The 141,552-nt window shown below is 43.6% G+C and overlaps 14 protein-coding genes, 2 long non-coding RNA genes and 1 pseudogene across 19 annotated transcripts; 3 read left to right on the forward strand and 14 right to left on the reverse strand.

Annotated features, from left to right (window-relative positions):
* The first annotated feature begins 7,673 nt into the window (after positions 1-7,673).
* On the forward strand, positions 7,674-9,971 carry LOC134188077 (uncharacterized). 2 transcript variants are annotated; one of them, XR_009971256.1, is made up of 4 exons: positions 7,674-8,474; positions 8,550-8,590; positions 9,240-9,340; positions 9,411-9,971. It is a non-coding gene; the product is annotated as an uncharacterized LOC134188077 (long non-coding RNA). The 2 variants fall into 2 exon arrangements; XR_009971255.1 differs by having other exon boundaries at positions 7,674-8,590.
* A 20,843-nt stretch (positions 9,972-30,814) lies between these two features.
* Positions 30,815-35,716, reverse strand: LOC134187667 (zinc finger MYM-type protein 1-like). Its single transcript, XM_062655820.1, has 3 exons — positions 33,354-35,716; positions 31,164-31,230; positions 30,815-31,117 (listed from the first exon to the last, which is right to left on the reverse strand). Exons 1-3 carry the CDS (start codon positions 34,856-34,858, stop codon positions 30,815-30,817), a joined length of 1,875 nt encoding a protein of 624 aa, XP_062511804.1. The 5' UTR covers positions 34,859-35,716.
* Positions 35,717-45,047: 9,331 nt separating this feature from the next.
* Positions 45,048-46,929, reverse strand: LOC134187952 (jerky protein homolog-like). 2 transcript variants are annotated; one of them, XM_062656134.1, is made up of 2 exons: positions 46,747-46,843; positions 45,048-46,604 (listed from the first exon to the last, which is right to left on the reverse strand). In XM_062656134.1, the coding sequence occupies exon 2, from the start codon at positions 46,571-46,573 to the stop codon at positions 45,221-45,223; it is 1,353 nt and encodes a 450-aa protein (XP_062512118.1). In that variant the 5' UTR covers positions 46,574-46,604; positions 46,747-46,843; the 3' UTR covers positions 45,048-45,220. The 2 variants fall into 2 exon arrangements, with proteins under 2 accessions (XP_062512118.1, XP_062512117.1); XM_062656133.1 differs by having other exon boundaries at positions 45,048-46,929.
* Positions 46,930-47,125: 196 nt separating this feature from the next.
* On the reverse strand, positions 47,126-51,332 carry LOC134187668 (uncharacterized protein K02A2.6-like). The gene has a single exon (XM_062655821.1). It carries the CDS (start codon positions 51,173-51,175, stop codon positions 47,258-47,260), a length of 3,918 nt encoding a protein of 1,305 aa, XP_062511805.1. The 5' UTR covers positions 51,176-51,332; the 3' UTR covers positions 47,126-47,257.
* Positions 51,333-53,548: 2,216 nt separating this feature from the next.
* On the reverse strand, positions 53,549-54,439 carry LOC134187670 (THAP domain-containing protein 10-like). Its single transcript, XM_062655822.1, has 2 exons — positions 54,032-54,439; positions 53,549-53,844 (listed from the first exon to the last, which is right to left on the reverse strand). Exons 1-2 carry the CDS (start codon positions 54,437-54,439, stop codon positions 53,677-53,679), a joined length of 576 nt encoding a protein of 191 aa, XP_062511806.1. The 3' UTR covers positions 53,549-53,676.
* Positions 54,440-56,812: 2,373 nt separating this feature from the next.
* LOC134187671 (uncharacterized) lies at positions 56,813-57,945 on the forward strand. The gene has a single exon (XM_062655823.1). The coding sequence runs from the start codon at positions 56,821-56,823 to the stop codon at positions 57,943-57,945; it is 1,125 nt and encodes a 374-aa protein (XP_062511807.1). The 5' UTR covers positions 56,813-56,820.
* Positions 57,946-58,271: 326 nt separating this feature from the next.
* LOC134188110 (transcription factor Adf-1-like) lies at positions 58,272-59,952 on the reverse strand. Of its 2 annotated transcripts, XM_062656302.1 has the most exons (4): positions 59,550-59,952; positions 59,155-59,208; positions 59,050-59,124; positions 58,272-58,985 (listed from the first exon to the last, which is right to left on the reverse strand). In XM_062656302.1, exons 1-4 carry the CDS (start codon positions 59,861-59,863, stop codon positions 58,649-58,651), a joined length of 780 nt encoding a protein of 259 aa, XP_062512286.1. In that variant the 5' UTR covers positions 59,864-59,952; the 3' UTR covers positions 58,272-58,648. The 2 variants fall into 2 exon arrangements, with proteins under 2 accessions (XP_062512286.1, XP_062512285.1); XM_062656301.1 differs by having other exon boundaries at positions 59,050-59,208.
* A 4,716-nt stretch (positions 59,953-64,668) lies between these two features.
* Positions 64,669-66,597, reverse strand: LOC134187672 (E3 SUMO-protein ligase ZBED1-like). Its single transcript, XM_062655824.1, has 2 exons — positions 65,053-66,597; positions 64,669-65,008 (listed from the first exon to the last, which is right to left on the reverse strand). Exons 1-2 carry the CDS (start codon positions 66,595-66,597, stop codon positions 64,715-64,717), a joined length of 1,839 nt encoding a protein of 612 aa, XP_062511808.1. The 3' UTR covers positions 64,669-64,714.
* A 5,870-nt stretch (positions 66,598-72,467) lies between these two features.
* Positions 72,468-74,496, reverse strand: LOC134188038 (jerky protein homolog-like). The gene is made up of 3 exons (XM_062656222.1): positions 74,191-74,496; positions 73,972-74,104; positions 72,468-73,928 (listed from the first exon to the last, which is right to left on the reverse strand). The coding sequence occupies exons 1-3, from the start codon at positions 74,387-74,389 to the stop codon at positions 73,343-73,345; spliced, it is 918 nt and encodes a 305-aa protein (XP_062512206.1). The 5' UTR covers positions 74,390-74,496; the 3' UTR covers positions 72,468-73,342.
* An 11,822-nt stretch (positions 74,497-86,318) lies between these two features.
* Positions 86,319-87,428, forward strand: LOC134188197 (transcription factor Adf-1-like). The gene is made up of 3 exons (XM_062656398.1): positions 86,319-86,815; positions 86,892-86,975; positions 87,032-87,428. Exons 1-3 carry the CDS (start codon positions 86,523-86,525, stop codon positions 87,411-87,413), a joined length of 759 nt encoding a protein of 252 aa, XP_062512382.1. The 5' UTR covers positions 86,319-86,522; the 3' UTR covers positions 87,414-87,428.
* A 418-nt stretch (positions 87,429-87,846) lies between these two features.
* LOC134188199 (uncharacterized) lies at positions 87,847-88,396 on the reverse strand. The gene has a single exon (XM_062656400.1). It carries the CDS (start codon positions 88,297-88,299, stop codon positions 87,847-87,849), a length of 453 nt encoding a protein of 150 aa, XP_062512384.1. The 5' UTR covers positions 88,300-88,396.
* On the reverse strand, positions 88,396-89,584 carry LOC134188198 (putative nuclease HARBI1). The gene is made up of 2 exons (XM_062656399.1): positions 89,148-89,584; positions 88,396-88,827 (listed from the first exon to the last, which is right to left on the reverse strand). The coding sequence occupies exons 1-2, from the start codon at positions 89,444-89,446 to the stop codon at positions 88,404-88,406; spliced, it is 723 nt and encodes a 240-aa protein (XP_062512383.1). The 5' UTR covers positions 89,447-89,584; the 3' UTR covers positions 88,396-88,403.
* A 473-nt stretch (positions 89,585-90,057) lies between these two features.
* On the reverse strand, positions 90,058-91,889 carry LOC134187673 (tigger transposable element-derived protein 4-like). The gene is made up of 5 exons (XM_062655826.1): positions 91,639-91,889; positions 91,398-91,511; positions 91,131-91,295; positions 90,523-91,033; positions 90,058-90,207 (listed from the first exon to the last, which is right to left on the reverse strand). The coding sequence occupies exons 1-5, from the start codon at positions 91,887-91,889 to the stop codon at positions 90,058-90,060; spliced, it is 1,191 nt and encodes a 396-aa protein (XP_062511810.1).
* Positions 91,890-94,228: 2,339 nt separating this feature from the next.
* On the reverse strand, positions 94,229-95,198 carry LOC134187674 (uncharacterized; annotated as a pseudogene).
* Positions 95,199-97,249: 2,051 nt separating this feature from the next.
* Positions 97,250-100,204, reverse strand: LOC134188160 (zinc finger MYM-type protein 1-like). The gene is made up of 3 exons (XM_062656357.1): positions 99,910-100,204; positions 99,654-99,841; positions 97,250-99,593 (listed from the first exon to the last, which is right to left on the reverse strand). The coding sequence occupies exons 1-3, from the start codon at positions 100,002-100,004 to the stop codon at positions 97,315-97,317; spliced, it is 2,562 nt and encodes an 853-aa protein (XP_062512341.1). The 5' UTR covers positions 100,005-100,204; the 3' UTR covers positions 97,250-97,314.
* A 4,191-nt stretch (positions 100,205-104,395) lies between these two features.
* On the reverse strand, positions 104,396-109,056 carry LOC134188122 (uncharacterized). Its single transcript, XR_009971268.1, has 3 exons — positions 108,951-109,056; positions 108,745-108,895; positions 104,396-105,034 (listed from the first exon to the last, which is right to left on the reverse strand). It is a non-coding gene; the product is annotated as an uncharacterized LOC134188122 (long non-coding RNA).
* Positions 109,057-112,044: 2,988 nt separating this feature from the next.
* Positions 112,045-112,942, reverse strand: LOC134188224 (uncharacterized). The gene has a single exon (XM_062656421.1). The coding sequence runs from the start codon at positions 112,864-112,866 to the stop codon at positions 112,054-112,056; it is 813 nt and encodes a 270-aa protein (XP_062512405.1). The 5' UTR covers positions 112,867-112,942; the 3' UTR covers positions 112,045-112,053.
* Positions 112,943-141,552: the final 28,610 nt, after the last annotated feature.

The following is a 141,552-nucleotide window of genomic DNA, read 5'->3' on the forward strand; positions in this document are numbered from 1 at the left end:
TGATTTGTAGATAGTGCGACCTGGTTGCTCGAAATGTGTTAGTATTTGATGGAGAAATATTGAAAGTTTGTGCCTTGGGAATGGCAAAGGAAGTAAATTATTCTGGATATTATCGCCGTTGTGGAGTTGACTCCACAGACGACGAAAACCGCGATCAGACTTCTACAGTGATCAATAAAAGGACAATAGACATTTTTGCGTCAGTATGCACTGTCACTGTCTCTGTCCAGCCCATCAGTACCGGAATTAGCTCGATACTAGCTTACCGATTTGGTTTTAGGTTTAGTCATCATATCATCAATTTCCTTGTCCAAATGCTGCGTTTTCACCCATAGGTCGTTGAAATTTCTGGCATTCGTCTTTCGACTAATGATTACTGGCAATCCTTTACGTTTTTCCTTGCCTTGAGAAAATTACAGCTTTTTTCCTGTAATATCAAGGATAGCGGTTGTGAAAACTCAATATGTATTGAGCAACAAACAGACACTACAAAGCTTAGGATTGCATAAGTCTCATGAAAGACATTGCATAGTTTCTTGCGTTCACGCCTGAGCTTTGTTTGGCAATTTTATTCAAAGCTACATAAATTTGGCAATGACACTTTACAAAGCAGTAACACGAGCAGACCATCTTGTTTGACACAATTTGGGCACTTGCTTCTGAACTATATAGTTTACAGTTGACATCCGTGACGTCGTGCAACTGACTAAATCCATCGATATAAGCACGTATAACGTTTGTCTGCAACGTAATTCATTGTGAAGTTCGAGTATGCAAAGGAATAGTAATAGGTTGAAAGGCTAAAGAAGATAACGACAGCGAAGGTGCGGAAAATTCTGCTGTAGAAGAAGAATCGCGAGAAGAACGCACGTCTCCGTTAATTTCGAATTGTTTGTCGTTTGCAAATTCTGACAGTAGAAATTTGCCATCTATTGGTCCGATGCATTCTTGTGTAGACACGACTGTGAGGTACATTGATTGCTGACTGATCTGCAGTGTAATTGACATATATATATATATATATATATATATATATATATATATATATATATATATATATATATATATATATATATACAATAAATCAGTTTGATTTTGAGCTACTCGACTATCTGCATCGCTTCATATTCTTATACGCACCTTGAAAATCTTTTCCAGCATCGCTGTTGTGCAGTTGGCATACGGCAAACGTGCTGCGTTGTCCCTTAATCGAAAGATGTACATCGTATACGGTATGCTATATAGCTTTACTAAAACCAGCTCTAGACTACCTTTGAAAGCGCAGTGTGTGCAGCCATTTTATAGTGATATGAACGTGCTTGCCGGTGGTCTGAGCAATCTGTTAGTCAATTGTCACCCATTGTGTACCTTTGTATTCAGAAATTTGTGCTAAAAATTATATTCCTTTGTAGTACAGGTACTAAGAAGCACCTGCAGTTGTGCTAAAAGAAAATCGATTTAGCGTAAGTGGAGGTGCACCCCTAACTAGTAAACGTGCAGGTGCAAAATGCTAAAAGCGAAATTGCTTTAGCACAATTACTTGATGATTCAGAAAGAGTAAACGCTTAATTATGCATTCCAAAATACCTTCCTCTGCTTTTTTACTATGATTGTTAGCGTGCTAAATTTGAGCTGTCTGTTAATCGTTTATATTTTCTTGTACTCATTATATTCATTAATGAATAAGTAACCTGTACTACAGTATCACAAACGTATTGGCTTATCGCTTAGTGCAGGTAGTCTTGTGATAAACATGTACGATTTGAACCTGTGCCAATCCAAATCGTTTTTGGCGCAAGTACGCGTGCACTTGTTTCTCACCTAAACAGTGTTAGTAATAGCAAATGTGCGCGATCTACGAAGACAAGGCAATGGATCAATTGAACAGAACTTTTTCCTTGCTCTTTCGGTCGGGTAGATATATTAATTAATGCATCATTTAACGTTTAGTTATAATAATAATAATAATATCTGAGCGGTCTGTGTAATTACCACTTCTGTGTACACTTTGTGTTGAGTAAGTTGTGTTCAGCTAGATGCGGCAGTCGAATTAATGGCTAGTGGTATGTGCATGCATGGTAGCCATCCTGCTTTAGTAGACCATGGGTGTGTGCAAAGTACTGGGTGGTGCAAAACTCTGGACCAATACATACTTGGAGTGATGTTACATCATGGCAAAACAGACGTGCTCTTTCCTGGCTGCAACATATTTGCTGATTTGCTGAGTCTGCCAAGAGACGAAAAACTTCCTCGTCAGTCCTGCAGTGTCTACTCCGGCTTCAGCTACAAACTCAACCTCCATACATTTCATATTTTACTGATTGTCGAAAGCAGTATTAAAGCAATATTTAATGTATGTTCTTACCGTATAGCTGACAAGCCCCTTAGCCAAATGTTGAATGTGAAGCGGTATGTAGATAATTATGGATTGTTATTTGGCTAGTCATGGCAGGTAAACTAAACAGATGCGGTGCAGTTTATGACCAGTTAATTCTTCACATTACTATACTTGAAGTGAGAATTTTTGTAGACAGTGATGAGTAGATTGCTGTGATGCATTACAGCATACAGAGCCCCACCTTGCATGGTAAAAGAAACATATTCATTTGATTCGCTACCAGCTTTAATTACCATTGTTTCCTTTATCTCGAGATTACGAGTTGCTTTTAGCGACTTCTCAGTTTGCAATGAGCGTGGACTAGGGTTGTACCTCTCACTCCTAAGAGCTTCATCTCTTACTGCAGCACTTATCACTTACTACAGCAGCAGCATCTTGGAACAAGAGTTTAGAGAGATTTCTTGTTTTCTCTTCCACTAGTTTACCGCTGCATTTTTGCAGTATTTATACACTTAGATCTTGATAACGCTTTCTTTATGAGCACAGTGCACGCACGCGCGCGCGCGCACACACACACACACGCACGCACGCACGCACGCACACACACACACATCCTGGCAATAACACGCCTACAAATATTCTGTTCCGACAGAGATAGGCCTTTTTGGTACAATCTTTAGAGGAGAAGCAAACGATATTGCGTCTTCGCAAACCGGACTACAGTCGCAATTAGAATGGCCAAGCGAGATGAAGGTAAAGGTGGTTGAGGAAGCAGACGGCTATTATACGTTGTCATCTAACAACTGTATTATAAACGATGTAGATAATGATGCATTTAATGAAGCAATTCTTCGAGGAAAAGCTCACGTTTCAGTTGCTATGGACGACAAAACACACGAGAACGTTATTCGTCTATTTACATTTACTTTTCAGCATTGGCTGTTGCTGTTAACAGAATATTGACTATTTCATAATAACCACGTAGTGCTGCGTCCATTAGTGCGATTCCACCCTTTAACGACAATAATCCGTTATTCCCAATTATCAAATGGGTGAGCATGCTGGCAGTTAGCTTAACGAGGGTGGGATGGAATAATGGAGAGACTATAGTGGAAAGGTGGAAGGGAAGGTGGGCCGGAGGAAGAAAGAAAGAGACGGGAGAAAACGCAGGAGGGATATCCGTGCATGTATTTATGCATGCATGCATGTGTTATTCGATCATAACACTTTAAGCCTTTTAACATTGAATTATTTGTAGGACATATTTGGCTTGTATTTGAGTATGCCAGTCACGGCAACTTGAACAAGTCTTAGCGATCCTTCAGAGAATCGGTATGAAGCGAAGCGAACGCGCCCCCCGGACCAAAGTAGAGCAACATCATCAAAACTGCGAGCCTAGTAACTGATAAGAAAATGCGTTTCACTTTGCCTTGCACATTATATCTGGAATGAAATATCTTAGTTGCAACAAAGTTTATCCAATTTCTTACGTTTTTATTGAACGTAGTTTTATATTTTTGGATTTGTAGATAGTGCGACCTGGCTGCTCGAAATTTGTTGTTTCACGCTATCGTCCAGAGCAAGACCAACGTGAGTAGCCAAATCGGTAACTGAAAACTTAGCTGCTTGTGTCATAGCCTTGTCAGAGGCAGGCTGAGAGATGTGATCTACACACAATACAACGTGGTTCGTGATCAAGGACTATATATACGGCTAGCATTTTACTTAGTTAGCTTTAATTTTTTTACCAAACTGCAAAGGATCATGAAGAAAATGCGCAGATTCGCTTGAATTATTGGTATCAACCGTGTCAACATTTCTGCGAAACGAAAACAAGACAATGTCTCAAACAGACGCCACCGGGCTGCTTCAAACATTAGGGTCTGCTTACCTTTTAACAGACTGCAGAATCGATGCCTGCACTAAATATCGTTTCGTCGATTGTGGATTGGCCATGTTTCGACATTTTGTATCGAGAAGCGATAGGTTTAGCACGGTAGAAAAGACCACGCCTATTTTTAGTCTACTTCATATGCCTATATTGTGTAGCTACGCCTCTGTATTCGTTTGACTCTGTTCAAGGAAATTCCAGGACATTTCATGTACCGATCCGGACGCCGGGACGGAGGACCTAATCTCGTTACAATTCAGGGAACCCCCGGACGGTTGGCAGCTTTTTACTGTACAGATTGCAGTCTCACTAATCTTTTGCGCTACAGATAACGAACAAACTCAGGTATTCTTGTTCCTACTTTTATTGGCTTTATACTGATACGTAATACAATCTCTTCCCGCTCAGAAAATTTCAGACAACCTGCATTCACATGTCATTGTTACGCAATTGCAACTGGAGAACCTTGCAGGTTCTGTTGCTTGTCTTAGCTTCTGTGTCTTGCAGCTTTTAGCTGTTTAATTTGGCGCATTCTCTGCTTCATTCTGTCTTCCATTTCCGACGTCTCTAAATTCTCAACAAACTTTTGCCTGGACTCCGTTTTTTTTTTATCGTAACTCTGCGTCGGTGTTTTCGTGCAGCAGCAGCGGCCGGGTGCCACAGATCGATTATCTTTGCCTTCTGCTTCGGCGTAAACAAACTGTTGTCATAACAGCAATCTGAATTACCTGCTTCGAAGTTTCATTTCAATAGAGCAATAAAGAACTATTCCGCTGAACTATTGAGAAGTGTTTGTATCTCTGCTTCAGTACCATGGCAGCCACCAAGCAGACTATTGGCTTGTTGTCTGTTGGGTCTAACACCAAAACTGAACGTCCGTCAGAGTGGGAGCATACCGATGCAACTCTAACCAGACATTGACCCAGCAAAAGTTGGTGAGAGATTCTTTGCCGCCTAGGAACAGAGTCGATTTGTTCAGCTTTCGTAGCCCTTTCACTTCTCGTTGTATCTTATTCTTAAGGGTGCTCATTGCAGCACCAACTCCCTTTCCAGACTGTAGCATAAAACTAGACATTGCAGATAATGATTTGCGAACGCACACTGACAGCACGCCTTTTCCTGGGAGTCCTAAGTTTGAGTATCTTTGAACCTCGTCTGTACTGGACAGTTACCTACTCATTCACCACACATTAGGAACCCATTTGTCAATAATTATTGATCCATTACTGTGACTGCAGGTGACTTGGTGGTATGATGTAAACATGGGGATCTAGGAATAGGGGTCTGAACAATTGGAGACCCTGCTGCACCTGTCACTGCACTCTCCTGCAGGACTCGCTGCTCAGGTGTGCATCTGCCTGTCTCAGTTGTGTCCAGATGGGGTCTTTTGGCTAGACTTCCAGTTGTAACTGTTGTTGCTACACTAGTCAACAGTTGTTCAATATAAAATTACAATAATCTGTTTGTGGCAACAGATATTTGACGTATGCTAGCCTCTGAATAATTGTTAGTACAGTTGCCTCGTGTGGGAAAGTTCTTTCGGAAACACGCAGCCCATTCTTTCCTCCGTTGCCAGTAATCACCTAGTCTCTTTTGGAATGTCTGAAAAGAGCTTTTGTCTACTTCACGTTGGATTTCACTCAATGCTTGCTCACTTGGGGCAGAAACAAGTCGTTTTGTTAGTGCCATACAGGTAATATTGTCTGTGCCACAGATACCAGGGTTTGAGGTCCTAAACCATCTCCATGTACTTTGTAAAAATGAAAGTAACGTAGGTGTAATTCCGCTTGTGGCCATGTACTCTTTAGAGCAATCTGTTCGCTTGCACAGTCATCTTTCAATAGCGTTAGTGGTCCAAGATTTGAGCCTCTTCCAAAAATGCACACTTGGGCAGTATGTGGCACAATGCTGTAAACCCTGTTGACAAGGTAACAGCATCTATGAAAGACCATGCAACGATGTAAACCTAAAACTCACAGCACTGCATGCCAACTAGTGATTGCATGTCCCTCCAAGTCACTTTAGAAATTAATCTTAAAAGTAAACGATTGAGTAGATCGAGCTAGACTGCATGACATCAACCGAAACATATCAGTATACATGTATAATATGTACCATACATTTATCAGATAGCAGATGGAGAGTGAACCACCTCTTGCATATGTATCTTCCGCTTTTGAGTTCTGACCCAAGAGAGCAGTGATGATGGCTACAGTGTATGCAAGCCATCACGCTTCATCCTCATAAATGATTGTAAGAATGTCCAGGACAGTACACACCCATCTTTTGGTGTAGGACCTCCCAAACATCCTTCTATTTGTCCATACTGGCATAATTGCTAGATTGTTTGCCAGCTTCAAGTGAAACATCTACAAATTCTGCCAACTTTTAGTGAAACATCTAGATTGTCCAGCACAGCTTCTGTGCCTAGTCTAACGGAACTTTGTTATCAACACCACCTCGGAGGTTGAAGCCTCTGTTCCACACCTGGCGTGGAGCTTCGTGTGGGCTAAGCAGTGAAGGCTTAGTCTGCTACAAAATAGAATGCTTCTAAGCCATACTTTGTTCTGCTGGCCTCCTTAAAACGAAGCATTTTAAACTTCCATAAGCGATGCAGTCTTTCACCATCCAGTTCTCCAACAGCATCTTGAAAAACTTGCATACTACGGACTAGAGCTGTGTATCTGTTTTCATTTGTGAAGTTATAGTGTACTGCAACATATTTTTGCGATCAAAGTGCAGGATATGGCTGTGTCTCTACATGTATATGCAATGGACAGACAATAACCTAGATATGAGTGTCAAAAAGTTAAGTATTTAACCCTGCTGAATGTCTTGTCACGACCAAAGTGACATCCGTCCACACCATCATGACAGTCTGGTATCGCTCTCACTTGTTGTTCTCTGGACACGACTACTCTCCGAAGACTTACCTCACCTGCCTTGACATCATCCTTCTTTTTGTAGAGTACACCGTCCTCGTTGTGGAAAGACGTTGCTTGCTGACGAAGGCCTCTTCTGTCGTTGATGCTAAAACCTTGTGGATATTTTGGTTGTCCGCGTTTACAACCTTGCAGGTAATTCAGCAGAACCTGGCAACGAGCCTCTGAAAGGTCAGTAGCTTTGCTCATGATGACAGCCTGCTGTATGGAACACCCTTGAAACGGCGGGAAATTGACGACCATACACGCGCGCAACCACGATTCTAAGCCCCGGATTTGTTACGGATAGTCTACATAGCTATTTGAGCCGGATTTTTGGGACACTCGAGTAAGGTTTAGACAATTGGGGGATAGTCTAAAGTATCTGGGATAGTATATACTATCCGGAGGATGCTTTGCCAGGAGGATAGTCTGCGCTGTGACATGATTAGTACAAAGTATTCGGGGAATAGTCTATACTATCCGGGGGATGATCTATCCGGGGGGGGGGGTAGTTTATCCTGTGACACCGGACTACAGTCGCAGTTAAAATGGCCAAGCGTGAAGATTTCATCGAAACCTTCACATTCGTCAAGGAACTGGCAAAAATGCATGAATTTTGCTTGTTCCTTTGCCAGGTCTGTTGTCCCTTTGCCAGTTCTGTTGCCCCCCTCTCCGCTATATGTGGTTTCACCAAAAATGTTTAATTTGATGTGGTTTGATTAGATAAAGATAATTATGATATGATAGACTAGAAGAAATCTGATGTTAGTTTTTGAATTTTGTCGGCAACAAAGAATCTCGTGAACTTCCCCAGGTAGTCTCTAATGCAAGTAAGGACGCTTAAGGTTTGCAGCCCTTCAGAAAACTGATCGAGTTCACCTTTTGTGGCTAGCACAGTGTGGTGCATGTTCAGGGCAGAGAGTGAAGCCTTTCTTTTTTTATTGACAAGGTTGGTGGCAATCATTGACAAGGCAGTCAGTAACTCTGCCATCGCACTTTAACTACTCAAGATGGCTTGAGTCTGCCGGTGAGATCCAGCAACAGATACTTTATGCATTTTAGGCATTAATTGTGGCTATTTTGAATCACTCTTCCAGCAATGTTTAAAGTGCTGGCATCCGGAATATTTTCTATTGAAAATTCGATGTTTGCAATATTGCATCCACAGATATATGAATATATATATCTTAGATGGAAAGACTGGCAACCCTCCACCATCTTGTACAATTGACAAGGCAACTAATTTCCCAAGACTTTAACATTTAGCTTTCTATAAGACACAGGAAATTACTAGAAAGATGTCTCCAAATGGGAACTATAGGTATGCATGGCTGTATGTTAATTTTTCATCTACTTATTATTTTGTCCTTTGCACTTATATGCATTTGCATTGTAGTTGTGTGCAGCTAAATGCGGCAGGCGAATTAATGGCTAGTGGTAAGTCATGCATGGTAGCCATTCTTCATGGTAGCTATGTTCTTACAGTATAGCTGACAAGCCCCTTAGCCAAATGTTGAATGTGCAGCGGTATGTAGAAAATTATGGATGGTTATTTGGCTAGTCATGGCAGGTAAACTAAAGAGGTGCGGTGCAGTTTATGACCAGTTATCTCTTCACATGTCTATACCTGAAGTGAATTCTTGTAGACTGTGATAAGTAGATTGCTGTGATGCATTGCAGCATACAGAGCCCCACCTTGCATGGTAAAAGAAACATATTCATTTGATTCGCTACCAGCTTTAATTACCATTGTTTCCTTTATCTCGAGATTACGAGTTGCTTTTAGCGACTTCTCAGTTTGCAATGAGCGTGGACTAGGGTTGTACCTCTCACTCCTAAGAGCTTCATCTCTTACTGCAGCACTTATCACTTACTACAGCAGCAGCATCTTGGAACAAGAGTTTACTTACAAGCAGTTTGGAGAGATTTCTTGTTCTCTTTTCCATTAGTTTACACTACATTTTTACAGTATTTGTACACTTAGATCTGGACAACGCTTTCTCCATGGGCAAAATGCACGCACGCACCCACGCACACACACACATCCTGGCAATAACACGCCTACAAATATTCTGTTTTCACACAGGTTAGGGCTTTTTTGGTACTATCTTTAGAGGAGAAGCAAACGATATTACGTCTTCGCAAACCGGACGGAAGTCGCAGTTAAAATGGCCAAGCTAGATGAAGGTAAAGTTGGTTGAAGAAGCAGGCCGCTATTATACGTTGTTATCTAACAATTATATTACAAACAATGTAGATGATGATGCATCTAATGAAGCCGTTCTTCAAGAAGAAGCTCACGTCTCAATTGCTATGGGCGACAAGACACTTGAGAACGTTATTCGCTTATTTACATTTGCTGTTCAGCATTGGCTTTTGATGTTAAGAGAATATTGATTATTTTATAATACCCGCTTAGTGCTGCGTCCATTCGAGCGGTTCCACCCTTCAATGACAATAATTCAATATTCCCAATTATCAAATGAGTGAGCATGCTGGCAGGTAGCGTAACGAGGGTGGGATGGAATAAGGGAGAGACTATAGTGGAAGGATGGACGTGAAGGTGGGCCGGAGGAAGAAAGAAAGAGACAGGAGGAAACGAAGGAGGGATATCCGTGCATATATTTATGCATGCAGGCATGTGTTATTCGATCATAACGATTTAAGCCTTTGAACATTGAATTATTTGTAGTACATATTTGGCTTGTATTTGAATATGCCAATCACGGCAACTTCAAGAAGATTACCGATCTCTCAGAGAATCGGTATGAAGCGAAGCGAACGCGCCGCCAGACCAAACTAGAGCAACAACATCAAAACTGCGAGCCTAGTAACTGATAAGAAAACTCATTTCAGTTTGCCTTGTACATTATATCTGGAATGGAATATTCTTAGTTGCAGCAAAGTTTATCCAATTTGTTACGTTTATATCGAAGGTAGTTTTATATTTTGGGATTTGTAGATAGTGCGACCTGGCCGCTCGAAAGTTGCTGTTTCACGTTATCTTCCAGAACAAGACCAACGTGAGTTGCCAAATCGGTAACTGAAAACTTAGCTGCGGGTGTCATAACCTTGTCAGAGGCAGGCTGAGAGATGTGATCTACACACAATCCAACATAGTTCGTGATCAAGGACTATATATACGGACGGCTAGCATTTTCCTTAGTTAGCTTTAAATTTTTTACCAAACTGCAAAGGATCATGAAGAAAATGCGCAGATTCACTTGAATTATTGGTATCAACCGTGTCAACATGTCTGCAAAATGAAAGCAAGACAATGTCTCAAACAGACTCCACTGGGCTGCATCAAACATTAGGGTCTGCTTACCTTTTAACAGACTGCAGAATCGATGTCTTCACTAAATATCGTCTCTAAGATTGTGGATTTGCCATGTTACAGCATCTGGTATCAAGAAGCGATAGGCCTAGCACGGTAGAAAAGACCACGCCTATTTTTGTCGAGGCACCTTCTTCGTATACTTGTATTGTGTAGGAGGACCTAATCTCTTTACAATTCAGGGAACCCTCGGACTGTTGGCAGCTGTTTACTGTACAGATTGCAGTCTCACTAATCTCGTACGCGACAGATAACGAACCCACTCAGGTATTCTTTTGCATACCTTTTATTGGCTTTATACTGATACGTAATACAATCTCTTTCCGCTCAGAAAATTTCAGACTACCTGCATTCACATGTCATTGTTAGGCAATTGCAACTGGAGAACCTTGCAGGTTCTGTTGCTTGTCTTTGCTTCTGTCTCTTGCAGCTTTTAGCTGTTTAATTTGGCGCATTCTCTTGCTCCATTCTATCTCCCATTTCCGACGTCTCTAAATTCTCAACAAACTTTTGCCTGGACTCCTGGTGTTTTTCTATCGTAACTCTGCGTCGGTGTCTTCGTGCGGCAGCAGCGGCTGGGTGCCACAGATCGATTATCTTGCCTCTTGCTTCGGTTGGTTGCTCTCGATCGATTATCCGCTAGAGATCTTCGAAGATCGCTCGCATAACTCCCGACTGTCTGCGTTTTGTGTATCCCGCGTTGTTGTCGAATTTCGTTTCTATTGTGCGATCTCCATTTCGTGTTCGCGTTTTACGCATTTATAGGGCATAATTATAGTTTATTTATAGTTTACAGTTGACATTGGTTGACAACAGTGGTTGCAAGCAATTGTAAACAAAAATCGTCTAGGTATTGTATAACATTCACGACACCGCATCTTTAATCAGAATCCAATGCAGTGAGTCGGCTAGCCGACTGAATAAGAACGGCGCTGAACGTAGGGCGAAAGCCGTTCGTCCACGTAAAACTTTCCGTTCCATTTAAGGCTAAGTAAGTGCCAGTTCTCTCGCCTGGCTGGACACAGTCTGAAAGGCGTGCTTTTGTGTTGACTTTTGCCATGGCGGCTGACGGACCCAAGCGCTCAAGGATGGCGATAGGATTGTCGACAGTACTGCATTTTAGACCAGAATCTTCCTTGGAAATGTAGTCGTTAACACTAGACTCAAATTTCGCCTACAGTTGCATAATTACGCGCCATTCGCCTCCTTTTTCGGGACTACGCCTAGACCTGAGCACTAAAAGTTTTCCAAATGTGGTACAAGTCCCTGCCATGTGTCCGTAATCGCGTTCACTCTGATTGTTTCTGAACAACGTCTGGATGATCATGGGCAGAAGGAAGGTTTGGGTTACTACGGGAAATCCTCGGGCCAGAGAAACCAATAGAACAACCGTGTGTGAGGTCGTGCACTAGAGAGTGAACAAAAGCTGCATCGGGATGGTTTCGTAGAAAAGACGCCAAACGGTGAGTATTAGTTGGAGTTGACGGAGTGTTTGTTAATTGGAGCGTTGGAGGGGACAAGCGGTGCAAGGATGTGGTCCCTCGCAGTTGTTGTTTGAGCAGCAATGCTTGTACTTGCATGGCTCTGCCGAATTGTCGCACAGACCTTTGTTGAACCAGTGGCAGAGTTCCCTAGAATTACCCGCTTTAATGAACGTGTTTCTTCTCGCAGCCAAGGTCGTGGGTAGCGATGGGTTTGCTGCAGCATCTGCAAAGCGCCGAAAATTACTCTGCGTAGCTATTTGTCCCGATAATCCACAACGGAAGTAGGTGACGGTGCGGGCAAGGTTTAAGATCCGGGCCAGTGAAACAGAGTGACCAAAGTGAGGGTCAGCAAGGTCCTATCGCAGATAATGGTTCTCAGCAGCACGGCGGCGGAAAGCGAGATCATACTTCAGCCATGCCGATAGTTTGAAATCCTTGTTCGCGCTCCCTATCAGGCCCAAGTACTGATTCAGCTCAGCACCTCTTGACGGGTGAGCTGACACCAACTAAGCACATGCAGCGAATGCGATCGACCATGACCCATAATTACTGATTGGCAGTTTGGGGCGTTTTGATTTACTACCCTTGGATGCCTGCTCGTCGTGCGCCCATGGTTGCAGTTCTGCTAGCAATTCCTCAATATGAACATACTCACTTGCAGTGATTTGCTTCGTTGCTTGGGAGGCTACGCCTGCCAGCGAGCCAACGGAATCGGATACTTCTCTACGTTTTCCGCCTATGTAGTCAATGTCAGGCTCGTCATCGTCCGAAGGGCTGCTGATCGGCGGATCAGTGGTCCATGTGGTTGAGCGCTGCGAGTCTCTAGCACCGCGTTTTTTATGTCTTTCGACTGCGGCTGTGGTGGGCGTTCCTTGGAAAGTTGTTCGTATCCGGATAATGCGGTTATATCAGCGTGGGAATCTCGAGACAAAAAGTCGAGGCGACACTCCATCTCGGCCAAGGATCGTTGCAGCGGTGAGATTGCTTTCCGCACAATATCTTGAATGATCGGAAACGAGTCAGCATTCGTGATAGCATGGTCTGTAGGTGATGATTGCTGCGGCTGGGTGTCGTACCGCCTGCTTGCAGCCAAGCGATAGATTTTTCAGCTTTACGGCCGTCTAGCTTCAGGCGATGTTGTTGCAGGAGCAGGTTGATTGTCTGCATGCGTAGCTTGTGTAGTTCTGCGGGAGTGGCTGTTCTGCTTGATTGTGACGAGGGCGAGACATAGAGGTGTAGAAACGGAGCGCAAAAACATAACCCAGATGAAACTTGCTGTGCGGCCGTAGTTACGAGACTATCGAATTATCGGGCGGCGTTAACATCAGTTGCCGAAGGTCCGCCCAAAAACTGCACACCTCCGTAGGATCCATTTCCTACAGTCTGGTCACTCAACCGAACGTCACTCGGTAGGATAGAACGAGCTCCCTTCCTTGTTAATTTTGAATGTTTTGAACCGTCAACTGTTCTTCAACGGCTTTTCTCTTTTCTCTCATCGATCCGCTGATATTTTATATTCTCGATTTGATAATTGAGTTTGTCACGTCTACACACACACACACACACACACACACACACACACACACACACACACACACACACACACACACACACACACACACACACACACACACACACACACACACATGGAGTTTAGAAGGAACTAGGGATTCAGGGGAGAAGCTAAAGATATGTTTAGAAGCAGTCAATTAGAGTTGCAGTTGCCGGTGAGCGAGAGTGTGAGCGAGAGCGGGAGAGGAGAGGAGAGAAAGAGGAGAGAAGAGAAGAAGAATCAGACGGAGAAAGTCTGTACGAAGGACATAAGCACAACGGACAGAAGGGACAGAGAGAACTGGTGCTTACCGTCATAATTATTAAACTTTCGTGGTGTTGAAGAGCTTGTGCGCGTATATGCACGATTGTACTCATATATAGTCCGTAACATTAATTTAAGCATTCACTGCGAGTCGAACTACGTCGTCTTCCACGTACGCCGGAAGGCTGTTGGATTCTTGCGCGCGGCAACTGGGGGCTCAGGCGGGAAAGCAGCTATTCGGGATTACAGAAGACGCAACACAGTCGAAAGGTGAAAGCGTAGATTAATGTTATGGAGCGACTAGTCACGAGAGGGAAAACTTTCATCTCGCTGCTCTATTTGTGACAAGCCCGGCCACAGAGCAGTAGACTGCCGACTTCGAGGGAAGAGACGGTGCTTCAGCTGTCATTAACTTGGACACGAAGCCAAATACTGTTGGAACTCCGTCGGTACTTCGAGGCAGGAAAGCGGCCGGAAGGCTCCTTATCGAGCGGGGTCGACAAAAGATCATAGAGATGGACGCGAATCGGAGAACAGAAACTCAACCAGTCGTTAATCGAGTGACGCCGGCATCGAAACAAGCTGATGTCTATTGGAGAGGCCAGCGCGTGCCAAAACGGATTTCTAATCCTCGCTGACGGCACCGAGGTACCGTACGTGTCGTATATAGGTTCTAGAACGCCTGCAGCAACCGAGCATTTCCGATGGATGGAGAGATGCCAGTGAGAGAAGGAAAAGTAGATGACAGAGTCGTACAAACATTGAGAGACACGAGATGCAGTAGCATATTGGTGAAGCAAGAGCTGGTCAAACCAGATCAATACACGGGAAAGTTTGGATTCGTCAAGTTAGCGGACTGTACGGTCAGAGAAGTTCCATTAGCGAAGATAAAATCGACACTCCATACCTCACAGGTGACGTGGAGGCTCTGTGCCCGCGCAACGCAATTTATGATCTCATTATCGGGAACGTCCCGAAGCCAAAAATCCTAACGATCCGAGAGTGAATCAGTGGAAGGCTGGTGCGTCAACCAGGCGGCTTTGAAAAGGACCGACCGGAGCAACCCGTTAGTGACTAGCATTCGGAGGAAATAGTTGCATATTGACAGAGCACAAACGTCGCGTTTACAATTGGAAGATACGTCGCTACACAGGTACCGGGACGAAACCAGAACACAGAGGAAAGGATACCAAGAAGTGACGTTTGAACCCAAAAACTGCGTTTGGTATCGACTGTATAAGCACCCCAAAGTAAATATAGGAGAGCAGATACGTCAAGTGATCGTTCCGAAGACACTGCGCAAGCAGATTATGGAGATCGCACACGAGTCGGTGATGAGTGGACACCTCGGTATAAGAAAGACGAGAGACAGGATCCTCAACGACTTCTGGTGGCCTGGGATCCAAAGCGACGTGACCAGGTTTTGCAGTTCATGCGATGTATGCCAAAAGACCAGAGGAGTTACTCACTGACATGGGACCTCAGTTCACTTCAGAGTGTATGAAGTATCACGTCTACTCTGTATCCGACATCTAACTACTAGTCCTTATCACCCTATGTGTAACGGGTTAGTGGAACGATTCAATGTCACGTTGAAAGCTATGCTTAAAGTGACTATGTAACGAGAAGCCACGTCAGTGGGACTGCTATATCAATGCCCTCTTGTTCGCCTACCGTGAAGTTCCCCAACAGTCTACTGGATTCGCCCCTTTAGGTCTACTCTACGGAGGACTGTGAGAGGGCCTATGAGGATTCTGAGATCGATATGGACAGGGGAAAAGGGCGAGACAGAGGCAAGAACTAGCTACCAATATGTGTTCGAGCTTAGAGATAGATTGGAGGAAATTATGAAAGTGGCGCGTGAGGAATTAGAAATGTCCCACGGACGCTACAAACGATACTTCGACAGATGATCAAAGGAGAGACGGTTTGCTGTAGCGAACGATGTGCTAGTGCTATTACCAACAGACAAAAACAAGCTGTTAATTCCTGTTAATACTGACCATTCCGAGGAACCAAGATCATCGGGATCAATGATAATGAAGTCGAAGTACTGGGCAAGGGAAAGATGTACCACGCCAATTTACTGAAAAGGTACCACTCGAGGAATGACACCGACGGCAAACTCTGCGAAAGAGCTACGGGAGGGTTGCTTTTACAGGTAGCAAGTGCAGCGATATTGGAAGCAGATGAATGGGATCAAGACGACACAGTAAATGGAAACAGCCTGCTCGAACTAGGAATCCGTCAACCCAAAGAGACCGCGGGGGACGTAAAGATAAGTGAAGTGTTGACGTACGGAGAAAGAAAGGAAGCTCAAGAGGTGATCGCAGAGTTTAGAAACGCTTTCACCGATCTTCCAGGCTCGACCGACTTGGCCGTGCATCGGATTCGACTAACGTCTGATCATCCGGTGAAGTCTAGGCCGTACGCGATACCATTTCATATGAAGTCTGAACTAGAAAACGATATCAGAGACATGCTGAAAATGAATATCATTCGAGCATCGGAGTCGCCATACGCATCTCCAGTAGTTCTAGTTCGGAAACCTGACGGAACAAACAGGGTTTGCGTGGATTATAGAAAGCTCAATCGCCTGAGCATATGCGATCCGGAGCCCATGACGCCTTTGGTGGACTTAGTTCAAGACCCCTCCCGAGACCGATACTTTACGAAGATAGACTTGTCCAAAGGCTATTGGCTGTTCCCCGTGGAGACGGAAGATGTACACAAAACTGCGTTTGTGGTACATAATGGCACCTATGAGTTCCTCAGAATGCCGTTTGGATTAGTCAACTCTGCAGCTACTTTGGCGAGAGGATTGAGAAAGTTACTGGAGGGACTGGAGCATCCGGACCACTACATGGACGACATCGTCATTCACACACCTAAGTGGAGAAAACACGTTGCCGCTCTCAGGGGAGTACTGAAGGGGATTAACCAAGCCCGCCTGACGATTAGACCTTCTAAATGTGTCATTGGAGCGCGCACACTGTCATTTATCGGCCACAAGATCGGGCACGGCCTCATTCACCCGAGCGAAGAAAAACCTCTTGAAAATTGGGAAGGCCAAGAGACCCGGCACAAAGAAAGAACTACGCGCATTTCTAGGACTAACGGGATTTTATAGAGAATATCTACCCAACTACGCGGCCATAGCAGTTCCTCTGACCAACTTGACAAAGAAAGGACTCCCAAACAAACTGGAATGGAAAGAAGCGCATGAGAGGGCATATTTGGCATTGAAGAAGGCACTATCCGCTCGACCCATACTCAAGTTGCCCGAACATGATAGGCGTTTCTTCCTTCGAGTGGACGCGTCAGATGTAGGAGTGGGAGCGATGTTGATGCAGGGTATGGAGAAAAACCATTCCCAGTAGCATATGCAAGTAAGAAACTCAGCGACCTAGAGAGATGATTCTCCATCATCGAAAAAGAGTGTTTAGCCGTTATCTGGGGAATCAGAAAGTTCATGAGATTTATTTACGGAGTAGAATTCACTCTCCAGACGGACCACCAACCGCTGGCATACTTGCATAGAGCAAAATTCGAGAACGACAGGTTTATGAGATGGGCCATGTATCTACAAAGTTATCGCTTTACGGTGCAGGCCATCAAAGGTTCGGAGAATGTCGGGGCCGACTTCCTCAGTAGGGTGTGCTAACGACGACCGACTGAGACGTGCTTGAGTTGCAAGAAACTACTGAGGAGTTTCTTTTTAAATTGGGGAGATATGTCACGTCTCCACACACACGCACACACACACACACACACACACACACACACACACACACACCACACACACCACACACACACCACACACACACACCACACACACACCACACACACACCACACACACACCACACACACACCACACACACACCACACACACACACCACACACACACCACACACACACCACACACACACCACACACACCACACACACACACACACACACACACACACACACACACACACACACACACACACACACGGAGTTTAGAAGGAACGAGATATTCGGGTGAGGAGCTAAAGATATTTTTAGAAGCAGTCAATTAGAGTTGCAGTTGTCGGTGAGCGAGAGTGTGAGCGAGAGCGGGAGAGGAGAGGAGAGAAGAGAGAGGAGAGGATAGAAAGAGGAGAGGAGAGAAGAAGAATGAGACGAAGAACGTCTGCACGAAGGACATAAGCACAACAGACAGAAGGGACAGAGAGAACTGGTGCTTACCGTCATAATTATTAAACTGTCAGTTACGTGGTGTTGAAGAGCTTGTGCGCGTATATGCACGATTGTACTCATATATAGTCCGTAACATTAATTTAAACATTCACTGCTAGTCGAACTACGTCGTCTTTTACGTACGCCGGAAGGCTCTTGGATTCTCGCGCGCGACAGAGTTGATCTTACTTTTTTTCCTGTTTATTGATATTAGCCCTCGCAGCAGACGCTAAATAGACATAAAATAAGCGTTCCATTACAAGACGATACACTAGGAAGGTCCAGTAAATTCAATAGCGCCCCGTTCGGTGCGTCAACTTTCGTTCTTTATATTTAATTTTTTGCGCAGGTTTGTTCACAAATGTTGGCATGCATTCTAGTCTACACATCCACCAGCAGCAGTGTACGTACTAAATTTAGCGTACACAAAATTTAAGTGTTTATAATGTCCAGCAAAGTAAATCCAAGTATAGATCAGAAGGGGAGATATACTTTATAACGGTTTAATATGATTCGGCAAGAGTTCTAAAGTACAAATTCAGACTTAATTAATGCTTCCTGTATATGTGAGCATAGCGCTAGAGAAATGAGGTCGCAACACCAATATTAGACGAGAACTTGTATAAGTGAAGAGAGAGAATGAATTCTATATAATTGACGAGGTGTAGTTCAGAAATACAAATGTGTGCATTCGAAGCAACTGATAATATCCTTTTAAACAATTTAAGTTAGCAAATTGTAGGTACATAGGTTTTCGCCAACATAGAGAGCTGAAGATTCAGTTCTTGGAACTCTTACATATATCAGTACCTAGTAAAATGTTAGATATCTTCAACATGACTCAAAACACCAGCACCTAATGTCATGATGACGTCAGAAAGTAAAGCATTTTGGGGTTGTTTTCCCCATCCAGTTTGCAAAGCAGTTGTCAATGATGATTTATAGCATATGTAATTGAAATCATACAAGGTGTTTAAGATTATCAGGATTCTGCACAAGAATGCTTCGTTGGAGAGAAGAAGAAGCCGTCATTCAACGTCATAACGTCGAGCGCATATATAGGAATGTGCTGGTTAGTCTAACTGCAATGTTTGATACTGATAGTCCCTATTTTCCTATTCTATATAGGGTTGCGTCAATGAATATGATGTCGCCACAGATACAAGGAGCGAGTCGAAGAATCATGACGTCTATATCTTGAATCACATGACTTGTAAGTGAAGTCACATTATCCAAGCGCGCAACAAATAATGAGCACTGACGGGTTAGGCTCGTATGGTGCTTTTTCATTCTTGTTTTGTCTGAGTTTATCTGTCGGCTCGTCTGTTTGTCTGTCTGTCTTAGCTCTCCATTGAATACATCATCAAAACCAGCACAACATCACTAACACTAAAACATACCTAAACATATAACTACGAGTTTATGGCGCTGAGCTAGTGGCCCCTTCGTACAACTAGTCTCGCGTATCCAGACTCTTTTCACGGCGTCATACGTCCGGGCGAAACAGTGTTTTGTAAACAGCCTTTTCAAGTCGCTATGTTGCTCCCTAACAAAAATCTGCCTGCTAAGTTATCTTTCTCTTGTTTCGTAGAGAACAGAACATCTCGAAACCACAGCTGGATGATGATGCAAACATACTGGATGGATGCGAACGTACACGGTGCTGTTTGCAATGCACAAAACGCGAGATCATTACCCAAACAAAGAGGACGACTCATCTTCTTTCGATTACGTCCGCTCCATTGAGCCCTTCCAGATATCGCTCACTATCGACTGCTTGTGGTCGCTTTGGACAAACAGCATCGAGTACATTCCTATCCAGTCTCCGTTGGGACATCATTGGGGCACACCATTTTGTCACGATCATGATGTGTACTGCAAACCATTTAAATTTAGAACTACGTCATAACTATAGGTTAAACGTCCACCATGACTGCATGCATATGAGATCCAAGCCGATGGACGTCAACGTTTTCACAGTCGCGTTTGTTGCTGTAGACATGCAGCTTTCACAAACAGCAACGGATCTAGCTGTAGTTTTCGAGTTTGTTGTCTTCGAAACAGGAGAAGATAATTGTTATAGGACTGCGCAGCATGCATACGAATCTGGTCTTTAGTGAATGAAGCATTCAAGAAACCAAATCCGGTATTTAGTTAGCTGATTTGAGCTTAGTTTGAAACACAGCGACTTCAAAGGCTGTTGACCAGACCCTTGTCCGCCATGACGCAGCGTAAACAGTCTGGCTACAAGACACCAACAACAACAACTCAAAGTTCTACTAAATAAAGTTCCAAACTAGTCTGTCTGTCTATCCGTCTGATTGCTTGTGTATCTGTCTATTTTTCTATTTTTGTCTATCTGTCTGACTGTCTATTTGTCATCTGCAGTGCACTTGCCCGTCCACATCCATGCATGTTGTCCGCACCGTACCTTCTCGTAGAGTATGTACTAAATTTGATCAGTCAACGTTACTTTTCAAGACTTAATCCTTATAATGTCATCTTCTGAATTCAATGATGCATTGACTGATACCTCAGCACTCAACAGCACATCAAGATCACTCTACTGTTTACTCAAGTGTCTCACTTCTCTGTCCTTCTCAGACAATTCGCTTGGACACGTTCCTTTTTCCTCATCAGTCTCCTTCGATTGCCGTTCAGTATCAACTCTACTGTAGATTATCTATCTCATTGTTCCTCTTCAATTTCCTCGACCTAATTTCTTGTTCTAGTTCGCCAGCTCTCCTGGTTGCAGCATCTCGTTCATCTCTCAACATTTTTGTTGCTCCCCACTTGCCTCTTTCTCGAGTGTCAACTGCTCAACTTAGCTAATCAGTTGCCCCACTAAATCATCGTTCTGATCTCTTCTGAGAGTCTGTGATGATCGACTGTCAGGTGAGACAGATACAGTCAATTGACGTTGCTCATTCTGCACAACTAGAAAGAGATACGAAAATAAAGTGAGAAATGGTGACAATTGTATTCGTTAATACGTACTGTATGTACATGCACTCGAAATACAAAAAATTAGTAATGTGGCCAAGAGAGCACAGGGAGGAAATAATTGGCTTAAGTACGACTATACAGAGAAGGCTATCGACCACGACGCTGTTAAGGGTGAAACCAATAAGGCATGTTTGGTTTACTGACAGTGGTATATAGAGTGCAGTTTCTGGACCACCTGCCTACTTCTGAGGCCGTCTGCGCGAGGTGGTCCAGAAAAGCTACTCGATTCGCGCGAGGTGCTCCAGCCCCGTCCAACCGCGCAAGTCGTTTCACGGTTTCTATTCTATCCTTTTTCTAATGGGATAGCCAAGAGTCGAGGGCTCGCACCCCCACTCGGCGCTCGAGACTTGGAGGCTCGCATTGAACGCTATATTAGACAAATGTGATCTATAGGATATACACGATGGTGATACCGTTACCACTCCCTTCCGGTGCGTATGCGGTTTGTCATCACGGTTCGACTCTTGCCGAAATTTCTGTGCATACGCAGAAAGTTTTTGGAGTCTACTGGTTGGGTGTTCGAATGCATCTCAATGGAAGACATCTCATTGTAGATGGGCGTATCCTTTCTATTAATCGAATCGTAACCATGGCTGCCACCTGCGTTCACTATGATACATTTATCTCGACAAGTCGGCTCAACTCACATCCAAGAGGCTATGAACATGGCTACTTATGGAGGTCACACCCACATCGTGCGATGTGTCACAACTATGACAAAGGTCGATCTCGACGAAGTCATGGTATGGGCTGCAGAAGGTGGTCACGAGAATGTCGTCCACTTATGTCGAGAATTGGGAGCGACCGATTTCGAATTGGCTATTATGGGTTACAATTGGTGGTCAAGAAAACGTTATGCGTCTGACTCGTGATTGGGGTGTCACCTGTTTTGATCAATCCATGGCCTGCCCAGCAGAAGGTTAGCATGAAAATATAATACGACTATGTCACTAATGGGGAGCCACCGACGTCGACCAGGTTATTGTGCGTGCTGCATGTAAGAGTTACGAATCATAGTTCGCCCACGAGATCGACTAGGCTATAGCGTATGACCTTTGAAGAAGAGAAAGATGTTAGATGGAGACGCTTGAGTTGAGTCGCGAAAATATAGAGAGAATGAAATTTTACTCTGCGGATGTGTCCATGCTTGAGTATTATAACATTTCGGAGCCAGCTTACCTGTGCAACAAATTTCAAAAGAATTTGTCAACTGTGTACACCTTGTACGCAACGGTTTGACAGCTTTGACTCTAGGCATTTTTTGGTCACCTAATTGTTTCATTGATTAATTGAATAGATGTTGAGGCAATTGGCAGCTTTACCTGAGTTTGGAGCTGCGAAACGCCTGTGTCTAGATGTTCCAAACATCGAGTCATCTTTCTCGAAGATTACGACTGATCATTCACCTGGCACAGCCATATCACGAGTGCCCACCGACGGCTGAGAGGACACCACTATCTCAGCAGGAAAAAATGTGAAGTTGAGTTGACAATTGCACCACACTATTTATAGGCTATATACAGGCAGTACATTGCTCGATGATCACTGCACCCTAGCTAGCTTAATCATGTCTTTAGCAAGGGTGGTTCTGCATGGTTTTTCAATCCATTAATTGAGTAACCGTTACAGTATTTTGTAGAAATGGTTCTGATCGAAGTTGCTGCTGACTTTCTCCAAAAAACCCTCTGCATATATGGATATATATTCAGTCTACCAAACAACCGGGGAAATTAAGTTCGTGATATGTCCCGAATAATGTGACCGTCTGTAGGGCGTATCACTAGCTTGTATGACGACATCGAATCATCGGCTCACAGTCTAGTAAGTCTTAGAGCTCAGCACATCTTACAACGCATCGTTGACAACTGATCTATTCTCTGTTTTTTGCGTGCCTTCCAATCTTAGATAGACCTTGATACGCCTGCAAGAAGACGAGCAAAACGGCCAATTATGACGTTCGTCGGCCGGTAGCTTCGACTATTTGTATTTCGCCCAACCTAGAGAGCGAAGCAAATCCAACCTACTTGGTTCTTAGATGTGCCTGCACTATTGCTTTCTTCATAACTTCTTGTCAAGGTGGAATCTTCTCTTGTTTGGAGGTGCAAGACCAGGTCAAAGTGACGATGATTATGGCGGTTTTCGGTCGTTTTGACTCGCGGTGTAATCGTACAAGGTGAGTGTTATTGGCATTTGTTGTAAAGCATGTGGAAGACTGTCGTTAGCACGTGCACTTCGATGAGGAATCGGTTGCGTTGGAGCTTGCTGGGTATGAGATTTCTTGGGCTAATGTTACGTAGTTTGTTGTGAGCGGTCTAAGTAAACGACATTCCTTTGTTCTCTACATTTTGCCCAACTGATTTTCTTCCCTTTATGTGCATGAACGTAGAGCAGAAGAGTTGCTTCATTCGCGCATGTGCTTTCCTAAGCCGTCAGGTCTCGCTGGCACTATGCAAACTACCGCCGTATCAACGCTATCAGCTGAACTAACGACAGATGGCACTCAGATTTGGGCGTGACTTGTTGTGTCGGGGCGGTGCTACTTTGCGCCATTTAGATATCTGCAGTTGCTTTCACAAATTAGCGAGCAATCGTTCCCTCAAGCCGGCGAGTATCCCACGGCAGCTGTTCAGTGTTGTTGCATCAAGAATCAGACTGGGTCCGGCTTTTGACATTGGTAAGCTTCAGGTCTTTCTACGTGTAGCTTACTGGTAACATTTGCTTGCTTCACAGTGTCTCTGCATTCTGGCAGTCCTTTGTAGGCAGTGAGGTAGAAAGCCTTGTATCTATTCGTGGTTGTCGAGCCCTCGTCCTTGATTTGTATTCTTCTTAGTTAATTAACCGCGTACATACAGCCATTGACCTTGAGTGTGCGGTTGATGTTCCATCATGAGTGGGTAAAGTGGGAGCGGACTTACGCCTCCTGCAAAAAAAGGTAGACACGCACGTATGCCGTTCATGCGAGGTGTGGGTGCAGCTAGGTAGCTCTGCTACGTACAGAGAACGTCACGGTGGGACTGAAATGCGACACCCTGGCAATGAGCGTAATGCATCCTCTTTTTCTTCCTACTTGTCTCGTGGAAGCAGTAGAGCATTCAATTTGCGACCAGACAGTTGCCTCTGTAAAGCCTGCTTTGCTGATTGTTTAAGAAGACATCCTAGAGAAATTCCAAGATGGCAGAAACAATGTGAGTTTCATTGTGCTGTGTGTCACCAACAGAGTAGTGAAACTTGTACTTGCGGAGAAGTGAAGAATTGGTCTGGCATCTCAGATGTTCCACAGTGCCCTCAACTGGTTTGGAAGAGGTTTTTTGGCTTAGAGCAGGACATGCACTTAGACAGTTCCATTTGTGAAGAACACTTCCAAATGATGAAAACTTATCTAGGATGTCAGCAGTGCAAAATATGTGATCGAGGTGATCGGGATAAAAATTGGGAGATGTTGGGGAGAACGAGCAGAAGTAGTGTCACTTCTTTTTACTCAGTTTGAAGGATTTCCACAGCTATCTGGCAGAGACTGTGTATGTGGAAACTGTGCTGCCCTATGCCTGTCTGATCGTCAAATAGATATTGCCGGGGACCTTCTTTCAAATTTTGATAATAGCAAAACTATGGCCAAAGTCACCTTGTCAGCTCTCCATACCCTTGAAATCGATGGTTATTTAATGTACAAAGATATCATATCCTTCTTTGAAGATGCCATGAGAGAGGCCAATACCTGCTTAGATAGTCACTCTTTGAAAAAGAAAGTCTTGTGCTTTCGAAGATACTTTGAAAAACACGTGGACAGCATAGATAAGTATCGAATTCATGTTGGTCCTACAAAACATGGCTACATGGTATATGACGAAACATTTTTTTCATCCAAAGGGTGCTGCAGTCATGTACAGAAAGATCATTGAGACTAGGTCAACGTCATTTACAGCCCAGAACTTTCGTAATTTGATTAAGGAACAGTGCAGCATACTACCTGTTTCAAGAAGGTTCGATTATCGCTCGTTGTTTCCAGCTGAAGGCAAATCTCTTTGTCATTCTTTAAACCAGTTTATTCATCCTGAGTTAAAACGATTTTTGGAAAGTTGTGCCAGAATTTCAAACACCACTGAGGTTAAAAAGCAATTGAAGTTGCATATGGTCGTTGCATTACTTTGCAACTTGCTAGATAGAAGGTCTTGTTTTCTTCAAACTCTGCTAGGATTGTTTGCATTTGCTAATGGCCTTAGAGACAGAGGTTTTCAGATTTTGGGTATGTTTGGGATTTTGCCATCCATCCAGCACATCAGAAATCATGGCAAACATTGGGCTGTTGAACGAAAGTTGATTAATGAGTTAGATGTGATGCAGTTTTCGAGAGTGCCTGTTGACAACTTGGAATTCAAGATGGCTTTTGAAGAAGATTTTTAGTGGTGGATACCAAAAGCGAATGTTGCATCTCCTGACAGGCCAAGTTTCACATCATTCCCCACCTACAGAACCCTGTCCAACTGCTTGCCCATTAGCTAGCTGTGAGGTATCTCGACTGCCTGAAAGCTTGCAAGAATTAGATTTCTTAGACTTGACCATGTCTGAACGAGCACATTATTGTAAGTTTGCATCAACCGTGCTTTCTGTCATTGGTTCCGCAGATCGTTTGTTTTGCAAACCATCAGATTGCTCCCAGTCACTTCTCCAAGTCTTATGGACTAGGTTAGAGTCATTCACACCTGCTGAGTCTGATGTGATCAAATATGCAACAGTTAGAGAGGCATACTCAGGTAGACCAGAAGATGTTGCATCATACCTTATTGAACTGAAGAAAGATCTTTGCATTGGTCAGGAAGGCTTTCCATGTTATGTTGTCGTTGTGGGGGGGGGGACCAGCAGCTCTATGCTATCATGAAGAATCTAAAACGTAAAGATCTTGACACTTTTGAATGGCTTTTTCCTGTATCTGGTGATTGGCATTTTATCAAAACGGTGTCAGAAGTTCTGAAAAGTGTGTTATGGGATGGAGGGTTTCACGATATAGCAGCAAATTGTGGCATGAAGAAGGAGGTCTCAAAGTGGAAGGATATACATCGAATTCTCATAGCATTACTAGAAGCCCTAATGAGAGCAATTTTAAAACATTGTCACGATATGGGCCTTTTTGACATTTCTGAAGATCTTCAGGACTGGGGAAAATTTGAGATCTGTGTGCAGGAATTGTGCAAAGGGAAAAATTAAGTTAGCCAGTTCTGGTGTAATTTGCTTCACTTCCTAATGGTCTACTTTGCCTACTATATGGCAATTAGATCAGGGAACTGGGTTCTTCGCAATGTCTGCATAAAACAGTCCTGTGACCTGCTCTTTAAATATGCCCGTGATAAATACGAGGTCTTGGCTGTTCAAACACTCAGTGATGTACTGACATACCCTACTGCCATCATCCAGCAATTCGAGCAAGGACACTGGACAGCGTCAAAATTAGGTGTACCATTTCATAATCAAGCGCTGGATGAACTGCATGAGACTGAAATCAATTGTGGCTTAAGGCAAGTTGTGTCTAGACCTTCCCACTTTCAGGTAGTTGAACTTAGCAATTTCTTAGCCTATCTGTAAAATGTGGTGTCTTGTTTTTGCTCTGATGTTGGCAGAACTCGGAAGTCAAAAATAGTGCACGACACTCACTTACCAACTATTGTGACAGATTTGGTTGAAGAATCACTTGATTTGAAATGTCTTGATGCTGTTGAGTTGCATAATGTGTTTGCCCATTGTCTCAATTCACTTGACAAGCCAACTAGGAGTGACCTGCTAGACATAAGAAATGCTGGTAGGAGACGGTTGGTTTCTTATGTAAGGCAATATGCTTTATGTCCTCCTACAGAAGTTCCAGGAAAACGCAGTAGACAAAGACTCCGGACGTTTATCACCCGTACATCGATTTCAAGAGAAAAAGCTAAAGTGCAGAAAGCTACTCGTTTGCTGGAAAATGCATATGCACATGTAATTTGTAGTGGAGTTGCCCTTGCCCAGACCTGTCCATTACCACTCGCAATAGCAACGGGCAAGGGTGAAATTCGCCAACGACCCAAAAGTTCAATCAGACTAGCGTTTGTCAGGGATCCTGTTTTGGCACCAATCTTTGCTACTACATGCTCTCTTTTGACAGCCAATCAAACTGCATTTGACTTTGTTATTGACTTCCTTCGGGTTCTTCGTCAGCCCCCTCCATCTCAAGGGGTATCTCTGCTTGAATTTTGTCAATACACGTGGCGTCAAATTGTTGTGAAAATGGGATTTTTGCGAGGGGCTGGTAGGGTTACTATTGTCATCGACAAACCAGAATTTCTGCCTCCCCCTAGGCAATTACTTCATTCAGTGAGACAAAAGAAAGTTAGTGTCGAAAGCAAGTCATCTTATCAGTTTCCATCACCGTCTGAGAAAATGCCTCTTGGCAAAGAGTATGCCTGTGCCTTGGCAACATCAGATTTCAAAGCAGGCCTGATAGAGTTTGCTGCTGAGACATTCATGCAGTTAGCTATGGAAGAGCTTCATGTTGGACAGTCTGTTTTGATTGACTCTCCGTCTTTTGAGCAACCATTGTTGCTGTCACCTGGGGGTAGGTGTGAGAAAGTACCCAAAACCAGAAAGGGGAAGGGGATCAAAGTGTATGGTATCACACTTGTAAGAGCCCCTTTTCTGCAGTAATAGTGTTTGCTCATGATACGGACATCTGGATGGGTGGACTGGCCTTAGATGAGCTAGGATATTTTTTCTGACAAGTTGGTATATGTTGAACTGAGACCAAATTTAGAATTTGTTATCATAAGTGGAATATCAAGTGTTATGAAATCTCACCCTAATTTGCAAAGTCTGTCACACCCTGCTGCATGTCTTCTCGCGGTGTACACTCTCAGTGGTACTGACTATGTCAGCTCATTTTTTGGAATGTCGAATCATGCTGCTGTAAAACGGTTTTTGAACAAAATTTCTTTTATTTGTTCTAACCAAGAGTTAGTCCTATTTGAAATGAGGGAAGATGGCTATTTCGAATTCTGTTCCTTGTCGTTGCCTGCGTGTATTAAGTTTATAATGTGTTTATACTATGACAAGCACAAGTCTGTCTTTTCCAGTCAGTCTGCATACAGCTTAGCTCTGGCTCTCAAAGATGCTCCTATCCCTCATGAGCTTACACTAGTTTTGCAGTGGTTAGGATATGCTGTATCAGAGAACATGACCGTATCAGCAGTCCGGCAGTGGGTTGATTTATTGAGACGCATGACATTTCATGATAGTAGTGGAGGTCAGAATCATGAAGACAATATGATCCCATTCTTGCCTGCATTGCACCAGCATGTACTGCGTGCAGAGTATGCCATCCGGTTGGTATATGAGAGTCGAGAGGAGACCTCATCCTTCTTTTCGTATACTGGCTCTGGCTGGTTGATAGATGAAGGTGGCTCTATTTCTGTTTTGTGGAATACCAGGCATGATCAGAGTAATTTAATAAATGTTTTCTACAGATGCACCTGTCAGACAGGTTGCAGTGGCAGCAGAGGAGGATGCAGAAGGTTTTTCCAGCAATGTAGGCCTTGTACCACTAGATGCAGATGCAGAGGCAACTGTAGAAATCCTTACAACAGATATGGCGTGTGCCCTAAATGCAAAGAAACTGTAAGAGAGGATGACTTGCAGTTAGGCTGGTCTGATGTTGCTGTCATTTCATTTGATTCAGTACCCACACCCTCTGATATCGATGCTTGTGCATCACTACCACTTCAGGTTCATGCCCATGCTGATGATACAGATAGCAACAGCTCAGACACTGATTTAGATTTGGAATGGGATGATGGACTGTCAGAAACTGCAGTAAGCCTACATGGGCAAACCCTTCGTCTGCCCGAGCATTTTCCCTCCTATGGGGACATGGGCCAGAGTGAACTTCAGGCAGACATTTCTGATGTCAGTGACGATGAAGAGGACTGAGGACTATGAAGGTTTTGGTGAAACTGCTTTGCTGTTGTGTGTTATAAATTCTCTGGATGATATATAATGTACTCGATATACATGGCAGTTTGGTTGTTTCAATTATGTATTACCACCCATGTAGTAGTTTACCTAATTGTAAATACCTTTACAAGTCTAATGTGTAGTAAGATGGAAATTATAGTTCAAAACGTCTGAAAAGGTAATTTGGCTCATCCCTATTGGCAGTGTCTTCGGATCTCTCTGTGTGTGTATGTAGGTGGAGTCACACTGGTCAAGAAATGCCTCTTTCTGTTCTCATTAGGTGCTCACTGGTTCGTAGCCTAATTGCTAAGTCGACGTCTGTGTCAGACCAATATCTCTAGACTCACTTGGCCATCTGCATGCTGTAATTGCAACGGCGTATCGTACTAGTTTGTTGCAATAGCAGTTTGCGTATACTGTATTAGAAATATTCTAGCACAGTAAATGACAGTCTACTATGCCTTACCGTCGACATCCATATTTGTACTGTACATGTGTGATTGGTATCTCTGCAAGCAGTTGGTACGTCGTATTTGCACTTACGCGTTGCGATACATCTGTAAGGACATCTCGCGTATATGTCCCTTTCTTGAGTTTGCAGGGTAGTCACAACCACCGGCGCTCTGGGGGCCCATGTGCCGGTCAGATAGTGAGGGCTTCTGTTCGACTGGAGCTACAATGTAGGGCAAAGCTCTGCCGTGATAGGAATACGTGTGCGTGGTTGAATCTCTACCTCGTCTTGTTATCCGGGTCTACTGAATGTGTATACGGGACCTGTTCGAACATAAATTCTATCATTGTTTGGTAGACTGTATTCTGAACCTCTTGGATTAGACAGTGACAATTCAGGAGTCTTTTATCATCATGCTCATACTATTATTCGATTGAAAAGGTGGCAGTAGTTTCTTTTTCGCCTTTGTTTATGGCCATTCATAATGGTAATGACCCGCCTACATCAATTGCTGGAATTAAGTGATCATCTAGAAGCAAATAATTTTATTGTTGTAGCCTTTAATTATTATGTATTACCAGTAATCAGAAGTAGCTATGTGGGTTGTGCAGTGTGAGGATGTAGTGTTTGTGGGTTACTGTGTAAGTGTGGGTGGATGGCACGCGCTCGCACACACACTTCTGGATTCTATTCAGGGTTCTCCCCAGGATTTCAGGAAAGCGTAGCGCCAGCCCCTTTCCAAAGACCACGCCCATCCAATGACGTCACGAGAAAGTCCCAATTGCAATACTAATCTATTATTAATATAATAGACTTGCTGGTAAAAAAACGTTCAGACGTGTAGTGAGCGTTACCGCCCAAGTGGAGATCAATCAGATAAGTGGAACCCAGAGATTTGGCAAGTTCAAGCAGGGGCACGTACTTAGTGGTGTTGGGTAGGTCTTGTTTACATAGCCAATACAAAGTGTTCGTTGCCTCAACCATAGCTTTCTTTTCCGCACTTTATACAGCTGCAAACGCTACCTGTATCTCTCCATCTTCTCTAGACATGCAGAGACTAACATCTTAGCTGCGTTATGTTAGACTCGTGCCAGTCTCTCCCCGCCTTCGTCATTCCCCGGATTGTCAATCCTCGCCCCGGAGAGACTGGTTTCAGACCGTCCTCAGAAATTTTACGTCATGTAGATACCGTTTCATGGTCACATAATGACATGCAGATTATCTAGGTAGTTGTAGGTAATTGCCTATTTTGTTTCCCGGAGGTCTCGAGCCGGATGCCTCAGTCGTTGAGAAATCGTGAAAGAGCAGGTATGTTTCGTAGCTCTGACAGCCTGTACATGTAGGAAGTTTATAGAAATAATCTAGACGTCTCTAACTATAGGTTATTAATTATAGCTAATTCACGAAGTTGTCTCTCCAGGTTCAGTCGCTGTTGCCTCTCACTTTCCAGCTCGTCCGTTTGCTGCTGTAGTTTCTCCAAGAGGTCGACTACATTTATGTTTGTGCTAGGAAGGCCAGAAGAACACGGTTTCCTAGAAGGGTCGTGTGCTATGTCGTCGTTCACACGCTTCCTTTTCAGGCCGAACTGTTTGTAGACACCGTTTCCTTGGTGCTTTGTCTTCTTTCTTTGTACTCTCCTCTCAAAGACATCTATCTCTGACCACCTTTCCGACGTCAACTTCGAGTAGAGGAGGCTTCTGGTGTGATTGCAATAGTATACTTACTTCTGCTTGGACGTCGTTTGTCAACGAACCTTCAGACTGCGTGCCGTTCTCATAATGATTTTCAAACCTGTGTAAGTTATATGTTTGAGATCTCAATGCCTAGTGACGGATTCCATGAGTGCGTCTAGAATAATAATTATCATTCGTGAAGTAAAGCTGTAGTGACACCAACGGACTGCTCTTTGGTCTGCATGGTGAATTGAACCCTACACTGGGAATGATCACCGACTGAACACTGTACACTGGAGTGGAGAGATCTCTACGCTGCTCGACTGAACTAACAACTACTTGCGTGGTCGTTAGCTACCTAGTAAAGAACGGAATGTTTTGACGCCCCGTTTTCTTGAAAACCTGTTGTTTTGCAGTAGACTAGACACTGTATGGCCTAGCAACAGGCACGGCATACGTATTTACATTGTAGAAGAATTGGATACCACTTACTAACAAATCACGATATTATGATACAATCAGCGACCACTAAACGGATCCCGGGATCCGTTTATGTAACCCTGTTTGTTAGAAGGTATGACCTCTTCAAAGTTAATTGCACTGGAAGAAGGCAGTCTGAAACCAGTCTCTCCACGGCGAGGATTGACAATCCGGGGAATGACGAAGGCGGGGAGAGACTGGCTCGAGTCTAGCGTTATGGCGCTCTGACGTTTCATGTCGTTTTAGAGTATACTTGGTCATTGTTGTACAGGGAGGTCTACCCATACGCAGTGGCAGTATATCATCAACTCACAAGACTCCGTATGCTGGAAGTGGTTTGGAGAGGACATAAGTTGTACTTCCATCCATACTCAATAATTGAATCATGAATTGATATCAGAAATCCTATGTCAGTATTTCTTTTACATAATCCAACTAATCCAGACGAGGAAGGCAAATAATCTGGATTAGACAGATGAGGCAAAGCGGATGAGATGAGAGATTCGTAAATGAAACGTCTGGATGAGTTGTGAGCTTGCTCAGTAGAATCATCATATTTTTCTTCTGGTTGTGCTGTTTGATGATGTAGAAATTCTAATGGCTTTTTGTCAAAGTGGTTGTCGTTTGCTGGGGCTTCTTTAGGTTGCTTTGCATCGTACAGATATTCAACATATTACTGGATTTGTTGAGGAACTCGTGCCACGGTATCATTCTGACGATTTTAGAAGACCCTTTAGTGTGAGTCGGTCAACTACTGATGTTCTAGTCAATAGCTTGGGACGTTGTCAGGAGATACCAAGGCATGCAAGATGTGGAAGACCAACAACCCTAACCTTACAGAAGCAGCTTTTGGTCACTCTAAGTTTTAGCCACTGCAGAGACAAATCGTAGTGTGGCAGACAGATTTGGTGTTTGCTAAGCTACTTTTTATCGTACTGTAACAAGAGTTCTTTGTGCAATTATCAAAAATTGGATTGCCACTCTGATATATTGGCTATGCTCAGATGAGACCTGCTAGTTTAGAAAGTGTCATAGGAGCTTTAGATGGATCTCACATTCCCATAAAATCAACTGCAAGAGATCAAGATGCCTATATCAATGGGAACGGATTTCACTCAGTGTTGCTGCAGGCTGTGTGTAACCATAATATGTACTTACAGATTGCTTTGTTGTATATCCAGGAAGTACAGATGATGCCAGAGTACTGAGAAATTCTGAGCTGTATGTCAGAGCTAATGATTGTGGTAGCATGTTATCACACTTTTTAAGTATGAGGGGGCTCTTCACCATATTTCTACTATTTATTTTCTCGACCATATGCGATCAATTAAATAAGTAACGAAACACAGGCCTCTGCCAGGTGCTATAAACGTGGTTTGATGACAATCTGCGAAAACGTAAGAGCATAGCCATAGAAACAACGGTATAGGATGCTATAGAAATTTCGAAAAGGCTGGCAGCATCCACATAAAGACGTTTGAGGACAACCGTTACAACAGCTGCATCCTGGGATGTGACTGAAATCAGAATCTGAACAAAATACAAAGTCGGGGAACAATGTCCTACGGCGACACAAGGAACTATCTTTGCTATAGCAGGCCCGTAGGAAGCAAATAAAAAGTGGTACGGCCTAACGCACGCTAAAGGGCGTGGCTTTTAATTTAGTGCGCGTTAAAGCAAGAGACCAATGCTCCAATTAATAATGATTATTTAGTAAACTTTCTAAATAGTGATTCCCTGTGCTCAGACTCTGCTACGAACCTATTCCCAATCTCTGCTAAATCTAAATCATCAGTAAGGTCCTTGTGAACGTGCAGTACCATACAATTATTAAGCCTGATTTGGCTCATTGTGCTTCGAAGGTAAGTCTTGATTCGTCTCATTGCACTGAATGAGCGTTCGCTTACTGCATTCGTAGCTGGCATTACAAGAATCAACCGAACTAATGTTGAGACTTCACTCAGTAGCTCTTTCTCAGCGTCACTCAGTTTCTTGAAATATTGGACCACATCCATTAATGTGACAGGATATCCCTCTTGTACATGACCACTGAAGTCAGTACCAAATATAGCTAGTTGTGTCTTTAGCAAATCAGATTTGAAATCCCCTGAATACAGATCAAGAGCTGCTCTTAATTCATCTTCACATGCTGCATTCACAGCACTTTTTAGCAACAACGTTTCAAGATTGCTATATGTCCTGTAACCAGGTTGGTCAAACCGATCTTTGATACATGATATGATCAAATCAAAAGCTTCAAAGTAAATCCTCCTATAGTGGGCCTGTGCAGTTTCTGGAAACTCTGGCTCTGCATTCCAATGATCTAGCCTACGTGGTCGTTTTCTACGCCGAGGTGCCTGAGGTTCTCCTACAATCATTTCTCTAGCAGTTTCAGTTGCCTTCTTCCAAAATGCCTCAAATCCACTATCTTCTCTCATAGATTCCAAAGTCCTGACTGTCATTGATGCAACTGCTTGTCCTTGGGCAGCTGAAAAGTTTGTATGTTGAAGAGTTCTACTGAGGTTGTCACTATGACTAAACAGCAATCTTCCCAGCATAACTCCAAAGAGAAAAGAAAACGTCTTCATCTGGGCTGAGACTCCCAAAATTCGTCCTCTCATTTCCGTCTCTTTGACGTCACCCAGTGATTCTTCCCAGAGTTCCTGAATTGCTGAGTAGTTGTCTACAATGCTTTGTAGAGACTTTGCCTTTACTGTCCACCTAGTTGGACATAGCACCCTGAGCCCAGGGGTGTCTGGTGAATGGACGTCCTTCAGTTGCCGTAAACAAGCATCTCTCTTCGGTGACTTTTTTATCAATTTCATGATTTCATATGCAGTGCTCAAAGAATTGTGCATGCAGTCACAGCGCTTCACCGTATCAGAACAAGCTAAGTTCAAAGCGTGACCATAACAGTGAGTGTAAATTGCTCTAGGTTCTTCTTGAGAAATCTGCTTTGCCACGCCCTGTCTCCTACCAGCCATAGCTCCTGCTCCGTCATAGCATTGTCCTCTGGCTTTGTTCAGAGATAAATTCAGTCTAAGTAAAACATCTCTAACGACATGGACTATTGTCTTAGCATCAACAGTATCTACCACATGCAGTCCAATGAACTCCTCATGTGCAGCAAACCACTGATCCACCCAGCGTAAGCAAATAACTACCTGCTCTCTATTAGAGGAGTCAGTTGTTTCGTCAGCCATGATAGTGAAAAACTTGGCACTGTGAAGTTTGTCAGCAACTTTCTCTAAAACTTTCAATGCCATTAGCTTCAGCAGCTCGTTTTGTATTTCAGGAGATGTGTACTTGTCAGTCTTTCTAGTCAGCCACGTAGAAAGACTTTCACTATCAACTGCACGAAGTCTTAGAAGCTGGGAAAAATTGGAATCATCTTCATTGCCATCACCTCGCAAGGCCAAGCCTTGACGTGAAAGAAAACGTATATTCTGTATGATTTTTAATAAACAAACTCGCCGTTCTTCTTTCTCCACGGCATGCTGTGATGACAAACTTTCACCCACATCGGGTATTGTCTTGCCAGCAGACAGTATCTTTAGTGCTGCATCTTCATGACAGGTAGACTGCTCATGTTTGGCAAAGTTAACTGTGGCGTCTTTCCAATTAGTATAACCATGAGATATAAAAGACCACTCCAAGTTGGGTGCCACAAGCTTCTTTTCCTTGTACGCCTTTACGCACGTATGACAGTATACTTTGTCCTCACCTTCCACGTAGTGAAGCCACTGCCACCTGAAACCGTTAGCTAATCAGTTATTACTGACAAAAGTTGAAAGGAAGAAAGGCGTGGTACACTACACTATACAGCTTAATTAACTTAACAATATGTTTCTCAACTAGTTACCTCAAAAACCATGCCGGCTGAAATGGCCTGTACACGACGCTTTTCTTCCCAAATTGGCGCTTTGGAAACTGAATGGCAGTAGGCTGGTGAGGTGACTCACTTAAAGAAGGCGTTGATCTTGTATCGTTTTTCTTTCCAATAACAGGACATTGGCGGAGAAAGAAAGAAGCCGGATGAGGAGCTTTCGCCATTGTCAATAACGCGCGTTATCTGAGGCCAAGAAGAGGGTAGCCTCGTACCCAGGCCCTCTGTATGTCTACCTGTGTGTGTGTGTGTGTGTGTGTGTGTGTGTGTGTGTGTGTGTGTTGTGTGTGCGTGTACGTGTGTGTGAATGTCTGTCAGTCTGGTTTCAAATTGAATGCCTCCTTATATGTGTTTGTTTTTCCTCTTCTCTCTCTTTCGCTCGCGCAGAGAAGGGTCTGGCTAGGCGAGGCTACAAAAAGTGGTGCGGCCATGGCCGCACCAGCCGCACCGGCTCCTACGGCCCTGTATAGTGTTTCATAGCTGGAGTGAAACTCTTTGTGTACATGGTGCATACAATTGAAGAGAATGGATTGGGTGATATCCATCTTGTCCAGCTCGCTCTGTTTCTTGCACGTAGTCTTCAATAAGTGATGAAGGGCCACAGTGCATGACTTACCTGATGTCCGTACAATCCACACCGATGTCAAATGCTGTGGTGGCAATCAAGATGCGGAGTGTGCTAGCTGCTTCATGAACGATGCAAGAACCTTCTGCTTCGTCTTCGCCGTGGATGCACTAGTGTACATATCCACCAGTCTGAATTCTTGAAGATCTAGTGTCTCAGTAGGTGAGTGAACTCTCGTCCTAATTTAGCTCACAAATGAAAATAGAGTGATGAGCAATCCCTGTACTTTCTACAAAAAATAACAGTTTTGGGACATTTAACCCTCTGACGTCTTACATCTTTGGCTATACTCATACAAAACTTTTCCATATGCACTATAGGATGAACCGCATACCGAATGTTGTCCCTTGCAGGTGATGTCCAACTCTCTGCATTGCAAGTCGATCGACTACTTGGTCAAAGGTGGAATTGGTGGCAGTCGCTGTCAAAGCGATTACATTGACAGTTTCAGGAATCAGACCACGAATTGTTCCGATTTCGGCAAACGAGGAGCGAAAGGCATCACCCCTTTGAATTAAACCGCAATCTGAAACAATTATTAGCAACGTGATGAGATGGTGAAAACATACCATTCACACAGTGGACTACAACCAAGGCAACAAGCTTGTCCTTGTATTCAGGCTGCTGCAGCAATGTCCGATAAAAAGGATTGGTCACAAAATAATTGAACTTTTATGTCGGACATCCTGTAGTGCTTGCTCATCCTTTTGTGCTCGTCCTACGAAGTGCATACTAGACCTCTCGCCAATGACCTTGATTCCTGATCCATCATCAAGAATATTATAGGTCTCACACAAACCACAACACTTCCTTCTCGTAAGCCATGGAACACTGAATTTATTACACTTGCGATTGTTTTAATTAATTATAATACGGAACTAACTTGAGATTGTCGCAAACTAGTAGAAGCAAGTTGTATATGATAGATTTTCCATAACCGGTAGGAAGAATGACAAAAGTGTCTCTTCCCTGAATGAAAGCGGTAACACCCTCCAGTTGCTTGTCCTTCAGTCTCTGCAAGCCAAGGTGGTTCATTGCCCACTCAATAGATTTGAGAACTCTTTCTTGAAAGTCTGACATTCTGCGCAAATCTGTGAGCACTCTTCACCATATGGAAATGGAAATGGAACAAAGTAATGAAGGACAGACAATGGAGAACAGCCTCTAGATAGTACTAGACAAGTAGTCATGCCAATCGCGTAGTGTTTAGTGAAGACCCTGCTCACAATTGTTCGTATTGTGCTGATGACAGGTTCACGTGAAGTTAACATGACTCGTAATACACTACCATGTTGTAAGTAACATGCCTGCTGGTTGCAATACCGCGTAGACAGGAGACAGTGTGGGCTGCAATGGGGCAACGTGCCAGGTTGCGAGGGCTTTGTGACGCTTGTTAACCAGTGTGGACAGCTCACCCTCTGAGCTGCTTCGACAAGTGGCGTGAATCCCAGAGGTCAATCAGGGTGATGACGTTGGAGTATTGACGCCCGTTAGAACCGCCATGTACTTAAGCCCAAGAGGTCAGGCAAGCTGACGTTGGAGACTGTCTCACCCCGCTTGAGCCCAAGAGGTCAGTGGAGTTGACGTTGGATGCTCAACACACCATCACAGAACCCATTCCGTTGAATGACTTACATGAGACAACTGGCTTCAGCCGAAGATCTTAGTGGCTTTGACGTTGCAACCTGAGTAGAGGTACTAGTAATGTTGGGCCAAGACTGCCCTGAACAGGGCTTCCTCCCTGGCACACTACCTGATATATTTCATATATAGACTCCCTCAAACATGGGTGAGGGGAGCGATATTGATAAGCTACCGGCTATACAATGCTAGCCGAACAATGCAACGTTCTCACTGTCATTTGTATTAATACGTCATAGTTCCACCTCTAGCTAATATTAACATTACAAAGCTTCTGCAATCCTCCGCTACTACTGATGTTAACCCTTCAGCTACTGCTGCATTAAGTCACGCCCAGGTGTGACCTTTGTACCACATGTCACGCCTTGTCACGCCTATAATTGTCTAGCGCGCACGCAAGAAAGTACTCGCTTACGTATATTTGTAACTGCAGCCACATTTTAGAAGTAAAAAAGCAATTCATACATTTGTGAAAACCATATTAATTGCGCTTTCAAATGATACATTTGTTTCAATATTTGATTTCGACTTGTTGATGCTCCTCTAATTACTCGACAGCAAAATTCCCAACTGAACACATCTATTCTAATTATATCCATATATGTTATATGTACAAATTTTAGGCTGTACAGATACTGTGACATTATGTCATATAAAAACTGAATCTACTTGTCAGAAGATCAAGTAGAAATATATACAATAAATATAAAACATATACAAGTATATCTACAAATATATGTACAAAGACCATGTATGTATACAAATATTTACAGTCGTGAATGGTGGCTCAGACAGCACTGTCTGTCAGCGGATGACACGTAGAGGGGTACGTTGCATTCTTGACACCGATAACACTTGAAGCTCTTGTGCAAAACTTTGTAGTATTTAATCATATGATCGGATTTATCAGCTCCGCCCATGTGCACGTTGTAGTCACCAATAGCCTCAGGTCTGGAAATGGTGATCCTGTGGTGCCCGTTATACTTTGCACGATCCTTGGTAAGTCTGTTGCAGGGAGTATAACGGTGTCCAGAATGAAGGGTGCTCATTACCTTTACCACGGTGCGATCCACCCACTGAGTAATTAGAATTTCGCCATCGCGATCATAGCGGAATGAACCTAAAGATATCTATACTTATATTTGCTAATAAACTTATTTGCTATGGCTACCTCGTCGCGACTTGCCAAAGGGGCGTGGACTTGTCATTGCGATGATTCTCCATCTGCAGGACTGACAGTATAGCGACAAAACGATTGCGAGACATAAACCGTCTGGTTCACAATCCGTGAAATGGAAGGTTGTGGACCAGTATTCACAGAGCTCAGGAACCTTATATATATATATATATATATATATATATATACAGCTCTGGAAAAAATTATAAGACCACCCTTCAAATTTTGGGTTTAGGGTTACAAATGTACCACATTTTGTTGATACCAGGGCTATCACTGTCATTTATAACAGTTTGGTTCATATACTAAGATGCTGTAAGACATGCCTGTTTATATGCTTATATTAATCTGAAAATGTATCAACCAAAAATCTACCAAATTACATGACAATTTGTTAGAAGAAGATTTACTAAATAAATAAACATACAATAAGCAGTAAATAACAATAACCAACATTAACAGCAATATGCAACTACAAAATTACGAAAAACACTCAATATTTTGTGGCAAAGCCCCTGTTTTTAATCACAGCCCGAATTCGACTTGGGATGCTTTCCACCAGCCTCTCACATTCATCTTGAGTGATCGTTTCCCACTCCAGGCGTAGAAAATCAAACAACTCTGCTTTGTTTGAAGGTTTGTGATTCTCCATTTTGCGTTTCATGGTATTCCACAGGTTTTCTATTGGGTTAATATCTGGAGATTGAGCTGGCCAAGTCAGGATCCTGATGTTCTTTTCTTCCATCCATGACTTTACAGACTTTGCTGTGTGGCATGGCGCATTGTCTTGTTGAAATATCCAGTCATCAGAGTTGGGGTATAACATCTGAGCTGATGGAAGTAGGTCTTCTTCGAGAACAACCCTGTACTTGGCTTGGTTCATGCGTCCTTCGCAGAGTCGGACTTTGCCAGTTCCTGACTTACTAAAACAACCCCATATCATCACCGATCCTCCGCCGTGTTTCACAGTTGGGGCAAGGCATTCTGGTCTATACGCTTCTCCTGACCTTCTACGAACCATCAAACGCCCTGGAGTGGGACAAAGCTGGAAATTGGATTCGTCAGAAAAGATTACTTTGCTCCAGTCATCAACAGTCCAATCCTTGTGGTCTTTTGCAAACTTGAGTCTTTGCTTTCTTTGTCTTTCATTAATGAACGGCTTCTTTCTTGCTCTGTGGGACTTCAGTCCTACTTGAAGGAGTCTGTTGCGAACAGTTCTGGCTGAACAGTTGACATTGCACCCAGATTTCCACTCTTTTTGGAGGTCACTTGAAGTCAGTCGTCTATTAGAGAGAGACTTTCGGATGAGGTAGCGGTCTTCCCTGGCACTAGAGAGACGTTTTCTGCCACGGCCTGGTTGCACTTCAGTTGCTCCAGTTGTTTTCTTTTTCTCCTTTGTCTGGTGAACAGCAGTTTTGGAAATCTTGAGTCTGGAAGCAACTTGTCGCTCGCTGTAGCCTTCCTTCAGCAGTACCAGGATAGCTGTCTTCGTTTTACAACTCAATTGCTTCTTCTTCGGCATGGTAGTATTAGTTAAAAATAGCATTTAACGTTACTCCATATATAGTACAGAAATGAAACTTAAATTGTGGGTTTTGCATAGCATGTAGTTATACTTAGTAAAACAATTTCAGACCAGGTAATGTCTCTGTAACTTCTTTTGCTAAAACGCTATTTTTATTGTTTTGTCTGCATTTCATTATCAAAAATGTAATGGTTAAATATTATAGATAATCATTATTGCTCAATCTGATTTGTCAAACCACTTACGTAGTCAAAATGCATCTGGTCTTATAATTTTTTCCAGAGATGTATATATATTGTTATAGTACATACCTTCACAATTCCCATGCATATTATGAGTCCTATGAATGAGTTCATCTCCGTAAGCGTCAATGAACGAAAACTCCCCTCTCCTCGGCGCCCTCTTGATCTTCCTCGGTAGGTCTTTTTGCAACTGTCTTCAAACGTTGATGTTGCTGTTTCTAAAAAAATTATAATGTAATGACAAAAGCACACAAAAGACATCAAACACATACATTCTGATGGTCTCCAGCATTTTAATGGTGAAGAACAGTTTGAAGACTTCGAGGGCATCGGTTGGATGCGTTGGAGGAGGGTAGAATCCAGGTTTCCTCGATGGTACAAATGATGGTAAATCCAATTGATAAGTATCAATATCTGGATAATGAGACCACTTCTGGACGTTCAGTGGATCAGTGCGGTGATCAAGGTGTTCAGCTTTCTCAGGCTCGGAATCAAACGACTGCTGTTGTTGCGACTGCTGTAGTTGCGGCCGACGACGAGTGGCTATCCTTGGTCGTTGATGTGGCTGACGTGGCTGACGAAGACGACGAGAACGTGATCTTGACAACGATGACGACGGAAGACATGATAGGCTGGAAGGTGGTGTGGTAGAGAGAGGAGGAGATGAAGCAGGTGGCAAAGAATGCTGTGGATGTGAAGGAGGTCTAAGAAATGTATAAAAATATTAGAAACTGTTTGCATGATAGCAATATATTAGTTCTGCAACCAACACATCCGGGTAACTAACCATAGACATCCCAGTCATTCTGGTGTTCATTGACTAGCTTGCTTAGAGCACGTTTCAGAGTCCCATTGGTTCGTTCGTCTAAACCATTGGTCTGTGGGTGGTAGGCTGCAGTTATTTTGTGCGTAATGCCAAAAATTTGTGACAAATGTTCATTTACCTGCAATGATATTCCACACATTTAGACAGTGACTGATCGACTCACACACACACACACACACACACACACACACACACACACACACACACACACACACACACGACTTGCAATAAGACTAAATTTGCTATTTGCCAACCTCGTTTACAGATTCTCTGCCTTGGTCTGTCAATATTTTCTTTGGAACACCATGCCTTTGAGAAAAGGAAAACACATGTACGGTCAACAAACACGAATTGTTCATAACTACTAACATAAATAAATGAGCTAACACCATTAACACCATGCATCCAAATGCATGCAAATACAGAGATATGTATGCATAACAATAAATATAGCAATTGATTATGGTTGTTGGACAGGTTATAACTTATTATGAAACAGTATCTGAAAATGTTAATGTATTTTAATTATAGTGCTTTACTGCACTTACCTGTAAAATATCTGACATAACCTGTCCGCTACAGCAACTGCAGATTTATCTTGTAGTGGAAATGCTTCCACCCATTTTGTGAAATCGTCTGTTGCTGTTAGTATGTACTGATATCCAGCTGCTGTCATTGGAAACTTTCCCATGAGATCAACTCCAATGAATTCCCAAGGTCCTTTAACTTTGATTGGATGGTATGTTGGTGCTGCAGTTTTAATTGTCTCCATACGCTGGCACTTGTCGCATTTTCCAATCTACAAAGGACGTAAGCAAACAAATGAATCAGCCAGTGGTTATAGATATTATTTGTGTGTCATGCCCAACCAGATCAGTCTGCATGGTTTGTAAAATCTACAAGCACCAGAAGCAAACTTGCTTCAGAGGTCTGTTTGTGTACCTGTTGATCTGTCTGTCTGTCTGTCTGTCTGTCTGTCAAATACATATATTTTTCAAATCCAAAGAAATTTCCATCAAGAGCTTAAAAGGTAGTCTCTAAGTAGAGTTCCTCTAATCAACAGCAAACACTTAAGGCTACAACAGATGAACCCATACGGGGATCAGAATACATTTAACCACTTAGTTTAAAACAAATTGATATTCGTCAAGAACACTGCAAGATTTTTGTCTGCCTTGTCTGTTTGTCTGCCTGTACGTCTGTCTGTCTGTCTGTCTGTCTGTCTGTCATATATTCTGTCATGTTGTATCTGCAATAGATGACAATCCGAATCCACCATTTCGAACAGCTAGGTTAGGTAGCCTGTAGCTACTTATACTCTCCAATGTCGTAGCACTTAATTACATTTTCAAATGTGGATTTGATTAGCCGATCATGCAGAGTGGCAGCCGGTAAGAGATGACTAGGAAAGATTACCCTTGCCAGATGGTTGATTCGTGATACATGACAATATCTCAAGAGTAACATCCCAAACTGGATCATTTAGAGACACAAGTTGGTCACAAAGAAACTGGCTGAATTTAGCAATTTCCATACATGCTTCTCTAACTGTCTGTCTGTATGTATATAACTGTTGTATGTATGTATGTATGTATGTATGTATGTATGACCACCTATTGGACAAAAAGAAAATCTTTTCCTTCCGTTGGAATTATGAACAGTTTTAAGTGGCATCTACGTCGACATATACGAACTGTTTGTGCAAGAAAGTCGGACATATCTTTTTGGAAGCCTTTGGGACATTTTGTAAACCTAGCTTTAGTGTAAAGAATTTAGATTGATGTAGAAGTTGTACCAATTTTTAATAATAACAAAAAAATGTATGTATGTATGTTTGTGGCTCAATTGGTTTGAGTGTGCAGTTGGAGATTGGCAGCATCCTGGACCTTCAGGTCAGAGTTTTAGTGCGGGAGGGCCACATACATAACTTCCTTTGGGCAAGAAACTAACATACAATTGCCTCTCTCTTCGGAGTGTCAGGTTCTGTCTACAGCAAGTATCTACAGCAAGTACAGCAAGTGTGAAGTACATCATAGTGACTTCTGATAGGGACTTTTGATACAGTAGTGTTAGATTGCAGAATAGTGATTACAGTATCGAAACTGAGCCTTAGGGGCTCTTGTATGTAGGTACAAAAATGTATGTATGTATGTATGTATGTATGTACGTATGTGGCTCAATTGGTTAGAGTGTGCAGTTGGAGATTGGCAACATCTGGGAGCTTTGGGTCAGAGTTCAAGTGCGGGAGAGCCACATACATAAGTTCCCTTTGGGCAAGGAACTAACATACAATTGCCTCTGTCTCAGTTCTGTCCAGGCAGCAAGTTTGAAGTTTGAAGTGACTAAAGTACATATATTGACTGTACATGTGAATAGTGGTAGATTGTAACAAGTACGCCCTTGTAACAAAAAATGTATGTATGTTAATCTGTAGGTTTGTTTGTTTGTCTGTCTATCTGTTTTCCGTCTCATTTGAAAACAATAGTTGAAAATGCGCTATGCAGGTACACTATATGTAATACCTAGCGATTAGTTTTACACTAATCTAACCTGATCGTAAACATACGAAGTCATTGTTAGCCAGTAAAATCTTTCCTCAATCTTTTGTAGAGTTTTTCTTCTGCCAAAGTGTCCTCCATGAGGAGAGTCATGGCAACTCTTGAATACTTGCAGTTTTTGGTCCTCTGTAAAGAGAACCACTCCATGTTGGTTCTTTTTGGCACCAACATAAAACAGTTGATCTCCTAGTGGAAAAGATAAAATTTATATAAGTCAATATTTCCCACCTAGTAGAGTATTACACCAATAATTATGCAATTTAGAAATTTCAGTTATTAATTAATTAATTAATTAAACAATGAAAAATGTGCCGAATAAATTTTTAGATTAGTAGACAATGCAATAATGTTTAGTGAAAATAATTTAGATTCTAGATCTTACCTTCAAGAGCAAACGATTCTGGCACCTCCGTAATCGTCGCTTTTGGTCCTTAGTCCTGATACAATGATCGTACACTCCACTCCTTAGGTAAGCCTTCACGCAGGCAAGATGTTCTTCACGAGAAAGTGACATGCGGCGGACAGTTTTCTTACCGGAATTGGCGCGTAGCAATGGGCATGCGCATTGTCACAAAGCGGACAGTCGGAATTTGTTGCTACACCGGGACATAGATCAGAGTATACGGGATATTGGATGTAACTGTCATGGCGCTCCCCATTCCACGTAAGACTGTCTGTTGTTCTTCGCAATCTCGTTGCTACAATGATAAAATTTACAATCACACGGATGGTTGATGTGGTATTTGGTGTGAGGTACGATAGTTTCAGCGGGGTTGGGTGGATAGGGTGGAAGATATCATTCTTCCCGATTACCACCAAGTTTTGGGTTACTATCCTGTTTCGGAAGCACACCGCTTTCGATGTGTTTCTAGTGCTTTTTGCGTTGGATTATATTTAACGGAGGACTACGTAGCGTTCTAATGAACAGTAGTGGCGACTACGCTTTCTTGGCCGTGGTTAGCTGTACAGTAGGACCTCAAAGATACGAACACCTCGGGAAATTGGGTGTTCGTAATTGTGAAATGTTCATAAGTCTGAAGTTTGTAATATCGATGATTACATAACTTGTGAAAACAGGAGTACACTGTATGGCTAACAAAAAGGATAAGTACGTGAACTACAGTAACTGTGAGAGTGTAAGAACGAATTCAAGGGTTACTAAAATAACAATCCATTGTCTTTTGCTTCAAGGCAGAACCCCTTTTTTGTCCTGCAAGGTCCAGGAGCTCTCTCAAAAGCATGAGATTCATGGGGGTGGCTTCAGGCTGCTGCTCTAACCATTCCAAGCAGACACTAAAGCAATCAACAGCCTTTGTGTGGCTAATCTTAGCTACATCAGTGTGCTCAGCTTCATCTTCACTGTCCGATGGATCCTGGACCTGAACAGAGTCGATAATTTCTTCATCAGTCAGCGATTGAGACCCAGTTTCATCCTTGTCAGCAAGAAGCCATTGCTCCATTTCTTCCTCATTGATGCCCAACTGGGAACATACTTCAAAGGTAATTTCTTCTTCGGATTCACTGGCATCGATCCGAGAAGCATCACCCATACTACGACCACCAAACCCTAGCTTATTCCAAGCACGACAGAGAGAAACTTCAGGAATTTCGTTCCAAGATTTAGCACTCAGGTACACCGCATCTTTTATGGTCAGCTTTTTGCTGAAGGAAATGAAGGAGTCTTCACTCGATTCAGATTGAAGCAGCAGTTTTCTCATGAGCTCTCGTTTGTACCTGCGCTTCAGGTTCTCCAGCACTCCCTGATCCATAGGTTGAACCAGACTTGTGACATTGGGGGGCAGAAACATGCAACTCATTCCTTCAGAACTCAAAGCCTCTACTGAAGGGTGGGATGGTGCATTATCCATAATGAGAAGAGCTTGAAGTGGCAATGACTTTGATTTCAAGTAACGCTTCACCTCTGGTACAAAGTGCTTGAAAAACCAGTCCAAGAAAATTGATTGATCCATCCAGGCACTTTTTTGGCTATAATAATGGACTGGTAGAGATGACATGTTGACCCCTGAAAAACAGCGAGGCTTAGCGCTCTTGTGAATAAAGACCAGAGGGCTACGCATATCTCCACTGACATTGGCAGTTGCCATCAATGTTACCCGATCTTTAGGGGATTTGCAATTCTTTGCAGCCTTTTCAGAACCATCTGCCAGGGTTTTGTTCGGCAGCAGGCGCCAACACAGACCTGTCTCATCACAATTAAAGATCTGATGGATGGAAAGCTTATGATCTTCAATATATTTATGCAAAGACAGCTTGAATGCTTCAGCAGACTGAGGATTAGCTGAAAGAGACTCTCCCTGCATGCTTAGTTGACGAATACCATGCCTCTGCTTGAATCTATGAAGCCAACCAGTGCTAGCCTTGAAATCATCTGGTGACCGATCTGGATACATTTGCTGGTGCATCAGCCTGGCTTTCTCCATGACAACAACCCCACTCAGAGGAGTGCCTTTGTGCCGTTCTTGTGTGAACCAAAGGTGCATGGCCTTGTCAAATTGGTCATCATCAGCTCTCCTAACAATGCAACGCTTCTTAAAACTACTGCTGTCTTTAGCTTCAACGGCAAACTGAGTAATTTTGCTCCTAGATTTCTGTATATCAGTTACTGTGGATTTTCCAATGCTATATTCAGAAGCAATAGCTGTATTAGAAATACCTCTGTCCAGCTTCTCAAGAATCTCGATCTTTTGTTCAATAGATAAATTGACTCGCTTTCTCTTAGGCTTGTCCTTTGCCTCCATCTTGGATCAGCTACCACGTGGCTAGCGCTAGGCCACGCCTCAAAAGTGCGCGTGCGCGTGGCTACATTACGTGATCAAATTTTTGCAAGAGCGCGCGCTCGCGCTAGAGCATGCTGTTCGGTTGACCGGTCAGTTCGGTTGTCTGGTGTTCGTATCTTTGAGGTCCTACTGTATATTATACTACAGTGAGAGGCGGGTGCAGGATCGTAGAGCAAACGAAAGACACTTACTATAGGTGCCCTGCTCTATATACTCTACTGTAGTGTTCTGGTTGATGTATTGTTCTGCACACTCAACACAACTCAACACTCTAACTAACCCGTATATAGTACCCGTATATAGTACTACAATACTCTAATATACTACAACCCCTCCTTTTTCTCACTACTCTATTACTAACTCAAAGTAACTGTCTGTCAGTCAAGCCTACGATAAGCTGTAGTCTTTCAGGCGGACAGGTGGCTGTCTCTCTCTTCTTGGTCTTCCTTCTTTAGTTGTCTGTTTTGCCTGTTGAGTAGGGAAATGTTCGTCAAGGTCGTTAGTCGACTCTTTCTCTTGTACAGAGGGTGTTTGTCCTTCCTCGTATGGTCTCGTGTGAGAGATGTGTCGTCGGAGTGTCTTATTCCCGTTGGATATAACTACTTCTGCTCCGGCTCTGCTGATCACGTTATAAGGTTGCCATTCATAAGTGGTAGTCAATTTATTGGTCTTCTGCTGGCGTAACAGTACTTTGTCTCCTACTTTTATATCGTCGGTTTGTGCTTTTACTGCGATATCTCCATGTCTTTTCCCTTCCTCCTTCTTTCGCAAATCTTCATCTCGCATCTGTCCGTCGAAAACTGGGGTATCTTGTAACCCTAAAGTTGGCAGTTTGCATCGTACTTTCCTTTGAAAGAATGCGTCAGCTGGGCTGATTCCAGTTGTGGAATGTGGTGTGGTGCGGTATGCCATGAGGAAGATGTAAAGTTCTTGTCGCCAATCTTTACCTTCGACTTGTGCTGTCTGCATAGCGTGCAGCAAAGTGCGGTTCTGTCTTTCGACTTCTCCATTGGCTCTGGGCCATAATGGGGGGCTGGTGCTGTGCTCCACTCCATAGTCTTTGAGAAAACGTTCGAAGGAATGGTCCGTGAACTGTGAACCGTTGTCCGTTATCATGGTGTACGGAGCACCATATCTAGAGAACGTGGTCTTTAGCCTGGAGATAATGTCTGAAGCTCTAATTCGCTTCAACAGATCTACTTCGAAATATCGGCTGTAGTAATCCACTACTACTAAAAGATATTCACCAGTCGGTAAGGGACCAAGTATGTCAGCAGCAATCGTTATCCATGGACCTGTTGGGAGCTGTGTCCTTTTCATGGGAGGTGGGTGGGATGGCAATTGGGTAATTTGACAGGCGTGGCATGTTCTGCACATGCGTTCCATTTCGCGGTCGACGCCTGGCCACCATACTTTGGTTCGTAGTCGATCTTTGCACTTTGTAATCCCTTGGTGCCCCTCATGTGCTAATTGTAACACTTGGTTCCGAAGTTTAGTTGGAATCACTATTCTACAGTTTCGAAGAACGATATAACCAACAATGGTCAATTCGCCAAATACATGCTTGTAATTTGCCGGTACATTTGCTTGGTTTCCTTCTCGGATACTCCTTCGTAGTGACTGTAACTCACTGTCTTCTTTGGACGCTTCTTCAATTTGTCTCGGTGAGATCGACGAAGGTGCGGCTTCTCTTGCCACAAACTTGATGTATTCGTCATTCTCTCCACCTTGATCACGCAATGACAATCGTGACAAGGGGTCAGCAATATTGTACTTTCCTGGCGTGTAGATCACGTTGAAATCGTAGGGTTGGAGTCTAAGAACCCAACGTTCGATCCTCGCCGAAGGTTTGCTTCGAGGTCCATAAATAGTTTGAAGTGGTCTGTGATCTGTAATGAGATCAAATTTCCGACCTGCCAGATACAGATTAAATCTTTCACATGCCCAGACTAGGCCTAGCGCTTCCTTCTCTGTTTGAGAGTATCTGCGCTCTACATCAGTCAGACTTCTACTCGCATAACTGATAGGCTTCTTCATTCCATCTTGTTCCTGCCAGAGAACAGCTCCTAGTCCTACAGGACTTGCATCAGCTACGACACTGGTGTGTGCTGTTCTATCAAACACAGCAAGAGCGGTGGCATCGCGTAATCTATTCTTAATAGTTGCGAATGCTTCTGCTTCAGTCTTTGTCCACACGAAAGACTGGTTGGCTCTCGCACACTTCCGAAGAGGGTCTGCAATTGTTGCTAAGTCTGGTATGAACTTGGCACAAAAATTTACTATGCCGAGGAAAGATCGTACTTCCGTTGCTGTCTTAGGGTCTCGGGTTGCCATGATAGATGCTACTTTATCGTCTGCCGGTGATATACCCTCTTTGGATATCACATGTCCCATAAACTTGAGTTTATCCATATCAAAGTCACACTTTTCGGCATTGAGCGTCAATCCTCTGTCCCTGATCCGATCTAGGACAGCTCGTAGTCTCAGGTCATGTTCGGCTTTGCTAACTCCATGGACCAAGATATCATCGGAGATATTTGTGGTTCCCTCACAGCCTGACAGTGTCTGCTGGATGATACGTTGGTATGCCTCTGGGGCGGATGATACTCCGAACATCAATCTCTTGTATCGAAATAATCCTTTGTGGGTGACGAAGGTAGTTATTGGTCGTGATGTTTCATCCAGTTCGACCTGATGAAACCCCTTCTTAAGATCTAGTCGACTGAAGTGTTTGCTGTGCCTGAGCTCTTCCACTACTTCATCGACTGTGGGTATTGGGTGTCTCTCCCGGATGACGGCTTCATTGGCTCGTCTCATATCTACGCAAATTCGAACTTGGCCTCCCTTCTTGGGTATCACCACGACGGGACTGATCCAAGATGTCGGTCCTTGAACTTCCTCGATGACGTCTGCTTCCAGAAGATGATTTAACTCTGCTTCAACCTTGTCTCTCAAGCCAAATGGGATCCGTCTAGGTTGCTGAGCTACGGGGGTCACAGACTCGTCAATATGTATCTTCAATTGGAAGTCTTTCAACTTCCCTAATCCTGAGAAACAATCACTGTACTCCTCTATTAGTTCTTTTCGACCAAGCGTGTTGTCGTCTCGAACAGATCCTAACGTTAGGAGATGCAGCTCTGGTGCAGTCTGACGTCCCAGCAATGTTGGTCCTGAACAGCGTACAACAATAAATTGGGTTGTCATTTGTTTGCCTTCTGACGCTACTTCTGTGTCAAATCCCCCAACTACAGACAAGGGTCTGGTTGAACCATACGTGTAGAGGGTTTTCTTCACTTTGCATGATTTGTATTTCATCCCTTTGTGTTTCAACCGTGTGAACTCTTGTTGTGACATAATATTACTACAGGCTCCACTGTCTATGACAACTTGTGTATCAACTCCACCAATTCGAATAACAGCTGTAGCATGTTCGTGATTTACAGCGAACACATACTCTGAATCAGACTTACTCAAGCATTCCCCTTGTTTACATTGACTCTCTTCTGTCATGAGGACTTTACCAGTCTTCGAGCCGTTGCTCTTCGTCTTGCACATACGAGCATAATGTCCTTGCTTATGACACTTGTTGCATTCTACTTTCTTTGCTGGACATTTTGCGTCTGTTGGGCCGTGGCCTTCTAGTCCACATCGTGAGCACTGCTTCGCGTGTTGTGGCTTTTTCGCTTGTGGTTTGCCCTTACTTTTGGCTTGCCTGTCCTTCCATGTAGATTCTACTCGAAGGGTTCTCTCAGTGGAGGGTCCTGCATCTTGTTGACTCGAAATGTCTCTCTCTTGCGCGGCTACTGATTCTAGCGTACGTGCTAGGGATATTGCCTTTTCCAGAGTCAGGTCATTACCTTCCTCAAGCAGTTTTGAGCGGACTCTTGAACCATCACACTTCTCTATCAGTTGATCCAGAATGTTCTCATCCGAATCTGCAAAGCTGCACTTGGCGGCCTGCTGTCGGAGACGACTCACAAATCGATCAATCGCCTCTCCCTGTTGTTGCCGTATTTGTCTAAATCGGTAACGTTCATAGTATTTGTTGACTAGCGGTTGGAAATAGGTATCGAGTGACTGGATGGCAGATGCATAGGTATTCCCCGTGTCATCTAGAGTCTCAAAGATCGTTTGGACTCGCGGTCCAGCGGAATGCAGCAGGAGTGCTCTCTTCCGAGCGTCCTGGTTGATGCCTCGTCCGTCAAGGTAGTACTGAAAACTACGCTTCCATTTTTCCCAGTTTGCGCCTAGGTCAGACGTCGATTCGTCAGGAAATTGAAATCGCTCCACTGGAGGTATCTCCATTCGCCTATTTGGGACTGTTACAGAGCTCCGTAGGGGATATCAACGCGCACGTGGTCACCTCTTTGGGGGTCCTTGTGTACCTTACGCTCCAAACAGCGCACGGGCAGTGGTATCAAACGTACCTTTCAGGATGCCGGTCGATCCTTCTCCAATCTGGCCTATCCTCGTCGCCAGTTGTAGTGTTCTGGTTGATGTATTGTTCTGCACACTCAACACAACTCAACACTCTAACTAACCCGTATATAGTACCCGTATATAGTACTACAATACTCTAATATACTACATCTACGATACTGGAAGCACGTGATCACCTATCTAATTATAAGCTATTGTTCGCCCTCGCAGGGTTCTCCCCAGAAATTTGAGAAGGGATAGAGGGTTATCGTAAATTAGCGACCGGAAGTGGGAATGGCCATGCATTTATTTATTAACTTGTGATAGGAGTCCAATTCTCAGCAAGGTGCGGCAACAGAACAAGTTACACTATAGTCCTTACTTAAGTCAAGTTGACTACTATTAGTACAGTGTACTTGTATATAGAACAAACTGAAGTGATTAGCTAGAACTAGTTACTACAATATCTACTTTTTCACAACACTAAGTCTTCTATTCCTGGAACTAAAATATCTACTAGTACTACTTTTCTACACTAAGTCTTCTATTCCTCTACCCTGACCACAAGTCACATGCCCTATCATAGGGAAAGTCACTTGGTTCTGGTCCTTCTACTGATATCATCATGAGGTTCTGAAGAGTCATACTGCTAAGTCGGTTACGTAGATCAGTTTTGATTCGTTTTAAGGTTGAAAATTCCCTTTCGCAGTCCACTGTAGGCATTGGCAATAACAGCCCGATTGCTGCCAATCTTGACAGATTAGGAAGCATATCCTGCAGTTCCTCTTTCTTCTGCAGTAATGACATTATCTGATGAGTTGCCAGCTGCCGAAGTTCTTGATTGATAGCAACAATGCATATGAAAGTTCTTAGCTCTGACTTAGCAGCCTCAGAGTCAACTACATTGTGTGGCCCATAATATTCTGTGAGACGCGTTAGGGCATCTACACCATGACTTGCAGCATCCTGAACTGAAAAATTCAAAGGAATTTTAGCTGGGTCAAAGACACTGAATGCCTCTATTAGAGCAGCGTCAGGGAACCTTCCAGAAATGTGGTCAAGAAGAATTAAAAGGTATCTGTTGTACTCTTGTTGCTGAAATGCATCCTCTTCTGCAGAACTTGGCTGTTTGAAACCATGCTGCCTCAAGTCTGGAAGTACTGTAGACAGACTACTGAAATGTTGACCCGGGGTCATCAACAAAGACTCAATAGTTGCCATTGTCCCTTGCGCTTGAGGCTTAAAGGGAGGGTGACATGCAAAAATCGCTACCTATTTTATAACTTAGAAACGTTGCTTTGCCATTCAAATGAATGCATGAATTTTTTTAGAATTTTTAGCTAATGTTCTAAGGGCTAAAACGTAGGTTTTTTCGATGACCATTGACCACGCCTTCCGCCTTCCGATTAGTTTGAGGCGTGTACGTTGTGACATCACAAGTTGAACGGAAGTCGCGTAAGGCTTTTCCAGATGGAGGAAGAACATAGTCCAAGTCAATCTAGCATTGACTCTGCCAGCTTAGATTTGAGTTACAGCAGGTCGTCGTTGAATAGCAGTAGTTCCGACACATTTCAGGAGGAAATTATAGCTTCTGGAGGCATTGTAGAGCCTTACTAGTACGAGCCTGTGGAAAGCGAAAACCGCTCATCTTCTCACAGTCCGGCCAATGATGGCACGCAAAACGATGAAAGACTTCAGAATTTAGACTGGTAAGCATGATTGCAGTAGCTTTGTGATCGCTTTCCGCTTGTTTTTGCGAGTGTTTACACTTGACGTCTGTCGTCACGTGGCCGTACACCAGGAAACCAGAGAGTACAGGAATCGTTTGACAAGCTTATCTTTACCTTTAGTAGCCAATCATGATTCACTTATAGCAATATCATGTCTGGTCACGGCAGAAAAATGATGTATACCTTTTAGGGTCCTGATATACAGCTGCATGACGTCATACCTTTCACGTGCAACCTCGAGTACAAATAGTTGTGTTGAAATGAAGGTGCAGCTGTGGACAGTGCGAAGTTATGCCTACAGTAGATGAATGTGTGTGCTGTTGCGAGTATGACAACATTGAAAGGAAACTGGAAGAAAGTGTAACATCATGCAAGTGTATCACAGAGCACGAAGGATGTGAACCAGTCTGCCTGAATGTGTGGGTCCTTCAAACAGCGTACTTTCAATATCGGCAGGAGCATGGTCATGATGATGAAGATGAAACTCCACAGGAGTAAGTAGTTTTAGAATTTATTGTTGACTCCAAAACTTAGTACATGCATGCATGTGTAATTCTCTAATTTATAGGTACATTCGCACAAGTTGTTAGTCAGTAATCAAACTATCCTGTCACTCACCCCTGGAGACAGTTTTTGGCTTTACTTGAACTCTGACATTTACTGTGGATCTGCGTGGAATATCCTGTAGGCATACTGCCTGTACACCAATATCTGCATGAGTTGCACTCTTCTCACTCTCATTGTCTTCACTGTCTTGCCAAGTAGATTCCATTTCTGTTTCTCTTTCCACAGGTGCTTTGGAGTGCTGACAATTTCCTGTAGAAGCTGCAAAGTAAACGCATAAAAATCAGTCTAGACTGCAGCGAAGCCTCGCCGTTGTGTTCACACTTCAAGCCTAAGGCTACTAACCACACTTCTAGCAACACGCCTACTGCAAATCACACGTTGAGGTGCATTCACAATGCAACACTTCTATAAATTGTCAATACGACGTTACACAATAGCTACATACCCTAGCTCTTTGTCTCTTCTCATATGCTCCCCTCTTGCTTGTCAACTCACTCTCACCGCCAGTGGACGTTCGTTTCCGTGTTCGTTCCAAAGACATAGCTGACGATCCAGAGGCGCCTGTTCTCAAATTCGCTCTGACAAAATGCGTTGGAACGACGTCTGGCTTCAGGCGTGCTCGCCTGGCGATGCCAAACGATGAGGCCAAAAGATGATCGGTTTCAAAACAGTCCTCTGTAAAGTGGTCGCTGCATAGAACCGAATACCGTGAAGGCCCATTCCATTTGTCTCTAGTCCTCTGTACTGCTTCTGTCCATCGCTTTCGAAGAACTGGGTCTTGTGGGAAAGAAAACAAGCTGACTTGGTCGCCGTGTGAGTTAGAACAGCCAGCCGCAACACATCGCTTCACCATTGTAGACCTGATTTACTTCTGCGCGAGCAGTTTCCGTTCAACTTGTGATGTCACGACGGACACGCCTCAAAATTGCCGGAAGATGAAAGGCGGAGCCAAATAATAGCCAAAAGAACCCTCGTTTTAACCCTTAGAACATTAGCTAAAAATTCTAAAAAAATTCATGCATTCATTTGACTGTCAAAGCAACGTTTCTAAGTTATAAAATAGGTAGCGATTTTTGCATGTCACCCTCCCTTTAATCATAGAAAAATCTATATTTTTCCTCTGGAATGAACGAGACAGGTTGGCCAACGGTGGTAGAATGTCACAAAACATGTGTAGGCTAGCAACAAACCGGTAGCTCTTGATGAAACCAGCCAAACCAGATTCTTGAGCATTGTTTCGCTTCTCTGCCTCTCTTTCCAGGCTGGTCACAACAGATTTTAAACACCTGCGCAAATGATCGACTGCTTTTCATGAGAGAGCCAGCGGACATCATTTGCTTCAGTCAGTTTAAGCAATGGGTCATCAAGTAGATCTTGGAGGGATTTTAACCCAGCAGTTCTAACAGGCGAACGCTGGTAAAATTGGTAAAGTTGATTGAGGATGTCCTTGAATTTTTAGATATGGTGTTTCATTGGCTGTTTGGCCACAGGCCAAGGCCAAGCGATGTGCAATACAGTGAGTTGCCACTAAAAATGGCGCCTTTTCTCGCAGAAGCTTTGAAACCCCACCTCTATTTTCAAGCATCACTGATGCTCCATCACTGCCAAGGCCACACAGTCGGGTTTGCTGGTCAACTTTAAGTCCGATCATAGCTTACATGGAGCCTCTGTAATAGTTACAATTAGACCATTTTGGAGCTCCAGAATGCCCAGAAAACTGGTTTTTACGTCTCCATTACAAAAGTACCTGCCATAAGCAATTAACTGTTTGGTACAGACACGTCTGTAGTTTCATCAACGCAGAGGGAAAAGAATGGAGACATTTGCAGCTGCTGATATATCTCCATTGAGACATTTTTACCTAGAGCTCGTACTAATTGCATAGTACGCTCAGACGTGTAGCTAGCATTGCCACCAATATGCATGTCATTGAGGTATGTTGCTCCTAGAGATTTGCCCAAATCCAGGAGAGGCATAAAATTTGTAGTGTGAGCAATCTCTCTCTTGTTCAGCAAGTACATAGCCTTCAGTGCACCTATAAGCGCCTTTCTCTCTGCCGACACAACTTTCTCTAGTGCCATAGGAATACCGCCATCCTTTCCTGAGGACGCAAGCACGCACTCCATTTCCATCGCTGCCCTGTGGCTGTCACTCTCACAGTGTTTCTTCAGACTCTGCCTAACAAGAGTTTTACACTGCAGATCAACCCATGTAGCTCTCCTTGCTGCAACTCTTTTTGGCCGACGACTGTGCTTTCGGCGCAGTGAACAAAACATCTCATCCCCATTAGCACTGTCCACAACTTGCAGCCATGGAAAATCTTTTGCCCATTGGCTATCAGCACCGCTCTTTCGTCGCTTTGACGCCGATTCAGATTCTCTAGGGCCTTCAGACTCCTTGCAAAGAGCAGCTTTGTCACGCTCAAGGGCCACTGCAGTTGCTATCTACAACATACTTTATTAATTGGTAACTAGACTTCCTGAAACAAAACTGGAGGTCTGGGAACGGAACATTCTCGGATACCGTACCTGCTCATCAGAGTCTTTAGGTGAATTTGTAGGCGTCTGTTTCTGTGATGGTACATCTGCATATCGTTCAGATCTTGGGAGCACATTGGCTGATGTTGTCGGTACATGATCTGCATAACGAAATGTCTTCGGCGGTAATGATCTAGGCTCAAATGACGTTCTTTCACAACTAGGGACGGCGTTAGTTCTATGGACAGCAGTACGACTGAATAATTTCGACGGCCCCATAGTGATCTATGTAGATACAACTACTGTACACTTGTCCAAGAGACTGAAAGCTATGTACACCTGTCAAGCGTTTTTGTCACTTGACACTGGTGGCTTCAGCTTTCTTGTGGCTTTCGCTTCCTCATTATGCGTCTAAAGCTGGATTTACAATATGCAAACGCTTGAGCGTCGCGTCGCGTCGCGTCGCGTCACACGCATCGACCATTCACAATGTAAATTTTAGCGCGTCACAGATGTCGGTGCATGTATTCCTGAATGATCACTCGCGCTAGATTACCACGCGCGAAAATACCGCTACGCCCATTTTACCTCGTGTTCTAGAATGGATTCGGACGAAGAGGAGGAAACGCTACTGTTGTGTCTCTTGTTGCATCACCACCGCTGCAGAAAAGCAAAAAGAAGACCACGTCAAGTTTGGGTTCGTGAGATACATCAACGACGCACTGAGCAGGGAGAGTACCATCAACTTCTCCAAGAGATGCGGTTGCACGACTCTGACAGCCACTTTAGATATCTGAGGATGTCGAAGACTACATTTGACCAACTTTTGGCAAAAGTGGGGCCTTTGTTGGTTCGTCGTCGGTACAGCAGTGTCGTCCGACCATCAATATCCCCTGGCGAGAGACTGGCGTTGACCCTTCGCTATTTGGCAACGGGAAACTCGCAGATATCGCTTTCTTTCAGTTTCCGTGTTGGGGCGGCAACAGTATGCCAAATTGTTAGGGAGGCTTGCATTGCCATATGGAACGTTCTGATGGAAGAGTACGTGATGGCCCCTGCTACAGAAGACGACTGGAAGAGTATCAGTGCACAATTTTCTCAACTCTGGAATTTTCCAAACTGTCTTGGAGCAATAGACGGTAAACATGTGGTAATTCAGGCTCCTGATAGATCAGGTTCCACATACTACAACTACAAGGGGACTTATTCCATTGTTCTATTGGCAGTGTGTGATGCTCACTACAGATTTATTCTAGTAGATGTAGGAGATTCAGGTCGCCATAGTGATGGTGGTGTGTTTTCAAATTCAGCATTTGGCCAAGCAATTGAATTAGGTAGCTTGTCATTACCAGTAAGTAGGCTATTGCCTGGAACCAGCACAGAGGCTCCATTCGTGTTTGTTGGTGATGAGGCATTCTCTTTACGTACCAACATGTTGAGACCGTATCCAGGTAGGGGCCTAGATGAACGAACGGCTGTGTTTAATTACAGGTTAAGCAGAGCTAGGCGTGTGATTGAAAACACTTTTGGAATTTTGGCTGCACGTTGGAGGATATTTAGGCGACCCATCATTGCAGCACCAGACAATGCTGTCATATTTACAAAAGCAGCTATTGCCCTTCACAACTACCTACGAACCAATGAGTCTTCGGTGTATTGTCCCCCAGGCTTTACTGATGCTGAAGATGGTGCTGGTCACTTACTGAGAGGAAATTGGAGGCATGAAGTTGATGATAGTGGGTTGTCCAGAATTGGACAAATAGGAGGAAATCGGAGCAGTCGATCTGCAGCTGAAGTGAGAGACATGTACCGAGACTATTTTATGACACCAGAAGGAGAGGTCACCTGGCAGTACCACCATGTCAACCGCAAAGACTATTAACTAATAAATTAGTCTTGGTCATTACCTTTACCTACTCAATCAGTCTTTTGACTTGTATTGAGTAACCACCGGCTTTTATAAAAGCCAACAATAATATCAAAGAGATCATTACCTAGCCTGAATTTTGATTTGACCAATTAGTTACAATAATCAATTTCTTGCTAGTTACAATTATTAGTTACAACAATCAATTTCTTGCATACAATTAGTTATAATCCACTGGTTATCTAGCTGTAGGAGCTAGCACGTGACTAACAGTTTAGTCTAGAATATTCTATAATTAATATAGTATACTGAGTCTTGTTTTTTGGTAAGCTATCTAAACAATTTGTTCTAGATTGATAGTATATTTTTCCAGACTCCATATGGCAACAATAGTTAATGCTCCATATTTACCATACCTGAAAATGGGCTACGAATAGCACTTCCCAAGATAATATAATGAGCATATTAATTAAGAGTATGTAGGCACAGGCAGTGCCAAAGTACGTATGTGTTAAACATGACAATTGAAAGTTATTGACCTGTTGTTGTCGATTAATGAGTTTGTCAATCAGTCATGTAGCTAGCAGTCTGCAGTTTCTCTCTCTCTGATGTAGTTGGTGGCTTTTAAAAAAGCCGGTTTATAGACCACACATAGTGTAGTCGCTGGCCACGTATCACAGGATACTACACAGTGATGCACACAAGCATGGTTGGTGACCTATGGGGTGCTCTCTCTAAACAGAGAAAAGCCATCTCCTGACCCACCAAGCTCTACCTCTAACATCACTTGTTGAAGTCTGAGCTTTGCGAACGCCTTCTTCTCATAGGGAAATCTCCGTAGAGTAGCAGCTATCTGCCTACCGAACAAACCATCCTCATCGGAGTCGACATGAGCCCTCTTTGAGTCTAACGAGTTTAGCCTTTCTACAATTGAAGTCTCTAGCTCGTCTTCTGGTCCCTTACGACGTCTCTTTCTTTTGGTGGCAGGAGTGATGCTTAGTTGACGCGGTCCAGTCTCTACCTGACAAATGACCGAGCTGTTGTGTGCTTCATTGCTGCAGTAGGAAAAATTAGCCTGTGAAAGGAAGCAATATATCAAGTCGAAGTCCACACATTTACCTTTCATGATTGTCGACTGTCTCATCACTGTCATAGGGTTCACTCTCTGCTGGCTGGCTCTCTCCTGGCTGGTTCTCCTGTTGTTGACTCTCCTGTTGTTGACTTTCCTGTTGTTGACTCTCCTGTTGACTTTCCAGCAATGAAAAATTGCTGTCTGTTCTGTTTGTCAATACAATAGAGTTACTACTAGAGATACTGAGATTTGCAAGAAGTGCATGCATAAACCCACAGCAAATGCAGCGTAAACAGTAGTAGGTACAGTAAAAAGACACAGAAACAGTATAAACACCGGCGCGTACAAACAAAGGGCAACCATAGCTAGACATGCAGGTAAAGAAACAGACACAGATATCATGAAAGCAGACAAGCAGACTGACAGACCAACAGATCAACAGACAGATCCACTGACGGGCATGCAGCCACATCAAAGCAGACAGGCAGAGACACGAAAACAGACAAAAAAAGCAAAGAATAAATGGTACACGTGTACTAGTAATTACGTTCTGTGCTTCACGGAAATGTCCAGAAAAGTCATCACGGTGAAGAAAACCCACGAAGACGTTGCAGGTGGACCTCCGGTCCCGGACAAACGTTTCTTCTGAAGAAGTTTAACCTCCCTCACGTACTTGTCTCGGAGACTCTTCCATTTCTTTTGGCAGAGTTCTGCTGAGACACCCAACTCGCTGGCAATCCACTTCCAAGCGTTTTCTCGTGCACGCAGGTCCTTGTATACTTGGCAGTTGACCTTCCACAGGCAAGGACAGCTGCGTACACTCTCTATCAAGCGCTCAACGTCCAACATGTTCGTAGCCATTGCTCACGAAGCAACCACGTGCACTCCTACTTGGCTGTGATTGGTTAAAATCTTAATTGCCACTTCCGACGCGACGTGCTCCGACTTCCGGTTCGACGCTGAAATAGAACTCGGTTCTATTCGGATGCGTCGCGTCGCGTGCGTCGCGTCTGTCGAGCGTCGCGTCGCGTAGACCATTTACAATTTGAATTTGTACGACGCGACGCGACGCGACGCGACGCGACGCGACGCGACGCTCAAGCGTTTGCATATTGTAAATCCAGCTTAAGAGTACGTAAGGTTAGCACACTACCTTTCTCTATCCTGCAATGCATGTATTGTAAGTGCAATCTTGCCCTATTTTCGCGTCTTCCTTTGCCTAGTACAGACTTCACTTCAACTTCGAAAACTAGCCTAAGCTCTAGACATTACTAAGACGTATCGGCCGATACGTCTTGATTGCTCATTCCTGAGGTAAGGGGTATCGGGCCGATACGCCTTTAATGGCCTGGAGAGAACCCTGCTTCGCATTATCAGTTTATTCTAAGATGGCGCATCTCTCCCGTATGTAGACCTTGTAAAATTCACTATAAATCTATCTCTGCAGCTCCGGACCTGCCAGTTCGTACGCTGGTAGTTGTCGACGACACCCGTCTATAGGCCATCATAAAAGTTTGTTATCAACGATTATAGGTGGTCTCTATTAGGACCCTCCTCCTCCAACATCAAAGATCCAGCGCAAAGCCTAGACTACAGCAATACGGCCACGCAAACGCAATGAGAACATGGAGCGGACTACACTCTACACGGCTATAAACATTACTTACCTATAAAACGAAGAAACACAAATATAAAGCCACAGATGCAGTAGTAGCCATTCTGGCCACATCTACTCTTTGTATGTAAAATCTAGACATCTAGCTAAAAATGACTGTACATATCTACCTACTATTCCTTTTTTGTGAAACACGTAAAATCCGATTTAGCTACTTTCTTACTAGATGCAAATTCTCGGCAGGACATCGATAATTTAGTTTTATTATGATACAATAAGAAGCAATTGCGGCCTGAACACAAACATAAGTACACACCACACTCCTTGCAAAAGCTCCGCACCATGGTCTCCTGCCTTTGAAAATGACAATATATACATCTAAACAAATACAAGTTAAGAAGACGTCGTATTACTAAACATAGCACATGTATCTGCCCTCACCGATAACGGTGTTGTTCAAACATGGGAGTGTGGTGCGTGGGAAGGATATAGGATCCAGCAGAGGCGGCGACTGGGTCTTGTGGTCGACCTCCTCTGCTGTGATGATGTTGATGAGCTTTCTGTTCGGCAGCGACCAGTTCTTTGACCAGTAGTTCTTGAAAGTCAAGATGTTTCATCTACAACATGAATAACTAGTTATACATAAGTAAGAAGTCATAGCTATGACACTTACTTTCGGATTGGTGGTAACTTTGTACAGGTGCCATGCATTCATTGCCACGGTCTCGAGGAAGTTGTACAAAAAGACGTTTGGCCAACAGAAGACCTTCCTCAAGACCGGGTAGGCACCTGCCATCTGGTCAAAGATGTCGGCACCACCCATGTACTTATTGTACTCTGGGACGACCGGTGGGCAAGAAAACTCCCTTGCCTTTCCTAAACCAAAGTTAGAAAATTCAATTTACAGTACTGTTAAATTTTCAAGCTACTTACCACTGCCTTTGCTCTTCTCTTCACAGTCAACTTTTGTGTTGACCCGTGATGATGAGTGAGCAAAAGGCAGTGATACTGTGGTCGACCCAGACTAAGTACAGGCAATGGCCGTCACGTGCCTAACTCCAATTGCCTTGTTTTCCTTTTTCAAGATTGGCCCACCAATTTGCGGTGGTAAACCGGAGCGTCCTCGGTGCATTGTTTCAGCAGCATACACTTCTTTTTCCGTGAGCTGGCGAAATAGTTTACCTATGAGGAAACACACAATGCCTACTAACATCAATGCACTCAAAATACAAACCATACCTGAAGTGTAGTAATTATCAACATATAGATGGTAACCCAGCCCAAGGACAGGCAATGGAAGGTTGCTGCTGGCAGGAGGCTCCAGGAGCTCATATAATACTACCCGTTGAGTGTGGCCCTCTTCCGGAACGCCCTGGGAGCCTACATAAACGTCAAAGTCAATGACGTAACCGGCTCCACCGGCAGAGGATGAGTCTGATGTTGCCAAGACCCAAAGCTTGAAGCCCCACTTGATGGGTTTGTTGGGCATATATTGCCGCATGCCGGACCTTCCTAAAATAGAACTGCATTACAATCAGACATATTCATGTACATTAAATCTATTTAACCTTTAAAACGAAGCATTCGCTCGTCGATTGCAAGTTTCTGTCCGGTTTGGTAATACATGCGGCAAGCACGCCTCATTCTATCATCACATACATATACCCAGATTGTTCACACTACAAGCTGGCACGTCTTCATTCCTGCTTTAGCACTGGTCTGATTTTGAAAAGCCGGTCTGGTGCTGGTTTAGTGGCACGCTGCTCCCCTAGACTGGGGTTGGGTGCCCCCTGGCCCTCAGCACGAGGGCCAACTGGTTCTTCTCCTTCCTGTACCCCAGTGCTGGGGCTAGGGACCGGCTCGGTGAGGCGTGCTGTGTCCTCTGCCCCGATCTCCTGGGACGACGGTTTTTTCTTTGGAATGATAAATTCATTCATCTAGGCAAGAAAGAGCCCGTAATATTTTCTATTTCACAAAAATTGTTTATCTAACCTTCAATGCACGAGAGATTGCATTAAACCGCCGTCCCGACATTGTTTGCTTGTATAAGTCATGGCCCAAGAATTCACTTTGGAACCAGTAATGAGAGATCTGGGGCAAACGGACTAATCCCATGCCCAACAAAAGCTCAAGATTACGAAACAATACCTCTCCTCTTCGGAAGCTTCGCTTTCGTTCTCCGAAGTTACCTCGTCGCGTGCTTGGTTGTCAAAGATAGCCTGCAGAGGATCGTCCAATTCCGAGTCGCCGTCTCGATGTTCAAGGAAGGCTAGACTCGCCAAGTCAACTTCCTCATCTCCCGAAAGGAGGAAGAGGTCGAGGTCGACAAAATCCGAACGTTTTGGAGCTTTCGATACTCGCCCAGAACGCCGTACAGAATCCGATGCCATTTTCACACGATGACAGAAAAATGCAAATGAGCCAGGGCGATGTCCTCTATGATTGGTTGAATGTAGTTGTTAAGTTTGAAGCCCGTACAACGGCCCCTACTGTTTTTAATCTATTTTTAGATTCTCGGTCCGCTTGGACTGGATTGACGTCATCCTTAGCGCACTTGGTCTGTGCTTTGTAACCTACACTAGATAAGCGTTCGAAAGACAAAACTTGGCGTACTGCATTGCTAGGCTATACTCTAACTGTTCTATTTTGGCCGTTACCAAACCTTGCGTGTGTAACGAGAAAACGGAAGTCTGATGACGAAATGTCACGCCACATACGGGACACCTGATAATGCGAGGTTAGGTACACTCTGCAATACGTCCCTCTCTTGAGCCAAATGTCCTCATGTGAGCTAAAGCAAAACAGTACACACAAAAGAAAACGAAACGACTAAACGAGGAGCGAACAAAGACAGGATGTAAAAGCAAAAGTCATAAATCTGCAAACCGTTGTGCCGGAATACCAGCAGTATTGCGAACAGGTCGCGCTGATGAGACGGTGGCTGCAGTAGAGCGACCAGCAGCGTCGGCCAAAGAAAGGGACTTCGTGTCACTGATCGAATCGTCGTGCAAAAGGATTAGTAGACTCGGTGCAGCCACGTGAGGGTCAAGAGATAGGTACTGCTGAAGACGCTGTACGTGGGCGGTGGTGACAGCACCGGTTTCCAGATGAGAAATTTCGTACAAAACGTCGGACAGTCTGCGAATGACTCTGTAGGGTCCCTTATAGCGCGGTGAGAGCTTAGGCGAACGACCTGGTTGACGGGAAGGCAGTGCTAAAGTATTCGGTTGATCTCTTTCCAATGCGACTTGAAATTCCGGGCGAAGGCCTTCCTGATACGAAGTGACCACCGTGAGGTCGGGTAGCGCCGAGACCTGAGCCGTGTGCAACTGCAGTAAAGTACGGCGAAAACGAGATTTGTACCCCGAAACGGTTTCATGTCCGCCATGACGAAGAGACATTAAGTTTCGAGTATAATAACGCACCAGATTCTTTGGCCCAAACTGAGTGTGCAGGAACGATTCAAATGGATCTCACGACAGCTCTGTTTCTGGAGTTAATGCAACATACGAGCGATAGTCTGCACGAGCCCAACCGGCCAAAGCTACCGCAGCTTGTCGAAGTTGAAGTTGGGGCGACCACCGTTCAAGCTGTGCCACTTAAGTGACATGGAAAAGCCAACTGTCCAAATCTTCTCCGTTGTCTCCCCAAAACTTGTCCAGTTGAAGTGGAACCAGCGAACGGCGAGGTGCAGGATCCAGACGGTGAGAGTGGACAGGGCCTTCTGGGCTAATCGAACGATCTTGCCTTTCCTATGACCTTTTAGTTTTTGTGGAGGCATAACGAAGGCGTCAAAGTTTCAAAACCAAACGAACGTTTCTCCACCAGATAGTGAGAGGTAGGTGCAGGATCGTAGAACAAACGAAAGACACTTTATTGCTATGATGGTGCTCTGCTATATACTCTACGATACCGGAAGCACGTGATCACTAGCGCTGAGCGATACTATGTATATCATATCACGATCGATATTGACCAAAATATCACGATAACGATGTTATCACGATAATTACTTATTTAATTACAAAGATAATTGCATAACTAGATAAATGGGCAGATACTTACATAGCAGTGGAGAAGAAATAATTATACATGTTTTACTGAAGGTTTGCTGAAAGGAAGACAAGCATGCTTACAGTCTCAGGGAGAAGACAAGAGCGTCTCGCACTAGCAATATGGCCTGCTGTACTGAAAGCACGCTCTGAGGGAACAGAGGTAGCTGGAAGGCAGAGGTATTTCTTTGCTAGACGAGAGACTTTGGGGAATCTGGTGCTGTTGCGACTCCACCAGGTCAATGGATTGTCTGATGTTGCATCTTCTCCAATATACTTGGAGACTTCAATGTGAGCCTTTTCTTTCGCAGAGATGTCTTCATGACCATCAGAATCTGGCTGCACAACATCCTTAAGGAATTCAAGTAGCACATGCTCTCCACGGGTCGTTTGACTGCTGGTTCAGCTTCCTCTGCCTCAGTAGACTGTGTAGAGGTGGTCTCAGAGTTGATAAGTTCTTCTACATCCTCCTCAATAAGTGATACTATGTGTTGTCTCTTCTCTGACTTCAAGAAAGGAAGAGCCTTGAATCTTGGATCCAGGAATGCTGCCTTCGTCAACAAGTCCAATGCACTACCAACATAACGATCCTGCAGATCTGAACAAATTGATTCTTTAATCATGCACACCAGGCGTGAATCTGCTGTGGCTGGCTTGAGGTGCACGTTAAGCAACTTGTGCAGAAGTGGCCTAATGATCGAGATGGTCACCCACTTTTCACCCCCAATAGCCTTAGTCACATCAACTAGTGGCTCCATCACATCCTTGTAGCACTCCATGACACTGAATTCACTGTCAGACGGCATCAGATCTTCCTTACGTAGCTCAAAGAGGGCGGCACAAAGGGGTTGCTGTTGCTCAAGCACACGCTCCACCATGTAGTAAGCTGAGTTCCATCGTGTTACGACATCCTGAATGAGGCTATGCTTCACATGATGGAGATCATCTTGCTTCTTCTTGAGCAGGTAGCTTGATTTAGCTGAATGATTGAAGTGACTGACCAAACGTCTACGCCTTGCGAGTGCTTTTGCAACCTGTGGTAGCTTCATGGCCTTCTCCACTCCAAGTTGCAGTGTGTGACTGGAGCAGGATACATGAGGCCACTGGAGTAGGTCCACTGCAGCAAGGATGTTGCTTCCATTGTCGGTTGTGATCCCAGCAATCCCACTCTCTGTCAATCCCCAGTCGCCAATGATCTCCTGCAATTCGTCGTTGATGTTCTCAGCATTGCGGGACTCTGGGAATTCCCGTGTACTTAGGAGATGGCTCTGGAGTTGGAATGTATCGTCTATGTAGTGGATAGTGAGGCTTGTGTATGCATGTTTTGCTCGGGACGTCCAAATATCTGTTGTCAATCCGAAGTCTTTTACACCCTCGATCTTCTGCTGGATCCGTGTCTTTTCCTGCTCGTACAGTGCAGGTATGTACTTGGTAGCAAGCAACTTTCTGTCAGGCGGGGTGTAGCGTGGTTCAAGCACTTGCAGCAAATGCCGAAACCCACGATCGTTGACAGTGGAGTACGGTCGCATGTCTTTGGCGACAAAACGACACACGGCTTTTGTTATCTGTGCCCACCGAGGACTTGACCGATCTAGAGGTTGGCCGCGCGTAAACCCCTCGGCGATCGACAACTGCCCAGACTCCAGCACTTCCTTACTTCCACGCTGTGGCATCAACTTTCGCTTAGCCTCCTCCTCCTGAAGGAGTGCGCTGTGTTCTCGGCGATGTGTATCCCAGAGGTGCGAACGCATATTCGTCGTGTTGCCACTGTACTTTATCCGCTTTGGGCAGAGCTTACAGTGCACAAACTGCCGTTTCTTTCTGTCTGACTCAAGAATCTTCCCATTGCGTGCTGGGAATCCAAAATGACTCCATACAGCACTAGTGGCACCTTCAAGAGGTAACAACTCGACATCGCTTTCTGCCATCTTGCAAACCGAACACGTGGCTACTACTTGCGCATGCGCAGTACAGAAAAATGCATTGATGCAGAATCGCGCGATTCTGATACTGGAAATATCGCGATTCCGATACTGGAATTTTATCGCGATTATGCTTAAAACGATATCGCTCAGCCCTAGTGATCACATACCTAATTATAAGCTATTCTTAGGTACACTCTACAATATTGTACTACAGTTGTGTAGTGTACTAAGGAAGGCAGTTATACGCACGCAGCAAAACAAACAATTAAAAGTCAGTTACTACTTTACGTCATTACACTGTATGCTTAACTATTATCACAAGCTATAGTCACCACCTACTCATCTAGGTGGGCCTCACTTTCAATGAGTCCCAGCAGGTCCACTTTGATAGGTCTATACGTAGAGGATCTTGTTCCACGGATACTAAGGAAGGCAGTAGTTGGTGCAGTAGGGATGATTTGGGTAGATTCAGTTTCAGTACATACAACAGTAAGAGTCACCCGTATATACGGGAACGTGTAGGTATTGTTTCGGCAGTGGCTGAGGAGTTAATTAGTTTCGTCTCCCTGTGACACTTTACAGCTGTATACGATGACTGTAGGGAGTATCGTATCTCGGCAGTGACTGAGGGTGAGTTCGATTTACAGTTCTCGAACTAGAACTGGGTGTGTCTTAGAACTATTGGAACTGACAGAACTAGAGGCTAAATTCAATGCTAAGTCTGCTTTTAGAATCGTGCTATGCACTAGCATGCGCAGATTCAACGTAATGGTAGCAATTGTTGACAGAGTGGCTATTGTTGCAGCAGTTCAGTTCAGTCTTTGGTCCTGACCATCTGACGCCGCCGCAGGACTACTAAAGTAACGTCTTTGCTAGATTCCGTGGACGGCAACTGCTCAATTGGGATGCTAGAAACTCCTGATGGTATCCAAGCCCGACTTAGAATCTCACTTGAAGTTATGAAGAGGTCGATTGTAGCGTCAGGTGTAAGTTCTCGCGTGGAAACGTCCAGGTAATTAGACGATATAGGGCGTGGTCATGCCGTAGTTCCAGCAGTTAACTGTTGGAATCGTTCCAGCAGTTCCAGAACTAGAATTCTAGCAAATCGACCGCAAGGTATTTGTTAACCCCTTTGATTCTAGTTCCAGAACCGTAAATCGAACGCGCCCTGGGTAAATATTTAATTTCGTCCCCCAGTGACTATACCTCTATATACGGGAACTTGTCGGACTGTCGCGGCAGTGACTGAGGAAATTAATTTCACGTTCTGTAACGAGGCATGATGATTGTATTCTTTGGATTACTCAAATTGTAGGAATTGGTATGACACATACAGTTCGATTACCGTTTTCTGAAGGAAGTCTTATTGATAGTCAACTATCCAAGGTCTATGACCAATCAATCTATATACGTGTTGAAGGCGGCTAATTATAATGTTACGTACCTTACGTATAATCTTACTTTCTTGTCAAAACCTTCTCGTGTACATATTGAAGAAAATTCTCAGCTAGATCTTTGGCATTGCTGGGTATTTTCTGTTTCTGCGTCTACAACAAAAGCTGTGACGTGATAGAAACCTGTTCAGCCAACCGTTAGAAGCTTTAAATTCAACTGTTGCATCTTCTGGAAAAAGTTTACCGTACACATGTTTGGCATATCTTTGATACTGCCTCCGCTGATCGTGACTTCCTTCTGTCGAAGATCTTTCATCCAGCTAACGACTCTTTCTTCAAAACATGAAACTTCCCCCGTTCTTTTCGCAACTCATCCGTACTTGGCACGTGTCTCCTCTTCCGGACAGCTATTTGCCGCTCCCGTTTGGTCTAGAGTAATTCTCGGTCCCTTACCCAATCCTGGACACTTTTCCTGGGGACTCCACATTCTTTGGCTGTCTTTGACTTGTTCCGCCTAGTCCGTCGTACTTTGAAAGTACGCGAAGTTTCGTGGCAATGCTATAAGATTTTTCCACGTGCTAGACTACTGTTTGTGCTACACTGTTGTTTGATGCTCTTCCACGGCAATCGTGTCTTTCTCCTGCCTCTCGAGAGTGCCATCCGGCTCCACCATCATGGAACACGTGCACGATGTTAATATCTATCACATCGCCTTTACCAGCAGTACCCCTCACCGCCCCCATGCAACCCTATACCGGCAAACCCAGTGACCAATATAACGTTTTGCAGTCAGCCGGCAAATGTCAGATCACAATCAAAATTTGATCGGCCGTCTAAGAGTTTTGATCGGCCATGCATAAATTAAATGTACCTTGTACCTTGACCTCTATGCACTAAATGAATATTTCAGAAAAGCCAAGAAACTTAAAGCCTTAGATTCACAGACTAAAGCGCGCCCTACGCTAGAATCCCAATCATGAATGGTAGCAAAAATTACTGGAACAGTACTGTACATATATGTCGTGTTCATAAATTCTATATTAGACTGACCTATTTTGAAAGAAGCTATTGAAGAACAAGCAATGCTGAACTCTCACATTTTAATTAAAATTAGTCATGGTTTTGCAAGGACCATGATAGCATGGAGGACGCAACAGCTTCAGGTTGCTCTTCCAACTGCTCGCATACATTCTGGCGAAGTTTGACGTGATCCTTCTCACATCCAGTTAGTGTCACAGACGCAGCATGAAAGAAGCAGTTGCCATCCCCCTCTACCGCCACTGGTTGATGAGTAGACGGAGTATCACTAGAATAGAGCTGAGCAGCAACTAAATCACATACTAAGCCCATTCTGATGCAGCCGGATGTTTATCAAAACAAGACAGAGAATCCCTGATACTTAGCGAGGTTAGCGCCAACTAAAATCTTCTAGTTAGCGAGCGTCACTCTAACAAGTGTTTGCGCCTGTGTAGGACGCATATCTCTGCAATGGCTGCTGATATCTACTACCTTTTAGTTGCATGACGTTAGCAATGGTCGAATATTGGGACCTTTGAACATTGTTAGTTTCAGAATAGAAGGTCAAAAGACTTGGGGCATACTTACGTGTAAGATCCGTTAGAGTACGCAAAGGCGGTTGCTAAAGATCTTCAGAGGGTCACAAAATATAACATCTGGTGAAACCGCAGTCTCATTAGCACTTCCTGTGTAAATGGTCATGTAAGTTGCTAGACTAGAGTAGATAATGAGCACAGCAGTAAGGTGCTCTCTTTAGCTCATATTGCAACAAATAACACCTTGTAACATAATTACAGATAAGACAATAACAACCTAATATTATTAGTGGTTACAGCAACTTTCACACATGTCATCATCACTTTCTGCTATATGACACCTTCTGAGAACAATTTCACACAAAAGGAACAGCCCCATGCTATGACAACCTCAGCTCAACGCGATTAGACATTGATCGGCCAAGGTCAGGCTATAAAATATTTATGCCGGCCAAACATCACATTTAGTCGGCCGTTGGCCGATGGCCGGCAGTTATATTGGTCTCTGAAACCCACCCTATACCGGCATTACCCCACCCTATCCCGGCATGCCGGTTTAGTTACTAGAACTGCCTCACGTAAATTTTGGTAAATCTCGCATATACCTGCATGCAGCAAAATGCGGGGTAATACTGTACGTAGGTCCGTAGAAAAACACTTTACATTTTCCCGTTCTTCTAAATCGTTGCACCTAAACAGACACAGTGAGAGAAAACGATCACAGAAACGCACGAAGAGAACTTTACTCTAGCTGGCCAATGCCTGTAGCCACGCATCTTGGCCCAAACTAGATCATTAGGAAAACGTTCTTGGCAATTCGGTGCGCTCAGTTTGTCTGTCGTCCGTCTGTTTGTCTGTTCGTTTGTATCTTTGTTAGAATATAGTGGCTAGACAAAAGACTCTAGATACTTGCTTTGTGACTAAATCGAATTGAAACTTGAACACTGCTGCAACTTGAATCAAGTTTTTCCTTCAATACACATATCTAAGTAAATATTTACGTGTAGCATCAGGATTTGCATCAAAGTTGCCAGTCTCAGATGATGGTGCGCCTTTCTCCTTCAGCTAGTCATCTTCCTAGCAGTGTCGAGATATGCTACTGTTGAGGAGTATAGACTTAAGAGTCTTCACTATTTCAACTATTTTGCAAATAGACATTATCTTCAGCAACAATACAATCATGACTGTTACTGGCAGCATTGGAGGATTTTTTGTCAGGACAGACAGTCCATCTGATGCTTAGAGATTCTCTTAGTAGTTCTTCTGCTTTAGCATAACCGCCTTTTTTTACTAGACAACCGCCCAACACCTAAAGCTGTCAAAAATATAATAATATCTAATATGTCACACTGCACAACACTTGCATACAATACTGTTTTTTGCTCAATTTTGTAAACAAGTACAACAAGCAATTCATTAGTTTTACACACATGCACACAACTGAACACATCTTGTAACTTAAATATTAAAATTTTATACGTACAGGTGTGTATGTATGACGAGACATACTAGAAATAGTCATCTCAACAAATGACAAGTGAGATACGAGTGATATTTTCGTTGCTCTTGTAGTTCGAATAGATGTACGCGTTTACAAACGTGTCATTCGAGAGCACGTGAGTAGGTGGAGTCAGATCTCTTGATATATTGACTTTATTGATGCTCGGTTCGTAGATACAGCATGCTTCCGGAAAGAGACTCCTCAGACATTACCGACAAAGAATACCGCCAGTAAATGACATCCACGAGACTAATTGTGTTAATCACTGTTGTTATTCTCGTCCTCTCCTATGGCCGTTTTTTCGCGTTTGCACAAGTACGCGGTATTATCCCATTCGCCCCGCCCCTTTGTAAGCCGCCTCGAGCTCGACCTCCTTTTTGCGTGAGTTTGCCCGCCCACTCCCTGGGACGTCTGGCTTGCGCGAGGCTATGCATGATACTGTAGTATGCAGAGCAGTATATATAACGGCTCTGATACTATGCAGTCTTATCTGCCAAGTTGCACGTGCACGTGATGTAAGACCCCAGGGTGATTAAATAGAAACTTATTTAATCAGCTATACCTTATTCCGGAAGTTAACGATATCGTCCTTTGGCGAAAGTACATATATTGAAAAGTTGTCCGGTTGAAATCGGACCAACGGGACCGGTTGCTACGTTCCTGTGGCAGCATTGGTGGATTTGTTGTCAGGACAGACAGTCCATCTGATGCTTAGAGATTCTCTTAGTAGTACTTCTGCTTTAGCAAACCGTCTTTTTTACTTGACACCCGCCCAATACACGTAAAGCTGTCAAAAATATAATAATATCTAACATGTCACTGCACAACACTTACACACAATACTGTTTGTTGCTCAATTTTGTAAACAAATACAACAAGCAATTCATTAGTTTTACACATGCACACAAATGAACACATCTTGTAACTTAAATATTAAAATTTCATACATACAGGTGTGTATATATGACGAGACATACTAGAAATAGTCATCCCAACAAATGACAAGTGAGATACAAGTGACATTTTCATTGCTCTTCTAGTTCGAATAGATGTACCCGTTTACAAACGTGTCATTCGAGAGCACGTGACTAGGTGGAGTCAGATCTCTGGATATATTAACTTTATTGATGCTCGGTTCGTAGATACATTATGCTTCCGGAAAGAGACTCCTCAGACATTACCGACAAAGAATACCGCCAGTAAATGACATCCATGAGACTAATTGTGTTAATCACTGTTGTCATTCTCGTCCTCTCCTAGGATTATCTTGTCTGTGTGAAATGTCCCTTCACCTACTTCCATAAGTAATCTTTCTACCGCTTGTTAGTATGACGTTCTGAGTAGTTATCCACTTTCTGGATGACTTGATCGACACACTACAGTAGAACGCCACTTATCCGAACGCGTCGGGACCGGAGGGTGTTCGGATAACTGATTTGTTCGTATAACTGATCATGACCATTGGGATTCCGAGGCTAAAATCGCGTCCTCAAATTATGTCCTGTATCACATGTAGATGGTGTAGTACTACGCGTACGTTGTACTAATTAAGTAACAGATTATTGTATACAGACGCCAGTACAAGCACTCCACTGCATAGACATGGGAATGTTGTACAGTAGTTATCTCACACATTGTACACTGTACTGCCATAAACTTATCTATGTAGGTAGGTATACAGCTAAGGTGAGCAAGCCTTGGGATTAGGGCTATTCATGAAGTCACTGATTTTAGTTTGCATCATTGGGGATGCTCGTTTTCTAGCTGCTTTCATCAAGAGGCCATTTAGTGTTACTGTGGCAACCATTGGCACATCTGGCTGTTGTTCAAGATAAGCCAGCACTGTCTCTATAGCATCACATGCTCTTCCATGAGACACAAGTAAGGGAACAGCTTCACTGTCTTGTTCTTCTTCCATATCAGCTCGTGTTGCTTCATTCTGGACAAGTTCAATAATGTCATCTTCATCTATGTCTCTGTACCCCAAGTCCTCATCATCTGTGGTCAACCAGTGAACTCTTTCCTCACGCGGTATGCTCATTCTGGTCAGAAGTGAATTAATCATGGTGTTTGTTGGAGACAAAGTGGGCTCATATGCAGGTTCAGAGCCACTGTCTATGGGCCACAGCTTATTCCAGCTCTTGCTAATGGTACTCTGTTCAACTTCGCTCCAGCTCTTTGCAGCCAGTAGAACTGCATCCTTGATGTTCAGAGACCTTGTGAATTCAGGGATCGTTTCCGTTTCGTTTTGATTGAGTAAACGAAGAAGTAGGTCACGCTTGTATCTACACTTGATGTTCTCAAGAACACCCTGATCCATGGGTTGGATAACGGATGTAGTGTTGGGTGGCAAGTAGAGACATGTTATCAATCCATCTGTAGATGTTAGACACTATGTCAGGATGGGCTGGAGAATTGTCCAGGACTAGAAGTGCTCTTTCAGGAAGTCCCTTTTCTCTCAAGGCATTTCGACAAAGAGGGACAAATCTGTTCAAAAACCACTCTTTAAAAATATAAGAGTCCATCCAAGAACTTTTCTGCGCATAGTAATGAACGGGTAGGTCATTCTTGTCAATGTGCTTGAAACAACGAGGATTGAGGGCCTTGTGGATAAACAGGAGAGGAAGTTTGATGGATCCACTAGCATTGGCACATGCCATAATTGTCACTCGATCTTTAGGTTTCTTGAAAGCCTTTGCCTCTTTCTCTCTTGATGTGACAAGAGTTTTGTTTGGCATCAACTTCCAATAGAGTCCTGATTCGTCACAATTAAACATCTGATGTCTAGTCAGACCCTGTTCTTCGACAAGTTTCAGGAACTTTTCTCTGAAGGGCTCCACATCCATCATGGCTGCTGAAAGTGACTCTCCCTGCAGAGATAGGCACCTCACACCATGCTGAAAGTGACGCTCCCTGCAGAGATAGGCACCTCACACCATGCCGATCTTTAAATCTCCGCAGCCATCCCGTTCCTGCTTTGAAGTCAGCAGGATTATCTGGGTAGAGTCGCGGATACAGCTGCAACGCTTTAGCAGATAGCAGAGGCCCACTAATTGGCGTCCCTATGGAATGAATACACGCTATAGACTGGTATACACCAGTTTGCACACACTTCTTCCTACCAAAAGAAAGAGTACACACGTCTCACCTTTGCATCGTTGGTGTACAAACCACAAGTAGACTGCTCTGTCTAGTTCAGGAAAGTCTGATTTTCTGACGACTCGCGGTTTTTTTGTGCAATCTCCATCGTCAATTTCCGTTTGAAACTCTTCCAGCTTAGCCTTAGATTTTACTATGTCGGACACAGTAGATTTGCCGATCCCGAACTTGATGGCTATGGAACTCATACCTGACCTTCAAAATGGCGACATCAACATATGTACACCGCTGGTCTTCAGTAGACCGTCTAACCTTGTTCGAAAAGCTTGCATAATTGCAGCTTATCAGCTATAGACAGTACCACACGCTTCCTCTTCGGCTTCCTTTTAGTCGTTGGAGTAGTCGGAGTGTCCATGTCGGTCCCTCACGATCACGTGATATGGTCACGTGCTACGATCACGTGATAACTTTAGGTGTTCGGATAACCGGCATGCTCGGATAAGTGGTGTTCGGATAAGTGGCGTTCTACTGTACTTCCATTTCGCCGCCATCACGTTTACAACGCCTTCTCTGGCCAGTTGTTTGATTGCTCTGTTTGCAAAATCCTTGTTGTTGTTTGCAGCTTATAGCTTGACTTGCGCCCATAACAGTTCTATCGTGTTAAGTTCACAATGGCCTACCGGAAGTTTTAGGACATCATGACCTGCATCATTGGCGATAATGTCAGTGAAGTATTTCGTTTGTGGGTTTGTTGCCTTTAGCAGCATGAACAGCTCAGATTTCAGGCGTTGCTTATCGTAGCTGATACTGTGCTTGTGCAGGTACGGCATTATATCATTTTTCATGCCACTCTTTTTGGGCACTTTCTAAAGAACAACATAATTTTTTTATTTCTATATTGAATTTTTGGCATATTCATCTTTAGCGGTGTCCTCGTGATGGTCTCTGCTGTGTTCCTCGGCACCCCTTGTAGCTCCTGTGTTCTTCGGTGGCCTTCTCGTTGCATTGTTGCCGTTGTCTTCGGAATGCCGACCGCTCTCGGAGGTTGCTTGACTTACTGGGGAGACTCGATCTCACAACTCCCCGACTTGCTAGCCGAATGTTATGACCACTAGTCTATGACTGCTAATACTTGCATGTATGTCAAGCTGTACTACCCTATCTAAAAAATGCGCGAACCAGTCGCGCATAACACAAAAAACTCCCAAAATTTTCCAATGACACAGCAAACGATTCAACTATATACAGGAGATCGCGAAGGCAAGACCAGCTCGCCTACGCTACGACCGGTGGCTAGACCTGAGCAAATCAACAAGATAACGTTTAGAGGAGTTTTTGTAATAGTATTAACAAAAAGGAGACGCACATAAATATACGTAAGCAAACCTGGGCGACGCGAGACAGGAAAGTAATAAATACGTCTCCTTCATCTCCGTACCGACGTCTCCACACGAATTCGACTAGTTACGATTGTAGATGGTGATGGTGTACCCCGTTACGAGGCAGAGATCGCTTCACCTAGAAACTATTTCTGCACTATCGCAACTTTAGTAAACAGAATCATACATAATTGCATCCAAATGTTCTCAATGGTGTTTGTGGGAGAACCTGTCTCGGATTCAACAAAATGCAGAGAATAGTTGACCGACAGATGGCGATAGCCTTTATCGACCAGACAATCATAGGCCTTCCAACAATCGCTAATGATGGTGGTTCCTATATGTAAAATGTCATCTTACAGTTTAGAAATAACTAGGTTAACCTATAGTATAGATATTTGTACCAGGAAGGATAATTTCACGTTCTGTAACGAGGCATGATGATTGTATTCTTTGGATTACTCAAATGGTAGGAATTGGTATGACACAGACAGTTCGATTACCGTTTTGTCAAGTAAGTCCTATGGATATTGAACTATCCAAGGTCTATGACCAATCAATCTATATACGTGTTGAAGGCGGCTAATTATAGTCTTACGTACCTTACGTATAATCGTACTTCCTTGTCAAAAACTTCTCGTTTACTTATTGAAGAAAGTTCTCAGCGAGATCTTTGGCATTGCTGGGTATTTTCTGTCCCTGCTTCTACAACAAAAGCTGTGACGTGATAGAAACCTGTTTAGCCAACCGTTAGAAGCTTTAAATTCGACCGTTGCATTTTCTGGAAAGAGTTCACCATACACCTGTTTGGCATATCTTTTGATACTGCCTTCCTTGATCGTGACGCTTATCTTTCTAAGATCTTTCATCCAACTGACGACTCTTTCTTCCAAACATGGAAACTTTCCCCCGTTCTTTTCGCGAATCATCCGTACTTGGCACGTGTCTCCTCTTCCGCACTGCTATTTTCCGCTCCCGTTTGGTCTCTTGCAGTGACTCTCGGTCCCTTACCCAATCCTGGACATATTGTCTGGAGACTCCGCATTCCTTGGCTGTAGATGTGCTGTAGGCAAACAGAATTCCGTCAATCAAGTCACCAGAACTGCCTCACGTAAATTTTGGTTAAACTAGCATATATCGCATCCAGCAAATTGCTGGGTAATACGATACATAGATACATATCTAAGTAAATAGTTACGTGTATCATCTGGGTTTGCATCAAAGTTGCCAGTCTCAGATGATGGTGCACCTTTTTCCTTTAGCTAGTCATCTTTCTAGCAGTGTCGAGGTATTTTGCAAATAGACAGTATCTTTAGCAACAAAACAATCATGGCTGTTACTGGCAACATTGGAGGATTTGTTGTCAGGACAGGCAGTCCATCTGATGCTTAGAGATTCTCTTAGTAGTTCTTCTGCTTTAGCATGACCGCCTTTCTTTACTAGACAACCGCCCAACACCTAAAGCTGTCAAAAATATAATAATATCTAACATGTCACACTGCACAACACTTGCACACAATACTGTTTGTTTCTCAATTTTGTAAACAAGTACAACAAGCAATTCATTAGTTTTACACACATGCACACAAATGAACACATCTTGTAACTTAAATATTAAAATTTCATACGTACAGGTGTGTATATATGACGAGACATACTAAAAATAGTCATCCCAACAAATGACAAGTGAGATACAAGTGACATTTTCATTGTTCTTCTAGTTCGAATACATGTACACGTTTACAAACATGTCATTCGAGAGCATGTGAGTAGGTGGAGTCAGATCTTTGAATATTAACTTAATTGACCCCCCGGTTCATAGATACAGCATGCTTCCGGAAAGAGACTCTTCAGAAATTACCAACAAAGAATACCGCTAGTAAATGACATCCACGAGACTAATTGTGTTAATTACTGTTGTCATTCTCGTCCTCTCCTAGGATTATCTTGCCTGTGTGAAATGTCCCCTTACCTACTTCCATAATTAATGTTTCTACCGCTTGTTAGTCTGACGTTCTGTAGTAGTTATCCACTTTCTAGATGACTTGGTCGACACACTACCATTTCGACGCCGTCACGTTTACAACGCCTTCTCTGGCCAGTTATTTGATTGCTCTGGTTGCAAAGTCTTTGTTCTTGTCTACAGCTTCTACTTTGACTTGCGCCCATACCAGTTCTATTGGGTTAAGTTCATAATGGCCTACCGGAAGTTTTAGGACATCATGACCTGCATCATTGGCGATAATGTCAGTGAGGTATTTTGTTTGTGGGTTTGTTGCCTTTAGCAGCATGAACAACTCAGATTTTAGGCGTGCTTATCGTAGCTGATACTGTGCTTGTGCAGGTACCCCATTATATCATTTTTCATGCCACTCTTTGTGGGCACTTTCTAAAGAACAACATAATTTTTTATTTCTATATTGAATTTTTGGCATATTCATCTTTAGCGGTGTCCTCGTGATGGTCTCTGCTGTGTTCCTCGGCACCCCTTGTGGCTCCTGTGTTCTTCGGTGGCCTTCTCGTTGCATTGTTGCCGTTGTCTTCGGAATGCCGACCGCTCTCGGAGGTTGCTTGACTTACTGGGGAGACTCGATCTCACAACTCCCCGACTTGCTAGCCGGAATGTCTTGACCACTAGTCTATGACTGCTAATACTTGCATGTATGTCAAACTGTACTACCCCATCTAAAAAATGCGAGAACCAGTCGCGCATAACACAAAAAGCTCCCAAAATTTTCCAATGACACAGCAAACGATTCAACTATATACAGGAGATCGCGAAGGCAAGACCAGCTCGCCTACGCTACGACCGGTGGCTAGACCTGAGCAAATCAACAAGATAACGTTTAGAGGAGTTTTTATAATAATATTAACAAAAGGGAGACGCACATAAAATTACGTAGCTGTCTAGCTGTTGTTCTGTTTGTTCTTGTTGTTCGTCCTGCTTACCATCTGACTGGGGTGCGCCATCGTTCTACACGTTCAATTGCTCTTTAGGATTAAGGCTAGTAAGGAATGACGAGTTCATACAGAATTGCATTACCGTCTTTGTTCTCCTGCTTGTGTTATCAGTATCCTGTGAGTGCCTCAATCTCTCGCCGCACTGCGGAAACTGTTGACTTCAATATAACTTCAGCTGTGTACTATTTACTGCTTTCTTTAGCACAGTTCCATCTTTTGAAAGTCTGTACATCCCTTTCTGGAGAACCGAGTGAATGCTGTAGGGGCATACCATCTTGATTCCAGCTTTCCACCTTTCCGAGATTTTTGTCTCAAGTTTTGTGACAAGACGAGGTCTCCAATTTGTTACCCTTATAGGGATAACAACTGCAATTACAGTTTACTACTTCCTGACATGTACAACACAACTAACTGCAGGAGTATGTCTAGCATCATAGTTTTTCTGCGTTGATTGTGCCAACTTGATGTGCTTAGCTGCGTCTTGGTGAATCTGAGTTCTGATTCCTTGCATTTGTTCAACTTTGTCTTCCATGGATAATTGTTCTTTCTCCATACCCCCATCAGACATACTTGTACTATCCTCCATTTGTACTGGTAGTCCTGCTTTTCTTCCGTGCATTATGAAGATATGAAGAAAGGAGTTTGTTTTGCTGAATCATGCACAGATGTGCGGTAGGCGAACAGAATCCCATCAATCAAGTCATCCCAATCCCGTTGTTCAGAGTCAACTTGCTTTGCAATGGCTTCTTGCAGTGTCCTATTGAATCGCTCATCTAGTCCATCCGTTTGTGGGTGGTACGCTGTTGCTATTCTATAATTGACACCTGTTAGCATGTGAAGGTTCTCGCTCATTGAGTTGACAAACTCCCTCCCTTGATCAGTAATTTGTATTTTCATGCACCCATGTCGGCATATGATCTGAAATACAATCAAATCAATTAGTTAATAATGCAGAGGCAAATTACACGAACCCATACCTTGTACAGAAATATTGCCACTGTGTGACCTGTCTTGTGAGCTACTGGTTCTGCCTCTGGCCATGTACTGAAATAGTCAGAGAGCGTGATAATGTACTTGTTACCCCTCCTTGACGTTGGTAACGGTCGAATCAAGTAAACCTCCGCTTGAGATGAAACTTCAGCCTTTACCGGAATAGGATGCAGAGATGCTGAAGTCTTGTCTAGTTTTTTGTTGATCCGTCGACAGCTATCACAGTGCTGAATCTGCACAAAAATACACATCAGCTGGCAGGCTGGTCTATTCAAATGTAAATAGGATAATAATAATAACAGCCTACCAAATTTTTAACGTCCGCTTTCATTCCATTCCTATAGGAACGAGTTGTTAATTTCTGCAGAGTTTTGGTTCGTCCAAAGTGGCCCCCACATGGCTCGTGCTTGTTTGGTATCATCAATTCCAGCGTGACAAACCTCAACGAGTCGAAGTTATTCAGCTCTCTCCAGGACTACTCGTCGAAGATTCTGCATATTTCCGCCATGGTAGTAAAGCGTCCCTTCTTGAAGAATGAAACTTGCAGCCTTTCTTCTGATCACTCTCTTTGAATTTTACCCCGCAGGCAAGTACCGACCAGCTCGTAGATACTCTAAAACGTCTTCGAAATTGAATAGGCATCGTCGTCTGGGTTGGTATGGTCCGACGTGCTGGGTAGCAACGACTCGCTGTGGTTGTCTGCTGACAAAATCATTGCACCTTCGCTACTCTATCTGACGAACAACGGACGAATATTCGAATGTGGACGTTACCCGGATATAGATATGACGTTCCCCGAATGTAGCTAAGTCCCGTGTGTGGAGTGACAGTTAGTGTCCAGGGAGATACACCAGATTTTGTAAGGGGGACATAATAGGCTTGATCGCGATTGTCCGATCGGATACCCTGGGTCAGAAAATTTGGTCCAGGAGAAAGCTTGAGCAGGGGACCAGATATTCCAAGAGGGACATTATAGGCTTGGGTGAGAGTGTCCGTGGGACAAATTGGGCAGGGGACCATCTGCTCTGTTACACCGGCATTACCCCACCCTATACCGGCATGACGGTTTAGTTACCAGAACTGCCTCACGTAAATTTTGGTAAAACCATCATATATCGCATCCAGCGAAATGCGGGGTGATACGGTACATAGATACATATCTAGGTAAATAGTTACTTACGTGTAGCATCTGGATTTGCATCAAAGTTGCCAGTCTCAGATGATGGTGCACCTTTCTCCTTCAGCTAGCCATCTTCCTAGCAGTGTCGAGATATGCTGCTATTGAGGAGTATAGACTTAGAGTCTTCACTATTTCAACTATTTTGCAAATAGACATTGTCTTCAGCAACAATACAATCATGACTGTTGCTGGCAGCATTGGAGGATTTGTTGCTAGGACAGACAGTCCATCTGATGCTTAGAGATTCTTTTAGTAGTACTTCTGCTTTAGCATAACCGCCTTTCTTTACTAGTGTTGTTAGGACAGACAGTCCATCTGATGCTTAGAGATTCTTTTAGTAGTACTTCTGCTTTAGCATAGCCGCCTTTCTTTACTAGTGTTGTTAGGACAGACAGTCCATCTGATGCTTAGAGATTCTTTTAGTAGTACTTCTGCTTTAGCATAGCCGCCTTTCTTTACTAGTGTTGTTAGGACAGACAGTCCATCTGATGCTTAGAGATTCTTTTAGTAGTACTTCTGCTTTAGCATAGCCGCCTTTCTTTACTAGTGTTGTTAGGACAGACAGTCCATCTGATGCTTAGAGATTCTTATAGTAGTACTTCTGCTTTAGCATAGCCGCCTTTCTTTACTAGTGTTGTTAGGACAGACAGTCCATCTGATGCTTAGAGATTCTCTTAGTAGTACTTCTGCTTTAGCATAACCGCCTTTCTTTACTAGACAACCGCCCAACACCTAAAGCTGTCGAAAATATAATAATATCTAGCATGTCGCACTGCACAACACTTGAACACAATGCTGTTTGTTACTCAATTTGTAAACGAGTACAAGCAATTCATTAGTTTTACACACATGCACACAAAGGAACACATCTTGTAACTTAAATATTAAAATTTCATACGTACAGGTGTGTATATATGACGAGACATACTAAAAATAGTCATCCCAACAAATGATAAGTGAGATACAAGTGACATTTTTATTGCTCTTCTAGTTCGAATAGATGTACGCGTTTGCAAACATGTTATTCGAGAGCACGTGACTAGGCGGAGTCAGACCTCTGGATATATTAACTTTATTGATGCTCGGTTCGTAGATACATTATGCTTCCGGAAAGAGACTCCTCCGACATTACCAACAAAGAATACCGCCAGTAAATGACATCCACGAGACTAAGTGTGTTAATCACTTTTGTCATTCTCGTCGTCTCCTAGGATTATCTTGTCTGTGTGAAATTGCTTACTTAAGCCATGTCGTGAGAAGCACTTGAAAAGAAACTCTGCCACACCATCCGCTCCCTTGTCTGGCAAAGCAGCTGCTTCTGGCCATTTTGAAAAGTAGCATGACACTGATGATGTATTTGTTCCCCCTGGGTGTCTCAGGGAGGGGACCTATGAGGTCAACACCAACTGTATCCCACACATCACCTTTCACAGGTATGGGGTGTAGCTCAGCCGTGAACTTATCAAACTTCCTGTATAAGGTAAAGTTGTGTAGGGTGCTGAATTTGAATGCCCAATTTTTTCATACTATCGTGTACTATTATACCAACCTGTTTGCCTTTTGACACTTGTCACACGACTTGCAGAAGTGTTTTACGTCATTCACCAGGCCAAGCCAGTAGAACCTATCAGAGATCTTCACCAGTGTCTTATCTCGACCAAAGTGTCCACCTCCTAACTCACTAGAGTGACAACCCTCTAGCACCTGCATCTTTTGGCTTGCTGTGACAACCTGGAGGTGTTAACATCAGAAATAAATCAGTGCTACATTCAGAAAAGCAAATGTAAATAATTAAAACTGCTACTAGGTTTATAGTCCTGCATAAGGAGAGTATAATTACTTGATTCATAACTTGGCACCTACCTGCAGGTCTACATTCCGCTTCTTCTCTCTGTAGAAGAGCAAGCCATCCTTCACTAGAAAGGTTTTTGCCTTTCTCCTCAAAGAATCCTTCTGATTCTTTGTAAGGTGAGCTGGGAGTTCTCCTGTACGAATGTAGTTGTAAAGATTGTCGTAATAAGACTGCTCCATCGTTACACACCACTTCTTTTGCGTTTACACCTTCGTGTGTAGTCTCTGCTGCGCATGCGCGTTCGTAAGCGCTAGCGACTTAATTTCCTAGACGCGACAGAATGTTCTAGGATACACTGTCGCTACGTTGAAATAGGGCGACAATATTTCCTAGGAAATTTTGTCGCCGCGACAGAATTTCCTGTGACACCGGAAACAAAAACTACAAGGCTCGACTACCTTTGAGGCCTAACTCTTTTTTCGAATTTGCCTAGTTGATGACTGTTCTTTTAATGGTGAATTCTTCTCATGGCGGCCCTTCTATGGAGATATACATTTAGGTGATTTAACGAAATGTCTTTGTTTTGCTTTTTGCCGCAGATGCACATGTGGAGTCACATCCAGAGAGTGCGTTGTATTTCAGGGAGCGCAACAGACATGTCTTCACTATCCTGGCAGCGATGTCTGTGGGACGAACGCAACGGCGTCGTTGTTTTGTGCCAGAGAGCCATACTAATACCCCGTTGATGGCATTAGCATGATTTGTTGTTATCACCTCTACGTCTGTGGCAGGAGAAGGCTATACCTTAACCTAAACAAAGAACGCAATTTTTATACCTCAAGTAGTAATACGTACTATGAATGAATACATCTATTTCGCATGCAAGCTGCAAACGTATGCTTGCTCTTTTGAACTTAGATTTAATTATCAGTACTGTGACCACTGATTAGGTAATTGAAGCACTGAATTTTTTACAGAGGAGGTGCAAAGAACGAATTGACGCGAAGGTTACAATGTTTTGTAATTAGGCAGTCTCCCTTTATTATGCAGTTTAAGCTGTTTGCATGGGTGTAACAAGGGCAGCGCATTTCCGTGAAGATCAGACTTGGCTATTAACTTCAGTCATTCACTCTTGTCAGATGCTAACAATATCAGTTTGCTTATTCTTCAGCAATGACTTGCAGAAATTCAGGCTCTCCCTTGCTATACTTAATACGGCACATAGCAATACTTTATAGATTCCTATCACTTGTAATTATGCTATGTGACAACACAATATGCAGCTGTATGACTCTGATTCCAAACGATAACACTATCTTTCCATGTACTTTCTCTATCCTTCTTGTCCATTTAAACCAAGAATTATCTTCTGCAGAACCATTAAAGCTTCAATATAGATGAACAAATCTCCACTAGCTAGCCACCCAACCCTCCCTGTTAAGTCTTGAAACAATCAGATCACCTGCACCAAGGTCTGCTTCTCTTCATTCCTTTTGCACTAACAAAACGTTCACATGAGATGGAAGTTGTTCGACTGTTGTTTCCTTCTTTTACGTTAGTTGTTAACATTAGGGTCTTCACTGTCTGAAGAGTCTCCTCACCTACTTTTATAACTAATCTTTGTACCGCTTGTTAGTCTGACGTCTGTAGTAGTTATCCACTTTCTGGATGACTTGGTCGACATACTACTTCCATTTCGCCACCGTCACGTTTTCAACGCCTTCTATGGCCAGGTGTTCGATGGCAAAATCTTTGTTCTCTGCAGCGTATTCTTTGACTTGCGCCCGTACAAGTTCTATCGGATTAAGTTCGCAATGGCCTACCGGAAGTCTTATAATATAAGACATCATGACCTGCATCACTGGCGAAAATGTTAGTGAGGTATTTCTTTTTGGATTTGTTGTCTTTAGCAGCATGAACAACTCAGATTTCAGGCGTGGCCTGTCGTAGCTAATACTGTGCTTGTCCAGGTACGCCATTATATCCTTTTTCAAGCCACTCTTTGTGGGCACTTTCTCAACAACACCATTGTTGTACTTGGCGTTGTCAAGAACAATGACTGACGTCGGCCGACAGTGAGGTAACAGCTGTTTTTGGTACCATTTCGTAAAATGCTTGTTGTTCATTTCGTCGTTGTAATCTCCTGTTCTCTTCTTACCGTTCGAAATGAAGCTGAAGCTAGGGAGTGTTAGTGAGGATCAGACGTGGCTACTAACTTCTGTCATTCACTTTTGTCAGATGCTAAAAGTGAAGCAACAATACAATTGTGACGTCGTGTGGATCAAGCAATATATATGAAATATATTGAGTGCCTAAATACATTGCTGGTCATCAGTTTGCTTTTTCTTCAGCAAAGATTAGCAGAAATTCAGGTTCTCCTTTGCTATACTTAATATGACACATAACAATACTTTTTTGATTTCCTGTCATTTTTAAGTATACTAATTCTACTAATACTACTACAGAATTACAATAATTACAAAACAAAGCCACACGTCTCTTCAACTAAGTAGCTAAAACAATATACAGTACACGTCAAAACTATTGACACATTTACGCTTGGAGGCGTGGCCATGGGTAGCGTGAGCAGAAACGCATCCGTTTTCACGTGACGTACGTTTTCTAGATAGAAAAGAACTGTTGTTCTTTATACTTTCTAAGTATACTAAGTATACTGTATGTGACAACACAATATGCAGCTGTTGTGACTAAGCAGGCAACCTCTGATTAGCAACGATAACACTTTCTTTCCACATACCTTCTTTATCCTTCTTGTCCATTTAAACCCAAAAACTATCTTGTGCAAAACCATTAAAGGTTAAACCTAAGGATTTGTCTTCGCATCTGAAATGAACAGAACAAATCCAACAAATGCTGTTCTGGTATATTGGACACTCTTTCATGAGGGAAACCAGTTTACAACTAAGCCATACTTTAGTAAGGTTTTGTTTTTCCTTCAAACACTAGTGTATGTCAGAGAAGCTGGAACAAAAGACCAGGCTGTTAGGCCACACTCTTGCCAGAGTGGAGCATCAAACCTAGTTCAGCTCCAGTTGATCTTCAATCAGGCTTGCTTTCTTTGCAAAGGAGAGCGTACGGTGAAAGCCATTATCCTTTTATTACTCTTCGAAGGCTAATATGTAGATGTACTTTGTTAGATGTTAGGCAAAAACGTTTGGTTGTGCAGGTTCCTACCAGTAGTAGTTCATAATTTTGTACATGATAGACTTAGTTACCATTGCAAGTACACAGTGTACACGTTTGTATACGAATATATTGTTGAACTACAGTTGTGGCACCCCTGAGAAGTACAGCTACGCATGGTATGTTTTAGACCGGATCACAGGGTCCATGCGCATTTGCATGGTTTCAGATCTGCATGGTACTTACCGATCACCAGTCGTAGTCGTCGTCTTCGAACTATGGCGCAAACGTTGTCTTGATGGCCAGTCGTGACACGGATCTTGTTTCGTATAGAAATCTTTTGCGTATTACGGCGCACGTCTAGGTGTGATGACCAGTAACTGTTAAATGCGTAGAGTAGTATCTCCAGTAGTATCTCCAGTTGATGTCTGGTTTCAGATCTATTTCACGTCGTCTTGAGACTCTTGCATCTGCGCTATCTACTGTGCTCTAGAGCATCTATTGAAATTCTATGGAAAGTATCTCAAACTTGATGCACTCATGTCTATTTCTAGAGAGTCACTTCAAATCGTCTTGACGATCACTAACGCGTAATTAGAATGACCTTTAGAATGTCTGATATAGGCGCGTTATATGTGCACGCCCCTTTTCTAACTTGTACAGTTCTGCCGCTTTAAGCCTGGTTTACAATATGACGCTGACGACGCTCGCGACGCTCGCGAAGACGCTCAGGCGGGCGTCATATTGTAAACATTCGCACGTCGCGTCATGAGCGTCGTCAGCGTCGTCAGCGTCCGTGAGCGTCGTTGACGCTCAAGTTGAGACAAGTTCAACTCCAGCGTCCAAACCGGAAGTGGTCCAGCGTCTACTGGAAGCACGTGATTCTTGTCGACAAATCAGCTATCAAATCCGGGAGTGATATCCCTGAGTGAACTATGGAAGAGAAGCTTATCGAAAGTGTACGTAAGTACGGCTGCCTGTGGCAAGTAAAGTCCAGGGAGTATAAAGACCTGCGTCTGAAGGAGAACTCTTGGAAAGAGGTCTCGGAAGAAACTGGGCTCCCAGCGGCAGACTGCCAGAAAGTATGGAAACGTCTTCGCGACAAGTTCGTGAGGGAAGAGAAGAAAACTAAATCAATGCGTTCTGGAGACTCGGGACCTCTCTACAGCTCATTGTGGGAGTACTTTGAGGTTCTCAGCTTCCTCCTGGACACCATAAAACATCGCCAGTAAGAAATGATTACCACGTGTAGTTTGACAATGTACCGTATGTAGGATCGAACGGTGTTCATTGTACATTTATAGAACAGTTACCAACTTTAGTGCCCCCCTAGATGATGGTTGCGTTCATGATGATGATGAGGAGGACAATGATGATGATAGTGAGAGGTACATTTGAATCAGTGAAATAGTAATTTTGACAACTTATTTAATCTTTTGCCTAGCATTGTAGCAGTAGACCAGTTTGAACACAAGCAATCAATGACAACACGTCAGTCTACTCCGTCACCATCAGTGCCATTATCTGGAGGAGTAGTGCAAACACCTATGGGAGAAATTCGTTCCAACAGAGGCAAGGGCAAAAAGAGGAAGGTGGATGCTGAAGCTGTTGATTTAGCTATGCTTCAGTTGATCAACGACCAGAAGAGCAATCCTACTGAGCCATCGCTAGATGAAGAAGGGCTATTTGGATTACACATTGCAGCCAAACTAAGACAGTTGTCCGACCGTGAGAAAGCAATTGCGGAGATTAAAATCGAAGAAATACTATTGGAGGCAAAATTTGGCTACCAATACCAGCAAAGCAGCCACCAATACCAGCATTGAGCAACCACGCATATCTGGGCTCTCTTCGTTTAACCAGATGTTTGAATTGAAGCATCTGTATGGTCCTTTAACCGGCTTTTTTAAAAGCCACAAAATCATCAAAGAGAGCTGATCTAAAGACTGAAGTCTACATTACCTAGAAGTACATACACACACACACACACACACACACACACACACACACACACACACACACACACACACACACACACACACACACACACACACAGAGGGAGAAAGAGAGAAACAGACACAAAAGCAGAGAGTTGTATTTTCAACTGATGCTTGTTCACCCTTCTTATTAGGTAAATGGTGCATTAATTCAATCAGATGCAGGGTGGGCACATTGATGTGATAGGGAACTGAACATACAGTACAGGTTTCGATAATACCAGCAAAATAGCTGGTGAAAGCCCCAAAACACATATCATGGCTAGTATTCTGTACGATGGATGTGGTTGTACTGCCATGTCACCTCTCCTTCAGAGGACATAAAGTAGTCGCGAATAGTGTCCCTACATGTAGCTGCAGATCTACTATACATATTGCTTCCTACAGAGCCTATCCTGCTCAATCCATTATCACCATCCACCTCACTTCTCCAGGCTCCTTCAGTGACGTTCCCTGCTCCATCCTCTGCATCACTAAATCCGCGTGGGCAGTAAACTGTTGACTCAGTAGTTCGCAGGTAGTTGTGTAGGGCTATTGCTGCTTGGGTGAAAAGCACTACGTGATCTGGAGAAGCAATTATCGGCCTCCTAAAGAGACGCCATCTGGCAGCCAGGATACCAAAACTGTTCTCAATGACTCTTCTGGAACGGCTCAAGCGATAGTTAAACACTGCCTCAGGATCAGCCAAATTTCTCCCAGGATACGGACGAAGCATATTGCGCTGAAGTGGAAAAGCTTCGTCTCCCACAAACGCAAATGGTACCTCAATGGCGGTACCGGGTAGAGTTGTAGGTGATGGTAAGCCAAGTTTGCCTGCATCTAGTGCTCTGCCAAATTCTGAATTTGAAGAACACCTCCATCACTATGTCGACCAGAATTTCCAATGTCGACGAAAATAAACCTGTAATGTGCATCGCACACTGCCATTAGAACAACTGAGTGTCCTCCCTTGTAATTGTAATACGATGATCCCGAAGAAGCGGGAGCTTGTATAGATATGTGTTTGCCATCAATAGCTCCCACACAGTTTGGGAAATTCCAGAGCTTTGAAAATTCTCTGGCAATGCCCTTCCAATCCTCTTCACTTGATGGTCCTTTCACATATTCAGGCTGAAGAACTTGCCACAGTGCAGCACATGTTTCTCGAATGATGTGGCAAACAGTTGCACGGCCAACTCTGAAGCTGAAAGAAACTGACACTTGGGAGTTGCCAGTGGCCAAGTAACGTAAAGTCAAAGCCAATCTAAAAAATTTAAAGAATTACTTCTTCTGATGCTGTATCACTATAGTGGACAAGCAGACAGACAGACATACAGACAGACAGAGAGAGACTGGCAGCTAAACAATCAGATAGACAAACAAAATGGGACACTGCGATAGAACAGTGGTTAGCTGTTTGCTTGTACTCTAGATTCGAAAATTTGCTTGACAGATAGATCAACAAAGAGGCAGACAGATAGACAGATAGACAGAGAGACAGGCAGGCAGGCAGACATACAGACAAACAGACAGACACACACCCACACACAGACTGTAATGAAAGAACTATGTACACAGGAATACCTTTCTCCAGGTGAGATCTCCGGCCGATAGACGCTTTGATATGATCTTCTTTTCAAAGCAGGAGCTACCTTTGCTACCAGAGCATCAAAAGTTTCCCTAGACATTCTCAAGAAGCGGTAATGACTCTCTGCATCCTGCAGCCTCATTTCTGCTAGCAGATTGTGATAGTCCCCGTGCTCTCTCCTTCTTTGAAAAATGGTTCTCACCCATTTTCGGCGGCGGCGGCGGCTAGCTTCCCGAGCCCTTCGAGTGCGCCTACGGTACACTAGCAGTAGAAGGAGCAAGTCTTTTCTATCCATGTAATAAGATGGTGGTGAGCATGCGCGTAGTGTCTCTGTGACGCCCAAGTGACGCTCATCGAGAGGTATTGTAAATGGTACAGCGTCACCGGCAGCGTTTTGACACCTACCCAGCGTCTTCGCCAGCGTCTTCGCGAGCGTCCCCGCGAGCGTCGCGAGCGTCGTCAGCGTCATATTGTAAACCAGGCTTTAGTCGAAAGAGCCAACTCTACCGACTCTGCTGCTCGTTGGAGCACGCCCCTTTTCCAACCTCTACTAGCTCCTGCGCTGGTAGACGTTGAAAGAGGAGCGTGTCTTCCAGACTCTTCTTGAAGAGGCTGGAAGAGCCCAATCGAACGCGCCCATAATTTTTCTGATTACTAGCCCTACAACACTAGGCTCGACAATATCTCATACGTCTAAGTATATCGGTACTGTGCTATCATCTAGTGGAAGTTGATGGAAAGTATCTCAAAGTTGATGCATGCGTTTATGATTTTAAAGAGTCTCTTCTAATCGTCTTGAGAATCCAACACGTAATTACAATGACTTTAAAATGAGACTGGTATGATTTCGTGAGACTCAGCGAACCAGATATCTGATTACAATGTCTCCAACACTACGCTCTGCAATCATACGTCTGATTGTAGAGGTAGTTTTCCCTGTGGACGCTGATGGTGCTCCTCCGGCTCCTTCCTGTATCTCAGATGTCGTCCAGGTACACCACCACACCGTCTAGGCTCTGCAAAAACTCTTCCATTACCTGTTGGAAAATGGATGGGCTAAATGAACACCAAATGGTACAATAGAGTCTGCGTAAGTCAAATCTTAAGGAGCCACAAAAATAATTCTACTTATCCGAAATTCTACTTATCCAAAAGCCTTGTTTCAACCTCTTTAAATTATGTATTAATTAAAGTATGTAAGACTTTAAAGTCACCGAATACCTATGCTTGACTGCAAAACTAGCAATCTTTTTCTCTATTTACCTATTTGGTCTAGCAAATCTGAATTACCGTCTCTCTGTACAACAAAATATCGAAGCGTCTGCAAACAGTTGCTGTCTTCATAATGGCTAATTAGCGGTACTTCATCACCACAGTCATCTTCTGAACCATCTTCTGTGGAAAGGTTGGGTTGTCTGCTTCTGCTGAATGCTGCAGACTGCTAACTACTTCAGCTACAGTTATTGCAGGAAATACCAACACTTCTGAATCAACATTAAAGAAGTCGTCTGCAGCAAAAGAACTGTTAATTAGACCTTTGTCTAGAAGACCCTCAACAAGAGCCATGACACTTGGCTCATCTGTTTCAACATCTGTGGTGGCACTGTCTCTGTGGAATCCTGCTTTTTTATAGCAGTTCTCCACTGTGGCCATAGTGACTGAGTCCCACGCCATCCTTAGCAGTGTCAGTGCATCAAAAAGATTTATGGAAAATTCTGCTGTTTTGGAACCTGAGTCAAGATGCTGCAGTAACTGACGAAGCATGAGAGATCTGTAGTGAGTCTTTAAATTCTTTATTATTCCACAACCACAAAGTTGAAGCTTGGCAGTAGCGTTAGGAGGAAGAAACAGAGGCTCTGTAGCTTTGAGACCAGCCACATGGCTATGAGCAGTACAATTATCAACCACCAGCAACACCTTACGCTAGGCTTTGGCCATTGCTGCATGAAATGACCTCATCCACTTGATAAACAGTTCACCAGTCATCCATGCTCGTTTCGTTGGCTTCATATTCAGTAGGGAGTTTCCTAATCCGTTTGAAACACCTTGGGTTTTTGAACTTGCCAATCACCAGTAATGGCCATTTTTCTGACCCATCCATATTGGTGCACACCATTGCTGTTATTCTCTCCTTTGATTTCTTGCTACCATGACTTTTCTCATGTTTAAATGCAAGCGTCTAGTCTGGCAAAAGTTTCCAAAACAAACCAGTTTCGTCAGCATTGAAAACGTCTCTAGGATTGTACCTTGCAAGAACTGAATGCAACACGTCCGTCACCCATGAATCAGTAACTTCATCGTCAACTGCCGCTCTTTCTCCGCACATTGACTTACATGTGATCGAATGGCGTTTCTTAAACCTGTCAAGCCATCCTACACTGCAAGACCAATCGCATTTACCGAGTCCCTTCGCCAGGTCTTCGGCTTTGCTCAATTAGGATTGGCCCGCTCAGCGGCACGTTCTCTGATCGCGCGCCCGTAAACCACCTCAACAGCGTTTCTTCGACATCCTCGTGCTTAGCAGGTCTAGCGCGTTTCTTACTCAGATCAGTGTGCCCTTCGTAGAAAAGTTGTCTGTACCTGTCCTTGTCCCGAACTGTTGTTGAAACACTACTTGGTGCGATGCCGAAGTCACTGGCGATGTCCTTCTTTTTCCCTCCCCTTTCAACACAGTCAATCATTTCGATTTTTCGCTTTAGAGATAGCGTAACACGTTTACGTGAAGAAAAAGAAGCCATGTCCGTGAAAGCACGTGCTTTACAAGTCCCGCGTAGCCAGACCAATTTCCATGCAAACCGCGGCTGACATACTAAAGACACGTGATCAATTTCTTCGAGTTAACCGGAGATTCATTGAGTGCGGACCTGGCCTTCGCGTGGAGGTAACAGAAAATTTGACTTAAACGAATTCGACTTAGCCGATTCGTTTTGTATTGGTTGAATCGGCAACCAGGCGGGACCAAGGGTCTCTTTCGAGGTATCCGGAACTTGGAGATAACCGAGTTTGAGTTATGTGGACTCTACTGTACAAGGTGAAATCGAAATTGCCCCTTGTTGGTGTTGATTGTGTAACATATTTCTGTGACTCTTCATCAAGCACTACTTGCTGGTATCCCTGGCTGAGGTCTAATTTGCGGTCGTTTTGCCCTCCTGCCAACTTGGATAAAAATTCATCGATGTTTGTCTGTGGGTACTTATCCAGTTAACTGGCTTGGTTCACTGTCAGTTTGTAATCCCCACAAACTCTCACCGACCTATCGCCTTTGACTACCGCCACTATAAACGTTGTCCTGTTAAAGAATGGTAGAGGAAAATGATGCCCTATTCTTGCATCCTAAATAGAGATTTTTCCAGTTTCTCTCCAAGCTTATATGACACTCTACGAGCATTGTAGAACCGAGGTTGGTGTGTTTGGATCAACATGGATTGTGGCTGAATTCCACGCAAATCCCGGTCCCGACTTACCGGTAAGACCTCTCCTCACTCCAGGGATGGGGTGTGCCAGTCTCGACACAAGAGGGCGATTCTTTCCTCCCGCACAACGCGCAACTGCAAAGCCTGGTGCTTGTCTCCTGCTTTTGCCTTGACGTGAACTGGTAATTTGCTTAGTACTGGAATAGCCTTTCTTACTCAGTACCGTGGGAATATTTGCAGAGAAAGTTCGTTGAGACTCCATATCTTACTGTAGGTCACCTCAGAGATGACAGGACGATGAACCGGTATCCAACTCTATCTCTGACTGTGTTCCATTTACTGATAACTGAGTTTTAACGGCAGCTTGCTTCCCTTCGTTGAATCTGTGGATGTATTTTAAACTTTGTTCATATCCGTCCTGCAGAGAGTCAATCTCATGGATGTGGGTAGCTCGTGCTGTTTTCGATGATACTGCCTGTTCAAATGTGCCCTTGTAGTCCGCAGTCACACTATCATAATCATAATGTAAATGACAATGTTGTGCTAATCTTGATGAGAATGCCAATGGGGGTGGGAGTCGACATTACCATTTACATTTTTATTGTTTCCACATTACCACGCATGTGGAAAGGAGATATTATAACACTGCAGCGAAGCCATATCGCTTATTCGCTTCTTGGGTTTAATCTTTGCGACAACTATGACAGGTTACAGCGAGATAAAGCGAAAGCAGAAAGTTCAGTGGCCTGAGGAAGCCGAACAGAAACTCATTGAGGTCTGGGCGGACATTCTAAATGCTTACGTCGAAGATGAGCTACCTACAGGGCTTCAGCACAGCGCGGAGGAGGTCCTGGCAAAAATAGACAACGTTTTCGACAAAGCCAGGCGCTTCTACGACAAATTTCCACGCCAAAAGGAAACATGGCTTCCTGCCCGTGACAATGGCATCGCTGTTGATGTAGAAGTTGCGAGTCTGTTGTGGCCAATTTTCCAGACATTTTACGATGTTTTAGGAATCACCCCTCTCTAGGCCCAGGCACTGCAGACGACTCGAACGAGCAAGTTGAGAGTCTTGATGAACAGTATGTTGCCGATGTAACGCTTGACACAAGACCTGTAACGCCTGTAAGGCACCCAACACTACAACCAAGTAAGTATGCTGATGACACAGAAGGCAATGACGACAATCAACAGCAAGCCGAAAAGAAAAGAACAGAGAGCCAAAAGCAGAGACAAGAAGACTCATCGCACAGTGGCTGCACAGGCTGCTTTCCTAGTGGGTTTGGCAGTACAGCAAGAAGAAGGTCAGAGAAGGCAATTTGAACACGAAATGCGGCAGCACCAAATGCTTCAAGACTTTGAAGAGAAACGACAGCAGTCTCGTTAAAGATTTGAAATAGAATGAAAGAAAGAGAGGAAGTGACAAAACCCGTCTGGAGAGCTAAAGACTGCAGTTTCAACAGACAATGATGAAATAGCAACAGTTATTTGAAGCAGACTTTTCAAGAGGCTGTTTGATGACAGTAAAGATAAGTAGTGCTATAGAAGTTGTTTTTTGTCTACTGTTCTGCTGTTGTACTGCAACATATTACAGGTTATTTAGCACATACCACACTGCTACTTTATCTGCATAGTTATACGAATTAATGCACACTATATACAATCTAATCTCCATATTTACCAAGAATATCCACCTACACCAAGTGTTTTAGCTTTGTTTACTGTACTGAATAACCAAGTAAGAATTAAGAAACGTAAACCAAACTTGCAGCTTATCGAGCATGAACATTCTGAAATGACATTCTTGACCTCCTTCCACACTTCTAAGAAGATCAGGGTCACCGTCTTCAGCACCATTTTCAAAATCTGCGGGGTCTGGTAAGATGTCACCTTCATAAGGACATTTGTATCTCTCACAAATATAATGAAGTCCACAGCAAACAGAGCCTTCAACACTTGCAAAGACAGGGTCATTTAGCTTGCTCTTTGCAGGTATTCTCCAGCTTCCCTTTAGACGACCAAATGCTTGTTCCACGACTCTTGTAGTACGAATGACAGAGTAGGTAAAGCTTATAAAGTGAGGTCTCATTGTATCTTCATCAAAGCACTTCCTTACTGTTGGGGACAAGGAAAAGGCAGAAGCAGCAACTAGAAGGGTCTAATTTCTGTCCATTGATAATTTTTGAATGGCTTACATGAAGCCAGTCCCCAGTATCAATATTTCTTTTCAAGCTATTGTGATTATAGGTGAAAGAGTCACAGACACTGGTCTTCCTAAATTGACTGACGTGAAGATACCTCTTGCATCTACACATGTCAAAATAATGATAGAGTGGAAACGCTTGTAGCAGAAATATGAATCTCCAAACTTGATAGGTTTTCTATGCGCGTGAACGTACCATCCAGAGTACCAGCACACTGAGGAAGATGACATAGAGCTTCAAAATCACACAACATTTGGCCAAGCTCTGAACTTGTAGGGAACAGAATTGCTGAAGGAACCATGTGTCTACGCAGGACGTGGAGGCCATTATGAACGATATCTACAGCCGTAGACTTTCCAATACAGAAAAGATCAGTAACAGATATGAACGAAACAGAGTGTGCAAGCAAGAACAGAATAGCTGCACGCATTGGAGTATCTTTTCTTCAAAGAAAGTTGCCGTACAACCCACAAACTGTGAAGGAAACGCTCTTCGGCATTCTGAAGTAGGCGACATATTGACTGTCTTCCCAGTCGGTGTAATCCTACCAACTTCTTGCCAAGATCCGCACACTTCCGACTCCCAAAATTCAGCTTTTCATGGAGCACACCAAAATCTACGTTTCAACCAGCTTCAATATTTCTCTCAACAGCGCAGGACAATATGTAAACGCTGTGTAGATTTTAGAAGCCGTAGCAGGCATACGGCAGCGACTCTTTACCTTCTGGGCAAAAATTCAGGTTTTACGAAAACTACCAAGGTTGTTGTCAGCAACAAACACAGCCTGGTCACTCTGAGGCACTAAAAAGACCGCGAACAGGAGAGCTTTTAGCCGCCAGTGTGACGCCATTGTGAAATCTACGCGAACAAATATGCTAGGTGTGACCACACATTGACATTAGTATTTGCATATGGAAATGTTAATGTAAATATAAAGCTGATGTGAATGTAGTGTGACCACTACCTTATCTGCACGCTTTATCTCCGTGCCCCAGTTTCTTGCAAGAAAAAACGCTGTTTTCAACAGACAACTGGCTGAGTTGTGGGTACTTGTAAAACCTGAACTCTGGACTGGACTGGACTGGACTGGACTGGATTGGATTCTGGCACAATTCTGGACTTGCACAATTCGCGCATGCGCTGAACGTAGAGCCAAGATAGACAAGATAACCACAACCCACAACTCAACCTCAACTCAACATAAACTTTAGCTTTCTCAGGTGTACTATCTAAGCCTGACCACTAAACATTTATCTGAAATGTGTGCTGTATATGTATATCTAAGCCTGACCATTAAACAGTTATCTGAAATGTGTTCATCAAATGCTGTAACGTAAGTAGGCCTGACCACTAAACAGTTATATCAAAGTGTTCATCAAATCCTGTACATGAGTAGTACAGAGCTGAGATAGAATGTCTGCAGGGATACGAAAAGTGGTAAGGAACAAACTGTGGTTCCACAGCTTTTATGCATTCGATGTTACAGTGGTAATGGCATACAGTTGGCCTTATTGGAGTAATTAGATTGCCAGTGGTGTCACGGAATGGACGCTGCTCTGCAAGAAAAACAGGCGAAAATGACAAGCGGTCGCACTGACGCTGTGCAAGCAGATACGTAGTTCGTAGTTGCATGTTGTGCTTGCAATCACATCCTACATTTGTAGTTGCTGCAAGTCTATCCAATCAGTGTTATTATCAACAATAGTCAGTACTCACCACCTGTCTAATTTAACCGGTGTCCATTACAGTATTGTTATTTCCCCAAGCGGCTGGGGACAATTACCTCCATAATTAGATCTTGCCTGCCGCGCTTCCACAATTGTCTGCTTGATGGAAAACGTTTGAGTCATGCGTGATCCCTACAATCCATGCTATTACTTCTTGACCAGACATCCATGACCGATCAAGGGAAATTGTGGTCGGTCATGACCTGCAATTTGTCAGTCAATGACCGATGACCGACTGTTAGATTCCACTCTGTATTAGTAGCTTAGTACGTTACGCCAAAAGCAATACTAGCTACCTGTACATGTCGAAGTGTTCGAAGTCTTCATCTTCGTCTGAGGTGCCTGGTGATGGTGATGGTGGTCTTTTGGTTGGAGTAAACACCACATGGACATGGGACCCGCTTTCCACATCGGAATCACTGGAAATCACAACAACGTCTAACCAGCTACCTAGTCGAGTCCAGTCTAGAGTCCAGGTTTTACAGTTACCCCTGATTTCTGGCCAGATTCACCGCTACGGTAACAAGATGGGCTGTTCTTCTGGCGTTTCTGGACATACTGGACATTCGCCGTGGTCGACAGTCAAACAACGTTACCGCAGCTCGCTTGGATTTTCTCCGTGGTTTTGTTGGCATCGTCCATGGCTTTATTTATGTCCCATGCTCTACCTACCCGCTACATACTACCCAGTGGCGTAGCCATGCCCTTAGGGACTGACCGGGCATTGCCCATATCCATCAATTTCACAAACCAATCGAACAAAACCTAATCATGTACTCATAATTAGCTCAGTTAGAATACAAGCTGTTCTATAGAGCACTAAAATTTTGTGCTTTTGCTAACTAGACTTAATCTTCGGCATCTTCCAAATTCTAAACTTGCAAATTTCGTAACTACCCTCTCTAAATCTAACGTTTCAACTACATCTTTCTCTATGGTCAAAATCGCTAGACTGTTCATTCGGCTTTGCAGCATCGATTGTCTCGTGTAAGTCTTCAGCCTCTTCAAACTAGAGAAAGTTCTCTCACATGAGGCAGATGTCACCCCAACAGTCAACGCTATCTGCAAGGCAGATATAAGATGCGGAAAAGCTGCTTTGACCGGCGTAAGAACTCTAATGACGTCGGCGATAGACTTCATTTCACACATAGATGCATTAAGAAATTTTCTTGCCTGATGAGTTTCATAACCAATTTCCTCACGGTTTATGTCGTAATGTACCACTAAGGCATTAATGGCGTCTGCTTGAAGGAAGTTTCGGGACTGTGGACTACAAGCCTGAATTGACTTCATAAGGGATCGTCCATCGTTGCTGAATCTTGATTCCAGTTCCTGCAGCATTTGGTCTATCACCGGTAAGAAAAGCTTTCGTCGTAAATGAATTTTCGTTCTTGCCACGTCATCCAGGGGATCTTGATCGTTGGTGAAATAATCAGTTAATCGCTGCCCAGTAGTCTCTGTTAAAACGCAATCAGTAATTTCCTTTTGTTTCCGAGTGCGACGACCGGTAACAAGTCCAGGATCACCACGACTGCGTGATCCATCAGAAACATCCATATTAACGCTGCAGGTTTGTGCCAAGTGAAGAATTTGCTGCCATGTATCGTCCCACCCGGATTCCCTGGTCTCCACCAATTGCTCTATCACAGTCTCTAACAAATCAACGGCTCCAGACAGATCTAAATCTTCAGCTTGCAACTGATCGGACAGATTTTTTGTAATAGTCAGCAGCTTTTCGAAAATAACCAAGTTTGAGGTAAACTCTAACGATTTCACTCGTGACAATAGACCTGCAGCTAAAATGGCTCTTTCGCTGTTGCTAGCATTTGTCAAAGAGGATAAGGCATCGACTACTGCTGTAAAGGATTTAAGCATTGCTCGTATAGAGTCTATTCGACAGGTCCATCGTGTGTCTGAAAGTCTCTTCAGCGTGACGCTCTCACAACGTTGCGGATAGTGACGTTTTTGAGCTTCTAAGAAAATTGGGTGAACAGCAGAAGATGAAACAAAGACGTACAGCCTCTGAAGGACGTCAAAGAACACACTCGCCGAGGAGACGGACTTTACAGAATCAACGACAACAAGGTTCAGCCTATGTGCGTAGCAATGCGTGTAGACGGCTTTCGGAGCAATGTCTCTGATTCTCTTCTGAACGCCGGTGTGCTTTCCGCTCATGACACTAGCACCATCGTAGGTTTGAGCAATGCAGTTCTGCAAGGTAAGTTTGTTCCTTGTCAACACTTGACAGATCTCCTCTGCTATCCCGTCTGCTGCAAGGTTGCCAAGAGGTGTGAAAGATATAAACCGCTCATGAACAGTCCCGTCTAGAACATAGCGCAGAACAACTGCAAGCTGTTCATTCTTTGCTACATCTTTACTTTCGTCGCAAATAAGACAAAAATAGCCACTCCTTTGTACTTCACTGCATATTTTCTCTCGTACCATATCAGCCATCAACTGGATCAAAGCGTTTTGAATCTCTGGAGACTTATAACTTACGTTACCGGGGAGCGTTTCAATTCGTTTGAACAATTCGTGATCATGCCTTGCAAGAAGCTCAAATACAGCCAAAAAATTGCCTGGATTCGATGACTCCTCCGATTCATCGTGCCCACGAAGTGCAAGATTCTGTTTAGCACACAAGAGGATAACCTCCGCCAGACATTTTAAATAGTGTCTGTTAGAAAGAACAACGCGTTCATCTTCTTCTGCAAAGAGGTCTTCAACTCGTCGACGCTGGCTGTTACAGTCATCCAGTCGCCGCTCATGCCATTCTGCCATAGCATTCCTGTGATGTGCCGAACTGGCATGGATCAGAAATGCTCCTTTATTACCAGTACCATGCTTCCAGTCGCCGAAACCTATACTGGTAAACGCTGTGTCGGCACGGCCGCTTGCACTGCCAAGGCAGTAATGACGACAGGCAAAGCAGTAGGCTCGGTCAAATTTTATCGAGTATTCCAACCATGGATATGTTGTGTACCAGGTGGCAACAAACGATCTTCTACATGAGTGTTTTCCCTTTCCAAAATTTTTAGAAGGAAACTGACAGACCGGTTGGGAAGGGCCGCTCTGAAACCTCGTGGAAATGTCCAACTCTGTAGAGAACACAACATAAATCAATCATGAATGCCTGGAAAGAATATGTACATATGTACTTGATATGATCTCCAAAGATGTTGAACACACAGTACTCCTAGCATTACCAGGCTCGGTATTTGCCATGTCTTCTCCAGAACCAGAATCATCCGGGGCTTCGTAGGCAGACTCAGCGCTTTCAGGTATGGCTTGCTGAATTTTGTTAGGCATATCGTCTGAATCGCCCGTTTTGTCACCGTTTTCAATTCTAATTAACCACAAACATTTTCTACAAGTACACCAAATCATTACACTGGTATCTACGAGAAATGATACCTTTTGGGTCCCCAAAAGTCATTCAGAGTCACAGTATGTCGCTTTCGCTTTCTACGCTTAGCGTTAGACTCTGACGCATCCATCTTCTCCTGCATTGAGCGAATTCAACGAATCAGACGCTGAGAATTGATATTAGTCGGCATCCGGGACAGTTCCGTGGGCGGGACTCCTCTATCACGGTGTTCCCGACTGTTTATAGAAATGCGTTGAACTTGAATTTATGTCACCTAAAATACGCGGGCAAAGCAAAAAGTTGCCCGGGCATATGCCCGGTAAAATAGATGCCTGGCTACGCCACTGTACTACCGCACGGCCACGTTTCATTATAGAGGCCCTACTTCAAGAAATGTTAAGATTGGGTTACGGTTTACTGTTCAATAGTTGTGGCTTTGCTAATCTTACGATTGGTGAGACAAAAAATATACAGGAGAGCTGGAGCTGTTTGTGTCACTGTTGGTTTGTCTGTGTGTTTTTGTTAACTCACATATCTCTAAAACGGCCAGACGCAGCACGACCGAAGTTGCCCGAGCACGCCTAATTGATCGAGCTCGAAAGTGAAGGTTTCGTCATTTTCCAGAGTTCTATTGGGACGACCCGATTTCTTACCGATCGAACCCGCCTCCACTCGCGCGAAATTCTCTAGAACGACTCCTTACGGTACGCGCGGAGCGTGGCGTTTATTACTGATGACAACGGAAACAGCAAAATACTTTGAATATACAGTACTGGACAAAAGTTTTGAGCCACCCTTCAACAATCCTTTTCTTTGGCCTTAAAATCATTTACTTATGAGTAAAGTAGACAATACCACTATCAATAGAGTCAAAAACACAAAACTGTATCATTTCAGTGTGTTTAATAGAACAGATTACGCCTAATAATTAGTATGGCCACCATGAGCTGCAATAACTGCACGTACACGCCTAGGCATAGACGCAACCAATTTCTTGGTTACACTTCTGTCAAGATTGTTCCAAGTATCAAAGATGGATGCATGGAGCTCTGTCTTGTTCTTGCAAGGGTGCTGCTCTAAATTTCTCTTTATAACATCCCAAACGTGTTCAATTGGGTTGAGGTCAGCACTTTGAGGTGGCCATGGGTCCATTAGAGGGATGTCGTGCTCAGCAAACCAGGCCTTGGTTGCCCTAGCAGTGTGGCAGGTTGCTCCATCTTGCTGGAACACATAATGTTCACCACACAACCTCCTCCCATCTTCTTCTAAAGTGTCAGAAATAAGTTCCACATATTTTTGAGAATTTAATCTGTCATTAACAACTTTGAGGCTTCCCACTCCCGTCGACGCCATGCAGCCCCAAACCTGGATTTTGGCCCCTCCAAACTTTACAGTTGAATTGATACAGTCTGGATGATATCGCTCACCTTTCCTCCTTCGTACCCAAACTCTTCGACTTGGAACGAGCTCAAAAATGGACTCATCAGACCACAACACTTTTGCCCATTGCTCGTGAGTCCAGTCTTTCCTTGCCATGCACCACTCTAGTCTCTTTTTCTTGTGCACTTTTGACAGAAGAGGCTTTTTTGCTGCCACACATCCTCTCAGCCCAGCTGCGTTGAGTCTTCTTCTAACTGTTCGTCTGGAAACATCGACTCCAGTCGCGTCTTGCAGGTCTCGTTTCAAAATTCCTGACGTAGCCCTTCGATCTGAAAGAGACATGCGGTAAATGAGGAAATCTTGTCGCCGATTTGTAGCACGAGGACGCCCTGTTCTTGGTCTGTCTGCCACACAGTCCGTTTCTCTCTGTTTCTTCAAGATTTCTTGAACAGCCCTACGGCTGATTCTCAGCTTCTTTGCAATTTCACGGCCACTATAGCCCTCGTTGTCAAGCGTCACCACTGATGCTCGAACCTCAATCGAAAGATTTCGCCGTTTTGCCATTGCTGAAGTGAGCTGTTCATACGACAAGATCCCGTATGCGGCCTCGTGTGTCCCACTACAATTCAGCGTTTAGTGCGCACGAATATTCGAAGCAACAATCAAACTGCACATATCGTAAACTCCCTAGCAACCGAAACATGGTGTCCTCGTGCATAGCAACCGATAGACTTCAGCAGATGTGACAGGATGAAAGCGCTTGTTTTAGTGTTTCTGAAAGCTTTCATGACATCAAGCGGTTAGCTAAACATTGCCAACTGTTATAGGCAGTCTTATTATGCCAGAAAGTGTTCTTTGCGTGGAATACACACGAAAATAGACTAATTTGCAGGGTGGCTCAAAACTTTTGTCCAGTACTGTATATCCGGGTCTTTTAAAATATGGCTACTTTCGTTTGCTAGTACACGCATGTCGTATAGTTGACACCTTCGCTACATCTGTTCCTTACAACGGCAACAACGTCTTCTAAGTGACGACTTCCAAAGAGACTGTTAAAATAGCTGCAAGTTAAGACGCGACTTGTCATATGTAAGGGGAATCGATTATTGGTTGAGTTGATAACTTCACTTTACTTGTAGGCTTTGCTGCCTGGACGTTAAACTCGAAATACTCGCTGCTACTTTCTCGGCAACGGAACACTCGTTTATATCTTCATTTGTTTTCAACAGGATATTAACTGACGATCGATAATCTAATCAGCCCGCTAGAAGAACCGGGTACTCAGCTAGTACTATGCAGCACTCGAGCCGATTGTCAGAAATATGTAGCGACATCTAGGTATTTTGCTTACATAAATTTCATTTTGTTATAATAGCAACAGTGGATAGTAGATGTCTTTGCTGTATTTGATGTGAATGATTTAGGCGAATCAAAATTTTGATATATACTGTACGATTGCGATTGTGGTTGTTTTACGGACAGAAAATACAGAGACTTAATGTATATAACCTGAGAGTTAGGAAATAATTGATGATTGCCGCTCTGGTAGCGATTGTTTGAAGTTGATGTCTTCTGTAACTGGAAGTTCCGGCTTCACTTCGGAAATGCCCACAATTCCGGGCGATGCTTCGTCATCATCGTTTGGTTATATCAAGGAAATCATGTCATCATTGCTGTAGTCACAACTCCTTTTTCTTTATTTGCTGTCATTGTGGTCATACTCTGTGTCCGTAACAAAACGAAGTCGTTCCTTTCTCAAGATGAAACTGAACAAATGTGGCTATCTAATAAGAAGTTATAAAAGTTACAGAATGTTGAAGATTGGTTATTTCAGCGTGATCTCTTAGTGATTCATGAACAACTCTGTCAGTCACTGCAGTTATTGTTTCTTAACTGAAGAAAGCACTCGCCAAAACGCACGCAGGCATGGACCTGGAACTGAAAGTGGATGTCGTCCATTGTTGATGATGCCCGCCATTTTGTGGCCTACAGCCACAGGTACTGTCTGAACGGATGAATCATTTCTCTGTTATAGCGAACTGCCTTATATTTCTATGTGTCGTTTCTTGAGATTTTGAGTGATCTAGTACAAGTGTTGCAGATGCAAAATATTGCTAGTTTCTCAAATGACTTGTTCCCATTGAGAGTTACATCGATGAAAGGTCTTAATGTTGTGCGGGCGTTACTCCACAAAGATCGATTGCTGACTATTTGAGACTATTTCTAGTCATCAAGGTGGAAGGTTTTCTTGTCAGACTTAACTCTGTCTTGATAACGCAGGTGTGGACTATGCGCTGGACGTCAACTTGGCAACCAGCCAAAACTGATTTTCTTATTCTTTTATCTGACGTTCTTGCCAAGTGTCCAAACCATCTTAATCTTCCAAATGAAGCGATATTGTCACGTCACAGGCATTCAAAAACTTTGACCTTTAATACTTGATGAATTGATCAAGCATTAGCAATGTGGCTGGACCACTGCATTGTTTTGACGCTTAGGTTATTTGTAAAGGTTTGTTATGGAAGTCTCTAAACATCTTGACGTGTCATTTTTTGTGCACCAAGCTGCCAAGCCTTAGAATATTATTCCAAGAACTATGCACTTGTGTATTAATCTCTTAATCTCAATGGACACGTTTCTGTCCATAAACATTGAAGATTGTAAAATTCCAATGGCTCTGGATACTTTGTCGATACTTTTTCTACGTGTATCTTTATTGACTCCTTGACGTTCAATAATAGAACCAGGTATTTTAAGTCGCTAACAATTTTTGTGGCTTCACATTTGTCATAATAGACGCTAACTCTCGCTTGTGCTCCAATTTCAGTCCAGCCACTAAGGCACCATGGTGTTGCGGATACTCATTGTCAGTCCCCGTTCTTTTGTTACGTTATCAAGAATCTGAGCTCCCTGTTTCTGTGCCTGCTCTTATCATTCTTACTACAGCAGCAGCATCTGCAAACAAGAGTTTAGTCACAAGCAGTTTGGAGAGATTTTTGTTCTCTGTTGCACCAGTTTACCGCTACATCTACACAACACTTTGATCTTGACATCTCTTTCTCCATGGGCACATGCACGCACACGCGTGCGCACGCACACACACACACACACACACACACACACACACACAAACACACACACACACACACACACACACACACACACACACACACACACACATCCTGGCAATAACACGCCCACTAATATTCTTGTTCCGACACGTGCAGGTCAGGGCGTTTTCAGTACAATAGCAGAAGCAAACGAATTACTTGTTCGCAAACCTGGACTAGGAAGGAAAGTAGCCTAACGAGGGTGCCAGGGTTGAAGTTCTTGGGCAAGGATTTGGCCAGGCAAATCCTTACAAGAACTTGTCCCAGATCTAGACAAGACTTACTAAGTCTTGGTAAGTCCTTACCGAGATCAACCAAGGACTTTACAAGTCACTGCAAGTACTTACTAAAATACTCGTCAAGAACTTGAGCAAGGACATGCATGAAAATGGAAGCAAACTGTTGGCGCATGCGCCAGAGTACTTACATGTATACATACATCTTCTATTCTCCATGAAACTCTCAAGCACAATAACTTTCCAGATATAGCTAAACTCTAGTCTCTACTGCTAATCTTCCTCCTCTGAGCTGCAAAGACTGTGTCCTATTGCTGCTAGTCTCTCTGATTGAGCCTTCGACTTGACAGCTACTCTTGTCTCCCTACACTTTTGATTGAGACTTTCCTTTATAACCATCTCATTTTTCTCCAACATCTCCTTGGTGTAGAGCTTCTCAAGACAGTCTAGAAAAATTCAGACATAAATATATGTATTATAGAAAATGAGATGCTTTATAATTATTTCACATACAAACAGATATTCCAGTTCACTGTTATTTCATTCCTTCACTAACATTAAGTTTTGAAAATTTCAGGTTTTGTAGAAAAGCCCTAACAGGGGCATTATGCGGAATCACTGTAACCAATGATGCATAAAAATCTTTATTTATCATAGACCTACCCATGGAATCTGGCCTAACAAAAGTGGCTACACACTCGGTGCCAAGCAGATAAGCGGGTACCTGACAGGATATTGCAGCTATAGCTATGCATGTATTATGAAAGCAACTATAGCATGAAACTATGTGTAATGACAGACTAGGAAGTGCTCAAAATATGTCTATTAATTTTTTATGACCACTTATTGAGGGTTCAGAGAAATCATAATTAACCGACAGTTTGAAACGTACATGTATTCTATGGTCTGTAACTGCTTATAAGTTAGCTACGTGACAGTAAACAAATTCTTTCTCTACTACACTGTGCATTGTTGCCTTACTTGTAACAATATTGCATCGAGTTGGAGAAAGCTCTTACCGTGAAGTCGAACCAACTTTTCGGAATATGGCTCAGTTTTTTCTTCGAGAAAACTTGGCCTAAAGCTTTTCTCGCATACTTCTGAGGTGACGTCTTGCTAGCATACATGCCAGTCAAGTCGACACCATTGTGGATAACCTGTCACAAGGACATGCAAAAGTTCTGAAACAATAACATAGCAAACTGGACTGATATGTATGGCAACCGGAAAAGAAACTTCAAGTTTTGCCTTCTTCTTAAAAGGTATCGTAGTAACTTGTATGGTTGTATTACTAATACACAGCGCTTATACAGAACCCACCTAAAACTTCAACAGACCACACCACGCACGCGCCATTATCCCAATCTCGTATATACACTATACTACATTCCTTCCTATATAAGATTAAAACGTCTTATTCTACTGAAGTTCAAATGATATTACCGCTACAGGTCCAATCCGTCTGGTGGCTCGGATGTACGTGATGATCTTCGTATAACCGGTTCCATTGTTGGTGCTATCATCTCTGGCGATGTCGGTTGTTCCTCGCTACGCGGATGTTTTTCTTCAGGCTTCGCTGTTTGCCCAACGGAAGCATCTGCAGGATTCTGTACGTTAATCATACTGTCTCTTCCCGTCACGGTATCATCCTAAGTCGTCTAACACCTCTTCATATGCGCCTGGTGCTGATGCTAATTCTCCAACTTCGCCTGTTGTTATTCTGTTCCGCATCTGGTCCTGGTGTCGCCGGAATACCGTTCCATCTGTCAACCCACGGCAGAAAGAGACTGGTCCGGTCCGCTCCAGTATTGTCCCTGGAAGCCACTTACATCCCTTACTGAAATTCCTCACAAAGACATGTCTTCCTTCGGAAGTCCCCTCCCTGCAAGTCTTGTCATGGTCCTGCTTCCGTCGTTGTTGTTTAAGTAGAATTTTCTGAGCTAAGTCGGGATGAGGTCTAACCGACTGCGAGGTCTCCTCCCCATCAACAAAACGGCGAGTGGTTTCCCTGTTGTGGCATGCGGCGTCAGGCGATACCGAAACAGGAACCGATCTACCTTACTCTCTAGAGAGCCATACTCCGTCTCCATCTTATTCTTGGCTTCCTAAAATGTCTGGACTACTCTCTCCGCTAGCCCATTAGTAGCCGGGTGGTAAGGGGCAGATTTTACATGTGTGTTTCCATTGCCTTTCATAAAGTCACCAAATTCCACGCTGGTAAAGACATACCCATCATCGGTGACCATCACATGTGGAATTCCATGTGTTGCGAACATGCTTTGCAGGATTTTAACAGTCGCCCTTGTTGTTGCGGCATGCATTGGGTGAACTTCTAGCCATTTAGAGAAGGCATCTACGAGAATGAGAAATCATTTTCCCATGAAACGACCGGCAAAATCAAGATGTAGTCGAGGCCATGGGCGCCCTGGGTTCATCCACGGATGTAATGGTGCATCTGGTGGTGCCATCCTGTGAGCCTGACACCTGTCGCACGACTGAGCAACGTGCTCCAACGTCTGGTCCAACTTGGGCCACCAAACGTAGCTTCTGGCCAGGTTCTTCATTCGAGAACTACCTGGATGTGTTTTGTGTACCTCTTCCAATATCCGCTACCTCGCCTGACGTGGCACCACCAATCGTGCTCCTCACAGCACGCAGCCATCTAACACGGTCAGTTTATGACGTCGATACTAGTAGGGTAACAAAGCTGACTCATCCAACAACGTGATCAACGGTTTGTGATCCGTAGAGATCGTAAACTCACGTCCAAACAAGTATTGATGGAACTTTCGAACTCCAAAATGAATGGCCAACGCCTCCTTGTCAATTTTGTGACGTACTCCTTTCCACATGTGCCAAACTTCTGGAAGCAACTGCGATCGGTCGATCCGACCCGTCTGGAAATCGGTGGGACAATGCTGCACCGCCCCGTATAGGGATGCGTCTCAAGCCAATGATAACTCCCAATTCCTGGTCAAATGAACTAGTACCTTGTCCGATTGTAAATCACCTTTTCTCTTCTTGAACGCTGCCTGTTTTTCCTCTTTCCATTCCCAAGGAACATCTTGCCGCAGTAACTTTTACAGTGTGTCCAGCTTTGTTGCTAAGTCCGGTAAAAACCATCCATAATAGTTGAGGATCCCCAGATATGATCTAAGCTCCGTCACGTTTTTCGGCTCTGGCGCTGCCTTGATGGCTTGCACCTTGTTACCGTCGGGGTAAAGGCCAGTGGCGTCAATCCGATGACTAAGGTAGTTCACTTTCTTCTGCATTACCCTTCAGCAGCGTTCCGCGAAGTTCCTCCCATCTATCACCTTTGCACTACTATGTCACGCCTATTAATTATCTAGTGCGCGTCTTCATTATCTAGCGCGCGCATTTATAATCTAGCGCGCGCATAACAAAGTATTATTATTTGCAACTGTAGCAACATTATACAAGTAAAAGTAACAATTCTGACACGTTTGAAATGTACGTAAATTGCTCTTTCGAATGTCACAACTTTGTAACTACCGATAACTGTTTCAATATTCTATTTCGTCTCCCTGTTTATGTTACCGCAATTCTGCATAACTATCTAATCAAGTTATACACAGTCAATTCTCAGTATGGTAATTGCGAAAGCACTGTCGGTCAGCAGATGACACACGGAGGGGGGCGTTGCATTCTTGGCAGCGATACCTCGTCTTTATGTGTTTCCTGCCTTCAGATACGCAAACAATGCAACGTATTTACCCCCCTGCTATAACCGGCATATGTGAGCAAAATCATAGCATAATAGCATAATCATATTTAGTAAATGTTCAGCCTATATTTTGGAAACCTTTACGTACAAAAGAGCAAAACTGCTTTAGCTTTTACCATCCGCTCGTCAAGTGAGACACGGGCTTCAGGCTGACCATACTCAAGACAATTTTGACGTAACTCATTATACACGGTTCGTACTTTTCTCAATGGGCAGCCTCTCGGTCCTTATCAGTACGAGGATTTTCCATCTGTAGGACCTACAGGATCGCGTCAAAACGGCTGCGAGACATGAACCTTCTGGCCCACAACCCGTAAAAGGGAAAAGTTGTGAGCCAGTAATTTGAGAGCTCAGGAACTTACAGATACATAGAATTAAAACTAGAACACTAAATATTTTGTTATAGTATACCTTTGCAAGTCCCATGTAGATCAAGAGCCCTATCAGTGAGTTCATCTCGTCAACCGGTTCTGGACAAAAACTATACCCTCCCCTCGCCGTCCTCCAGATTTGCTTCTGTAGCTTTTTTTACAATTATCCTCACCGTTGATGTTAAGTGTTTCTACAAAATATTATACCATGAAGACAAATGCATAGAAAAGACATCAAACACATACGTTCTAATAATCTCAATCATGTTGTCGGTAAAGAATAGCTTTAAATAACCAACAGCATTGGTAGGATACGGTTGGTGAGGGTAGAATCCAGCAGGCCTTCGTGGTGTAAATTGTGGCAATTGCAGTTGGTAATTATCATCGCGTGGTACATGGCACAAATGCTGGACGTTCAGTGCATCAGTGCGGCGATCAACACGGGCAGCTGGCTCAGACTCAGAGTCAGATGACTCAGATGACGAAACTGGTGAACGACGTTGAGTTGGTCGTCGACGCTCACAGGAGAGTGGCTTTTACTATAGGACAAATATAGTTAGTCCGCATCATATGACGGAACACGTAACTGAAATAACAATGCAAGACCACTTGCAGTGTTTGCTGACATGACTCGACCAAAATCGGGATCTTAGAAGAAATACATAACAGTGGCTTAGCAATATGTTAGCATTATGTGACGTCAAATTCCTCGCAATCATGCACTCAAGCACAACCTGCAAATAGGAGGTTACCTCTAGTGGCAACAGTGTGACTCCGCTTCTTCCCTTTCTTGTTTGCTGTATTTGTACCACTACACTGACTGCAAAGCAACAAAACAGGCCTGCAGCTTCCAGTAGATTACACGTTACTGCTACATAATTAACCTCAAAATTGACCGAAACTCCAAACCAGGACTTGGTGACATCGTAGAACTGCTAGAATCACTTTTTCTTATACAAAACACAGCTGTATTGTAAGAATTTTCTTCTTTGACATGATGGCTATCCTTCTCTTTGTTTCCTACAACAACATCAACAGTATGATCATAAAACGTGTACAAAGATTGGCTACTACAAATCTCTGTACTTGGCCATTTACTTCAAACCACGTCTTGAAGATAACTCCTTGTTGCGCACTAGAAGACATGAAAAACACAGGAAAGTTACACTTCAAAAGAGAACGTTTGAACAAGTAGCCGACTGCTAGCTGTGAGGGAACTGATCGCTGATTCGTTGATCATGCTGCTAATCTCATTTGCGGCCACGCATGCGCTGTGACGAACGCGAAGTAACTGCAGAGTCGTGTTCTTTAATCGACATGTCTACAAGGTACAAGCACGATGTCAATCGAGTGTATGTGGATAAGGAAGAGTCATGTAGGAAGTACATTAGAAGGCATAGAAATTGTTACCGGCGGACCGCTAGACCGTTGGAATCATGCACATCGACCAACTCGTTACCCGAGGCCCGGATTTCCAGGTGGAGGGTATAGAAGTCGTTCGACGACCGTACGACCCAACGACCCATCTACCGTATATGTAGTTGGTTAGCGGAGATGCTAATGAAGCTATTCCGACCAATAGACGAGAAGTGGTGTCATTACTGACCAATACACGAACGTGATGTCATCATGAGGCTCCACCTCGCTTTGTTTAGTAGCTGCTAACGAGAATTCGGCCGTCGGTCGTCCGTCCTGTACATGCTGTTTAGTCCTTTGCTTTAAGGGTATAGCACATACAGTTGTACGTGTATGTTTTCCCGAACAACAAGCAGGGCGAGATGTGTAGCTGTACCTGAGTTGTAACATTTTGCTTGTTCCACTGTTTCTGCATAGTGGTTCTGCAGTCTGCCAGCTTGAATTTTGGGTGTGCGTGGCTGATCGGCCGTGGTGTTGTTGCAAAGATCACTAGTGTCGTCTTCAACAGAAATTTGGCGTTTGACGGGAATTTGCGAAGGAGAACGTGCATTGTCCATGACAGCGTCTGTTTGTCGGACAAAGCGGCTCGGCCGACCTGTAAGTACGCTAGTGCGTCTCTATTCATTTCTGTTTTACGGTATCCAAAGTCAGAGGGAACAGGCGCCTAGCTAATCTACATGTGCACGTGCATGTTTTCCCGCATTGATGTTTTGTTTTGGCTCTGGGGCCACCTCATTACAACACTAGGCGACGTCTAGCTAGAGAAGCCGCACAAACAAGATGCCTAGAGAAGCTGCACAAAGAACGAGACTTACATTCTTGTGAGCTGGACAATCTGTGGTGAGCTGCTTGTTTGGCCTCCATTTGTAACCTAGGTTTCCTACCAACAAACAGAACAATGATTACGCCCGTTACTTCATCACGTAAGGCGAAGATTGCCAGCCGGCCTAGCGTCGAGGCTCTCCGACTTGTAACATTTGGCTTGTTCCATCATTTGGAAACAACTACATTTGTAACATGCATTTAGAAACAACGACTAGCTAATCTAGCTGCATTTGTAACGTTCCCACGTCTAATTTTGTTTTGGCTCTGGTACCTATGCCACGCCTAAAACCGGCCATAGTTACGACCTCAAAAGCTGCACAAACATTCACCTGCACAAAGAACCGACGAGCGAAGGTTGTAAAAATAGAAGCGAGGTCCTACGGGACGTTGGCTGACGGACTGCGTAGCTACCCGTTGTACACGGTAGCAGCCAGTCACGTGACTTACCTCAAGGTCGACCTGTGCGATTTCAATAATGCTTCTTATTTATTACCCACATCATACCATTCTGACATCCGATTTTGTCATAGCGCGACTAATTTACCTTCAAGGTGCATACCGGCCGAGGGCTTGCACTTTAAGTGCTTCTTCATTATTCTCGGGCAAAAGAAGAAGAAAAGAAGATAAGGTAGGTAGGTAGCAGGCATTTGGTTTTTTGCGAGTCAACTGCACTTTATAGGCAAATTAAACGACGTACTAAAAGGTGTAATGGACTTGAAGTCCAGTCTCTTCAATCTGTATTATTATATCAAATATATTGGTTCTGAATATAAGTAGTATTTTGGTTTTACAGCGTCAATTTTCATTTTCTGATTTTTTGTTTTAGGAGAATTGTCTAGTCATCATATTATGTTTGTTAGACTAATCTACTTACTGAGTATATTGTTGTAATAATGTGATATGGTCAAATATTTCCGCCCGATAATACGTCCCGATTTGTCAAATATTTTTTACGATGCACATCTCTCACGATATGTCCAAAATTGTTATAATTGTATATATATATATATATATATTTTTTTTTTTATTTTATTTTATATATTTTTATTTTATTTTATATATAATATATATATATTTATATTTTTTTTATATATATATTTATTTTATTTTACTCTCCATGACAGACCAAATGTAGCCTGTCCAAAACCATCCTGGCATTATACTGCCAAAGTCGTACTGCTAGTTGTTCATGTATGTTACATACTATTCTGCTAACAGGTAATTTGTTCAAAACTGAAGTTTTCCTTGCAATCACTTTTATGATCTCCAAGCTGTATGTGGACCATGTTCCATATGTCTCAACAATCATAGGGTAAAAACTGGCTCCTGCGCTTGTGACGTCTGAATCGTAGCGAAGGTCTTTCTGAACTTCGCCAGCTTCGGCGGCAGCTCCTGCTTTGGTAGAGCAACTGTTGATGAAATGATTGGTAAAAGAATTTCTAACTGAGATGTCAAAAAAAGCAGCTTTTCCTTGTAAGAAATCCGGGTGGAAGACGTCTCCAGGCCTGTCGTTACTTTCGCTGGAGAAACACTGTTCTCTACGAGACCCAGCATTATCCACTAGCAGATATCGATACAGAATATCACATAGAGCATTGTGGCGCTTCAAGCGAAGCGGCCCAGAACCACAACCAAGAACATGGTCTCCAAATTTGTCAATTACTTGACCGCATGGACACCGAACAAGAAGTGGAGAAGAGGGGAAAACAGCAATACCGAGGCGAAGACGCAGAGCAACCAGGAATTCCTCCCGAGACATGACGAGGCCGAGATTTGTGTTGGGTAATGCCCGCAGCCATGATCCGGAGTGTGGGGTTGAAATTGCGTTCAGACGAGCCTTATCTCTTATGCTGGGAGTACTGTCTTGGATGTGAAGACTGAGTGAGACATCTAGTAATCGTTGTATTTCTTTTTGAGTCATTTTACGAATTTGTAGATCTTGATTATCTGGAAGAAGTGTGGATAGAATGCTACGACAGTCAAGCTCTCCAGGAATTGTTATCTCCGATACCTGATCCTCTCTCTCAACGTGAGACGTTTCATTTGACTGATGGAAAGGCAAAGAACATGACAGTAGAAGTCTGCTGGTCAAATCACGAGATGAGTTGCAGCTTCCCAAAAAAGCTGCTGGGGCAGAACGACTAGCTTCACGAAGACCGAGACCTCCGAGACGAATGGGCCTGGTAGCCTGTGACCAAACTTCATTAGAAATGGAGGAACGAGACAGGCTTTCCAAGCAGTGGCGTAAATTGACGTCAAATCTCAACAGCTCCTTGGTGATCTTGTTTGTTGGAACTGTACGGATGATGTGATTGAGTTTACAGAGACCCAAGCAACTACGTAGAAGGTGTAATTCCACCTGGGGGTCATCTAAATCAGACAAACGATTTTGACAGTCACTGATTTTGTCAATCCTTTTAGCAACTGACATGGCAAAGAAAGCGTCTGATCCACAGAGTGGTGCACCCAGTAATTCAGCTCCTCCGGCCACTTCAGTGATACGTTGAACTTCAGGAGGGAAATCAAGAAACTGTTGATCGCCGGAAGGCCAAAACACCTCACATTTGCTCGTATTAAGGTGTAGCCCAAACAGGGGTCCTTTTATTTCAAGAACATTAAGGAGAGTAGCAACTGCAGTGCGGGGACCAACGAACGAACCGTCATCAAGATACCAAAGCTTCATGTTGATGTCGGGAAGAGGACCAATACTGTCCATCAACTCCATGATGACAAGAGAGAATAAGAGAGGGCCCAAAGGATCTCCCTGTTGTACACCTCCTGATGAAGGAATTAGAATATCACCAAAGTTGAGGAAGCCTTCACAATGGTAGCACCATTGTGCCCAGCCAAATAGAGCAGGGAATTCTCTGTGTAGGCGATGCAAGAAAGAGGAGCGAAAGCATTCATTAAAAGCGTTTGAAAAATCAATCTTGAGACAACACAAGTCAGCGTTGTCACCATGTTCATCAAGAAGAGCAGAAAGGGCATGAATGGCTGCTTCGACACCTCCAGGTACACCAACACCAACCTGGCCATATGGCAAAAAGACTTCCGGCAGTGTAGATTTCACAGCCATACAACAAAGCCTACTGGCCAGGCGTCGCAGAATTTCACCAACTGCAATAGGCCGTATGCCACCGGATTTCTTTCGAAGAGCAGTCAAAGGTGCCCCAACCAGCCAAGGAGATATGCGAACATCAGCATGACCCGATAACAAGAAACAAATGAATTGAGTAAGACTATCCAAGCAGTCTATTGAGGAAGGAGTTGTGGTTCCATCTATTGCATCAATCAGGTGCTGATGTTGCAGTTGAGAAGCTCCAGGACTTGAACCTCTAGGAAAGGCACGTAAGGCAGTAAGCACTGAATCCTGATTGACAGTGATCGTTGGTGGAATGTCTGTATTCCATTCAGGGAGTGAGTGGCAAGGATGGCGTTGTTGTAGTTCATGTATAGCGTCATTATCATCAGAGGCTGCCAAGCCATATGAGCCTAAAACGCGCATAGCATCTCGGAAACGACCTTCTCGTGCCAAGGCTAAAGAACGTCTGGCATTGTTTTGAGCAATTGATGGTTTCTTGCTACTGGAAGACATATGAGAGATAGCATCAGCTCTAGCATCAGCCCACAAAGAGGGAAGGTCTCCAGATTGCCAACGATCAAGACGAGATTGAAGTATTGACTTCACCACATACCGTTTTTTCCTTCCTCCTCTAGGCGGGCAGCGCAGAACAGCCTTTGCAAACATATGTAGACGTGCAAACCCCCATATGCCGTTTTTAATGGCGTGTTTGAACTCAACAGAAAGTACTTTCCCAAGTAAAGGGCGAACAGAACGTGGGATGTGATTGACAGTTTTAGTTGGCAAGTGAGAAACTTCCTCCATGAGGGTATTGAAAAGGACTGTCTCAGATGAACTGTGACAAGACAGGTGGACAGCAGAGTGGATAGCCTCCATGACTGGATCATCAAATGACTGAAAAGATGGTTCCTCATAGAAACTTGGCATTTCTGTCATTCCTGTCTGTATATCGATCTCCTCCTCACTATCTCCTCCTTGCGAGGGAGGCAGCTGTGGAGCAAGTGTGAAATTCGAACAATTGGCAGCTGAAGAGGAACAAACAGTGACGTCATCTAACCAGACTGACTGTCCCGGATCCAACATGGTTCCACCACAGCGGGGGAGACCAGGGCCTTGAGAACGGCGACAAAAGTTCCACCGTCTGGCATACGAAAAACCGCAGACCGAACAAAGGCGACGACCTGACCTGGTAAGGAAATCCACAGGAGGAAAGCAACGACGACTGATATGATCAAGATTTATGTGTTGCCATAAAGCGTAGTCGTCTCGACGAGGAACGTGGCAAACAGGACAAGTCGCTAGACAAGAACTGGACGGTGATGTGGAGCAACACGAACCACCATTATCCGATGACGCAGACATCCTGAGTTGAGATGGACGTCGACAGAAAACCCAGGAGCAAACGTAATGAGACTACCAGCAGAAAAGAGCTGAAAAACGCTTGAAAGAAAGAAAGAAGCAGTCCCTGTGATCACCCGAGTAGCGAGAATAGCCAGAGACACCGTCAGCGACTTAAAACATGGGCGACGCCATCGCTTATCCGGGATATATATATATATATATATATTATTTTTTATTTTTACACACACACATACACGTGTGTGAAACATCAACATATACTAAGTGAGCAAGTCCCAAAGACAGCCACTAGAAAAATGCAGTTGCATACAACCGTGCACTAAACGAGCATTAAATAACCAGAGTTTCACAGATAATTGTTCAGTGAGGTACTGGAAGGCTTGAGAAACGGATGTTGTGTTACAGGTGGTAGTCTTCAAAGCGATAATCTTTAGGGTCTTCAAGCTAGAAGGTGTCCAATAACCTAGGGTCTCCAAAACCAGAGGGAAGAACTCTCGGCCAGCAGCAGCAACGATACATACATACATACATACATACATACATATATATATATATATATATATATATATATATATATATATATATATATATTTTTTTTTTTATTTTTATTTTTTTATTAAAATTATAACCGCCCAATGGACGGAACACTACTGAAAAACACCACTACAAACACTTGCTACAGATAAAACATCTAGATGTTCAGTTATCATGCGAGAGTTGTATTGCCACAGTTTCACAGACAGTTGTTCATGAAGGTTAGTAATAGCTCGGCTGAAACTGTGACCTGTAGACAGAGTAGACTTCTTGGCAATAGACTTCAGCAGTTCAAGACTATGTTCTGACCAGACTCCATATGACTCAACAACCAAAGGATAGAACAAGCAACCATACGAGGAAACATTTGAGTCGTGGCGTTCGTCTTTCTCCATTTCCCCAGCTTGAGCAGCAGCACCAGCCTTTACAGCTGCATTGATGACATGTGAGGGAGAAAATGAATTTCGCACTGAGATATCAAAATAAGCAGCCTTTCCGTTGGAGAAGTCGGGATGAAAAACATCACCTGGTCTGTCCATGGATTGAGAAGAACACCGCTGCTCTCTTCGTACCCCAGAATTATCCACAAGCAACCAGTGATAGACGGTGTCACATAAGGCGTCATGTCGTCTGATTCGCAGAGAGCTGCTACAGCCAAGTGCGTGGTCACCAAAGACATCTAAAATATGGCCACAGACACAGCGAATTGAACGTGGGGGAGGTGAAAACACTGGAACTCCTAAGCGCAAACGCAAAGCAGTCACGAATTCACGCGGGGACATGGCCAGGCTGAGATTTGGGTTAGGGATTGCCCTCAACCAAGCCCCCACATGAGGAAATGTGACAGCATTAAAACGCGCTTGTTCTCGCAAACTACAAAGAGACGACCTAACGCTGGATTTCAAAGCGTCATCTAAAGCTCGTTGAATTGAATGTTGCGTGGAATTAACAGATAGCGCCGTACTATTAGGTGGTAAAAGATCCGCCAAACACTGCCGACATTCCAATTCGCCAGGGAAAACGGAAGTAGGAGACATACTATCTGACCCATCAGGTGGAGAAAATGGCATTGAAGGAGTGAAGAGCAGGCGGAGAGACAAAGTCCGAGAGGAGTTGCAACTACCGACAAAGGCTGCAGAGGAAGATCTGTGAGCCTCACGTAGACCGAGACCACCTAAACGAGTAGGAAGTGTAGCCTGTCTCCATGGCAAATCAGAGATAGAGGAAGAGGACAAAGACTCCAAGCTATGATGAAGCCCTCTGTCAAAACGTAACAAAACTTCGTCAATCCTGCAGCCAGGAACAGTTCTGATGATATGATTCAGCTTACAGAGGCTCAAGCAACTCCTCAGGAGATGAAGCTCCACTTGGGGATCCTCCAAAGCTGACAGACGATCCTGCCAGTTCAAAATCCTGTCCACACGTTGGGAAACAAACTCACAAACATAGGAGTCAGGTCCGTATACTGGACAGCCAAGAAAGTCAATACCACCATAGATATTAACACTTCGCTGAATTTCAGGTGCGAAAGCAGGGAATTCCTGATCACCCGAAGGCCAGAATATTTCACATTTCTTCAAATTGACATGCAGACCAAAAGAGGGACCTTTGGATATTAAGAGGTCTAACAGCCCAGCTACTGAAGAACGCGAACCTACGAACAATCCGTCATCCAAATACCATACCTTTAGCTTGAAATCAGGTAATGGCCCCAACTCATCCAAGAACTCTAAAACAACTAAGGAGAAAAGAAGTGGCCCAAGGGGATCCCCTTGCTGCACTCCTGCGCATGACTTAATCCATGAAGAGCCAAAGGATAGCATACTTTCGCAGTGATAACACCATGATGACCATCCAAAAAGGGCTGGAAACTCTTTGTGTAAACGACCCAAAAATGAAACGCGAGAACATTCATTGAAAGCATTTGTCATATCAATTTTGAGGCAACAAAGAGAAGGATCCGACCCATAGCGTGCTATACAACTAGACAGAGCATGTATGGCAGCGTCTACACCTCCTGGGACCCCAACTCCAACCTGACCATAAGGCAAAAAAGTGTCTGGCAAGTCTGCCTTCACAGCAGAACAGCATAAGCGACTGATTAGTCGACGCAGAACCTCACCAACTGCTATTGGGCGAATGCCACCTTGCTTCTTCAGCAGAGCAGTAAGAGGAGCTCCACACAACCAGGGAGCTATTCTGGGGTCTGCACGACCAGAAAGAAGAAAGTTAATCAAGCATGTCAAGTTCTCCAGACAATGCTTGGCTGAGGGTGTTGTTGTATCAATAGCATCAAGCAAATGTTGAGAATTCAATTGAGAAGCACCAGGACTGGAACCACGAGGAAAAGATTGAAGGGCAGCTAGAACTGCATCCAAACTGGCAGACAGAGGAGAAGGAATCTCATCAGTATGACCTGGCACAGCGTGAGCAGGGTGACGCTGACGTAATTCTTCATGAGCCTTCTTGTTGTTGGGATTGACAGTACCCAAAGAGCCAAGAGAACGCATAGCTTCTCGGTAACGACCCTCTCTGGCATAAGCTAATGCTCGTTTTCGGTTGGCTTGCTCAACAGAAGAAGACTTGGGAAAGATCGACTTTCTGGAATCAGCATCAAGTCTAGCCTCAGACCAAAGACCCAGAAGATTGCCAGAAGTCCACTGTTCTAACCGGGAGAGTAACATAGCCTTAACTATAACGCGCTTTTTCTTGCCTCCTCTTGGTGGACATCTCAACACAGCCTTAGCAAACATGTGTAAGCGTGCATAACCCCACAGACCATGATGAGTGGCATTCCTAAATTCTGTGGCAAGGGCTTCAGCAACAGCAGGGCGGACTGAACATGGAATGTGACCAACAGTCTTGACTGGCAACAAAGAAATTTCCTGCATCAAGGCTTCAAACAAAACCGACTCAAGATGGACGGGGCACGCAAGGTTACATGCAGCCCTGATTGCTTCCACAACAGGCTCATCAAAATCGCATGCTTGAGCAGCAGAAGGACCAGATATAGAAGCATTTGACACACCAGGAACATCTTCAGGATGAGCAGAATCAAGAAGAACTGCGTCCACACCTTCCTGTTCATATTCTGACGCCATCTTAGAAAACCACGATGTCCAGTTATACTGCACCCCCTCTCTCAAAAGAGCTCGTAGTGGGTGTGTTAGTTCGGCAAATCCTGCCACAAACTTCCTGTAGTAGGACGCTAATCCTAGAAAGGAACGTAATTCCTTGACATTCTTTGGCACCGGAAACCGTTCAATAGCTTCAGTCTTCCTTTTATCTGGGCTAACTCCATCCGTTGAAATCATATGACCTAAGTATGGAACTTCCCGACTCAGAAACTTACACTTCTGTGGTTTCAGCTTCAGTCCAGCTTCGGTCAGACGGTTAAAAACCTGCTCAAGATTTTGGAAATGCTCTTCGACTGAGTTTGAAAACACGATAATGTCGTCGAGATATACACCACATATCTCTTCCAATCCTGCCAAGATCACCTGCATTGCTCTTTGAAATGTGGCTGGAGCGTTGCACAGCCCGAAGGGCATGACATTGAACTCGAAGAGTCCATGGTGTGTTATGAACGCTGTTTTTGGACGAGACTGTGGGCTCATCGGTATCTGCCAATATCCTGACGCTTCGTCTAAGCAACTGAAGAACTGGGCGCCTCCTAACCTGTCAATGAGATCATCTATTCGCGGAAGTGGAAAAACGTCTCTTCTCGTAATGGCATTCAACCTCCTATAGTCCACACAGAAACGGTAACTGTTGTCCTTTTTCTTGACGAGGACCACAGGGCTCGACCACGGACTTGACGACGGACGAATTATTCCTTGTGAAAGCATGTCCTCCACCATCTGCACTATCTGAGGCCTCAGGGAAAACGGTTCTCTTCTTGGCCTTTGCATAATGGGCTGGTGGTCTCCCGTCTCAATCTCGTGTTCGACTAGATCTGTTCGTCCCAGCTCTCCTTCCAGGACGGCAAAGACATCTGCGTGTTGCAGAAGCCATTCTTTCACTTGTTTTAGGACCTCCTCGGGCAACTCACTGGCAGAGAAGTCTAATTGGGACAACAACGTTTCCTTCCTCTCCTTAACTTTCTCTGCGTCACCCTCACTCATATCCACTCTCTGTCCAGATACCGTATTCACAGTGTGTTCTCTCTCCTCATCTGGGGGCACAGCTGCGCCAAGCATGTCTGTATTCTCTCGGGACAGACGGGCAGCATCGACCAGATCACAGTCTTCCACTGTACCTACAACTTCTCCTTTGGCGGCCTTAGACAGTGTGGCCTCCCCATTGGTCACCAAAATTTGAGCCGCGCCATCCTGATCCAGTACTAAGATAGTATCCTCAGTGAGTAGCTCTCTCTTCCTCTGCCAGTCACGGTTGGGCTCAAAAATAACCGGTTCACCAGGTTTCCAATCTCCTTCCACCCGAACCTTCACAAACGTAGCGTGGTTTGGGGGAACTCGACATGCTCCAACCAGTCGGACATTGGTCCGGGCTGCGTTTACACTCGACCCTCCTGTTGCACGGCGGACTTCTACGCTAGGGGCTAAGGATACTAGTCCTAGCTTCAAACTGGCCTCTAGTCCCAGCAGACAAGGTGGCTTAGCCTTCTCTGACACAAACACAGGTACTGTGGCAGTCAATCCGTCTTTCACAGATAACTCAAGTTCGACTTGAGCCAATACCGGGATCTCCTGGTGATTGTAGTCCGTTAGCCTTACTCCTGGTCGTTTCAGATCACTACTCCGCACTTTACCCTTCCTGGCCACCTGCAAAAGTACAGCTTCCGAAACGATGCAGACAGGAGAGCCCGTATCTAGCATTGCTTCTACTTCACAGCCCCCAACTAGGATTCGGGAGTAAGGACGTGGTCCTACCGCTTCAGTGACAACCGCTACCTGCTCCTCTTCCTGTGTTGCTGCAACCGATAGTCGTAGCCGTCGGAGCTGCAAATCCTCGTATTCCTTTTTAGCCCTTTCGATTCTCTCTTCCAGGCTCACTGACTCTGGTGACTGTTGTACCACTGATACCTGGCTAGGTTTACTTCCTTGCTGTGGCTTGGTCTTGACTGGTCCCTTATCTCCTCCTAAGTCAGGACAGTCAGGTGCATAGTGTCCCTTCCGTTGGCATTTGAAACACCTTATCCATGGCTTCCTGGTTGGACCTCCAAGCTTAGCTGAGGTAGCGATCCCTTGCTCAGCTTCCTTGTCCTGCTCAGTTTCACCTGGTATACGGGTTAGAGTGGACTCAGTTGTTACTTGTGCAGTATGCTGCTTGACAGCCTTTCCTCTGGGATTTCCCCTAGCAGACACTCCAAGCAACTGTTCCTCTACCGCTTCTGCCATTCGCGCCTGGCTTACACCATCTTCAAACGTATCCAAGGGGTACTTCAAGTGTGTCTTCCACTTGGTCAACAGTCCCTGTTCAAACTGACCGAGTAGTATCTTGTCTCGCAGTTCGTTGTCCATGCTGTGCCTTTCAAAAGCTTGCATCATCAATCGCTGTAATGCTTCTGCGAAGTCACTAACTGACTCTCCTTCTCTCTGACGTCTGCTGTTAAATTGGTTACGCCTGTAGGATTCCAGTCTGACAGGTTGCAACACCTTTATCAACGCATCTCGGGCTTCTTCATACGTCCTGCGTTGGTCATCTTTCAATGACTCGTACATCCTCAGTGCCCTGCCTCCCAAGTGGACTTCAAACTGCAACCGCCTAATCTCACCAGACCAACCAGCCAGCAGAGAGTATCTCTCGAACTCTTTCACAAACTGTTTGAAGCCATCTTCGTCATTGACCCTCTCCCCTGTAAACTTTTGCAACCGAGGAAGACTCCAGGCCCTCATTGCACTGGCAACACTCGACTCATGACTTTGATGCTCCTCCATTTGCCTACCTGTCTGGTTAGTAGTTCCCAACGATTGGCTGCTAGCGCTCTCTGCCCTCTCAGCAACATCCTCTGTGCGTAATTCGTCCTCCTCCAAGGGTGGGGCTATCTCTCTGGCATCCTCCAATTTCTGGACGAGCTCCTCAATTTGTGAATCCCGTTTTGCCAGCATTTCCGTATACTCATTGCGCATACGCTCCTGGTGCGCTCTCACGTCATCCAACGTCTTTTCTGTTCTATCTCTCACCTCTTCCTTGGCTTCGAGCACTTGCAGTCGAACGGATTTCCGTTCTTCTTCGAGCTCTTTCTCCAGCTGAGAGACCCTCTGCAGCGCTTCCTCTAGCTGAGTCTTCTGTTCTTCTACCTGGCGGCGAAGTGACTCGACTTCTCCCTCACTTGCCATGGTCTGCCTCGATCTCAAGTTGTAACGCCTCCCGAAGTCACTCTCCAGGACGGTTTCTCCCTTCACAACGCGATCAAGGTGTGTCTGTTACCACGCCCACGAACGTTCTAGAACAGCACGTGACTCCCGCGTGAACTGCGCGTGATTCCTAGTGCACCCGACGAAACAGTCTGTCTCGCTCACTGTTTCGTTCCACACTTTCGTACTGCTACGCTTGACGATTTCAGCTGCTCCGCTTGAGTCTGCTGACAGCACTCTTCTGCCGCTCGTGTACGACGTCACTCTCCCGGACACAGGCCCCCAAATGTAATGCTGTTCGCGCCACACAAGGCTAACTGCACCACTCGCACTCACGTTTCCCGTCTATTGGCCAACACACACGCGACTACTGCACGACCGCCAACACACAACCGGGAACCCCCACTCTCTAACTACCCGGATGATAATACAACCTTACATATATATATATATATATATATATACATATATATACAGTAGTCCCTGCCATTTGCAACCAACCCTAAAGCCTGTTAAATTTGGTCGGAAAACGGAGGTGGTCTCTCAGAGGTGCACGTGACATCTCTAATTGCGCACGTGACTAGTTCTTAGACACACTTTACGCATGTGACGTTCTTACTATTGTACACGCGCGACTTCTTCAATAGAGCACATACAAAACTATATGTTTTTGTCCACTGTTAGAGACTAAAACCAACTTTCTAGTGTACTTTGCTCATTTATCATGTATTATAGTGACTGTTAGTGATCAAGAGAAATACTGTGCGGTAAATGCTCTACTTGTAAAAACACCGTGATTCTACTTTGTATATTGAACATCTGTGAGGTGCGTTGTAACTTTTCCACAATTTGTTTGACTTTTCGAAATCAGCTGCAACAATTCAGCGTTATCGCGTGCTACAGCAAAGTCCCTAGGTTGGTGTAAGTGAACAGCAGCCTCCCTCTCAGACAGACATTCACTGGTATCAGCACCCTCTGCTTCAGCATCGTCTTCCACGTATGTGTCAGACTCATTTTGGGTTTCCTTGTCTTCGTTAACAGCACGCTCGAGTGCCCTTTGCTCCCAATCTACATCTTCAGTATAGGAAGTGGCCAGCTCCTGGTCACAGTTTGAGTACTCAGCCCATGTTGTACCAGCAGAATGCACCAGAAACTGTAGATCCATTTCAAGATTCACTTCTTCTCCAGCTGTTTCGTTTTCTTCCTCCCTCACACTCGACTCCACAAACCCACACTTTTCAAAACACCTAGTAATGGTAGATGGTTGAACAGCATCCTAAACTCTCCTTAGGAGCATGATGGCATCAAGAATATTGACACTTTTAACAAGTCTGATGCACATTTTGCTTTATCCATTCTGGCCAAGATGCTGCGTAGCAGTTGTTTCGATAGTGCATCTTCACAGTTTGTATGATGCCTGCATGGCAGGACTGAAGCGAGATGTGGTGTTGGGTGGTAGAAAGACTAATTTTACGCTACTGCGGACAGCATGTGGATGGGCAGAGCAGTTGTCCACAAATAGCAAGATTGGCCGGTTTTCACAACCATGGATCTGGAGGGCAAAACTCTGTAGAACAGACCCTTTTCATCGCCGTCAAATGTGTCCCTCATCTCATAGCCCTCACATAGAGATTGCAATCGGCGAGACCAGTCGTCAACTACACTGGCATCCACATCAGCGGCTTCACCAGACAAGCACGACAAGCGTACGTTGTGTCTAGTCATCCACTTCTCTAACCAGCCATTGGAACCAGAAAATGCACTATGACCCAGCTGTTCAGCGTACACGAGTGCTTTCTTGTATCAAACGACCGCTAACGGGAATGTTCCTTGAACGGGGCTCAACAAACCACTCCCAGACAGCACGATCAATGTCGTCATACTGCACCTTCCTACTCTGATACTTCTGTTTAGGGCCACTCCGGCAAGTCTCCCGTTGCCTTCTAATGCTATTTCTGTCTCTTACTATAGATTGAACTTGCATCTTTCCTACGCCCATCTCAACTGCTACACAGCGACAGCTTTTGCCCTGTTCAACTTTTTCAATTACAAGAATCCGATCTTCCAGAGTTAGAACCTTGCGCTTCTGAGACAGCTTCCGACGAGAGTTCACACGTGCACTCGAACAGTTACGCACTTCCCGGATCTGTTCACCAGTATCGAACATGCGCAGAGGCCTGGTTGTTCGCTAAAAGAGGTGCACGTGACACATTTTGTGGTCGCTTGTCGCGTTACGGAGGTGGTCGCTCATAGGGGTACCTGCTATACAAATTTGGTCCGAGCACAGTCAGTGTGGTCGCAAATAGGAGGTGGTCACAAATGGGAGGGACTACTATATATATATATATATATATATATATATATATATATATATATATATATATATATATATATATATATATACAGTACTGGACAAAAGTTTTGAGCCACCCTTCAACAATCCTTTTCTTTGGCCTTAAAATCATTTACTTATGAGTAAAGTAGACAATACCACTATCAATAGAGTCAAAAACACAAAACTGTATCATTTCAGTGTGTTTAATAGAACAGATTACGCCTAATAATTAGTATGGCGTAATACACACGAAAATAGACTAATTTGCAGGGTGGCTCAAAACTTTTGTCCAGTACTGTATATAGCAAGAAAGTAGCTCGTCTACTGGTGATGATCTATATCAAGAAAATAGCTCATCTACTGATGATCCCTATATGGGAATCAACATCACGACCGCTGCTACACATCAACTGGATGACAAAGACAAAGACTGTGTTTTTGAAAAAACAAGTAGGGGGGATAGTTGATTGATTGTCTAGACTGTAGTTGATTGTCTAATTGATTGTCTAGACTGTTTAGTTTTCACTAAGTCATTGGATAATTGAGGTTTTACTTCAGCTGAGTGATGCTAACTTAAAACTGAGGCATCCAAAGTATGCACCGCAGTAACAAAATGTTGAACTGCTACATGTTGTTTAGGAGTGTTTGCATCCTGGAGTTACAATTGATCATCCTCAGACGTATCCTTATGGGGAATATGAAGTAAGAACTTCAGAGATGGTTATGCAGCATGCAAGTGAAGCAGATGCTACACATAAACTAGTAAGATTACATTCGCTATACAAAATGTCAACATGTTGCTGGTGTGTGTGTGTGTGTGGGGGGGGTGAGTGTGGATGTGGTGTGGTGTGGGTGTGGGTGAGGGTGAGTGAGTGAGTGAGTAAGTGCGTGCGTGCGAGCGCGAGTGCGCGCGCGCGCGTGTGTGCGTGTGTGTGTTTGTGCGTGCGTGCGTGCGTGCACGCGCGCATTTTGGACCTACACTAATGTGGATGTATGGAACTTGTAGGTTTATGGTGTCAAGGGTAAGGCCGTGCTTTCAGATCTACTACAGATTCCAGAAGGTTTGCCTGTTGATTGCATGCATGCAGTTCTTGAAGGTGCTGCAGAAATTTTGCAGGGTTTTCTAGAAATTAACGTTGTGACACTGTGAAGGAGTTTTCCCGCAGCTGCTACAGCTATGGTTTTCTTCAGAGAACTACAGCAAAGACTATTGCCTTAGGAGACATAACAGAGAGATTAGTAGAATGCTTGTGAAATTGGCGCACCTCATGATTTCAAACTAAAGCCTAGGTCGCTGCAAGACATGAAATATTTAAAGGCAAGTTTCTTGTACTGCAGATACGTCAATTAGCATATTCTGATTGCATGCTTTTGTCTTAATGTTTAGTTACAGAATTCCATTATTTCCTATTATACTTTATGCTACCATAGTTCGCCAATTCTTGACAGCTAAGTATCACTGCCATTTTGCCCTTTTTGTGACTGCAGTTTATACGTTGCTGTCTTCTCCAAGCATAAAAGACATTGAGAAAACTGGTTTAATGCTTGAGTATTTTGTGCAAGAGATTGGAACTCTATATGGTATCATTACTAGATATTACTGGAGGTTTAATGTAAGTGTTAATTATTTTTCATTATTTATGCAAGTGAATCAGCAATGACAATGAATGTGCACAGCCTTTTTCACTTAGAGAGACAAGCGATTAATTTTGGCCCTTTATGGACAAACTGTATGTTCTCTTTTGAGAATATGGTAAAGGAAGTCGGAGGTCTATTTACGGGAACAAGAGGTGTCGCTGACCAGGTAACAAAACTAAGCCAGTATTTCCCAATTTGTTTTGTAGTGCAATTGCACTTTATATTTAGTTTATATATCACACCTTCTCTTTGCTAGCCAGGAAGCAATGCTATGTATGTAGGTAGGTGTATGTATGTATGTATGTATGTATGTATGTCCAACATTTATTTCACAAGAAGCTATTGACAGCATTGATGAACAGCCTGATCTAGTTGTAGCTTGTGAACCACCATCTAACAATGAGATAAATAAAGCTATCAGGAAAATGTCAAGGAATAGATCTCCTGGTGCTGATGGCCTACCTGCTGAAATTTTTCAACATGGAGGAGAACTGCTGTTGTTCAAACTAGGTGATTTCATTCGTCTATGCTGGGAACTCGAAGATGTACCCCAGAACTTTAAAGATGCCAACATAATCCATCTATACAAGAAAAAAGGTAGTCAATCTGACTGCAACAATCACCGTGGGATCTCTTTGTTGTCTGTTGCTGGCAAAATTATGGCCAGAGTTCTTCTTGATCGTCTTGTCTCAAACTTTTCAGAGAGTATCCTTCCTGAAAGCCAATGTGGTTTTCGTTCTGGTCGTGGTACGTCCGACATGATCTTTTCAGCCAGGCAGCTTCAAGAAAAGTGTCGTGAACAGCACGTGGATCTATTTATGGTCTTTATTGACTTGGTCAAAGCGTTTGACTCGGTTGATAGAACTGGCTTATGGAAAGTCCTTTTGAGGCTTGGCTGCCCGGTAAAGATTGTGAATCTAATCGAAGCCTTTCATACTGGTATGATGGCTTGTGTTGTCGAGGATGGGTCAAAGTCAGAAATGTTTGCAGTAAACAACGGAGTGAAACAGGGCTGCGTTCTAGCACCTACTCTTTTTAGCATTTTGTTTTCCGTGGTTTTAAATGATGCCTTCAAGAACATCCGAGAGGGTGTTCGAGTTGAGTTTAGAACTACTGGAGGTGTATTCAATCTCAGGCGCTTACAAGCCAAAACAAAGGTTTCAAAGAGTCTACTGAGAGAACTCTTGTTTGCTGACGATTGCGCATTAGTTGGTCACACATATGAAGACATTCAACACATTGTCAACTGTTTAGACAGATCAACTAAACGTTTTGGCTTGAGTATCAGCTTGAAAAAGACAGAAGTGCTTTTTCAACCACGTCCAGGCTCAAACTATAACCCTCCTCCAGTTATGATTGGTGATCACCCATTGTCTTATGTCAGCAATTTCAAGTATTTGGGTAGTTTCCTTTCGAATAATGCAACTGTTGATGCAGATGTCTCTCATAGGATATCAAAGGCCAGTGCTGCTTTTGGTAAATTGTACAACAGACTCTGGCAAAGGCATGAAATCAAACTGACCACGAAGGTTGCAGTTTACAAAGCAGTAGTCTTATCAGTTCTGTTGTACGGATGCGAGTCATGGACCCTTCTTCGTCGTAACCTCAAAAGTTTGGAGAGTTTTCATCTGCGATGTCTTCGCCGCATATGTGGAATCCAGTGGACTGACTATATACCCAACACAGAAGTGTTATCTCGTTGCAACATCAGTGGCATTGAATCTTTTGTTATAAAATGCCAATTTCGCTGGGCTGGTCACATGTCTCGAATGCCTAATGATAGAATTCCCAAACAACTCCTTTTTGGTCAACTGGAACAGGGCCATCGTCATCAAGGTGGTCCTAAATTACGTTATAAAGATTCTATCAAGGCTAATATGAAATCTTGTGGGATTGACTTCCTGCATTTTGAGAAACTATCCAGTGATAGAACAAACTGGAGATCTCTCTGCCATTCATCACTCCAACAGTTTGAAGAAAATCGTATTAGACATCTTCAAGCTCAACGTCAGAAACGGAAAGAACAAATTGTTCCTACCAACAAGTCATTTGTTTGTCAATCTTGTGGAAAGGAATGCCGCTCAAAAGCAGGTGTTAAATTCCACCAGAGACACAGAGGACACTAAAGAGAGTCATCACTGTTATCAGTGGACATGCCATCATCATCATGTATGTATGTATGTATGTATGTATGTATGTATGTATGTATGTATGTATGTATGTATGTATGTATGTATGTATGTATGTATGTATGTATGTATGTATGTATGTATGTATGTATGTATGTATGTATGTATGTATGTATGTATGTATGTATGTATGTATGTATGTATGTATGTATGTATGTATGTATGTATGTATGTATGTATGTATGTATGTATGTATGTATGTATGTATGTATGTATGTATGTATGTATGTATGTATGTATGTATGTATGTATGTATGTATGTATGTATGTATGTATGTATGTATGTATGTATGTATGTATGTATGTATGTATGTATGTATGTATGTATGTATGTATGTATGTATGTATGTATGTATGTATGTAGGTATGTGTATGTAGGTATATGTATGTATGTACGTATGTATGTATGTATGTATGTAGGTAGGTAGGTAGGTAGGTAGGTAGGTAGGTAGGTAGGTAGGTAGGTAGGTAGGTAGGTAGGTAGGTAGGTAGGTAGACAGGTAGGTAGGTAGGTAGGTAGGCAGGCAGGCAGGCAGGCAGGCAGGCAGGCAGGCAGGCAGGCAGGCAGGCAGGCAGGCAGGCAGGCAGGTAGGTAGGTATGGGTCCGTACTGCATATATGTCATATTATTTCATGGTATGTGTGTATGTATGTATGCATATATATGGGTAAATGTAGGGTAGGTAATAAACTGAAATTAGATTATTTTCTATTGTTTGTCATGCCATAGATGGTTAATAAATTTCTTTCGAGAAAACAGCTTGTCCGATTGAATAGACAGTCTAAGGCAGCGTCCGTTGTGGAAGAGTATGCTTGCCATCTTCGAATGAGGAGAACTCCCAATTTTCGGTAATGTTGAAGAAATGATTTTCCGATTTTGTTCTGTGTATTAATTGAAACTATCTGCAATAGGGGGAACACTGACAATTGAAAATGGAATTGAATTTTTTTTCCAGTAGAAGGACAACCACTTTCAAACTTGGAAATACAAGCCATTATTGCCTTGACAGGAACAGCACCACAATTGGCTGGTACAGCATGTCGAGCCATAGTGAGACATGAAGTCTTTCATTCACTTCTTTACAAGAGGTGTGGTAGCAGTTCAAGCATGGTAGTAGAAATTGAGAGTGCCAGTCTCCTTTAAGAAAAAATTCTGGAATTTGTTCTTGTTGAATCGACAGCAGTTGCAATAGTACAACGATACCATAAGCATTAATCTAGCATTTTTGTAAGGATGGTCAGCAATTGCCAACGTTATCGCTGCTAGGCGACTGTTCGAGACAACCGTCTCGCATCATTCTACATGCCAGTGGAACAGTTAGGTGAACTGGTTGCTGTGTACTGCAGTTAAATATGTAAAAAGTGCATTTTTTGCTGACAATGATTTTAGTGACAATGTATGTGGATTCTTGGTGCCAGTTTTAAGAGATGATCGTGTGTAGAGTGTGCAAACTGTATTAGTAACTGTAGCGTAGAATTGCATAGTATTTTGGCAATAGTTGTGGAAGAGATTATTATTGTGACAATACGTTAGAGAATTTGACTGGCATATCTACCTGCAGATATATACTAGTAGTTTGGAGCAAGAACTTACAAGTTCTAAGAGACGCGTGCGTTCATGTAAGAACATGCAAGTACTTGGTAGGTCAATTAATACGTGCAGAAATAGAACTTCGCTAATTTCTACTTGCCAAATTGTTTAAGAGATTGAACGTGAACAGTGTTCACCTGAAATTGTTATACTCCGCGTGAATTCTGCACAAATAGCACAGCAAAGACAAAGTTGTGAACTTGCAAGATCGTGAGAGGTCAAGAACGAGAACTTGCCTGTCACGTTATCAATGCAATAGAAAATTTTGAAATTAGCTTAACGAACGAAACTGATTTAGAACAGGACCAGTCAATCAGCCAGTTTTCTCTAGGATCGATCAATAGAAAGATTCTGAAGTGCGCCTTGACTTGACGCGTACTAAGAACATGCAAGGCCTTGACGTAAGTTCATGCGTGAACATGACGTTTGCCAAGTACGCGCAAGGAATTGAAGCTCCTTGCAAGGTCTTGGGCAAGAACTTCAACGCGGGTGGGATGGTACAAGGGACCGACTATAGTGGAAGGGGTGGAGGGGATTGTGGTCCCGAGGTAGATTGGATGGAGGAAGAAAGAAACAAACAGTAGAAAACAAAGGAGGGATATCCGTGCATGTATTGATTCATGCATGCATGCATGTGTTACTCGATCGTATCGCTTTAAGTCTTCTAACATTGAAATGCTTTGTATATTTTTGGATCGTAGATAGTTCACTGCGACCTGCATGGGTGCTCGAAGTGTGTTAGTATTTGATGAAGAAGTAATAAGAGTTTGTAATTTCATAATGGCAAAGGAAGTAAATTATTCTGGTTACTAACATCGTAACGGAAGGTAAGAACATACTAATCTCTCGGCGACATCCTTTTGTAGAAATACCGACTATTTGGCGTATGTTGCCTGTAAAATTGATTTCTCACGAGTCCTTAATCTACATAATGCTACACACAGTCGAGCGACATGTGAGTATATCTTTATTGATATGTACACGGATGATGACCAAGTAATGATGGCTGTATTGGCGTAGGCAGTAATTTGGAGTCTTGATATGGGAGATTGCTACACTTGGTACTTCCACAGTATTACAGTATGATATATGTATACATTAGTTCTAATGGTATTTACTATAAACTAACTTTCTATATACATCAGGCCATAGCCAAGCCAGACTTTATAGCTACGCTACATTTATTTGAACGGTTATTTTTTATATGCAGGAGGATATCCTTACCTTGTTGCATGTTTGGGTGTTTATTCCGCCGTTGCTAGGATTCTTTTTCTCGTTATATTACACTCCTACCATAGCAACCCAACCACATGTTGTATATTTACCGGTCAATAAACGTTTATTGACCGGTCAATAAACGTATATTGACCGGTCAGAATCTGTATACTGCAAACCAACTAGCAATCAATACATGGGCATACCTATTTTAGATTACAAGCTTATTCTTTACCAATAATAATGTTCACAGTACTGCAGTTTGTAAAGACGCAGTCAGAAATGACAAATGGCGCCGGATTCTGTCTTCCCGTTTCAGACGGCTGTTCAACCTCGACTACTTTCAGCTCATCTGCCTGTTCCGTAGTCTCCGGACTCCTTGACTTTTGCGTCAGTGTAATCGGTGTGTCCATGGCCATTGTCCAAAACTTTGCACGCTGCCATTTGCTGCAATTCAGATGGCTCTTGATATTGTCTCAGTGCTTGCAAGGTTTTGTGGCCGGTTCTTCTGCCTTGAATTACATGTTCAGGAACTCCCTCTTGAAACAGCCTTGTCGCACTAGTAGCTCGAAGAGCGTGGTTGGTTCGAACTGGAAGACGAGCTTCAGCTGTCATCACTTTCATCATTGTAGCCAACGTGTTATGACCGATTACTTGCTTTGAATACCAAGGACCAAATGAAGGAGTAGACGACAAAGGTTTATAATAGAAGGCTTCTCGAGAAAATCCCGCTGGCAACTTACCAAGATAGAGATCCAAAATTTTTTGCGTGGCAACAGTCACCAGCTTCTTCATTAGCGTATCTGATAAATCACAAACCACAAAATGCTATTACCTTACAGAAACACGTTGGAGCTTGACTATAATTTACCTTGTGACTTTTTTGTTTGGATGCAGTAAATCACGTAGTCCACCACTATGATTTTTGGATTCGTGCTCAACATAAATGTAACAGACTTTTGACAATCCGTCTGTGGTTTGGCTGCATCTAGTCACCTGACTCCATTTGAGGCTTCTGTGCTCCGCACCACCTCGAAGAGCAAAGTTTATCCCATTATAAAAGAAAACTGCCCTCAGTAGTTTTACAGGTGCGTCTAAGCCAATTACTCCCTTCTTCCATAGACTGTCTTCTTCTTCAGCAGTGAATACACTGGAACCCTTGCGGATTCTTTTCTGCATCAGTCATTTTTCGTGATGCAAAAGCGATGGGTTTTCCATTCCTTCTGCTGTCTGATGCGATAATACTGCTCCCAAGCCATATGATGACGCATCAGACGACAATTTCACTGGCTTGCTTGCATCAAAATGGCACAGAACAGTTACTTTGAGAATCGTCTCCTTGCTTCTTTGAAATGCGACTTTACATTTGTGATTCCAGTGCCACTTTGTTTTCTCTTTCTTGAGTTCATCCAAAGGTTGTAAAATTGTTGCCGCATTCGGTTAGAATTTCATATTAATAATACCGTAACAACCCAAATAGCTGCTCAGCTTAGCTTTATTCACAGGCCTTGGTGCCTCCTGGAGCGTCTTCACCTTTTCTCCTGTGGGATGCAAACCCCTGGCGTCTACTATATGCTCAAGATACTCGACCTGATTCTGAAACAATTTGCATTTGCCTCCCTTTAGTCGTACTCCTGCTTCCTCCGACCTATTTAGAACCTCTTTCAAAACCCAGAAGTGCTTTTCCTGACCTCGCCGTGATGATGATATCATCAAGATAAAAGGCAACTGTCTGGAGTCCAGCTATCGCGTGATCCATCACGCGTTGAAAAATTGCTGGTGTTGCGCTTACTCCATAGTGTAGTCTGTTTGGTCTGTGCAATCCTTGCTGTGTGTTGATTGTTAGAAAGTCCCTGGACTGATCATCCAACTCCAACTGACTGTATGCATGGGAGAGATCCAGTTTGCTAAACTGTCAACCCCCAGCCAATGTTGCAAAGATGTCCTCAGCCGTAGGCAACGGGTAATGGTCAACATCAACCAGTGGGTTAACAATGACTTTATAGTCTCCACATATCCACATATCCGTACACTTCCGCCTGACTTGTGTATATTTACGGTAGGGGTGGCCTAATCTGAACGATCCACTTTAGTCACAATGCCGTGAGCTTCTAATCTGTCCAGTTCCGCTGATATCGCTCCCCTGAGTGCGAATGGAGCTGGGCGGGCTTTCTTGAACACAGGTCTAGCCTTTGGCTTTAAGTGCACCGTGGCCTTGAATCCCCTTATTGCTCCATACCCCTCTTCAAACACTGTAGGCTTTGCGCAATACTGCCAGAAAATTTACCTCAAATTCCATTCTCGAATTCTTCAGAATTTACCTAAAATACTCGTGAAAATTCTCATTAATATTAACCGTATATATAGAAAGAAGTGAATGAAATACTTCAAATTACCACTAATTTACCAGACACACAAAGTTCTTGGCCCTCCAACTCCTTGATTCGATCCGCTGGTGTAATTGTGACAGGATTCTATGCTGATGTGGGCTTCTTGTGTCGTTGCTTGCTATTGGGAAAAATGCGCGGAACAGACCTCTTCCGTGCAAGGACTGACGCTGTCGGCGTTCTTAGAGCTGAAACAATAGTTAGAACGCTACTATGTTTGCTAGATGTGTATGTAGGCACAGCAGATTGTGAACGTCCACTTGCTTGACTTGTATCGCTTGAAGTTGATGCGGCCACTGCACGGACTGCAGCTGCGCCGGCCACGGCGGCCAGTGCGTCTTCCGTGGCGTCTATTTTGCGCATGCGTATATGCCATTGTAGATCCGCCCATAAAAAGTTGCAGGAAATTCTCAGAATTCTCCAATTCCGATGTGTGCTTGACGTATTTGTCCTAATGTAAATCGTCTAAGAGAGTGAGGTATTATACAGCGATTTCTTCGGTACACCACGCCATCTTCAACGACAAGCTCATCTCTAAAGGAAAAATACGAGTAGACACCAGGTTTCAGGCTCTTCTTATCCTCTGTCCATCCGTTATGAATATTATTTTGTAGCGCTTGCAAGGTATCATCAACTGCTGTTTCTCGCTTAATCTTTTGTAACTTGCTTGTTGTAATGAAGTAACAATCTACAGCTGCAATTTTTTCTAGTTTCTTTTCTAACGTTGACTGCGTGTTTAGAATTTCAAGGCCATTCTCCACTGCACTGCTCCTGCTCTCTGTCGTTAAATACGCTCTTGAAAGAGTGTCGGCCAAAACCATTCCTTTTCCTTTCTTGTACACTACTTTGAGATCGTATCTTTGCAGCCACAGTAGTATTCTCTGCAATCTTCTTGGCGTTGTTTGAAGTGACTTGCGCACAATGATTTCTAAACGCTTATGATCAGATTGCACTTTCATGGTCGTCCATACGTAAATTGATCGAATCGTTTCATTCCATGAACTATCGCCAGTCATTCCTTTTCTATTTGAGCGTATCCTCTTTCACACTCAGTCAACGCTTTACTGGCCTACGAGATTGGTTGTCAGTCTTGGAGAAACACGGCCCCAACCCCAAACTGGAAGCGTCACACTGCTTTAATGTGGGTTTTGTAGTGTCGAAATATCTCAGAACGGGTGCTGTAGTTATAGCTTGTTTGATTTCTCGTAGCGCCCGTTCCTATTTGTCTGATCACTCCCATGCATTATTCGGACGTGTCAATTCTCTCACTGGCTCACAAGTATCAGCAAGCTTCGGCAGATATCTTGATAAATAGTTAACCATGCCAAAAAGCCGTCGAACACTCATCATTTTCGGGTTTGGGCATTTGCAGAATTGCATTAACTTTTTCTGGATCAGGTTTCGGCCCGCTGTCTGTAAGAATATGGCCCATAATATGTCACTTGCGGTTCTCTCACTCGAAATGTCATTTATTTAAATTAATATCTTTATCTCTACAACGCTTCAGTAAGCGAGTAGATTCCGGTCGTGATTTGCTCTTGCCTATTCCACTCCTGACACCATGTCTCAAGTCAATGAAACTATAACACAACCTTAGAACGCAATGTACAGAACCCAAGATTCAGTAGGCTACACGCTACCGGCACTCAGTCAGAGTGAACTGAGTAGTCCCGTATATACTACGTCATACTCCTAACAATGTCCACACCATTGACAATTAGAGTTGCAGAGAACTATACAACGTATGTCTATTACGTAGAACAAATAACTAATTCAGGGTTCTTCCAGGATTTCAGAAAAGCGTGACGGAGACGGTAGTTGCAAGACCCAGACCTTTGCTGGTTAATAGTAATAGTATTCTTGATTATTTCAAACTGTGTATTAATTTACCATTGGTGTTACAAATTAAAATACAAGACAAAAGTTCAACAGACATTAATCCTACGGTTTCGAATATTTCCCCAATCATCAACGGCTTTCTGAAAGTCAAAACTTGAGGAATCGGGTCCTTCAATAAGAATCATCATAAGTGCATCTAGAGTTCTGGTGTTGAGGCGGTTGCACAGTGGAGTCTTCACTCGTTTCATTACTGAGAATCCTCATTAGCAGTCAGCTGTGCTAAGAAGCAGAATAAGGCAGATCTGGGCTAATTTGCAGAGCTGAGGGTAGAGTAATCTTAGTGTCTTGTTTCCCGCAACTAACTTCATCACTTGGTAGTGAGACAAGGATGCATAGCAAGTGGACAAAACAACTTAGAATAGCTCCCACTCAGCCCTCAAGGCATCTTCTTTAACAAGTGTAGGATCATGTTCACCATATTGCTGAAGAAGAACCTGCAGACGCAATAGATTATCCTCGTTTTGTTGGGAGGGATCAAATATGCAGAATGAATCTAGCAGCGCTGTCTTTGGAAATCTGTGTTCAAGTTGATCCTTTAGGGCTGCTATATACTTCTTCTGGACATTGCGTGAGAAATTTGCTTTCTTGTGAGGTGTAACTGTGATGCCTAGTACTGCCAAAGGTTACCTGAGATCTGCTTCCAGAGTAGACAAGCTGGGTGTTGGATTGTCCTCATACACGCTGATGCAAGCCAGAGTAGCACTGACCTGTGAGCAAGCAACAGATAGATCTATATCTTTCTGCCGAAAGACAAGTGAAAGGTTGCAAATGTGAGGTAGAACATCTCAAAATAGATACAAACTGGCAATAAACTCATACGTCTTGACTAGTTTTACCAATCCAATGGCCACTGGTTCTCCTCGTTCTGCTGCTTCCCTTTCTAGACTTGCTACAACTGATGTCAGGGTTTGACGCAGTGACTGTACAGCGTTGTTGTGCGATAGCCATCTAACATCTTTTGCCTCTTTTAGATTGATTTCAGGGTCACCAAGAACATCTTGAATTGTATGAAGTACAGTCATTCGAACTGGACTGTTGCGATAAAACATGTACAGATTGTGGATGGCGTTCTTGAACTTGAGATACGGGATGGACTCTGATGATTGAGCAGCAGCGAAGGCTAGGCGGTGTTGCAACACAGTGGATGCTGATCATATACGGATTGTGTGCTCTCAAACGTGTTGAAACTCCTGTTCCGTTGCCAATCATTACTGCAGCACCATCAATGCCAAATCCCATGACTTTTCGAATACTGATTTCTGTTGCTTCACACAACTGAAGTAGCGCCCTTTCGATCGTTTCTGCTTTTCCGTCAAATAGATCAGTGATTTTCAAGAACACAGTACGTGTGCCACCAGAATCAGTTAGGTATTTTCCGTACACAACCATCTGCTTTAGTACTGAGATGTCAGTAGTTTCATCACACAAGAGAGACGAATGGGCTGCTAAGTAGCTGCTGTACCACACCTCTTTCTACTTGACTACCCATATGGAGAATGAACTCCTGAATAATGCGCTCACTTGTGTATGTGGTGTTTCCACCAACACGCAATTTGTCAAAGTATGAGCATCTCAAGTCTTGAACTAGCTCCAAGAGTGGGACATACTTAGTTGTGTGGGCAATCTCATGTTTTGCAAGCCAGTATAGGCACTTCGTAGCCCCTACAATTGGCTTACTCTCCATAGAAATTGCTTCACTAAAAGCGTGAACGATTCCACCATTTGGTTGGGACGCTAGACGCTCATGCTCTTGGAGCACAGCTGATTTGTGCATAAGGGAATCCGCATGACGCGCAAGAACATCTCTGCGCAGCGAGACGCAAGGCAAAAGATTAAAAATTGTCGAAGAATTGCGCTCATTGCGGGTGTTGAAGCGCTGGCATAATGTACAAAACATTCCTTTCCCATCACTCGTTGGATAAAGCCACGTATATTGTCTCTCCCAATCCGGATCATACTGATCCTGTTTGTGCTTTGAAGACTTGGAGTTGGACGTACTGTCGTCGGGAGCAGCAGAATCTGACAGTGACTTATTGTGATCGGCCTGACCTTGATCCGCTTGACTGGAACTGGTTTCGTCTTCCGGACATGCTCTTTTTGAATTTTGTCCCAATACGGGAAAGAACGAAGTTATTGAACCCGCGGCCACTTTCCTCTTCATCTCCGTGTTCGTTCACGCACGCGCACACTAACGCAGCATGCATAGCCTCGAGATTCCAGACCTTTTTTGACGCCGTAAATTGACTTCAAAAGTGGAGGTCTCTTAGAGGCGACTGGTTGACCACGCAATGGGTCGTCTGTGACTAATTACGACTTTTGCAGTCAATTAGAATCCAGATCTTTCCTTGTTTTTCTTTAGGCGCGATTGGACTTAGCCACGTGGTTGGGATTTCTCACGTGGCGCAGCGCCACGCTACCACGCTTTAGTGAGAACCCTGTAACTGCTATCTTTAGAGTATCATGGTAGCAAACCATCTAGCCAGAGTAGTAGTAGTACAATGTTGTGTTGAGTTTATGGAACCTATAGTACGTAAGAAATCTCTAGAGTTTGAGGTTGTTAACGTCACGAATCTAGAGTTTGAAGTTGTTGTTATCTCATTTGATACTTTACATTAATGAAATGTACTAAATTTTTGAAGAGCATGCAGTGAAACGCCGGTGTACTTCCCTCCATATGACCGACGGATATGGTCATTAGTTGGACATATGCATGCATGCATGTGTGAAGCACAGAAATGGAATTGAGAGAACTGAATCCTTATTGCTAATTGGCTAGGGATCGACACTGCACCATCTCCTAGTCCATTAATCTGCATTAATTGGATTTACGTGCGTACGAGTGTGTGCATGTGCAATTTTTTGAGTAATTTTCTCCTCTCTTGAGACTGAGCGTTGTCTGATTTGTACCAGTCATCTTCCTTAATTAATTAATAAGCAGAAAAGGGAGAGTCTGGCTGGGTAGAAATATGAACGGTCGGGTACTAGATATATATCCCCTAGAAGAATGTCTGAATGAGTTGGCAGAAATGGGAGATGGCAGATGAGCAGGATCCACTAGCTGAATGTCAAACACTTATTAGTTACTAGGCAACATTTGTGTATTTGATTCATCTTTCATCGTCTTGTTAATTAATTAACGCGATTATTACTCTTTTTACTTGTGCTGTTCTGTTGTACGTTTTCCGTAATTACTATCCAGCTTTCATCATGACTTCTAGTAGAGGAATCCGTGCACATGATATGGTAGGCGTAACGTATCCCTGTCTGCGGCACGTACAAATTTTCTCTTGAGATACACGCAAACAGTTACAGAACGTTCCTAATCAGACACTCTGAGCTATACGGTAGCAAAAGCCAGACGACTCTCGCGTTAGGAAACGACTAGTAGAGACAACGAGTGTAACACGAGCAAGACACCGTACGTGGTTTCCAGTGATCGCGGCTTGATTTGTGCATGCGCACGCGTTGCATCGTATGAAGGCTCGGGAACTAGGAGCGGAACGGTGATAGCTGCAGGTACAAAAGAGAGCGAGTCTGTACAGTACATGGGCGTTTGAGGCAAAATTATAATAACGAAGAAACAAGAAACATTGTTGCCTTTTGATTTTGTAGTATTGAAAAATGGACGAGTGGCCAGCAGATCGATTCGCTTTGAGACGCGAATATGGATAATTGGAAACGAGATATGGATATATGCGATAGCCGGTGTTCGATTTTGCAACAATATCCTCGCACGAAACGACGTCGTGACCTTGACAAGTGGAAAGACCGACAGGTGCGTTGATTTTTCATCGTTTTTCTTGAAAGTCTTTTTGATTTAAAATTTTTCGCATTAAAATATGGATATGTGGCGAACGGGTTCGTGTTTGAAACATTAAAATATGGATAAGCGGGAAAGTGCAACTGTGAATAAGTGGAAACAAGATATGAGTAAGTGGAAACGAGATATGAATAAGTTGAATATCCGATGTTCAATATTGCAATAATGCACGTCTACGCAATGACGCTAGGATAATTGGGAAGTGGAATGGCCGAAAGGTGCACGGATTCAACATCCGGTGGTCAATATTGCGCTAATGCACGCGCACGCAATGGCGCTAGGATAATTGGGAAGGGGAATGGCCGAAATTCATAGCCTGGAAGTTTTGGTACAATCTGCAGAGGCGAAGCATACAGAATTACTTTTGCCTAAAACATGGTCTACGATCCCTGTCAAAATTGCAACACGAGATAAAGGTAAAGAAGTTACATTATAGTCGTACGATCGTCGCACTGATACCTTTATAGATGACAACACATCTAACGAAGCAATACATGGAGCAGAAGCGCAGCTCTTCGTTCTTATGGGTGACAGCAGACATGAAAAGGTCGTTCACTTATTAGGAATTTACTCAGGAGAGGGTTAGTTTATTTAGTTAGGATTAGCACATATGTGTCTGTTACGTTTTCAATATATTGCCTGCGTAATACATTTTTCAGACGGTAACGGTAGTCAGGGACTCCACTGAGAATGAAAGGAGGAAGAGGTTCACCATGGAAGAGAGGAAAATAGAAAAAATGACGAATATAAGTAGATATGGCATTTTGAGGGCGATTGACCGAGTGCGAACATCAAATTTAGGCTTATACATGACGTTTTTAAAAGCACCTCAACACTTCAAGTTTGTTCAAATCCTTCAACTTGTTTGTTAGGTCCTCTCTGCCTTATCTTTGAGTATGCCCATCACGGTGGCCTCAAAAAGTTATTTGCGATTGCACAGACAATCGGAATTATGTGAAGAGGATTGCACCAACAATACAAGCAACAGCAGAGAAACTGAAACGTCATTCATAAAAAAATTAATACTATTTGCTTTTATCATGTAGATAATACTGCGATTTTGTCTGCTCGAAATGTGTTTGTATTCGAGGAAGAATTTCTAAAGGTTGGGCTAGTCAAAGACCTACATTTGAAGATATCTCGAGACATTGTTTGATGCATGGGAGACGATTTGAAAAAGAATTGAATTATGGTTAGTGTTGACTATTTAGTTGAATGTTAGTTCAGCTGTGTCTGCATTTGTATTTTTTCTTGCAAATTCTTCACTTAGAGAGTGCATTGGTTAGAAAAATGCGACAGGAAAATAGCCTATAATAATTTGACGATATACCTTTTATTTGTACTATTCAGATTGCAAAATATTGCTTCAGGTTCGAGTTATGACAAAATTTACTCATCTCGAAAACCTATGCAAGGCGACGATTAGTTAGGACTTTCCCGACTTACTCACGACATGCTGTGAATAAACCACAGGTTTGTCAGTTGATTCATGCGTCAGGTAATGTAGCAAGGAACCACACGCTATTTGCGTTGCTGAATAGACGCCTGGGGTGGCCATCACCTTCAATTAGTTGTTAGTACGTTTACTCATTTAGACATCAAACGAACTCTGCTAAATGTAGAATCCTAAAGCTGACCGACCCAATTTTGGAGATGTAGCGACGTCATGTCACATAATGTGAGTGCAAAGTGCTTAGTATTTATTTTGTACACAGCGTGGCATTACCACCCTTGAATTTTAGGTGTTAATGGTGCTTTAAGTTTTAGGCAAGCATCGTCGTATCTGAGCAATACATAGAGGCTCACACCATTACACAAGGACGGAACTAGATCTCAATCAATTGTATATGAAGAGTTGCAAGTCTCTCACCCGTTAAACGCCCACTCATGTTTGCTTGGTGAGTTGGAATTTACGCCATGCACAGCTTACAACTATGTGACTAATCAATGCATTAGTTCTACTTTGCTCGCCACATAGTTCCAACCGCATGATCGCTGGATAAACAGCAATGTTAATTGCGACTTATGACAAAGGAGGACTTCCGGTGCTTAGGTAAAAGGAGTTTGCAAACACTCATTGAAATTCCAATTGCTCACATTCGTAACAGCTCCAAGCTTCCAGCCTCTTTTCGTCTTTGGGAAAACCATGGTAAACAGCTCTGTCAGTCCAACTTAAGGAGATCTACCTGAACACTTAGCAATCTAGAACGAGTGTCAACCACACAGGTAGTGCTGGTGT

Source organism: Corticium candelabrum, chromosome 12, assembly GCF_963422355.1.
Source record: "Corticium candelabrum chromosome 12, ooCorCand1.1, whole genome shotgun sequence".
Classification (NCBI taxonomy): domain Eukaryota; kingdom Metazoa; phylum Porifera; class Homoscleromorpha; order Homosclerophorida; family Plakinidae; genus Corticium; species Corticium candelabrum.

Coding starts and splice junctions, on each gene's coding strand:
- LOC134187668 (XM_062655821.1), bottom strand. CDS start 51,175: ATGGAGATACCTCCAGTGGAGCGATTTCAATTTCCTGACGAATCGACG.
- LOC134188198 (XM_062656399.1), bottom strand. CDS start 89,446: ATGGATAGAAAAGACTTGCTCCTTCTACTGCTAGTGTACCGTAGGCGC. Junction 88,828..89,147: donor GAGATCTCACCTGGAGAAAG/GTATTCCTGTGT, acceptor TAAATTTTTTAG/ATTGGCTTTGACTTTACGTT.
- LOC134188038 (XM_062656222.1), bottom strand. CDS start 74,389: ATGAGTTCCATAGCCATCAAGTTCGGGATCGGCAAATCTACTGTGTCC. Junction 74,105..74,190: donor TGTACACCAACGATGCAAAG/GTGAGACGTGTG, acceptor TTCATTCCATAG/GGACGCCAATTAGTGGGCCT. Junction 73,929..73,971: donor AAAGATCGGCATGGTGTGAG/GTGCCTATCTCT, acceptor GCATGGTGTGAG/GTGCCTATCTCTGCAGGGAG.
- LOC134188224 (XM_062656421.1), bottom strand. CDS start 112,866: ATGACTCAAAAAGAAATACAACGATTACTAGATGTCTCACTCAGTCTT.
- LOC134187673 (XM_062655826.1), bottom strand. CDS start 91,889: ATGGCTTCTTTTTCTTCACGTAAACGTGTTACGCTATCTCTAAAGCGA. Junction 91,296..91,397: donor TTGCATTCAGTTCTTGCAAG/GTACAATCCTAG, acceptor AAGTCATGGTAG/CAAGAAATCAAAGGAGAGAA. Junction 90,208..90,522: donor TGGTTCAGAAGATGACTGTG/GTGATGAAGTAC, acceptor GTGTTCATTTAG/CCCATCCATTTTCCAACAGG.
- LOC134187672 (XM_062655824.1), bottom strand. CDS start 66,597: ATGGCAGAAAGCGATGTCGAGTTGTTACCTCTTGAAGGTGCCACTAGT. Junction 65,009..65,052: donor AACCAGCAGTCAAACGACCC/GTGGAGAGCATG, acceptor GATGTTGTGCAG/CCAGATTCTGATGGTCATGA.
- LOC134187952 (XM_062656133.1), bottom strand. CDS start 46,831: ATGGAGGCAAAGGACAAGCCTAAGAGAAAGCGAGTCAATTTATCTATT.
- LOC134187670 (XM_062655822.1), bottom strand. CDS start 54,439: ATGGTGAAGCGATGTGTTGCGGCTGGCTGTTCTAACTCACACGGCGAC. Junction 53,845..54,031: donor AGAAGAGACAAAGAGCTAGG/GTATGTAGCTAT, acceptor TTTACTTTGCAG/CTTCTACAGGAAATTGTCAG.
- LOC134187667 (XM_062655820.1), bottom strand. CDS start 34,858: ATGGCATTGAAAGTTTTAGAGAAAGTTGCTGACAAACTTCACAGTGCC. Junction 31,231..33,353: donor TTAGCAGAGATTGGGAATAG/GTTCGTAGCAGA, acceptor TAACTTACACAG/GTTTGAAAATCATTATGAGA. Junction 31,118..31,163: donor CAAACGACGTCCAAGCAGAA/GTAAGTATACTA, acceptor CTCTACTCGAAG/TTGACGTCGGAAAGGTGGTC.
- LOC134187671 (XM_062655823.1), top strand. CDS start 56,821: ATGCGGTTGCACGACTCTGACAGCCACTTTAGATATCTGAGGATGTCG.
- LOC134188197 (XM_062656398.1), top strand. CDS start 86,523: ATGGAAGAGAAGCTTATCGAAAGTGTACGTAAGTACGGCTGCCTGTGG. Junction 86,816..86,891: donor GACACCATAAAACATCGCCA/GTAAGAAATGAT, acceptor GTACATTTATAG/AACAGTTACCAACTTTAGTG. Junction 86,976..87,031: donor AATGATGATGATAGTGAGAG/GTACATTTGAAT, acceptor TCTTTTGCCTAG/CATTGTAGCAGTAGACCAGT.
- LOC134188199 (XM_062656400.1), bottom strand. CDS start 88,299: ATGCTTCGTCCGTATCCTGGGAGAAATTTGGCTGATCCTGAGGCAGTG.
- LOC134188160 (XM_062656357.1), bottom strand. CDS start 100,004: ATGCAGGAGAAGATGGATGCGTCAGAGTCTAACGCTAAGCGTAGAAAG. Junction 99,842..99,909: donor GACTTTTGGGGACCCAAAAG/GTATCATTTCTC, acceptor GTGGTTAATTAG/AATTGAAAACGGTGACAAAA. Junction 99,594..99,653: donor ATCTTTGGAGATCATATCAA/GTACATATGTAC, acceptor TGTTCTCTACAG/AGTTGGACATTTCCACGAGG.
- LOC134188110 (XM_062656301.1), bottom strand. CDS start 59,863: ATGGCTACGAACATGTTGGACGTTGAGCGCTTGATAGAGAGTGTACGC. Junction 59,209..59,549: donor ATTTCCGTGAAGCACAGAAC/GTAATTACTAGT, acceptor ATTGACAAACAG/AACAGACAGCAATTTTTCAT. Junction 58,986..59,049: donor ACAGTCGACAATCATGAAAG/GTAAATGTGTGG, acceptor TTCCTACTGCAG/CAATGAAGCACACAACAGCT.